The sequence below is a fragment of the Brachyhypopomus gauderio genome, unplaced genomic scaffold (assembly GCF_052324685.1).
Source record: "Brachyhypopomus gauderio isolate BG-103 unplaced genomic scaffold, BGAUD_0.2 sc51, whole genome shotgun sequence".
NCBI classification, from domain to species: Eukaryota; Metazoa; Chordata; class Actinopteri; order Gymnotiformes; family Hypopomidae; genus Brachyhypopomus; species Brachyhypopomus gauderio.
In genome coordinates this window covers 2,158,798-2,289,144 of record NW_027506876.1, presented here as the reverse complement: position 1 = coordinate 2,289,144, position 130,347 = coordinate 2,158,798, and the positions used below count along the sequence as shown (strand labels likewise).

The 130,347-nt window shown below is 41.7% G+C and overlaps 3 protein-coding genes across 17 annotated transcripts in view; 1 reads left to right on the top strand and 2 right to left on the bottom strand.

Annotated features, from left to right (window-relative positions):
• The first annotated feature begins 19,478 nt into the window (after window positions 1-19,478).
• LOC143487899 (membrane-associated phosphatidylinositol transfer protein 2-like) lies at window positions 19,479-119,451 on the top strand. 13 transcript variants are annotated; one of them, XM_076987181.1, is made up of 28 exons: window positions 19,480-19,790; window positions 20,009-20,071; window positions 52,413-52,516; window positions 57,955-58,169; window positions 58,578-58,699; window positions 60,150-60,383; window positions 60,857-61,177; window positions 61,567-61,662; window positions 69,982-70,086; window positions 70,456-70,520; window positions 71,488-71,538; window positions 73,599-73,843; window positions 81,304-81,493; window positions 81,676-81,795; window positions 82,070-82,296; window positions 84,323-84,498; window positions 85,247-85,417; window positions 87,364-87,504; window positions 89,292-89,459; window positions 89,969-90,268; window positions 98,611-98,759; window positions 98,907-99,023; window positions 99,272-99,388; window positions 100,009-100,163; window positions 105,310-105,459; window positions 105,677-105,860; window positions 110,693-110,821; window positions 112,149-119,451. In XM_076987181.1, exons 3-28 carry the CDS (start codon window positions 52,439-52,441, stop codon window positions 112,521-112,523), a joined length of 4,401 nt encoding a protein of 1,466 aa, XP_076843296.1. In that variant the 5' UTR covers window positions 19,480-19,790; window positions 20,009-20,071; window positions 52,413-52,438; the 3' UTR covers window positions 112,524-119,451. The 13 variants fall into 13 exon arrangements, with proteins under 13 accessions (XP_076843306.1, XP_076843296.1, XP_076843297.1 ...); XM_076987182.1 differs by lacking the exon at window positions 20,009-20,071; XM_076987183.1 differs by having other exon boundaries at window positions 19,480-20,071; window positions 81,676-81,783.
• On the bottom strand, window positions 115,000-122,764 carry arl6ip4 (ADP-ribosylation factor-like 6 interacting protein 4). The gene is made up of 6 exons (XM_076987193.1): window positions 122,611-122,764; window positions 121,909-122,076; window positions 120,970-121,299; window positions 120,688-120,805; window positions 120,520-120,589; window positions 115,000-115,746 (listed from the first exon to the last, which is right to left on the bottom strand). The coding sequence occupies exons 2-6, from the start codon at window positions 122,069-122,071 to the stop codon at window positions 115,690-115,692; spliced, it is 738 nt and encodes a 245-aa protein (XP_076843308.1). The 5' UTR covers window positions 122,072-122,076; window positions 122,611-122,764; the 3' UTR covers window positions 115,000-115,689.
• A 1,659-nt stretch (window positions 122,765-124,423) lies between these two features.
• Window positions 124,424-130,347, bottom strand: part of mthfd2 (methylenetetrahydrofolate dehydrogenase (NADP+ dependent) 2, methenyltetrahydrofolate cyclohydrolase) — an 11,403-nt gene continuing 5,479 nt past the window's right edge. For all 3 annotated transcript variants that reach the window (XM_076987106.1, XM_076987105.1, XM_076987104.1), the window contains 7 exons: window positions 129,514-129,698; window positions 128,830-128,952; window positions 128,095-128,247; window positions 127,705-127,812; window positions 127,482-127,574; window positions 127,118-127,243; window positions 124,424-125,364 (listed from right to left, as the gene is read on the bottom strand). In XM_076987106.1, the coding sequence (XP_076843221.1) occupies window positions 125,216-125,364; window positions 127,118-127,243; window positions 127,482-127,574; window positions 127,705-127,812; window positions 128,095-128,247; window positions 128,830-128,952; window positions 129,514-129,698 (937 nt within the window). In that variant the 3' untranslated portion in view covers window positions 124,424-125,215. The remainder of the gene's footprint in view (window positions 125,365-127,117; window positions 127,244-127,481; window positions 127,575-127,704; window positions 127,813-128,094; window positions 128,248-128,829; window positions 128,953-129,513; window positions 129,699-130,347) is intronic.

The following is a 130,347-nucleotide window of genomic DNA, read 5'->3' as shown; positions in this document are numbered from 1 at the left end:
ATGTATAAATAAAATTTTGTAAATTAGTATTGACTTTGACTCTAAATAAATTTGACTTTGATATTACATTCCTCAAACAGACTTACGTCATTATTATTATATTATTATATAACAGCAGTTCTTTGGTGGTATTGGTATGTTATGTATTAGGACTAAGTATCAGTAATAAGTAACCATGGATTTGTAGTGTAATCTCTTGAAGCATTATTGTTTGTGTGCTGTATTTTGGCTCCTTATGCTTCTCGTCCATCTGTGTGGCAGGTGGCAGGTATGTTTGTTACTGTGCATATTACTGCTAAAATTAGCTAAAAAAGACTACATGCTGTGTCACTTGTTGAATTATAAATACAGGTTTCTACACCAGAACATTTAATAAGTTGCTCAACTTTGTTTCTGACAGTGTGTTGACACCATTCTTGCTCAATAGTTGCGATGCTGGTGTAAGACAGAACTACACATGTGATCATACCCCAGTTACCATACCCCATGTAAGAGAGTAAGCAGTCGTTTAAAGTAACAGGCACTCAAAGACATTCTGTGCAGGGCTGTTTTAGTGGTATTTTCACCAAAGAACTCAGCGTGACTTAACATTACTTAACTTGACAGTAGAGTTTAAAAGCTTGTCACTTTTTGTGTTGTAGTGGGAAAGTCGAGTGGAAACTCAGGAGTATTGTCATGTCATGTTATTGACATGCACAAGTCCTCTTTTTAATTTTTGATGCTGTTTAACATGTTATAAACACTAATCATAGTTTTGGTAGAAAAAAGCTTTCATTGAAATGACAAATATACTAGTGTTTGAGGTTCCAGCACCTTGCAAACTAATGTTAGCACAATGTTGCCAGGCGGGACAAGTTCATCTCCGTAAGAGACAGTTAAACCTAATGTCTCCTGATGATCAGTGCTTATCATTGCTAACTCTCCAGTTAAAAAGTACCACAGGGACAACTACCCCCTTTGTAAAACATATCATCTCCCTTTCCACCCCCTTTGGATGTGTTATCAATATTTTCACTCTAACCACAATTTACACACAAAGCAGTCGTAAAATTCTAGGGCCATACTGCAAGAGGTAGGGTGGAACATTTAATTATAATTTTAACATTTCATTTCACTTCAAAGAATCTTATTACATATCTTATTACATCTTGGGGCAGTACAGCATCTGCCTTGGATGACACTGGAAATGCAGCAAGAAATACAGGATAGTTATATGAGATAAAGTAATAAACAAACTTATATTTAACGACAAAGAATATTTACTACAAAAATGCATCAGAGAATAGACTCAAACAAAGAGGAACAACAAGCACACATTAAATACCTGTAATGTAGGGCTACGCCCCCCTCTCCTAGCTGTCACTCCGGTTTCCCTGTTCCTTGTGTCTGTGTTGTTCCCTGCTCCTTGATCACGCCTTGTTGTCTGTCTCCATGGTTTCCCCTCATCTGCCACGCCCGTGTCGTTATTGTCTTCACCTGTTTCTAGTATAGTTCTATGTATTTATAGTCCCTGTGTCTCCCATGTCGGTCATCGGTTGTTTTGTACTCTGAGTTGGTTTGTGCTTTGGTTATTCAGTCAGTGTTGTAATTCGTATTCTCTCATTCTGTGTTTTGGTGTTCTTTGTCCCCCGTGTGATCTCCATGTGTTAGCCTGCCTGTTATGACGCCTGCCCGTTATTATGACTGCCTATGGAATTCCATTTAATAAATCTCGCTCTCCTCAGCGTTTGTGTCCGCCTTCATGCTCTGCGTCACGCAGTTCGTTACAATACTTTAACATAAACAGACCATTCTCAAGGGGCATGCTAGGCTCCTTGCCTGGGTAGCATAGTATCTCAAAGGAGTACACAGATAGGGGTGGGCTGGTTGCTTGACTGACGTAATCTACAGAATCCAGCGAATGTTCCGAAGGGGCGGACTAGCTTCCTGACTGACATAATCCAGTTTCCAGCAAATACTCTGAAGAGGGCAGGCTATCCTCTCAACCAACGTAGTCTACTGTGTCCAGCGGGGGGCAGGCTAGCCTCTTCCTCCAAACACTGCCCCTCACTGTCCGGTGGTGTGTGCTCCTCCCTTTTGTGAGTGCCTGCTAAGATCAAGGCAGGTTTCCCGGTGCCCTGGGGAGAGCTGCCCCTCGTTAGCTGGGTGTGTCAGGGCTGTGTCAGAGCCCACGGGTCGGTTCCAGGTGGAGTCCTTGCAATCAGCAGTGATCTGCTACCGCTATTTTCCTCCCTACTTTAGGGAGAGAACTGTAGCAGTTCACTACTGAAACATTTGGTCCTCATGCTGTGTGATCTCAGTCAGTTTTCTCTCCTTGTTGGTCTCGTGCTAAAATGGTTTAGTCACCATTTTCTCTTGATCTCTTATTCAAGTATTACCTCCTGCGCCGCTCCATGGTCTCCCTCAAGTTTTCCTTCCGCTGTTATTATCCTGTCCAGATCTGCTTTTGTTTGGGAAGGGTTTTTTGTTCTTTGCGACATTTGCCATCCAGCCAGTTACTTCCCCTGGCATATTTTGTTTCTGATTTGCGGTTGAGTTTATCTCACGCGTTGAGTATTCTGCCTCCTTTGTGCTTGCACGAATTTTGTGGTTGATTTTATTTCACGCGTTGACAATTCCATGATTTTTGTGTTTTCTTCCTTTTTTAGTGTCTTCCTGTCTCGCAGTGGTGGACAGTAACAAAGTAAATGTAATTTGTTACTGTAGCTACTTAAGTAACATTTCCATGTATCTGTACTTTTACTCAAGTACTTTTATTTGGTAAGACTTTATACTTTTACTTCACTACATTTCAAAGCTAAACTTTACACTTTTCACTTCGTTACATTTACAGAAACATCTCGTTCCTTTTTCATTTTAAATCAACGCTTAATAAAATACCCACAGGTCAAAGTGTACCGTGTCACAGACTATAACCAATCAGCGCTCAGTAAGAGATTAAGATCTGTACGCTAAATGGCTGAGGATATGACATGGCTGCAATAGATGTCTTTCTCCAACACCCCTGGCCTTATTTAGCCCAATTGTTTTAATTCCTCGAAAAGAAAAATTATTCGTATTCCTACAAGTGTCTCCTCTGCATTCCGAAGAACACATCGCTGTCATCATTTATGAACTCGCCATCAAACTTGAAAAAACACATCGAAGTAAGTTCGCCATTAGATGAGTACTACCAACAGGGTGGTTTATATACCCCGGGTAATGATATCACATCGAAATACACTACTTTTAATAGATGCTTTTATCCAAAGCAATGTGCTAGTACCAAAATTGCAATCTGTGGAGATGCTAAGCGCCAGTTTAACACAGGAGACTCCAACATCAAACGTTAAAGCCGGGGACACATACACGCGAATTTGGCCAAGCGAAGCGAACTTCGCAATTAATTCCTATGAGGGAGGCGAAGGCAAGCAAATATGAGCGAAACGAAGCAAAATTATTATCGATCGATCGTTGGTGGTTGGCTCCAGAGCGAGTAACTCATTGTAGTAACTCATTGAATCATAGATGTGGATCAGAGGTAAATAAACTAGATTTCTTTTCAGCGTGAGAAATCGGATGTGTGGCGTGTGAGTGTGAAGACGGTCAAATGCGTGTGTCTCACGCTCATTGCATGAGAATTTGCAACCCTGATTATTATTATATTAATTATTATTAATTACACTATGTAACACAAGTTTTGTTCCCAGCTTTTAATGTTATATTCCAATTGCTTATGTCTAAAACAAATTAAAAATTGCTTACATTTATCATAAACTTTGCTTTTGTGACCACGGCAACGAAAATTATGAATTTTTATTATAGAAACAGACGATTTTGCATCTTCTCATTTATACAGTCAGACTAAGAACACTATAGGCATTGCAAATTTACACAGATTACCAAAAACTGTTCAGAAGTGTGTGGTTTTCCGAGATTTATGACTATACTGCAAATCAGTTTCAAGAATCGATCCCCAAATATAGTCGGCCATCATGTTCTCATTATATTGTCCTTGGTAACGGCGTTCAAAGTTCATAATGTCCTGGTGGAAGCGCTCGCCTTGCTCCTCTGAATAAACTCGCATGTTCTCTTTGAACTTATCAAGATGAGCATCAAGGATTTGGATTTTGAGTGACATCCTGCAGCCCATTGCAGCATAGTTCTTTATCAGAGTCTGAACCAGTACATACTTTAGTTCTTTATCAGAGTCTGAACCAGTACATACTTTAGTTCTTTATCAGAGTCTGAACCAGTACATACTTTTCATCTTTATGATTGCCTAGGAAACCGTGAACCACTGTGACAAAACTGTTCCAAGCCGCTCTCTCCTTCCTATTCAGCTTCTTGGGAAATTCACTGCACTCTATGATCTTCTTGATTTGTGGTCCGACGAAGACACCCACATTGATCTTTGCTTCAGACAGCTTAGGGAAAAGATCTTGGAGGTAATTGAAAGCTCTCGACTCCTTATCTAAAACCCTGACAAATTGTTTTATGAGCCCCAACTTGATGTGTAGTGGTGGCATCAGCACCTTGCATGGGTCCACCAGTGGCTCCCACTTTACATTGTTCTTCCCCACTGTGAACTCTGTCCGCTGAGGCCAGTCCCTCCTGTGGTAGTGCGCTTTAGTATCCCGACTGTCCCAAAGGCAAATAAAGCAAGGATACTTAGTAAAACCACCTTGGAGGCCCATCAGGAATGACACCATTTGACACCAGCAGAGTACTTTTTCGCTCTTGTCTTTATAAAATGGCCACATACTGTACAAAGCAAAATGCGTCTGCTGGATGTATGCAACCTCTTGATGCCATCTAAATTAACTAAGTTGCTGTGTACTGTAAGGAAAAAGGATGTCCCTCCAAACTCGATAAAAATGGTCAATCTTTATTCCATGCAGTATCAAAGTACAAGAGTGTACTGAGGATTCAGCAGAGCAAGACTGATCACCCGGTAGCAGAGTAACACACAATATATACATTTGAAAGTAGTGGTCCTTCCTAAGCTCCTCCTGTAATGGGTTTGGGGTAAAGTGTGAATACTGTCGTTATCAGAATCTGAATAGATATTGAATTCACACCTGTCTATCTAGGTCAATTCCCCTTGTCTGTGATGGCTGTTGCCCACATACTATGCAATCCCAATCAATTAGATCATGTCTCTCCGTCTCTCAGGAAGGGCTATAGTGGCCCTATATAACTGTAGTTATACAGCTACCTACAATTCTGTACAGTCCCAGAAAGTTCTAGATAATTCTGGACAGTTCTAGAAACTTCTTGATAGTTCTCACAATTCCAGAAGCTTCTTAAGTATCTTGAAATATGGCGAATATACTTAAAAATAGATCAATTTCAAAATATCATTGTGCTGACCACAAAAGCAAAGTTTACAGGGAATAATAACATTTTTCTATTCATTTAGGGTACAAACAATCAGGAAAACACACTTAACAACTGGGAACAAAATTTTTTTTGAAAATTGTTACATGGTGTTATTCGGCCAAGTTTAATATTATGAGTTCAGTTGGTAGGGCTGCACACAGTTCTAGTTCTAGGTGATTATTATTATATTAATTATTCAGCCAAGTTTAATATTATGACTTCAGTTGGTAGGGCTGCACACAGTTCTAGTTGTAGGTGCTAGAGCTTCTAGCTTCCCTGTCCCGCCATGTGGTGGACAACGTAGAACCTCAGAAAAAGTCCCCCAAGCTGGACTGAAGTGGCCGGTTCTAAATTATTGTTCTGTTTGGTGGTGAATTATGTTTTCATATTAAATGGTTTGTCTACTTGTCTACCTTTCTAGTGTGAATTAATAATATGGATAAAGTTTGGAAATGAATGTCGTGAGGATAATATAGGCTAGTTTTGAGTATTTTGTGTTTGCTAGGCAAATGTAAGGCACTGTTTCCTGTTCACCTGTTGATCGAATAGGCCTAGGGGTTTTGATGTGACGCTAAGGGCGTACTCACACTAGGCTCTGTGATCCGGGCCCGGGCACGGTTGCCTGCCGAAGCACGGTTCGTTTGGCTAGTGTGAGCGCTCCAACCGTGCCCGGGCCCGGATCAGTTAACCGTGCTCGGGCCCGCTTGAAGAGGTGGGCCAGGGCACGATTCATGTGGACTCGGGCACGGTTCGCTTCTAGTGTGAGCGCTATCCGTGCCCGGGCCCGCTTGGTGCCTCGTGTGATTGGTTCATTTCGCTGGAACTCAAACATGACATCAGTGATGCGACGCTCACGTTAAACAGTCATAGCGGCAAAGCGATTAGCAGACAATCGTTGTGTTAAATTACACAGGTCAACAGCATTTTTGGGGCCAAAGATATTTAAACGAATTTAGGGTAACTTTGGGGTGCTGATTCTGAATATGTCATCAGTTTTGCCAGATTGGCTCAAGTCTTTGAGATTTTTCGTGAAATGCATACCTAGAGCCCTCCGCGCCTCAAGTATGTCTCGTCTTGACCCTCCATCATCCAGGACACATGGGAGACAAGCATCCAGACTTTTCTCTGTCCTGGCTCCAAGGTGGTGGAATGAACTTCCCTTGTGTGTCCGAACATCGGAGTCACTTGCTGTCTTCAGACGCCGACTGAAGACCCACCTCTTTCAAGTGCACTTTGCATAATTATGCTTTGTCTATTGTACTTTATCGTCTCTTTCCTCAGGTATTGTGCATAATTGGGTTATAGGAATTGTTTACTGTCTTTTTCCTCAGGGGATGTGTATATTCAGGTATAATTGTTAGGTATCATTTGACTTTCGTCTAGTGGTTTTTCCAGCTTAGAGTACCTTGTGTTCAGGACTATCTATTCTACCTTGGAGATTCCAAGCAACTACATAGCACTTTTGTAAGTCGCTCTGGATAAGAGCGTCTGCTAAATGCCATAAATGTAAATGTAAATGTAAATGTAAATGTGAAATGTGTAAAAAAAACACACTATGTGTGGTGCCCAAGACTTGTCTTGGTCCCCAAGCATAACCCCAAAATAGGCCAAATACACTTTTTTAATGAAGTCTGTTATGTTTCTTCTATGTTTTTGCAGTGTATATTCACCACAAATGTAACAGAATGTGTCTGGATCGTTATTACAACTTCTTCTTGTGCTATAAATGCTATATGCTAATGCTATATAAGTGCTATAAATAAGATACCAAAAATCTCAAAAACTTGAGCCAATCTGGCAAAACTGATAGCATATTCAGAATCAGCACCCCAAAAATACCCCAAATTCATTAAAATATTTTGGGCACCAGTAAATTATTATTTTTTTGTTGACCTGTGTTATCGATAAATCTGTGCTTGCACCGTATTTCTGCACTCCCAAAACGACTCCAAAAATACAATAAAAAGAGAATCGTGAACTCCATAGTGTTGTGCGAGCGCGCTTTTTTTCCAAATAAAGCGGCGTTGTGATGACGTAAGCGTGCTCGGCCGGGTTGCTGAAGCCAGTGTGAGTGCAGGCCAGAGGGGGAGTGGGGAGGGGGGATAACCGGGCCCCAGCACGGATCCAGCAAACCGTGCCTAGTGTGAGTATGCCCTAAGATAAAAAAAGACTTTTACTTTTAATACTTAAGTATTTTTGAAGGCAGATACTTTTGTACTTCTACTCAAGTAAAAAATTGAGATGAATACTTTTACTTGAGTAATATTCAATGCAAGGTAACTGTACTTTTACTCAAGTACATAATTGGTGTACTTCATCCACCACTGCTCTCTTGCTGTTATACTGCATTTTAGTTCGGGCTGGTACTTGGGTCTACGCCTCTCTCTTTAAACCACGCGGTGGTTTCATTTACTGAACCCCACCCTGTCACAAAATGAGGTCCCTGTAGAAGCTAGCCAACCCTTCTTCCTCAACCTTTTGGGTGCAGGACTCCAGTCCTGGATAACTTGACTCTCAGTCCTATGGTCTGTTAGTCCCACTCTCGCGGCATTACACTGGCTTCAATTCGATTAAATATCAAATTGAATTTAAAATTCTTCTGTTGACCTATAAGGCATTAAATGGTCTTGCTCCAGAATATCCGAGTGAATTAATTGCTTACTACAACCCAACTCGCCCTTTGCGCTCCAAAAATGCTTTTAGATCCAAAAATTAGTAAGACTACAGCCGGAGGCAGAGCTTTCTCCTTTAAAGCTCCTCTGATTCTGACACAGTTGCAATCTTTAAATCTAGACTTAAGACTCACCTATTTAATCAAGCCTTCAGTTAATATTCCCCTTGTAAGTTGTGGGGCTCGGGGACCCCCAGACATTGAGATTTCTGGTAATCTGAGATGTTGATGCTGTCATCCTGAGGTTTCTTCCTAATCCCCACCATCATAGGGAGTTTTTGCTCGCATTTGGCTTGCTCATTAGGGATCTGGGGCCTCATGTACTAACGGTGCATACGTACAAAAACATTGCATATGCTATGTATCACGCAAACGGATGTACAGCATTTATAACTATAAACTAACCTGCGGTTTGCTTTTCCTCTTTAGATACTGTTCTTAGCACACAAAAAATCACACAACAGGAGCCAATGGACACGATTGCTAAATACTTCAAGTATGCACCGGAGAGGTTGGGTGGTGGTGGCCACAAGAAATAAGAGTAACTTTTTTACATTCTTTATACTCAGCCTGATGCAAGTTCTTCAATACCCTGTAATTGGTGGACATTTGTTTTGTAGTCCTGCTGTTCCATGTTCTCAGAGAAGAAATTTACAGTGAGAATCTTTTTTCATTATGGCATACAGTTGTTTTTTTTTTTTCTCTCTCCCATGCAATTTTGAGCATCATGAACATGAGTTTGTGGTTTATTCAAGGTTGAATGTATGACGTTGAAACGACGCTGGCATATCAACGTTGATTCATCTTTCAAAATCAACACCAAATCCCACGTTGATTCAACCATAACCTTTGACGTTGATTCAACGTTGAAATGCCTGCTGGGACGTTGACCTGGATCAACCCATGATTCGTACATCCTTACAAACTGCATGGTTGGGATAAGATTACAAGCTGGCAGAGTGCATCATGGGTGGCTTCATGGTAAGCAAAAAATTTAAAGCATTTAAATAAAAGCATTTGACATTTCCACGATAGAATAATTAATTTAAACCATGGGTAATTGTTAAATTACTTAGGAGACAGCAGCTACGCGTTCAAGACGTGGCTGATGACCCCACTTTGCAATCCACAGACTGACTGAGAGCGGAGATACAATTCTCTTCGTTCTCATACCCAGTCAGTCGTGGAGAGGGCAATTGGGCAGCTGAAAAGCCGGTGACGCTGCCTGGACAGGACCGGGGGATGCTCCTGTATCGGCCAGAGAAGGTGTGTCGTATTGTGAGGGCATGTGGGGTCCTGCACAATGTTGTGCACAGGTATGCTGTGCCATTGTTAGGTGGTGAAGCAACCAGTGGACCCAGAGCCAGGACAAATTCATGCGTAGCCTAACCCAGGTGCCATACAAGCAAGGCAAAAAATCATGGCTACAATATGAATTTTTACCAATTATTTTATCGAGTTTTTAGGTTATATAATTCTGCCAGTGTGCATTGTTCTGACTCACACACGCTGTCCCACTCAGACCTTTTGCGCTTTGCCGTAATGCCAGAGGACAGTGTACCAAACAAACATTTTTTCCGTGCCATTCCGTTCCATTCAGGAGCATCGCCGCTTCACATTTGGTGAAGTTTCTCTTATTTCCCCGTTTAAATATGGTTTGTGATAGATCAGAGAGGAAACTCCTCCGGTGCAGGGCAAATTTAAATGAATTAGCATATTTATAGGGGGCGTATCACAGGAGAAGTCAGCCACTCTATCATGTGTGCTCAAATCCATGTTGATTGGGGTGTATAAAAGAAATGTGCGTGGATTCCGGCATAAGCACGGTTTGATACATCCGGATTTTTTTTGCTTACGACATTTTCTGGATTTGTCTGTACGCCAGGTTTCAGTAAGAAATCCAAGTCTTTGTACATGAGGCCCCTGGACCCATATGATTGTAAAGCTACTTTGTGACAACGTGTTGTAAATAGCACTATATAAATAAATTTGACTTTATTGCCCATGGCGTTGGAGTGCATGGGGGGAGTGTGCGCAGTAGTGCTCTTAGGCAACTCTTTGGTTCATCTTTCTGTTACAAGGGGTGAGAAAGGATGCTGAGACCGAGGTGTTGCCACTTTAAACACACAATGTTTATTAAAATAGCGTGGTAGCGCTTAACGACACACAACAATGTGACAGAGTGAGTACCGTCACCAGCAGAGGTAATGCACCTGTTGTGGATCATGTAATGTTGTGCCCCCTCTGTCTGTACAGAATGGACCAGTCCAGGTGATTGGGGGTAGGAGTCGGATGATTTAAAAGACAGGAGAAACCTACAGTGGGGAGGATGGAGAACACCGGTGTCTATTGACCAGAGCGAGGCTCGCAAATGGCCTAGGTTGTGGGGGTGATGTCATAAAATGTAAATGTGCCATATTTGTCAATTGTAATTTTTTTCACCGCAATTGAATTTTGTCCTCCTCTTTGTACCCATCTGTGCAGTTAGGCTGTGGTGCACACGTGCCCAGAGCGGTGGGCAGCCCTAGCCCGGCACCCGGGGAGCAGTTGGGGTTAGGTGCCTTGCTCAAGGACACCTCAGTCATGGCCTCAGGTCTGGAAATCAAACCCATGACCCTCTGGTCACAAATTCCCTACCACCAGACCATGACTGCCCCCATGTCATGTGCAAAAGAGACGTGATGCCCGGAGAGGATGAAAAGTCTTAAACTCGTGATTTATGACAAATGCACCATTTTAATCTGAAGAGAGCACATTTGCACTTTTAGGCTTAGGTTTGCAGGGTCTTTGGATAATAAAATACAAAATACCAGCTGGCAAACTTTGTCCCATGTCTGATTGGCGAGGCCTCTAGACTCGACACGACCACGCTATGCTTACATCACCACAAACATTTACTACACGAACGCAACAGGGAATAGACTAAAACAAAGATGAGCGAGTAGCACAACATTGACACATTAAATACGTTAACATAAACAAGAAACAAGTACAACATATAATGATAACAATACAAGTAACAGGTGCAACAAATTGAACACACACACATGCAGAACCACACCCAAAGGAAATACATCTGTGGACATAAATGGATGAACATTTGAGACTGTCAGGAGCAGTATGTGAGAGCTCCCCAGTCACTGCATGAATGCCCTTGAAACATGGAAGTAAACTGGTTATTTTTGTCCAACACATTATCCTTCAGTAGTGTAAAATGACAAAAGATCTGTTGAAATAGGGTCTTTGCAGTCTGGGAGAAGACATCATTTTGAAAAAAACATCCTTTTGAAAAATCCATCATTAACAATATGGTTATATTCCCTTCAGATTCAGGGAGGTCCGTGATGAATTCATGACTGTGTCCAGGGTTGTTGAGGTATGGTATCAACTGCCTGCGTTTCTGTAATAAATAAATATTGCAACATTCACAGAACATTTTTCCACTCGGGTTAATCGAAAGCATGGATGATCTGGTAACATGAAAGGAGAAATTATTCAACCTTTAGCGCTCTGATAGAGCTCTGAAGTGATCAGAGGATTATTAAACATGTTTGCTATTTATGTTCAAGAGTCCTGCAGTGGAGGTTTGTGATGTAGTACTGGTGAGTGATATTGGTTGTAGACAGTGAAGGAGCTGGAGAAATAGAATAAAATGATGGAGATGCCATGTATTGCAGAGCAATATTGCAGTGTGCCTCTGATTCCTGTAAACAATATCACATTTTGTCTTTCATGTGTCCTGTCTTCACATGTAAATGCACAAACAAGACACACAAAATGCAACACATTCACCTTTGTCTTTTTTGCCACACAATAATGAAATTCCATAGATTCTCTAAAATGTATGATTTTGAGGAGATTTAGGATTTTAGCAGAAATGCCTAGGTTTCTTGTTGCTAGGTTTTCTGTCAAACTTGTTTGTTTTGTACATATTAGAATCATGGGAAAGAACAGGGAGTTGGCTTAACCTCACCTTAATCCACAGATAGAACAAATTCCAAGGTAGCTGGTTAAGAGACTGAACCAGTTGATTGAGTTGTTTTGTTTGTTGTACTTGCTGTGCAAGTTGTTGGAGTTGACTGATCTGCTGTTGGTGAAATAGAGAAATTACTTCAAAATGGGAGACTCCATCTATAAATTGGCTCGGATCATGCAGCATTCATCATGATAGAAGTCAGCTGGTGAACAGTGTAGCATGTTTATTTAGCAAAATATAGAAACATGAATAAGCAGAATAGCAATCAAGAAACTACATAAATGAACACAGGCGTAAAGACGAAAGAGTGGAAACAAAGATAAATGAACACAGGTGTAAAGACGAAAGAGGGGAACCAAAGATAAATGAACACAGACGTAAAGACGAAAGAGGGGAAACAAAGATAAATGAACACAGGCGTAAAGGCGAAAGAGGGGAAACAAAGATAAATGAACACAGGTAAAGACAAAAGAGGGGAAACAAAGATAAATGAACACAGGCGTAAAGACGAAAGAAGGGAAACAGATAAATGAACACAGGCGTGAAGACGAAAGAAGGGAAACAGATAAATGAACACAGGCGTAAAGACGAAAGGGGAACCAAAGATAAATGAACACAGGTGTAAAGACAAAAGAGGGGAAACAAAGATAAATGAACACAGGCATAAAGATGAAAGAGGGGAAACAAAGATGAACAGGCGTAAAGACGAAAGAGGGGAAACAAAGATGAACACAGGCGTAAAGACGAAAGAGGGGAAACATAAATGAACACAGGTGTAAAGATGAAAGAGGGGAAACAAAGATAAATGAACACAGGCGTAAAGACGAAAGAAGGGAAACATAAATGAACACAGGCGTAAAGACGAAAGGGGAACCAAAGATAAATGAACACAGGCATAAAGATGAAAGAGGGGAAACAAAGATGAACACAGGCGTAAAGACGAAAGAAGGGAAACAGATAAATGAACACAGACGTAAAGACGAAAGAGGGCAAACAAAGATGAACACAGGTGTAAAGACAAAAGAGGGGAAATATAAATGAACACAGGTGTAAAGATGAAAGAGGGGAAACAAAGATAAATGAACACAGGCGTAAAGACGAAAGGGGAACCAAAGATAAATGAACACAGGCATAAAGATGAAAGAGGGGAAACAAAGATGAACACAGGCGTAAAGACGAAAGAAGGGAAACAGATAAATGAACACAGACGTAAAGACGAAAGAGGGCAAACAAAGATGAACACAGGTGTAAAGACAAAAGAGGGGAAATATAAATGAACACAGGTGTAAAGATGAAAGAGGGGAAACAAAGATAAATGAACACAGGCGTAAAGACGAAAGAAGGGAAACATAAATGAACACAGGCGTAAAGACGAAAGGGGAACCAAAGATAAATGAACACAGGCATAAAGATGAAAGAGGGGAAACAAAGATGAACACAGGCGTAAAGACGAAAGAAGGGAAACAGATAAATGAACACAGACGTAAAGACGAAAGAGGGCAAACAAAGATGAACACAGGTGTAAAGACAAAAGAGGGGAAATATAAATGAACACAGGTGTAAAGGCGAAAGAGGGGAAACAAAGATAAATGAACACAGGCGTAAAGACGAAAGAAGGGAAACAGATAAATGAACACAGGCGTAAAGACGAAAGGGGAACCAAAGATAAATGAACACAGGCGTAAAGACGAAAGAGGGGAAACAAAGATAAATGAACACAGGTAAAGACAAAAGAGGGGAAACAGATAAATGAACACAGGCGTAAAGACGAAAGAAGGGAAACAGATAAATGAATACAGGCGTAAAGACGAAAGGGGAACCAAAGATAAATGAACACAGGTGTAAAGGCGAAAGAGGGGAAACAAGGATAAATGAACACAGGTAAAGACAAAAGAGGGGAAACAAAGATGAACATAGGCGTAAAGACGAAAGAGGGGAAACAAAGATGAACACAGGCGTAAAGACGAAAGAAGGGATACAGATAAATGAACACAGACGTAAAGACGAAAGAGGGCAAACAAAGATGAACACAGGTGTAAAGACAAAAGAGGGGAAACATAAATGAACACAGGTGTAAAGATGAATGAGGGGAAACAAAGATAAATGAACACAGGCGTAAAGACGAAAGAAGGGAAACATAAATGAACACAGGCATAAAGACGAAAGGGGAACCAAAGATAAATGAACACAGGCATAAAGATGAAAGAGGGGAAACAAAGATGAACACAGGCGTAAAGACGAAAGAAGGGAAACAGATAAATGAACACAGACGTAAAGACGAAAGAGGGCAAACAAAGATGAACACAGGTGTAAAGACAAAAGAGGGGAAACATAAATGAACACAGGTGTAAAGGCGAAAGAGGGGAAACAAAGATAAATGAACACAGGTGTAAAGACGAAAGAAGGGAAACAGATAAATGAATACAGGCGTAAAGACGAAAGGGGAACCAAAGATAAATGAACACAGGTGTAAAGGCGAAAGAGGGCAAACAAAGATGAACACAGGTGTAAAGACAAAAGAGGGGAAACATAAATGAACACAGGTGTAAAGGCGAAAGAGGGGAAATAAAGATAAATGAACACAGGCGTAAAGACGAAAGAAGGGAAACAGATAAATGAACACAGGCGTAAAGACGAAAGGGGAACCAAAGATAAATGAACACAGGCGTAAAGACGAAAGAGGGGAAACAAAGATAAATGAACACAGGTAAAGACAAAAGAGGGGAAACAAAGATGAACATAGGCGTAAAGACGAAAGAGGGGAAACAAAGATGAACACAGGCGTAAAGACGAAAGAAGGGATACAGATAAATGAACACAGACGTAAAGACGAAAGAGGGGAAACAAAGATAAATGAACATAGGTAAAGACAAAAGAGGGGAAACAAAGATAAATGAACACAGGCGTAAAGACGAAAGAAGGGAAACAGATAAATGAACACAGGCGTAAAGACGAAGGAAGGGAAACAGATAAATGAATACAGGCGTAAAGACGAAAGGGGAACCAAAGATAAATGAACACAGGTGTAAAGGCGAAAGAGGGGAAACAAAGATAAATGAACACAGGTAAAGACAAAAGAGGGGAAACAAAGATGAACATAGGCGTAAAGACGAAAGAGGGGAAACAAAGATGAACACAGGCGTAAAGACGAAAGAAGGGATACAGATAAATGAACACAGACGTAAAGACGAAAGAGGGCAAACAAAGATGAACACAGGTGTAAAGACAAAAGAGGGGAAACATAAATGAACACAGGTGTAAAGATGAAAGAGGGGAAACAAAGATAAATGAACACAGGCATAAAGACGAAAGAAGGGAAACATAAATGAACACAGGCGTAAAGACGAAAGGGGAACCAAAGATAAATGAACACAGGCATAAAGATGAAAGAGGGGAAACAAAGATGAACACAGGCGTAAAGACGAAAGAAGGGAAACAGATAAATGAACACAGACGTAAAGACGAAAGAGGGCAAACAAAGATGAACACAGGTGTAAAGACAAAAGAGGGGAAACAAATGAACACAGGTGTAAAGGCGAAAGAGGGGAAACAAAGATAAATGAACACAGGCGTAAAGACGAAAGAAGGGAAACAGATAAATGAACACAGGCGTAAAGACGAAAGGGGAACCAAAGATAAATGAACACAGGCGTAAAGACGAAAGAGGGGAAACAAAGATAAATGAACACAGGTAAAGACAAAAGAGGGGAAACAAAGATAAATGAACACAGGCGTAAAGACGAAAGAAGGGAAACAGATAAATGAACACAGGCGTAAAGACGAAAGAAGGGAAACAGATAAATGAATACAGGCGTAAAGACGAAAGGGGAACCAAAGATAAATGAACACAGGTGTAAAGGCGAAAGAGGGGAAACAAAGATAAATGAACACAGGTAAAGACAAAAGAGGGGAAACAAAGATGAACATAGGCGTAAAGACGAAAGAGGGGAAACAGATAAATGAACACAGACGTAAAGACGAAAGAGGGCAAACAAAGATGAACACAGGTGTAAAGACAAAAGAGGGGAAACAGATAAATGAACACAGGTGTAAAGATGAAAGAGGGAAAATAAAGATATGAGAGATAAAACCAAGAAGGTCATGAATAGCTAGTGAGCCATTCAGAAAACAAACCACAAAAATAAACTTTGTAAAATAAAATACTGCAAGGATCCACAGTGTAGTTGACTAGGACATGATAGTGCAGTAAGAACACACGAAGATGTGCAATTTTTATTAAAATCATATTATTTATTTATAGTAAAGATGATAACAAGACTCAATTTTAGTACTCAGTTAAGCAAGAGCATTGGGTTCTGTAATGATGGGGGTCAGACAGCATTCAAATCTGTGTGCTTACAGGACTAATATGATTGATTAAGTTGTTTTGCTCACTATACTGTGTATAAGTTTCACTCACAGATAGTGGCCTTGAATGCGCGGTGACAGAGCAAGCACCTCAGAATAACGTTAGGGAATATCCTGTTTTCTGTAAAGGGGTTGAGACTCACTGAGACTTTGACATGATAAATGTAACCAGTATGGTACTCCCTATATAACTTAGAAACATGTACTCTGTAATTCGGAGATCTTCTGGACCTCGGTACAGACGCATCTCTCCCAATGCATGTATTGGTAAATAAATGCTCGTTAACTAACTGTCTTATCTGAGTGTGTCTTCTTCCACCTACTAAACGGACGTGCAGCAGGTAGACTGGTATTGTGGTACTGGTCTGTGTGGTATTGTGGTACTGGTCTGTGTGGCATTGTGGTATTGGTCTGTGTGGTATTGTGGTATTGGTCTGTGTGGTATTGTGGGACATTGGTCTGTGTGGTATTGAGGTATTGGTCTGATGTGGTATTGTGGTATTGGTCTGTGTGGTATTGTGGTCTTGGTCTTCATGGTATTGTGGTATTGGTCTGTGTGGTATTGTGGTATTGGTCTGTGTGGTATTGTGGTCTTGGTCTTCAATCAATCAATCAAAGTTTATTTGTATAGCGCTTTTAACAACTCAAGTTGTCGCAAAGCAGCTTTACAGGATTTACAAGGTTAACAATACTATGGGTCCAGAACCCATGGGTCTTCATGGTATTGTGGTATTGGTATGTGTGGTATTGTGATACTGGTCTGTGTGGTATTGTGGTATTGGTCTGTGTGGTATTTAGGTATTGATGTATTGGTCTGTGTGGAATTGTGGGCCATTGGTCTGTGTGGTATTGAGGTATTGGTCTGATGTGGTATTGTGGTATTGGTCTGTGTGGTATTGGTCTGATGTGGTATTGTGGTATTGGTTTGTGTGGTATTGTGGTATTGGTCTTCATGGTATTGTGGTATTGGTCTGTGTGGTATTGTGGTACTGGTCTGTGTGGTATTGGTCTGATGTGGTATTGTGGTATTGGTCTGTGTGGTATTGGTCTGATGTGGTATTGTGGTATTGGTCTGTGTGGTATTGTGCTATTGGTCTGAGGTGGTATTGTGTTATTGGTCTTCATGGTATTGTGGTATTGGTCTGTGTGGTATTGTGGTATTGGTCTGTGTGGTATTGGTCTGTGTTATTGGTCTGTGTGGTATTGTGGTATTGGTCTTCATGGTTTTGTGGTATTGGTCTGTGTGGTATTGAGGTATTGGTCTGTGTGGTATTGGTCTGATGTGGTATTGTGGTATTTGTCTTCATGGTATTGAGGTATTGGTCTGTGTGGTATTGTGGTATTTGTCTTCATGGTATTGAGGTATTGGTCTGTGTGGTATTGTGGTATTGGTCTGATGTGGTAAATGGTATTGGTCTGTGTGGTATTGTGATATTTGTCTTCGTGGTATTGAGGTATTGGTCTGTGTGGTATTGTGGTATTGGTCTGATGTGGTATTGGTATGTGTGGTATTGAGGTATTGGTCTGTGTGGTATTGTGGTATTGGTCTGTGTGTTATTAGTCTGTGTGGTATTGTGGTATTGGTCTTCATGGTTTTGTGGTATTGGTCTGTGTGGTATTGAGGTATTGGTCTGTGTGGTATTGGTCTGGTGTGGTATTGTGGTATTGGTCTGATATTTGTCTTCCACAGTCCCACTGAGGTCTTCATGGAGATGCTTGATGCCTGTAAAGCGCACCCATGTTGTGCAGAGGCGCTTTATGGAACTTTATTGAACACTAGCTTGATGGAACTGACCCTTTCTGGAGGTCCTGTAGAATTAAGACAACTTAACTATTCAGGGTTGGTTACATCCATTAGCAGCTGGTTCATTTATGCTTCCAGTTAGCTTCTTCAGCCAGTAGGTGTGGACCATGTGAGCGCCCGCAGCTGTCCAGCTCTTCATATTTGAAGCCCTTTCTTGAACATCTGCTAGTGTGATATTATCCTGTTCAGGGAGGTTGCTGTGGTCTGCTCTGAAATTCAATAATCCCTAGACATTTATGTTGAGTGATGCCTCCTGCTTCCATATTCTTCTCCAGTATGGTTCATATTTGGTGGGTCTATTCTCGTTCTGTCACCCTGCCACTGACAGTACACTCAGGATGGATTGTGGAAGAATATCCTGTATATTCTCCTCGCTTCTTTTTTTCAGGTGTGCAGCCAGAGTTCTTCATCTTTGCTCAACAGTCCCCAAGGCCTCAGGTTTAGGCATCTTGCGGTACTTCTTAGATACCTTCATTATGCCTTTCTGCAGTTCTGATAGTTCTGCAGTTCTCTTGGCCTCTGTCCTCCACCTCCACAGAGGACACTGCTCCTTGATGGTGTTCATCTTGTAATCAAGCATCTCAAGAATCACTGTGGTATGTTTAAGCTGATTGATCTGTGATCATCATAGTAGTGATAATCCTTAGTGCTGCATTCACAGATTATTATATTTAAAGATTTTGTTTACTCTATACACAATAAAAATGTAGGTGTTTGATAGGCGATCATTTTAAAAAGTCAATCATAGGAGATAATATCTCATTCTTGAGGTTTCCTCTGAAAATGTAATATACAGTGTATGCTTGTCTTGAACTTGATGTCTGCATGGTACTATCAGTTGAACATGATTCAGTGCCTATATGAGACCAACTCTTATATTTTTTGTGAAGTGTGGTAGAGTGAGGTGGGACTGTAATCAGGAACCTGCCATTCATTTCTACAGTGAAACAGTAGTGAATCCAGATGGCATTGCAGTGTTCATTATGGCTTCACTTTTGGTACCTAGACACCAAAATCTTAAAACATTTTGAAATTTTGCATAAAGAGTATGAGCTATAGTGGCATGTAATTCCTAATTAATATTTGCAGTTAATGGTGATCTTTAAGCAATCCGAAACAAACCTCCATGAATGATGTAATAGCTGTTTAACATATTATTGGTCTTTTATTTATTTTTCGTTTGGTTCCTTACCGGGCTACATGTCATTGTGGACACCTCACATTACTGGTTTAATGTAGGTAAACCACATCAGCTGTTAGGATCTAACGACCAGGGCCAGCAGGCGGAGCGCTACATTCCGTTTCTGTCGTGTGTGAGGAAACACTGAAGACAGGTCGTTACAGAAGCGCTCTCGTATAGCAAGTAAAACAGGCGGGCAAAAAAGGTTTAGGGTTGTGATGGCATGGACTCAACCTTTGCGCCTTTTATTAGGCTTAACCGAGACAAAAACGTGGCTCCGTGTAAATCGCTATGCCATTCACGTCAACGAAGAATGCGCCATAAACAAGCTGAATTTCAAATCTTCAACACGGATGTAATGAAGTCAAGGACATACTACTACATGACTTCGCTTGCGGTTTTCATAACGTGACGTTTCTATGCTGCTGTGGTGGGTTTCAAATGCTAAAATAAAGTATTACTGTTATATTGGATGTGCTGCACTATAAAATATGAAGCCTGTAGAATGTATGAAGACACATTACGCAAATTCCTAAACTAACAGGCTGATGTCACTGTATTTGTGAGAAAGAAAAGGACTATTTTTCCATTACGTGGCTACGGCATTTATTCCGGAAGGACAAGAACTTTTAGTCTTATCACTTGCAGAAACCATGAGTGAGAAACGAGGACAAATATTAGCAAACTTGGAACGATAAACTTTCTTTGTCGGTAAGTGCATCGACCTGTTCATATATAAAATATCTTGGTATATATTGTAGATATGTGATGGTCACTGCGGGCATCAATCTCTGATGACCATGCTGCGATGTTGCTAGGAAACTGACGTGATGGAGCTGTTTGGTTTACTTCAGGTCACCACTGTTTTTCAGATAGGTATTCAAATAGTGTTTTAGCTGATCTGTGTAAAGAAATGTAGCCCAACAAAGAAAACGCCCAGCAGTTCTGTTTGTGACTAAATCGAGCACAAGTGACCACAATTCTTAAATATGTTTTCGTTAGGCAATATTTGTATAATGACGCAGTAGCCTACGATACATTGCTCTTCATAATAGTCAGTCCTTGTGTCACATAAGGATGTAAGATTAATGTAAAAGCGGCATGTTTGTCACACAGATAAATTACATATTTAAATTAATCCAACGCAGCTGCATTACGAAGCTTCATAAAATGTTGTTGTCCAAATAAATGGCACGAGCTCTACAACTCAAAGAAAAACAGCTAGGCCTAGGTCTTCAGTATAACAGCTAGGACTAGGTCTTCAGTGTTACAGCTAGGACAAGGTCTTCAGTGTTACAGCTAGGACTAGGTCTTCAGTGTTACAGCTCGGACTAGGTCTTCAGTGTTACAGCTAGGACTAGGTCTTCAGTGTTACAGCTCGGACTAGGTCTTCAGTATAACAGCTAGGACTAGGTCTTCAGTGTTACAGCTAGGACTAGGTCTTCAATGTTACAGGTAGGACTAGGTCTTCAATGTTACAGGTAGGCTTAGGTCTTCAGTGTTACAGCTAGGACTAGGTCTTCAGTGTTACAGCTAGGACTAGGTCTTCAGTATAACAGCTAGGACTAGGTCTTCAGTATAACAGCTAGGACTAGGTCTTCAATGTTACAGGTAGGACTAGGTCTTCAGTATAACAGCTAGGACTAGGTCTTCAATGTAACGACTAGGTCTTCAATGTTACAGGTAGGCTTAGGTCTTCAGTGTTACAGCTAGGACTAGGTCTTCAGTGTTACAGCTAGGACTAGGTCTTCAGTATAACAGCTAGGACTAGGTCTTCAATGTAATGACTAGGTCTTCAATGTTACAGGTAGGACTAGGTCTTCAGTGTTACAGCTAGGACTAGGTCTTCAATGTAACGACTAGGTCTTCAATGTTACAGGTAGGCTTAGGTCTTCAGTGTTACAGCTAGGACTAGGTCTTCAATGTTACAGGTAGGACTAGGTCTTCAGTGTTACAGCTAGGACTAGGTCTTCAATGTAACGACTAGGTCTTCAATGTTACAGCTAGGAATAGGTCTTCAATGTAACGACTAGGTCTTCAGTGTTACAGCTAGGACTAGGTCTTCAATGTAACGACTAGGTCTTCAATGTTACAGCTAGGAATAGGTCTTCAATGTTACAGGTAGGCTTAGGTCTTCAGTGTTACAGCTAGGACTTGGTCTTCAATGTTACAGGTAGGACTAGGTCTTCAGTGTTACAGCTAGGACTAGGTCTTCAATGTAACGACTAGGTCTTCAATGTTACAGGTAGGCTTAGGTCTTCAGTGTTACAGCTAGGACTAGGTCTTCAGTGTTACAGCTAGGACTAGGTCTTCAGTGTTACAGCTAGGACTTGGTCTTCAGTATAACAGCTAGGAATAGGTCTTCAATGTAATGACTAGGTCTTCAATGTTACAGCTAGGAATAGGTCTTCAATGTTACAGGTAGGACTAGGTCTTCAGTGTTACAGCTAGGACTAGGTCTTCAATGTTACAGGTAGGACTAGGTCTTCAATTTAACGACTAGGTCTTCAGTGTTACAGCTAGGACTAGGTCTTCAGTATAACAGCTAGGACTAGGTCTTCAATGTAATGACTAGGTCTTCAGTGTTACAGCTAGGACTAGGTCTTCAATGTTACAGGTAGGACTAGGTCTTCAATGTAACGACTAGGTCTTCAGTGTTACAGCTAGGACTAGGTCTTCAATGTTACAGGTAGGACTAGGTCTTCAATGTAACGACTAGGTCTTCAGTGTTACAGCTAGGACTAGGCTAGGTCCTCAGAAAATGTTTTAACTAGTCCTACGTCCTCACTCAGTGTAACATCTAGGAATAAGTCCTCAGTCAGTGTCTTATATGACGCTTAAGAATTTTGGGGGGATTAAACAGTGTTAAGACAAGTGTGTTTAAAGCTATGTGTTCATGATATCTTATTACAAGAGGTAGAGGAGACTTTTATTGTCACACATTGTACAAGTACAAGGCAAGAGATTAAATATAGTAAGGTTGTTGTGTGTTGCACAGTGGTCTGACATTAGCCTGCTTAGAGTTGCTATTAGTTGCTTCAAGCATAATGTTTTCAGTAATACTGAACTGTCATATTATCTACATTTGGCTTGTAACAGGGCATTGCGTAGTTATTCAGTTACATTATGTATACCAGTTTTCTCACAAAATACAACCAATCATGAGCCTTGTTCACTTTGGATATTGCTACCTATTATTGGCAAACCTATCTTATAAAAAGCAGACCATTGATGGTGTACTAGTAAATGAGAAATGAATAGCTCATAACTATATTTGACTTAATTTAAATTTATAATGTGTACTTTCATAAAATAACCAGTACCCCTATGAAAATGGGCAGTATTCAAAATAAGATGTTTGTAAGTGTGTGTGTGTTTGGGAAGTATTGGTGTTGTTCATGTATGTGTGTGTGTGTGGTATTTTTGTTGTGTGTGTGTGTAGTATTCGAGTTGTGCATATGTGTATGTATGAGTGTATGTGTTTATAATTGTGTGTGGCATTGGTGTTGTGCATGTGTGTGAATGTGTGTGTTTGTAAGTGTGTGTGTGGGTGGTGTTGGTGTTGTGCATGTGTGTGAATGTGTGTGTTTGTAAGTGTGTGTGTGGGTGGTGTTGGTGTTGTGCATGTGTGTGAATGTGTGTGTTTGTAAGTGTGTGTGTGTGTGGCATTGGTGTTGTGCATGCGTGAATGTGTGTGTTTGTAAGTGTGTGTGTGTGTGGGTGGTGTTGGTGTTGTGCATGCGTGTGAATGTGTGTGTTTGTAAGTGTGTGTGGGTGGTGTTGGTGTTGTGCATGCGTGTGAATGTGTGTGTTTGTAAGTGTGTGTGGGTGGTGTTGGTGTTGTGCATGCGTGTGAATGTGTGTGTTTGTAAGTGTGTGTGTGGGTGGTGTTGGTGGTGTTCATGTGTGTGAACATTCATACTGATTCTCTGCCTGTGTCTGCAGTACTCCTAAAAGGTAAATTTATGTTGTGGATAAAATGAGTCTGTATATATGATTTCCAGAAAATGTTTATCAATTTAAAATACCAAATACCAATACCAAGTTAAATAATTAACATATACATGTGTAATACATGTGCAGTTGATATCGTATGTTTTGAAATGTATTACTAAAAATATTTGCTATTTTAAGCCATTTTAAGTCTGACACAGTGATCATACTCTAATATCATTCTCTAAAAAATAATACATTGTCCTACTGTACAATCATCAAACTTTCATCATGGCAATGCTGTAAAAAATACACTTTGTAAATATACAGTAGATGTGGTTGTCAAAGACTCAGGTCTGCTCACAGTTGGTGGGAAGTCATCTGTGAAGTGACTGGTTTGGGTTACTGACCTTCTTGACCACTCCTCCTTTTGCACAATCACTGCCAGCTCCCACGGGACCAATACAGCGACTGATTAAAATATTAGATGTTATACTTCTTTCAGGTAAAGACTTCAGGTAAAGTGACAGTGGGATCTGGACAGCAATTAGATTAGACTTAAATCTGTATTTAAGGCTTACTTGGAAAACTTAGTTACCATCATAATTGTATTTAATTCAAGACTATGCTTAATCTCTGTTGCAAAATATAAATTCTGATGAAAATTATAATTTTCTGGTATAACAGAAGCAGTTGCATTTTATCATGTACACTAACAATATACTATGTAATAGCGGATTATAAATTAACACACTGTATAATAGGGTACATAAATGAATTAACTTTAGTTCTCAATTTTGGAAAGTTTGTAAAAGCTGAATTAGTATTGCAGTGGTAAATCTAAAGTGGATGCAGTTACCGAATCTATGTGATGCCTTAAAGATGCACCATGAACATTTTATCTTGATCTTGAAGCATATCCAAGAGGCACTAACAGGTCTGGTCATGTAAAAGAGCAAAGATTATACCAAAACGCTCTGCTTATACTTCAGCAACCTGACTGCATCAACACGACCCCCAACACACAAAAACACACATTATGGAGAACAGAAATATTTACTGAGTATCTGATCAATACACATTTAGGCTTAGGACCTGATTTACCCTGATATACATCCTCTTCATAGAAGTTGCCCCTACATTTTAATTTATACTGGTCTGCATTGAAGATTTGCAAGACAAAAGCAGTGCTTTTCTGAGGCAAGCTTAAATAAAATACAATCAAAGAAAGTCAAATTTATTTATATAGCGCTTTTTACAACACGTTGTCACAAAGCAGCTTTACAATCATATGAGTCCACACACTGAGCAAGGATCATCAATTAGTTGTGCACATACTGTATATTGCTCACTATCTATGGCTAAAAACTTAATTCAGTGAAAACAATTGAATGTAAACAATGCGGCCCTTTAGAGCCATCTCAACCACGCAATAGGTTTGATAGTGAGGATTTATTTAAAAAAAGGATTGATGAACTCTTGCTCAATAGCTCTTTTACTCAGGTATCTTACATGATACAAATTAGTCCCCCCCATATCAGTTAATAATAAGTCAATGTTTACATAAAGGTTTTACCTCAATTTTTTAATTAAAGATACTCCATTTTATATTTGTTCCTTAACATAATCTAACTGGTTGTTTGTTGACAGGCATATAGCTAGTTCATTGTGCCTTGCTTATGAATGAAATATTGGCTTCATCACCCAGACCAGCAGTGCTCACCAGGTGAGCGTCAGTCTGACTTCTGAAGTCACAATGAAAAGACCAAAGTGCCAAAGGGAACAGTGTGCAGAATTATATGACCACACACTCAACACTTACATGACCAAAAGTCTAAATGTTTGAAATGAAAATGCCAAATGGAATGAAATTACATTATTTTAATCTTAAAGAAAGCAGTTTATGCATAAAAAAGAAACTCCACCAACAACAAAAAATTCAATAATGAACAAGATGCTTTTTAAAATGCAACACAGCGAGGACGAAGCAGGATGCAGGACTTTAATACTTTAATATAATAGTAGCACTAACAGATAAATAATGAACAAGTAATGTGCAACGTGGGACTCGAGTCAAGTCAAGCAAAGATGGGTCATGAACACATCGACTAAATACATACTAAATATGCTCACATTAATAAGATAAATACATACTAAATATGCTCACATTAATAAGATAAATACATACTAAATATGCTCACATTAATAAGATAAATACATACTAAATATGCTCACATTAATAAGATACAACTGCAGCGCATAACGCAAATGAGAGAGAGATAGAGAGAGATGTGAGATGAATGACACAGATGAACAAACACACAGAACCGCACCCATGTACACGCACGCTCACAGAGGAGGAGCCAGGCATGGCTTGTGACAGAACCCCCAACCAGGGGACGCTTTCACCCACAGCAGCCAATGCCATCAAACCCGGGTCTGCACCGAGGGGTGAGTGTCCACCCCAGTGACAAAAAGACACTGGTAAATAACCTGGCATAGTCCCAAAGAGAGGCTAATGTGGACCTCAGCACCTGTAGGGTTTAAAGAAGAGGGAGATAACGATAGGAAGAGTGATCAGTAATCTGGTGATCAAGAGCAAGGAAGCGATCAGGGTTTATGATTGGTCATGGCAGTATAGTGTTTTGAGTAGGTGTCCGCTGAAGTGTGACATACTTAGAATACTAAATTGGTTGAACTGCCATTGGTGTCAAAGTCAAAAGTCTTACTGTTTAATTCAAGATCACCATGCTTATCCTCACTGTGATCCTACAAAGTATTGTCCTTAAGGAATTAGTGTTAAGTGTTAAGCTGGTTGGTTGTTCTTCTCATTTCCCTGGGTTTGTATTTCATTTTCCCTTCATTTTTGCAGTTTCAGAGCTGATCTTTACAGACTTTTATTACTTCGTATTCATGACAAACAGGAAGTGCTATAAGAATTGGGTCCCTCTGGTCCACCTCAAATTCAAATTTCTAAATTCTGGGGTGTATTATTAAAAATAATAAATAAATCACAATAATTTGAAATTTAGCAAAAATAAGCATTTAACCATTGTAACGTTGTCTTTAAATAGATAAAACTAACTTAAACAACTCACTTAAACAAAATAGCTTCCCTAACCACTGTAATGTTAATAGCTCAGTATGCAGAGACTGGATGTATCTACATAACCTTAAAATGATAAATTAAGCAAGATGAGAATCAATAAGAAAATGTAGACCCTCAGTAGTCCCAAATCAGTAACACCAACGTATGGTGTAGAAACCACACCCTCTCACTATGTGTTTTTGTTTCTACATGAAATATGTCCTGAAATACAACTGCTCAGTTTACCTAAGAAATATTTATTCTGAAGTTAATGACATCTGTAAGAAAAGTAGAGCTCAAAAAGTCAATCAAAACATATATATACTGTGATCCAATACCATTACAATCTAGTATGAATATAGCACTGCAGTGCTTAGCAGTAGTGCACTGCAGGTCACATGATAACAGTCAGGTAAGTTTGAGCAGGTCACATGATAACAGTCAGGTAAGTTTGAGCAGGTCACCTCATACCAGGTGGATGAGTTTGAGCAGCTTGTACATCTCTGAGGAGTTTAATTGTACAGTTGTCTTACTATTAATAATTAAAACTATTATGTTCAAATGCAAATGTCCCTCACATATATGAAATTACTTCCAATGCTATCATTGTGATAACCCATGTTGGGGGGAACAAGTTATCCGCCATCTATTGAGAAGACAAACTGGCATGTTAGCAGTGTTCACTGCCATAGATAGATGGCCAGTGATTATTTGAATCTTTAAAATCTTTAAAAAACAAAGGGTTGTTTTTCGTTTGATTATGAAAAAAGGAAGGAGAAAGAGCAGCAAAAACCTGACAGAACACAGAATTTGATCACAGAACATACCAAAAAGTATTAAAAACATTAGGGAGATTTTCCTTGCCACTGTCGCCTTTGGCTTGCTCATTGGGGATCTGGACCCATACGATTGTAAAGCTGCTTTGTGACAACATGTGTTGTGAAAAGCCCTATATAAATTAATTTTACTTTGACTTTGACTAAAAACATATTCTCTTTCTTCAATTTTTATCTATTTTTTTTAGTTAAGTTTGTTGCCAGTTCCAACATGAGTCTAGTCTTCCTCCATCGCATGGATGCAGCCTGGGAAGGTCTAACACATTTCCTCATAGACATGCTAAACTCGTGCTTTGTTTGTTGGACAGATGAATGGGTTTGTAATTCACTGAATTATTGTATTGAATAATTGTGATGAGTGAGAGTGAAACACTCACTCTTCATACACAGCAAGCAGGACCAGTTATGCTCCTGACCACGAATGGTTCTGACATTGTTGGGATTTGAATGGGAAACATTTGACTGCAATGTTTTTGTCACGTCTAAGCTCCGCCCCCTATTCCATGTGACAGTATTTTTCCTGCCTCTTGATGAACCTTTCCACCTGTGTCTTGTTTTGTTAACACTTGTTCTTTGTATTTAATCCCTGTAGTGTTTTGTCATCAGTGTCAGTGTTTGCATTTGATACGTGTTTCATTGCCTTTGGTTTCCCTGTTCATGCAATACTGTCTGTTCATGTCTTAGATTTACATTTTCTGTTGATTCCTAGTTTTTCCCGTTACACCAGAATCCCAGTTGTTGTGTTTGTCTGCTTGTTTCCTTCCATGTTACTGATGTACCCTAATTATAATGTGTTATGTTGTTTCTCTTGGTTCTTTCAGTCGATCCCGTTCATCAAATCAAATCAAATCAAATATATTTGTATAGCGCTTTTCACAACACATGTTGTCACAAAGCGCTTTACAGGATTTACAAGGTTAACAATCGTATGGGTCCAAATCCCTAATGAGCAAGCCAAAGGCGACAGTGGCAAGGAAAAACTCCCTATGATGGTGGGGAATAGGAAGAAACCTTGGGAGGACCAAGACTCAAAAGGGAACCCATCCTCCATTGGGCGGCCCGTTAACACACAAATTATAAAAAAAATTATACAGATGAATACACAAGTCACAAATAAATCACACAATCAGGCTAAGTATAAGGTAACTAGAATGAAAGTTCTGGGTGTGGATATTGTCAATGTAAATGTCTTGTGATGAACGCCAGGTTTTCATTCCGTGTCGGAGTGATGATACTGGAATTGTAGGCTCCAACTGCAGTGTTACTTCCCAGGTGAACCTCGGAGAAGAAAGATATGTGATGTGGTAAATATGTAACAGATTATTCAAAGGCCAAACTAAACCGATAAGTCTTTAGTCGAGTTTTAAACATTAAGACTGTGTCTGAGTCCCGAATAAAGGCAGGAAGATTATTCCACATATTATATAATTAATATAATTCCATTATATAGGTTTTACAGTAAAACCTATATCTGTGTCATATATAATAATAATAATAATAATAATAATAATAATAATAAACTTTATTTATATAGCACCTTTCACAGATATAGTATCACAAAGTGCTTTACATACAAGAAAACAATAAAAATACAAAATGAGTAATAAAAATTAATTAAAAGCCTGTCTATCCAGCGGCACGCTGGTTAAATTTCGGGCATCGGAGAAATAATTCCGACGAAAAAAACTCTGATGATAACCATAATGTCCTCCAGTGCAGGTTAAATAATCCACAGGTAACCGGGGTGCGGCACTCCATACTGCCGAAAGTTCAGGTGACGTGTCAGTCTCACGGCTGGAATCCGCTTTTAAGGACTGAAGACAGCGAGAAATTCCCCATATTTCAGTAAATAATCTGCGGTACTGCCTTAAATGATCCTGGACACCAGCTCTGGATCCCCTTTTCCGCTTTTTACGCCTTGATGTATGCATTAGGCACTCAGGTGAGCAGCAAACAAATGGAGGTGGCAGCCTTCCTCTGAAGCTACTCCAATAGTCACAACCGACTATTAACCATTCTTTAATCGCCACCAACGCATCCCGATCATAAACACGGGAAACATAAGTGTTTAAGTTTATATTTAAACCATTAAATAATAAATAAACAAGACATATAAGCGCAGGGGATAATCTGCATAGGGGGGAAAGAACGGCACAGCCAAACACAGGCGCCATCTTTTCTGATTCCCTCAGAAAAGATGAGAGAGTATTGTGGAGGTGGAGTATTGTTGCTACTCCACCTCCACGCCCTGTGATACGGGGCTGATTAACATAACTGTATCCAGGAGCAGCTGCTTCATTAAAACTTACATATTCGTTTACTCTAGCCCATGTCTCTGTTAAACAGAGTGCATTTAGTCTGTTATCTGAGATTATTTCGTTTACTATCACAGCTTTTGATGCAAGCGATCTAATGTTTAGAAGTCCTAGCCTTAGCTTAATATTGCTGCTCATTTCATGTTGATTATTTAATTTAATTTTAATTAGATTTTTAAAACATATCGCCCTGTTATTCCTATATCTGCCACTGTTAACAGACACAGTCTCAATGGTTTGGTAGGTAGGGAAGCAAGTTCTACTTAACGAATGGCCGTTGGAAACAATTTTTTTCATTTGTTCATCCGTTCTCCGTCCGCGTTGTACTTATTATTTATAGTAACCGTGTGTGTTTGACGATGTACGTTTGTGTTTCTGTTCCTAGTTGTCTCTTTGCTAGTCCGCCTTGTCTGTTTGTTAGCCCCAGTGTTGAGTAGGTACCTGCCTTTCTTGTAGTGTGTCTGGTTATTTTTGTAGTTCAACTAATAAACCTGTTCAAATTCCCGCATTTGCGTCTCACCTGCCTAGTGCAAAACTTTACAGTTATTGAGCTGCCTGAAAGAGTTATTGACACCTTTTGAATAGTAATAGCTAGATTAATCAATTCCCTTGAAAGTTTTGGGGGGTCAAGAGTACAGCATGTTCATATGCTTTGCAAAGGGTTGTTGGTGAACAGAAATTTCTGTTCTGTTATTGAACAGAAATTTAAATTGTAAACCCTGTTTTTAACAATTGGGCAAATGGAATGTGACATCGGAGTTCACCGTGTCTCACGCTTTAACTAAGCACTAAAGCGCATTAGATTGTTATGGCTCACAAAAACAATAACCTCACATTTTTTTTTGCAGACCTAATATTAACATGTAGAGGTGACAGAATGTGATATTCCTATGGGGGATGATGCTGCTGCGTAAAACCATGGGAGCAACAAATCTTCCCATGACGGTTGCAGATGGGCACAGTGAAGGTGCTGCAAAATGTTCCCATAGAAAGGGGATAAAACCGACCATTTGTATTTTAGTTATATCAGTGTGTTTGCTTCGCATTTTTGCACTCACTTTGCTGCATAGTGGTCGAGCACTGAGGTGCAGTCTTCAGTATGATCTCACAGGTTAAGGGCTACATCACTTACTGGGAAAGAATGTAGACTTCACCCCAAAGGTGAAAATGTTCTCTGTATGCAAATGTACCCTTTGATATGCTGGGGTTATGAAAGGTGTTTAGATGGTTATGAAAGGTGTTTGTTGTAGGACTTTTTATTCTCTTAATCTTCTATTCTCCTCTTCTCTCTTCTTCATCCTCCTTTATTTTCTTTTTCTGTTCATCACCTTCCTCTTTTTTCTTTTCTTGGTCTTGGGGCCAATTAATAAATTAATATTAATTAATAAATATAGTTAACTGCATAACCATAGTCACCCTTGGTTATATCTATAGTAAGCCAGATGAACTCAGAATAAGTATCAGATAAAGGTAAATGTATGACAACACCAATTCCCAGTAAAGTATCCCATCTGCTGTGCATGTTTATTAGGCCAACCCCCAAGTAAGTATAGCTGTATGGTACTACTATTGTAAAAATGGGGCACTACGCATTTTTCCACTGTGTTAGCCCTGATGTCAGGCACTCTAGCCCCACGGGATACTCTTGAATATGGCCGCTGGTGTCTCTAAACTGGTGTGAGCCTCCTATAACCAGAGCTCAGCCGGTATATAACTGAGTGGGGCAAACCTGTTTGACACATGAACCAGTCGAGCGGTGCTCAGCCATACGGTTATGCCGCTGAGACGTCACCCATTCACCCCGCTGCGAGGGCTCTAATGCCGGAGCTGGGGGCTCGCTAGCTATGGCCTGGAATTACATCTTTAACTAGCCTATAGAAATATATTTCACTGCTAGTGGGCCACCCAATGGAGGATGGGTTCCCTTTTGAGTCTTGGTCCTCCCAAGGTTTCTTCCTATTCCCCACCATCATAGGGAGTTTTTCCTTGCCACTGTCGCCTTTGGCTTGCTCATTAGGGATCTGGACCCATACGATTGTAAAGCTGCTTTGTGTGATGTAAAAACACTACATAAATAAGTTTGACTTTGACTGTGAACTAGCATTTTGTGATGATTAAAAATTTTCATGATTACATTGGTACATAGTCACTTAAATCACCCTCCTCACAGGTTTGACAGTCATGGCCTTGTGGTTAGGGAACTGGTCTTGTGACCAGAGGGTTGTGGGTTCGATCCCCAAACCTGAGGCCATGACTGAGGTGCCCCTGAGCAAGGCCCTTAACCCTCAATTGCTCACTTGTATAAAATAAATGAGATAAAAATGTAAGTCGCTCTGGATAAGGGCGTCTGCCAAATGCCGTAAATGTAAAATGTAAATGTTTGTTCTATTCAAGTTAATTGTTTGAGCTGGTTAGAGCTGGTTACCCTGGACAAAAGATATGTAACTTTTTTTTTTCACAAAATAAAATAGTGCACCTTATAGCACTTTTTAATGAAAATGTTTTTAAAAATTTTTACATGGCTAGTTTAATTTACATTATACATACATAGTTCTAGCCTTTACCAGCTTAAAATCAAGATTAGAAATGTTTTGCATCCATTAGCAACAATCAACTGTTTAACTAGAACCTAATAATGTAAGGTATTTTGCTGTACTATTTTACTATATATTCAAGAGACTGAATTCATGAATTGTATTTTTGTCAAGAATGTTATGTATTCTGTATACAACCATCCTGAGTTATGAGTTGCATAACCTGCCTGCCAGCTAGCCACTGTGGTGAGCAAGGCTTTGTACTGAGAGCTTGTGATGTGCTGAAACGAAATGCAAAAAAATCCCTAGTTTCCCTCAGGGTGCCCATTTTACAGCACTGCAATTTAAAAATGAGGAAGAGAGGGAGAGCCAATCCTCTCAGCACCACCACCACCACAGTCTTAAAATAGCTCATCCCTCCCTCTCCCACTCTTGTTCACGTCATTGCATGCACAGTATTCCCCTTGCTGTCATTCTGTCATTTGGGCATTCTACCTTTTCTACTCATTCCTACCATTCCTCATCCTTCTGCATTTTTATTAATTCAGTGTCAAATCATTGACATCGTTAAATCCCTCCTTAGGTGAATGTTCAGTTTTTTCCTATCTGGTATTTTGCATTAGTTCTTTCTCTGAAACCATTGTGCTGTATAGTTTTCATTTTTTTTCATTGTCCAAAATCCAGGCTTTTCAGCTCCGTGAATGATGATATGTTTGTCGGTAAAGTATGCTATTGCTTAACACAGTATGCAGCATTAAGTTAAAGTGTACATGTGACCCAATGTAATACAACTGTAACTGTTAAAGAAATATACTTGTTGGATGTCATATTTATCTTCTCATAGTTTCACAGGGCTACAATAAATCTTTATATATTTATTGCTGAGCAACTCTGTTGTGTTGCCTATTTTCTGGTCAGGCATGAAAGCTAGTATGAAAGATACAGACTGGTGTACACATCTGGACTGTATACTGTGACATCAAGGATGCAGCAGGAGGTGAAAGTGAAGCTGTTATGTTTTTAAAGTCCATCATGAAAACTAGATAAACATACCACCAAAAGCAAACCTCAGAAAAGGAACTGAGAAGTAACATTAAGCATTCAGTGTGCAATAAAGTCAAATGAAAAAAGTCCGTAGAAGGACATTCAGAGCTTAGCGCAGGCTGGCGCTCTTGGACCTGTAAGGATTTAAAGGAGAAGGTAAATGTGCAGCAGGTGTGTGGGTCTAATGAGGGGCGTGTCAGTATTCTGGTGATTGAGAGTGAGGGACGCTGTGGAGGTATGTCGTTGTGTGGGCATCTCCCCTGTGCTCGGAGACCAGCCTGCCATGACATATAGGCCCCACCCTCCTCCTGGAGCTCAGATGGCCATGGCCAATCTGGATGGGCTCAGTGAAAGGAGGTGATTGGTGTGGGGTCCTTGAGTTGGGAGGCCGGGATCCAGCTCCGCTCTTCGGGACCATACCCTCCCAGTCAATCAAATACTGCAGTGTATTACCTCTCTGTTTCAAGTCCAACAGTGCATGGACCACTTAAGCAGGGTCGTCCACCAGCATGATAGCACCCAGGGTGCTCCTGTTTCCTCTTCACTAAGTGGACCCTCCATCACTGGCTTGAGGGCTGAGATATGGAAGGCCGACAATGCACGGCTGCCCCCCGCCATGCCGATCCTGTACGTAACCAGGTTGACACGTGAAATCACAGTAAAAGGACCAGCATACCTGGCGTCTAGTTTGTGCCGTGATCCCACCCGGCCATCTATTGTTGCCACCCAGACCTTGGCACCAGGACGATACTCCGGCATCTCTTATACTTGCCTCTTCTCTTATCCGCCTTCCTCTTATACCTCTGGATGGCCATCCGGAGGCACTGATAGACTCTTCTCACAGACACTCTTCTCTTTGCTCGATATCCGGCTGGCCCAACATGGGAAGGTTCCAGGGGAACAGTGGTGGCTGGCCCAACATGGGAAGGTTCCAGGGGAACAGTGGTGGCTAACCTAACATGCACTCCAAGGGAGTGAGTCCAGTTCCTTTACGTTGGAGAGAATTTTGAGCTCTTGGTTCACCCTCTCTGCTTGTCCATTAGCCTGTGGGTAATAGCCAGAAGTAAGACTGGATGGGCTCACACTCAGTTTACTCAGGAACTCCTTCCAAACTCGCAATGTGAAAGGAACCCCCCGGTCGGACACGATGTTCTTGTGGTAAGCTGTACTGCCGTAACACATGTTGAAAGGTGTATCCGTGGGCAGGCCTGGGATGAAGCATACTATATTGGAGAATCTGTTGACTATGACCAGTATAGCCTTGATTCCCTTGGATTGCAGAAAGTCTGTGAGGAAATCATGGTCCAGGTGAGACCTTAGATGCTGTGTTGTTGGATAGGGGAACAGCTTACGTGTGGCCAGTGTGCACAGTACCTTGCTGCGCGCGCATTCCCCGTACAAGGCAACTTGGTGGTTCATGTCTCGGTGCATCGCTAGCCACCAGTAGCATGCCCCTAAGAGCTGGGGGGGTCTTTGCAGGCCCTGGGTGCCCTGTACACAGGGAGGTGTGTGCCCAGTTGATGAGCTCAGTTTGGTGGTGTGGAGGAACGTATAGGTGACCTACTGAATGGTCTGGGCATGGGTTGGCGAGTTGTATGTTGTCGAGATTCCGATCTAGAGCTCCCAGAAAACACTGAGGAGAGAGCACCGGCTCTTCGCAGGTGGAAACAGTGAGGTGATGGTATTGCCGAGAGAACGTGTATGCCCTCGTGTTCTTCTCTCCTCGACAATACATTATGGTAAACACAAACCAGGACAAAAAGAGTGACCACCGAGCCTGCCTTGAATTCAGCCTCTTGGTGTTCCTAAGGTATCCAAATGTTTTGTGGTCTCCCACAAGCCGGTGTCTTGAAGCAGGTCAGTGAGGGGCCTAGCCAGGGTGCTGAGTGATCAAATAAAACACAGACAGAAATTGGCAAACCCTAGGAACTGCTGGAGCTCATGCCACATCAGGGGTCTTTTCCATCCAACCACTGCCTCCACCTTGCATGGCTGCATGCGTATGGAGCCCTTCTGATGATGTAACCCAGGAAGTGCATCGGGGCCATAGTGGACCCTGACCTCGCTTACGTTTTGTAAACTTCCTGTCTTCAGTGCTCTGGGCCCATCTGGTGGAGGAACATAAGTTGCAGAATAGATGCCCCTCAACAGACAGGAGTCTGTTGGTACAGTCCATTTTGCTCATCCACAGAACATGTCCTGGAAGTGCCATCTGGCAGAGTCACTGTAAGAGTCACACACAAAACAGAAGCCCCAAATTTGATCAGCAAGTGGTGAAGGAACAGTTTTTCGCAGATGCTGGAGTTCCCCAGAAAATCTCAGTCACACGGTCACTGTTCATCAACTCCCTAGGCAAACTATTATCAATAGCTGAGTGAGTACCTCCAGTGTCAACTAGGGGTGTCACGATTCTCTAAATCCTCGATTCGATTGTATTTTCGATTTTAGGGTCATGATTAGATTCTCGATTTACAGCAGAGAGGCCTATGCCAGTTTTAGATTAGTCTATGGTCAGTCATTCAAAAGATGGGTTTGATATAAATGATGCAAAGTGATACAAGTGATCTGTAATATACCACATTAGGCACTAATGGTCAAATAAAAAAAATTAATTAAGATAAATGTAACAATCTTGTTCTCAGTGGAAAACAACACAAACAAACAAATAAAAACAAAAATGAGAGGTCACAGAGGGTACCTGCTATCTAGTGGCTTTTTTTGGTAGCACCAATGTGCACTATTAAAACAGCAATGTGCAACATAAAATAAATAATAAAAAAATACAGTAACAGTCATGTACAAAATAATAGAACAATAGAGCCTTAACAAATTTAACAAAATTTCTTTAAAAACGATTTCTTTAGTGTCGTCATACATGGAGGGCAACAATTTAGTTGTAAGATGCAACCTTATACTTTCGCGAGTGACCGTAGCGTGCGACTCCGCACACCTCAACGAAACCTGCACGAATGGCGGAGGCGTTTATACTTGGTGCGTCACATTTCTTTGCAGTGTTGTCCGAAACGTTATGTGGTAGTATAAAGAAACACCCCTCAAAAACAGGGGAAGGAACATTTACTTGACAATTTTTTATGTTGCTTTATGTTTCAGGTTTGAAAAGTGCTGGAATTTAGGCTAAAGTACTTGAAAATGTTTGAAATTGTAACTACTTTGTTTCACAACAAATAGCTGTCTGACTGAACAGTTCTCTTGTATTACGTTAACAAATAGGAGCCTCTTGTAATTCCAGGACGAAACATGAGAGAACTTGAAGACGTTAAGATTGGGCGTTTTGAAAATAAACAACCATTAAATAATGTGATGAAAAAGCAATTTTTTTATCATTACGAGTATATGTATAAATATTTAACTTAATTAGGTTTAACTTGATGGGAATTATTGAAATGGACCCTGAAAGTGACGTAGAAGTGGTTTAATTCCACCTTGTAAAGGTGTTTGAGCCCAGCAAACATGACTTGGTTCATTGCGCGTGCGAAGTTACAAAATTCGAGAGGTGCATGACCTCACGAATTGCCAGCGTGCAAGGCCCTCGTGCACAGGCGGAGCCACCGCAATTACGTCATTTTCGGCGCGTGGACCCTCGCGCCGCTCACCACGTGGCAAGTATAAACCAGGCTTTACTTTGTGTAGTGTGGGTGCTTGCGTAGCTTAGAGGGAAGGATCGTCGATCCTCTTTTTGACTTCAAGGCTCGAGATTGTGACATAATTTTGATCGATTTCGATTAAATATCAAAATCGTGACACCCCTAGTGTCAACCAGAAAAGGGAGTTTCTGAGAACAGAGGGTGATTGACAGCATGGGATCTGCAGTGGCTACGTTGTCAGGGTCCTCTGTTGAGCCTCGTCATTCATCCCACGGTGCCGGTACCTACCCATTCATGGGATATTGACCCGGGTGCAGCTGTGGGATTGGGTTCCATAATCATTGGAAGGGGTCCCTCACACCCACTGGGCACCTGTGGCTGGATGTGGGAATACTTTCTGTGCCAATGGCCTTCCTGCCCGCACACAAAACATCCACCTGACATATTTCCTCTCCCAGTCCCCCTGATACCACCCATATGGCCCCTGTCCCTCCCCCATCCCCTACCCTTGGTGTAATACATTTGAGGAGGGTACTGCGATGGATAGTGCGATACATACTGATAAACTGGTGTACACATCATCCCCTGTCTGTGCTCCCCTGTCTGTGCTCCCCTGTCTGTGATCCCCTATCCTTCATTTTATCTGTAGCTGAAATATTTCCATATTTGTGATTTAAATAGCTTTAAATATATTTTAATAGATTTAAATAGCTTTGATGTAGGGAAACACTTTGGGATCATATGCATATGAGAAGTTGTTACAGCAGAGCTGCTTTGTATGTCTGGCTAAATAACCAGCGTTTTTGAATGCATGCTTTTTCGTAATGACCAAATTGCGTTTTTAATATTGTGTATGCCGTAGTGTTGTATATTGGCATATGCCGTAGTGTTGTATATTGGCATAGGTTGCACAGTATACTTGTATGAAGAACTATTCCTGAATTCTTAGTTTAGTTTAAGTGACTGTAATAGTGTAGAATTGACTAAGTGGGCAAATGTTATTAGTGCAACTTAAGTTGGGGATTTAGCACTTAGTCACACACATCTCACATGTGAACTAAAGCATTGTGTCAAATTAGATCATATATTGACTTTCTACACTAAAAACTATATAGGCAACTTGTATATATACACAGAAAGTACAGTTTTCCAAAAACCAACACTGTCATACACATATACACATGCCTGAAGCACATGGCTGTGTCTCACCACACCTACCAGACTAACTCGTCCTGTCTTGCACACAGCATATTTCACCTCTACTTATGCTCATACATTATGAGTGTCAATGAAAAGTCAGAAACATATACCAGCAATACCAGCATTTTGGGGGTCATTTCAGTAGCATTATCAAAGGCATAAAACATGATGAATCAGAAAAACAAATCAATAAAAAAGGATCAGTTCTTCAGAAACAGTAAGTCAAAAGCAAACAACCTTAAGTGAACCCTGTGTTGCTTGAATAAAATGTGTTTGTGGTACAAAATAAGTCTAATATTTGACATCCATGGCAAAATGTTTGCTAACCAGCCAGGGCAGTTTAAGATATTGCTAGTTTACATGCAGGTTTAACCTGATAGGGGATTTCCCCACATTTTTATTGCCGTCATTTCACTTGTTTCTCACCCAGAGTAATTTCATTGTGCTAAAGGACATATCACATAGGAACCGCTTTTAACAAGTTTAATACATAGCCACCATAGTTTAATTTGAGACATACTCTGATCAACACTTGAAAGTAATATGCATCACCATTTTTATCCATGCAAATTATCTGTACTGCTAAATTTGGGTTGGTTAAAATATGATCAGAAATTCATTCCATTTTTTCTATTTAGTGACACTATTCTTACAATAAAATCAGTGTACAGAGCTGCTGAGGAATGAAGTACTTCTGCCAGTAGAACAAATTATTGAAGAAATTATAGATGAAATGCTAAAATCATTATATATTAATCACATCATAGGTTAGATTTTTGCTCCACTGTTCGCATCTAATGCAACATATTGTAACATTGGTGAGCTAAAAGATGGACACAAGTGCTAAGGAGAGCAGGGTTTATTAACTGGGGTGCTGACAAACTGACATAAGTAGAAGAGGCATGAGAAATACAAGAACTCAGAACAAGGGACAAAAATCATAGAATCACAGGAACAACTGACAGGGCAGGAATACAATCAACCAGGGGTTCTGACACATTGACTTACCAAGGGGGACTGAAACACAGGTATAAATATCTAATAATTCAAAAGTTAAGCCAGAAACACCCGAGAGCAAAGCAGAAGGGGAGGGACAGCCGTGACAAGAATGTGAGGAACAACGGAATACATGGACAGGACTAACAGACGGAGTGGATCCATTCGTGACACATATAACTGAATTTGGTGAAATTTGTGCCTTATGCATCATAAAATGTTCACTAAGATGGCTCAGAATGATGGGCGTAAGAAACCATTTTTCAGTACTTTTTCTCTCCAACTGTCAGACTTTGCAACGCCTTTTTGATCACCATAGTAACATGATATGGTTGATAACAGATCAACAGAGAACAGTTTAAAACTAATAACCTACTGTAACGTTTTGCACTAGGCAGGTGAGACGCAAGTGCAGGAATTTAAACAGGTATATTACTTGAACTACACAAATAACCAGACACACTACAAGAAAGGCAGGTACTAGGAAACATATACAACACTGGGGCGAACAAACAGACAAGGCGGACTAGCAAAGAGACAACTAGGAACAGAAATGCGAACATACATCATCAAACAGACACGGTTACTATAAATAATGAGTACAACGCGGACGGAGAACGAATGAACGGGATCAACTGAAAGAACCAAGAGAAACAACATAACGCGTTATAATTAGGGTACATCAGTTACATGGAAGGAAACAAGCAGACAAACACAACAACTGGGATTCTGGTGTAACGGGAAAAACTAGGAATCAACAGAAAATGTAAATGAACAGCGGGCCCACCAATCACCAACATTCTAGGGAGGCATCACAGTCCTGATAGGGGGAGACACAGGCTCACAGGCTTCCACTTAACCCCTCACCTTCAAACACAGATTGAATAGACAACGTTGAATAATTTATTTGCTTATATTTTTGTAATTGTTTAAATGTCGATTGTCAAACTGTAAGTAGATAAAATAAAATTGGATAAATTATTTATATATATTTATGTTTTAAGAATATTTTTAGGCCCTCTGAGAAGGCGTAGAGGGCCCTGACGGTTCCCCACTGCACTGATGACATGACACTACGGGGATTAAATACAAAGAATAAGCATTAACCAAAGACACAGGTGGGAATGTTAATTAAGATGCAGGGTTACCAATGAAGGCGGAACAAACAGGTAGGGCAAAACACTGACACACGACAGATTGACAGCTAGTGGGGGGTGGGGCTTAGAGGTAACACCTACAGAATGAGCTACGAGGATATATTTAAGATACTACATCTTGTCCTAATTACATTTTTGTCTACATACAATGTTGCTTTTGGTGTTCAGACTCCTAAGATACATTTGAACCTATCTGTATAATCAACCACAATGTAGGATGCCTTCATCTGAAAGAATGGTAGTCAAAACATTTTTGCCTTATGTTAGTCCGAGGAACAATAATCTCACTCAATAATATTTTATTAAAATTTAAATGTATTTTATTTATATTTTGTTAGAAAGAACCTGGCAATATTTTTATTTCCACAAGTGATATGTTCAACCTAGAAGTACATTTGTAAGTGCATATGCAGACATTTCCAGTTGGGAATAAGACATTGACAGGGTGCAGTGGACGTGTGCAACGTCTGTCTGAACTGTTGGTGTCATGTACAGCCTCTGTCAAAGCAGCATGTTCACTTGTGTCCTCATCCACTTCCTCTGAATAAGTGAACTATCTCAGGACTTTGACATTAGTGCACAGTAGGCACAGTAGGTAAGGTCTTAGGTTAGTAATTACTATGTGTTTCCTAATATCACAAAAATGTTAACATGTAACATGTTACTAAGCACTACAGTGAATCAACATAAACTATTAACAAGGTCAGTTCATAAATTGTGTTCATAAATTCTATTTATAATTCATAAATGTGGATCTAATGTAGAAATTCAAACATTATTAACAATGTCTCTCTCTTTTGTCAGAATTAATCTAATATAGGTAGCAGCTGCTTAGGTACAGATTTTCCAAAATACAGACCATATGGAATGGTAATGTGATCCTTCTTCAGCTGTTTTCTGTTACATAAAGAACCTAGTACTCTCTGAGGATGGTGAGAAGCTACCCACATTCATGTGTTACGTTTGTCATCAAGCCATGCGGTTCAGCAGCCACTAGTGAAGATGAGTAGCAATCATGTAAAGTTACAACTAAACATATTGATGTTCAAATATTCTATCCTTATCACTGTTGCTGTTTCATCAAATAAAACTTGTCTGATAATTAGAAAAAGACAGAAGCAGAATGTCAATGTTAGCTTGTATACAAATGTGATCTAAAATTATATAATTTTTAGATTTTTAGAAGGTTATTTAATATTCCAAACTTTCCTGTTTTGCAGAAAGAGGAATCTTACATAAATAACAATGTTGCTGTTAAGTAATGACTTTCCATAATTGTTCACAAATGCTATGGCACATCAACAAAGAATATTTAGAATCATATTTAGGACAGGTCCACAGTCAATATCTAGACATGAACATGAACAGTGCAATCTTGGACCGATTAAGCCAGCTCACATTCTTTTTTACTTTTTACTTAATGAAATATTGATACCAATTAAAACACCATCCATATCAAATACCTAACCCTAACCCTCTGTTCTCTCCATTACTTGGAGGCATAGTTAGCAAAACAGAGTAGACACTTACTGTCTGATGCACAATACTCATCAAATATGTAAGTCACTCCAGATAAGAGTGTCTACCAAATGCTCAAAATGTGAAGAAGAATAACTTTAAGAACATAAACTTTGTTGATAGTGTATTGGTACATTTTTATAACAGTGTGGTTATAAATATGTGCAGGCCCATTGACAGTCTTGCTGGGGCCCGGGACAAGTAGGTTTCACGTGCCCCCCCCCCCCCCCCCCCCCCCCCGAAAGAGGGTTCGCGCGGCGAAAATGACGTAATCGCAGTGGCACTGCCCGAGCGCAAGGGCCTCACGCGTTGTCGATTCGCGAGGTTGTGCACCTCTCGAATTTTGTAACTTTGCATGCGCCCCGCTTCAGCGCAATGAACAAAGTCATGTTTGCAGGGTTCATACACCTTTATAATGTGGAATTAAAACACTTGTACGTCACTTTAAAGGTCCATTTCAATATTTCCCAGCAAGTTAAACTTTATTAAGTTAAATATTTATACATATACTCGAAATGATTCGAAATAATTTGCTTTTAATCACATTATTTAATGGTTGTTTATTTTCAAAACGCCCAATCTTAACTTCTTCACGTTCTCTCATGTTTCGTCCTGGAATTACAAGAGGCTCGTATTTGTTAACGTAATACAAGAGAACTGTTCAGTCAGACAGCTATTTGTTGTGAAACGAATTAGTTACACTTTCAAGCATTTTCACTTTAGCTTAAATTCCAGCACTTTTCAAACCTTTATTACTTTATTCATTTAATGTACAGGACATGTTTTCTTTGAAGGAAGTTTGTTTTTATCTGTTTGCTTGTTGAAAAATGTTTTCACTTGAAATTACTGACAGATCCATAAGAAAATATTGCTTTATTCATTTAAGCATTAAATAATATACACTGTGTTAGGTCTTGGTTCAATAGGCTATGTGCAGTAATTTCAATATGTTTTAATAAACATTGAACCAGTCCGGCCCTCGGCTTGTAGCAAATTTGGTTTTTTGGCCCTCTGTGTATTTGACTTTGACATCCCTGCTCTAAACAGTCAATAAAGAAGCTACAACTTGTACAAAATTGTAGACGTTGAGATTTCTGGTTATCTGAGATGTTGATGCTGTTATGGCATCACTGTAGTTGTGACAATGACTTGACTAGAAAGCAATGTCTCAGTGAGCCCTCATGCCTGTGGTCACCTCTGAACCCCTCCCTTTAGTTATGCTGCTATAGATTAGCCTGCCGGAGCCACATGCTAATCACTGGCACGTGAGCTACATATATTTAAATCAATGGTGGTTTAAATTGATGTCCACACACTCAACTTGTATTGTCTATGTTTTTGCATGCTTCTACCTAAGACGATTGCATGCAAGCACCTACAAGCACCTGGGAGATGGTCTGGCTTGTCGGTGGATGTACTAATGCCGGGGTTGAATGTGCCATTGCCACAAGAGGACGTGCTGATGCTAGCTCCTACCTGAGGCTCACCATCTGCACTGAAGGGACTGTGACTACTACTTGGTCTGGGAACTAGAACCTACTATAACTGTAGAACCACCTTTTGTCCACAAATACAGACTTGTGCTAGCGGGCCGCCCAATGGAGGATGGGTTCCCTTTTGAGTCTTGGTCCTCCCAAGGTTTCTTCCTAATCCCCACCATCATAGGGAGTTTTTCCTTGCCACTGTCGCCTTTGGTTTGCTCATTAGGAATCTGGACCCATACGATTGTAAAGTTGCTTTGTGACAACACGTGTTGAAAAAGCGCTATATAAATAAATGTAACTTTGACTTTTGACTAATTAATGGGTTACCAAAAAGAGCTGAGTTTCACTTTTTTTTTTTGGTAATTGAAAAACCATGGACTACGTGCCACATTCAAAAGGATAAACACGAATCAGTTACCTTATGCACACAATAACAGAAAGGCAAAACAAATTATTCAAAATTCACTTCATTGTTGCTTTGTGTTTAAGCTAATTTGACCCACATTTTGTAGTTTAGATCTGGGCCCTTAGTGTACCTATCCTGTTTGTGCTATACCATCAGACTGTAGAACAGTGGCTCCATTTTTACAATAGGAGCATGGTTATTATTAGAATTCCTAGGGCAAAGTATCTTGCTTGCATATGTTTATTGCAGCTAGAATATATATGAGGCTTATTGTTGCTAGTCTATATTTCATGATTATTGTGGCCAGGCTATATATAGGCTGCAGTAAAATATTTTAGATAGGTGCTGTATGCGCTATAATAATAAACACTGCATTAACATACAGTGAAAATTGGATGTTAATTGAATGTTGCTGTAACGTTCTGCGGGATGCAGAGTAGGGAGGCGGACACAAACGCTGAGGAGAGCAAGATTTATTAAATGGAATTCCATAATGAGAGTCGTGATAACAGGCACGGGTCATATCGGGAGGGCTGTCCATACAGGAAATATACACAGGCATACTTGGACAGGGAAACTAAGCACGACGGGGAAAACACAGAACAGGCAGATAAATACGGAATACGGAAAACACAAAGAGCAAACTCACTAACGGCATCAAAACAGCGAACAGGAATGAACAAACCAACTGGATGAACAAAACATCCGATACAGACATGGGAGACACAGGGACTAATATACATGGAACTAAACTAGGAACAGGTGATAACAATGATGACACAGGCGTGGCAGACGAGGGGAAACCATAGAAACAGACGAGCAGGGCGGGATCCAGGAGCAGGGAACAACACAGACACGAGGGAACAGGGAAACCAGAGTGACAGCTAGGAGAGGGGGCGTAGCCCTACGTGACAGTTGCGAAATATAAAACAGATATATTTATATGCACTTTAAAATGCAAGTGACATAAACAAGGTTTGCATTCTTCCAGATGCCACAATCCTTTAGGTCTATTTATAATCTAATCCAACACTAGCTCTTCAATTGTCAGAGTTGAGAGATCAAAACTGAAATTAGACTGTGGCAGTATTTAACATCTGTTACATCTATTACGCTATTACAGATATTCCCAGTGTAGCAGAATAATTTGTATAATGGTTTCCATTAATGCTTCATTTGTGATGAGCAGAGGGAAAGCAAGAAGACCCTTGCAAATGAGCAGGTGGTAGGAGTCATGTAAGGCATTGTTAAAGGATAGGTCTGCGTTTCCAAAACCATTAAAAAATGTTCTACATTTTGTTGTAATGCTGGAAACATGTTGGAATACAGATGCTCACAGACCTTAAAAGGTAGGCAGAAGTGCAAAGGGGATAATCCAAAAGACACAATCGAGAAACAAAACATATTGAACCATAAATAATACAGCAGAGAAACATAATGCTCGGTGTGCTTCAAAGAAGTTGTTGACATTACTTACACAAGGTAGGGTAGGCTATATAGTCCACGATAATAACAGGTAGTAGGAGGGCTGGACGGGACCGGCGCCGTCGAGCATGCTGGGAAGTGGAGTTCCTGGGGTCGGGTTGCATGACAGTTATAAAATATGTTATAAAATAGAACAGAAGAATAGAAGTATTACACTGAACATGGTCTCTCGTTCATGATGATCTTAACACTACAGGTTTGGGGCCTAGACCAGTCCAGGTGTCTTCACAGGACCTTAGTAGGTCCTCACAATATAATGTGTGTATTTTATTTTTGGGTGTTGTACAGTGTCAGATTTATATCGTTAGAGTGTTTTGAATCAGTGTATTTGAACAATTATTAATATATAATTTAACAATTATTAATATATATCACCTAAAATCATGCAGGCCAACCATACCACAATAAAAGTGTTTTAATGTAGGTCAATTGGACATTCATTAGAATATGTGGCCAGAAAAGCCTACTTTACAGATAGGGACTTTCTGTGGTAAAAAATAAAGTAAAATATTTGTAAATGGAATGTATTTCCATTGACATATACCTAAAAATGTAAGTGATTGGATAAAAGTACACTTTTTTATTACATTGGTTCATTATTGTACATCACTGTTAACGCTATTTCCAAAGTAGCTTTGTTGGTTTTCCACACAAGCATGTACACTAAGCCCTCTAGAACACCACTGCTTTAAGGGGCAAGATCTGACCCAGAACTGTGTATGTGTCTTCCTCCTGCACGGCCATCTCTGCTGTTACTCTGCCCACGCTGCAGTGGCGTCAGCCTACTTCTCCCTCACAGAACCTCCCAAGAGAGCAGTTATTCTGAGTCTTGCACCATGTGTCTTTGGGGCAGCATTGTACAAGAAAATCTCTAAAAGGGGGGATTAAAGGAAAGAAAAGGAAAATGCTCAGATAAAAATGGTATTTTATGGAAGGCTACTGTGTATGTGTTTATGTATTTTTGTATGTATTTGGATTTAAAGTGAATGTTTCACACTTGATTCATGTCACAGTCTTTGAATTCACTTTGATCATCTGAGGAGATCTGCTGACGTCGGTGGAGGTTGTAGGATCAGCACTGTGAATAGTGGCTGCTGTTCACAAACCCTGCTTGATACATTATATGTGCGTGTGTGACTGTACTGTTACATAACCATGCATTAATCACACATAGGTGGTCAAGGCTAAGGTCCTATATTTCATGTAGCTGTATTTCAACACCTTTTGACAGGTGAGGAAGAAGAATATTGGGGGAAATGATCTGAATTATAATTTTCCCAAGATTCCAAAATTTCCGAATATTTATCTGGACCCATACGATTGAAAAGCTACTTTTTGACATGTGTTGTGAAAAGCGCTTTAACTTTGACTTTAAGTCTCTATTGAAGCCACAGTGTTACAATTTTGTTTGCACTAGTTTGAGTATACATGAATTAAACACATACTGATTGGTCTTCCATTGTATTAGAAACACCAGCCTTGTAGGTACACTGTTTCAATGTGCAGTTGGTCTTTACCCTATGCATTTCCATGTTGCTATGTTGGGTGGTTAGGGAAATGGTCTTGTGACCGGAGGGTCGTGGGTTCGATTCCCAGACCTGAGGCCATGACTGAGGTGCCCTTGAGCAAGGCACCTAACCCCAACTGCTCCCCGGGCGCCAGGATAGGGCTGCCCACCGCTCTCTGGGCACGTGTGCACCACACCCCCCTAGTAATCACGTGTGTGTGTGTGTGTGTGTGTGTGTGTGTGTGTGTGTGTGTGTGTGTGTGTGTGTTCTAACTGCACAGATGGGTAAATAGCGGAGGACAAATTTCGATTGCGGTGAAAAATCACAATTGACAAAAATATGGCACACAATATAACCCATCCATCCATTATCTTTACGGCTAAATCCCACTAGTCAGGGTCACAGGAAGACTAGAGCCAATCCCAGCATCATTTGGCAAGGGCAGGGTACACCATGGACAGGTCGTCAGTCCACCACATGGACAACACACGCATGCATGCACACACTCAAACCTACGGGCAATTTAGGGTGATCAATCAACCTAACACACATGTCTGGACTGTGGGAGGAAACCAGAATACCCAGAGAAAACCCACACAGGTACAGGGAGAACATGCAAACTTCACATAGACCAAACCAAGAATCAAACCCAAACCACCTTGCTGTGAGGTGATAGTGCTAACCACCACACCACCATGCTGCCCATTGCTATAACCCAATTTTTGTATTTGCCTTAGCCATTTTCTACCCATTTATCATTGGTCAGATTCAGAGGTCCTAATGTGTAGATGTTTAAGTGACCCCAGACACTCATCTCAGACACTGACAGTGTCACTGAAACACAGCTGAAAATGATTAACTAAATATAAAATGCAGATACCTAATACATTTACTAATGATTGTGCAAGGTAAGGTTTTCTAGTACATATTTTGCTTAGAGGAGAATCTCTCCAATGTACCTGATAAAACAGGAAGTGCATCTTCAATCAATCACAATAGTTGTGTCACAGTTGTTGTCACAAAGCAGCTTTACAAGTGTCCCAATTCAAGCCCCCAGTGAGCAAGCCAAGGGCGACAGTGGCATGTAAAAACTCCCTAAGAGCATGAGGAAGAAACAATAATTAGACATCTTAAATTTTTATCAACTTGAACTATGAACCCCGTTAAACTGACTGTGTAATCTCTGGTGTGACGTGTGCCTGTGTAAGATTGATCTATATTTAGCAGTATTTTATTAGTTGCTTTTTTGTATTAAATATTGTCAGCACCTTTGAATCGACCAAAAATGTTTCTTGACATCACCAAAAACTGACCTTTTGAGTTCTCTCAATGCTGATCCATTGAGAACTGTGGAGATGATCTAAAAACAATCGCATGGGTCCAGATCCCTAATGAGCAAGCCAGTGGCAAGGAAAAACTCCCATGATGGTGGGGATTAGGAAGAAACTTTGGGAGGACCAAGACTCAAAAGGAACCAAACCTCCATTGGGCGGCCTACTAGTAAAAGTCCATTTTTATAGTTCTAATATAGTTCTATAATTCTAGTTATAGTTCTAATATAGTTCTATAATTCTAACTTATAGTTCTAATTCCAGACTGAGCAGTCACAGTCCCTCCAATGTAGATGTTGAGCCTCAGGTTTGGTTTATATTGCCTGTGTTTTGCTGTCAGTGTTTTGGAAGTCAATGTTCCTTGTTAGTTGTAGGCCTTTACATGTAATATATTTTTGTATGTTTTATTTAGTGCCATTACTGTGTCATTATTGCTTCTATGTTTATATTCAGTTCATCTCACTTGTTTGTCTTTGTATTTTGTGATCATGCCTTGCAGTCGTGCACTCGTGCCCTCCATGTCAGCACAGTTCGGCAACAGGATGCTGTTAACATCTCGGTTAATAAACCTAACTCTCCTCCGCACATGTGTCCACCTCCTAGCTCCACATCGTTATAATAGGCCAACAAGAGAATTATAAAATCAATTCGATATTTAACCGGAAGCCAGTGCAACGCAGAGAGAGTAGGACTAATACACAGGGGGTCCCAACACCTATCCTAACACAGTAATTATCAAAAAACATATAAAATACATTTAATAATGAAATAATAAATAAACAGTAATAAAAAGTTTGCGTTACGATGTTTACAACGCAAAACCACGTAGGTCGAAACAAGGCTTTATACAGTAAATGAGAGATGTGTTGTGACCATGAAACATCGTGTCTCGGGACTGACGTAACGCGAGGACCTCCTGTAATTGAATTTTCTATCCCTAGTTAGGATCTAGCTGCAGCATTCTGTTCGAGTTTCTTTATGAACTGTTTAGAGCAGGGGTACTCAAATAGAAATGATGACGGGCCACATTATATTTTTCCTATCACTGAAGGGGCCGGTTACGGGGGGTGAACGTAAACTGTCGACGGGGGGGTCGAACGCATTTGGGCATCTGCTACCTGTTTGTTGTTAATATCCCCGGCATCGTCTTGAGATCGCGGTGCGCGATTTCAAAATAAGAGCGGATAGCGCAATTGAAAAAAAAAAAACTTTTCAAAACAGCTCGCGGGCCAGAAATAGATAGCCCGCGGGCCATTGAGTATGGGGTTTTAGACCATCCAATTAGAAGGCCATTACAGTAGTCCAATCTTGACGAGACAAAAGTGTGGACCAGCTTCTCTGCATCAGCTAATGAAAGTAAATTTGTCAGCTTGGAAAAGGCAGCCTTAGTGACATTACATACTGTATGTGTGTGTCAAATGAAAGATCCAAATCAATAGTGACACCTTAGCTTTTTGCAGTATTGAAATTGAAATGTTACTGGAAAGGATTCTAGGATAAGAGGAATATTAGACCTATTGCTTCTTGCTGCTTTGGGTTCAAGAAACAACACCTGTCTTCAGAATTGAAATTAGATGCCATGCAGTTTTGTATTTCCTGGATACAGTTCTCAGATGGTGGTGCAATGGTGTGGGGGATATTTTCCTGGCACACTTTGGGGCCATTAGTGCCAATTGAGCATCGCGTCAACGCCACAGTTGAGAATTGTTGCTGACCATGTCCATCCCTTTATGACCACAGTGTACCCATCTTCTGATGGCTACTTCCAGCAGAATAATGCGCCATGTCATAAAGGGTGAATCATCTCAGACTGGTTTCTTGAACATCAACAGTGTATTCACTGTACTCGAATGGTCTCCACAGTCACCAGATCTCAGTCCAATAGAGCACCTTTGGGATGTGGTGGAACGGGAGATTCGCATCATGGATGTGCAGACAAATTTGCAGTGATGCTGCCTGATGCTATCATGTCAATATGGACCAGACTCTCTGTGGAATGTTTCCAGTACCTTGTTGAATCTATGCCACTTCTGTGATATCTTCTGTGTGATTCTCTTCAGCTCTAAACTGTTCCCACAAAGTTGGGAGAATGGACTTGTCCAAAATGTCTTGGTATGCTGAAGCATTCAGAGTTGCACTACTTTGACTGGAACTAAGGGACCAAGCCCAGCTCCTGAAAAACCCCACACCATAATCCCCCCCTCCACCAAACTTTACACTTGGCACAATGTAGTCAGACAAGTACCGTTCTCCTGGCAACCCGAAAACCCAGACTCGTCCATCAGATTACCAGTAGAGAAGCGCAATTTGTCTGTCCAGAGAACGTGCCTCCACTGGTCTAGAGTGCGGTGGTGGTGTGCTTTACCCCACTGCATCCAACCTTGCGTTGTCCTTGGTGATGTACGGCTTGGATGCAGCTGCTCGACCATGGAAACACTCTGTGCACTGTTCTTGAGCTAATCTGAAGGACACATGAAGTTTGGATGTCTGTAATTGTTCTGTCCATTTGTCCAATGCTGAGAAGCCCGGCATGATCAACGCACACTCTCCGATTCCGTTGCATTAAAAACGTATTTATTGTACAAGTGAAATGTTTAGTTGATATAATCCATGATCCATCATTCTTAACTGCATATAATGAAAATGATCAAATTAAAGCGTGGTCAAAAAATGTGTATTACCAAGCTTCCCTCTTACCTTTCCTCAAACTATCCTACGTCGTATAACCTTTACCCTCGTGACCAAAAAACTCAAGTGTTTCATTATCCAAAAGAAAAATAAAAGGGCGAAATCCAATATCACAAAACATAACAATTCTGCATTTGACACAAAATTAAATTAACTAATAATAAATAATAAATGCATGCAAAATGGCTGTAACAGTAATGATTGGCTGTACAGAAAGTTGACGACCTCTTCACACTATGCGCTTCAGCATCCGTTGACCCTGTTCCATCAGTTTACGTGGCCTACCACTTTGTGGCTGAGTTGCTGTTGTTCCCTAACACTTCCATTTTCTTATAATACAATTACACCAGGGATGGGCAACTTCCATGATAAAGAGGGCCAAAATTTTTTCAGCACTATTGGAGGGCCTCATGACACACTTCAAATAATTGGATATGAAAGACACTACAAATTATTCTCAATAAGAACACATTTTAAATGAATTCAGATCTGTATGTTTATTGCACCAACATACATCTATTTTCTGCATATAAATGTCCTTAATAAGCAACAAAGACAAAACATTTGCTTAATAAAAAAGTGCAAAAAGGAATTTGAACTCCTTCATATTAAAGAACTGTAACGCGTAGCACGCTGCGGAGCGAGGAGGCGGATACAAACGCTGAGAAGAGCGAGATTTATTATATAAGGGGAATTCCATAGGCGAAGTCGTTTGTACAGGCACGGGTCAAAATGGGAGAGCCGTCCAAGTGGTCAACAGGACAGGCAGGAGTCGTAACAGGAGAGCCATTCACAACGGAGAAACACAACGGAGATGGAAAATACCAGAACAGCGAACAAACCACAAATAACCGACAACGGGCGAAACACAGAGATACAAGTAAACAGGACTAAACTAGACACAACTGAACACAATGACGTGCGTGGCAGACAGAGGGAAACCAGGACAACAGACACGCAGGGCGGGATAACCGGGCAAGGAACAACACCGACACGGGAGAGGGGGGCATAGCCCTACGTGACAAGAACAAAAAAGTCGGTTTTTTTATTATTATTAAATTATTATTGATGTATTTGCGGGCCGCACTGAGTGAGGACAGTGCGGACCGCCAGTTGCCCACCCCTGAATTAGACAGTTGACTGTGGAATATTTAGGAACGAGGAAATTTCACAACTACATTTGTTGCACAGGTGGCATCCTATCACAGTTCCACACTGGAATTCACTGAGCTCCTGAGAGCGACATATTCTTTCACTAATGTTTGTAAAAACATTCTGCATGCCTAGATGCTTAATTTTATTTACCTGTGGCCATGGAAGTGATTGGAACACCTATAATTTTCCGATAATTTGAATGGGTGAGCGAATAATATTGGCAATATAGTGTAAATCTTTCCTTTCTGGGCATTCAATGAGAGAGTAGGAGAGCATAAATAAGATGTCTTGGTGCTGGTTTCCACACATTAACCCTAGACCTGGACCACAGTTTATTGGTTAACTGTGTCTGGGAATCTCATAAATCTGTTGATATGTAAGCAATATATGATGACTGGGCTTCATCTTGTTCTGGGCCATTATGAAACATGATAAGAACCTAAACCAGTAATCATGATCTCATCCTGTATTCATCTGTTACAGTGAAGCTCCAGTGATGTGATTTTAGTGGCATGTTTTAAGCATCAGTGAGAGGGAAGCATGCAGTAGGATGAATACTTCCAGACTTCGTCCAATTTCCAGATTTTTCATTTTTGTTTTTACAGTTTTACATGTTTTAACAATTAGATGAGGTGTAAAATATTTGCCAGAATGTTTTACCTTCAACTGAATTCTAATTATTTTATTATAGAGTCATATTACTTTACATCTAACCTTCTCTCTCTTTCCACTCCCTTCCTTTATTTTCTTGCCCCTGCTGCCCTTCCAGAACATTCCTCACTCACACTTTCCAGGATGCTAATTAAGGAGTATCGTATCCCCATGCCTCTGAGTGTGGATGAATACCGTATCGCACAACTCTACATGATCCAGGTAAAGCTATGAATATGAAATCTTCTGAAGTCTGTTAGTACAACTTCTATTCACATTCCTCACGTAAATTTTCAGTTAGAAAAATGTTATGACTAAATATAACTAAACTAATTAATGATTACATGTTAGATAAAACTACACGACTGCTGGTATGGAAAAATGATTTAAAGCATATAGATCCTTAAATTAAACTTTAAGGATTTGAGTTTAAAATCTTAGAAATAAACCTTAAAACTAGAGAGGACAATGATGACAATACCACTGCTTTTTTATTTTTAAGTGATTTTTACAAAGTACTTTCACTATTTTTTACCAAAAACAGTAAAAAATAAGTTCATTTATGAGCCAGATTAGCATTGCTTATTTACCCGTGTGGAAGAACAAAAAGTGATAATTAGATTTATTACTGAAATCAGTAATCTATAGAAATAGGTACATGTCAAAGGACATTATGAATTTCAACTCTCATAAAATTTGTTCTTCAGTTCAGCTTATATGACATCAGTGGCCTCTGGTTATGTCTTCTCCACACTCTCACAAGAAAAGAGGAAGAGAAACAGAGAGAGAGTAGAAGGAAGAGGGTGAGTGGAACAAAGTGAGAGAGTAGAAGGAAGAGGTTGAGTGGAACAGAGTGAGAGAGTAGAAAGAAGAGGTTGAGTGGAGTAGAGAGTGAGAGAAGAAGGGAGAGGGTGAGTGGAGTAGAGAGTGAGAGAGAAGAAAGTAGAGGGTGAGTGGAAGAGAGTGATAGAGATGAAAGAAGAGGGTGAGTGGAAGAGAGTGAGAGAGAAGAAGGAAAAGGGTGAGTGGAACAGAGAGTGAGAGAGATGAAGGAAGAGAGTGAGTGAAACAGTGAGAGAGATGAAGGAAGAGGGTGAGTGGAGTAGAGAGTGAGAGAGTAGAAGGGAGAGGGTGAGTGGAACAGAAAGTGAGAGTGTAGAAGGAAGAGGGTGAGTGGAACAGAGAGTGAGAGAGAAGAAGGAAAAGTGTGAGTGGAGTAGAGAGTGAGAGTTGAAGGAAGAGGGTGAGTGGAACAGAGTGAGAGAGATGAAGGAAGAGGGTGAGTGGACTAGAGAGTGAGAGAGTAGAAGGGAGAGGGTGAGTGGAACGGAGAGTGAGAGTGTAGAAGGAAGAGGGTGAGTAGAACAGAGAGAGTGAGAGAAGAAGGGAGAGGGTGAGTGGAACAGAGAGTGAGAGAAGAAGGAAAAGTGTGAGTGGAGTAAACAGTGAGAGAGATTAAGGAAGAGGGTGAGTAGAACAGAGTGAGAGAAGAAGAGAAAGGGTGAGTGGAAAGGTGTGAGTGGAGTAGAGAGTTAGAGTTGAAGAAAGAGGGTGAGTAGAACAGAGTGAGAGAGAAGAAGGGAGAGGTTGAGTAGAACAGAGAGTGAGAGTGTAGAAGGAAGAGGGTGAGTGGAACAGAGAGAGAGAGAGAAGAAGGAAAAGTGTGAGTGGAGTAGAGAGTGAGAGAGTTGAAGGAAGAGGATGAGTAGAACAGAGTGAGAGAGAAGAAGGGAGAGGGTGAGAGGAGTAGTGAATGAGAAAGAAGAAGGATGAGGGTGAGTGGAACAGACAATGAGAGTGTAGAAGAAAGAGGGTGAGTGGAACAGAGTGAGAGAGAAGAAGGAAAAGTGTGAGTGGAGTAGAGAGTGAGAGAGAACAAGGGAGAGGGTGAGTGGAACAGAGTGAAAGAGTAGAAGGAAAAATGTGAGTGGAAAAGTCTGAGTGGAGTACAGAGAGTGAGAGAAAAGAAGGAAAAGTGTAAGTGGAGTAGAGTGAGAGTTGAAGGAAGAGGGTGAGTGGAACAGAGTGAGAGAGATGAAGGAAGAGGGTGAGTGGAACAGAGAGTGAGAGAGTTGAAGGAAAAGGGTGAGTGGAACAGAGAGTGAGAGAGAAGAAGGGAGAGGGTGAGTGGAGTAGAGAGTGAGAGAGTAGAAGGGAGAGGGTGAGTGGAACAGAGAGTGAGAGTGTAGAAGGAAGAGGATGAGTGGAACAGAGAGTGAGAGTGTAGAAGGAAGAGGGTGAGTGGAACAGAGTGAGAGAGAAGAAGGAAAAGTGTGAGTGGAGTAGAGAGTGAGAGAGTTGAAGGAAGAGGGTGAGTAGAACAGAGAGAGAGAGAAGAAGGGAGAGGGTGAGTGGAACAGAGTGAGAGAGTAGAAGGGAGAGGGTGAGTGGAGTAGAGAGTGAGAGAGTAGAATGGAGAGGGTGAGTGGAACAGAGAGTGAGAGTGTAGAAGGAAGAGGGTGAGTGGAACAGAGTGAGAGAGAAGGAAAAGTGTAAGTGGAGTAGAGAGTGAGAGAGTTGAAGGAAGAGGGTGAGTAGAACAGAGAGTGAGAGAGAAGAAGGGAGAGGGTGAGTAGAACAGAGAGTGAGAGAGAAGAAGGGAGAGGGTGAGTGGATCAGAGTGAGAGAGTAGAAGGGAGAGTGTGAGTGCATCAGAGTGAGAGAGTAGAAGGGAGAGGGTGAGTGGAGTAGAGAGTGAGAGAGAAGAAGGGAGAGGGTGAGTGGAACAGAGTGAGAGAGAAGAAGGGAGAGTGTGAGTGGGAGGAAGTAGAGAAGCAGAGAAAGGGAGCAGGAATATTGGAGTCTCCTATTAATGTACTGGGAGTTGCCATGGCAGCAAAAGAAGCCCTGTTCACCTGTTGTGATTGTGTGGCCCGTCTCTTTCCCACCTGTTCTCCTGATTTTAAACACATATTTGTGTTTTCTGCTGAAACCTGAACTTAGGCTATTACAGGTTATCACCTTAAAAACTTGTGGTTACAAAAATTTTTTTCCCACTACATGGATCATTGTGTGTGAAAGCTCTGTTTGGAGGTCTTTGTGTATATCAGTTCTATGGTCTGTGTCAAAGGTGCTCAGTGGCACCTGTCAACAAACTAATGAAATGCCTATAAAGAGCAATCTGTGTGTGTGTGTGTGTGTGTGTGTGTGTGTGTGTGTGTGTGTGTGTGTGTGTGTGTGTGTGTGTGTGTGTGTGTGTGTGTGTGTGTGTGTGTGTGTGTGTGTGTGTTAAATCTGTTGAGCCAGCTCTGTTGTTGAGAGCCGGGTGCAGTTCTAATAAAAGGCCTGTCAGGGTTAATGAGGCAGATTTAACTGGACAGCTCCCATACCTCTCTTCCTCTCCTCTCCTCCTCTCCTCTCCTCTCCTCTCTTCCTCTCCTCTCCTCCTCTCCTCTCCTCCTCTCCTCTCCTCTCCTCTCTTCCTCTCCTCTCCTCCTCTCCTCTCCTCCTCTCCTCTCTTCCTCTCCTCTCCTCCTCTCCTCTCCTCTCTTCCTCTCCTCCTCTCCTCTCCTCCTCTCCTCTCCTTCTCTCCTCTCTTCCTCTCCTCTCCTCCTCTCCTCTCCTTCTCTCCTCTCTTCCTCTCCTCTCCTCCTCTCCTCTCTTCCTCTCCTCCTCTCCTCTCTTCCTCTCCTCTCCTCCTCTCCTCTCCTTCTCTCCTCTTCTCCTCTTCTCATCTACACCTCAATATTTTCACCTCAATCAAAATTTGTCCTCCGCATTTACCCATCTGTGCAGTTAACACACACACACACACACACACACACACACACACACACACACACACACACACACACACACACACACACACACACGCACGCACTGGGGGTTCTGGGAATTGTAGTCCTTGGCAGGCATGTCCGGAACGGAGGGTGTGACAAGAATTGTCAAATATTGGTTTTTCATTTTAGTTTCCTGTATAGTAAATAACAGTGAAAAAATGAACTTAAAAAACAAACAAACCAAAAGAAACTAAATCTAACAAAGAAGGCAAATAATGGGATCGCACAGTGTGGCACAGCCAGATGTTAGTTGGGTGTCTCTGTCACCACTACCTGGCTCTAAATAAACACAGTGTGGCACAGCCAGATGTTAGCTGGGTGTCTCTGTCACCACTACCTGGCTCTAAATAAACAGTGTGACACAGCCAGATGTTAGCTGGGTGTCTCTGTCACCACTACCTGGCTCTAAATAAACACAGTGTGGCACAGCCAGATGTTAGCTGGGTGTCTCTGTCACCACTACCTGGCTCTAAATAAACACAGTGTGGCACAGCCAGATGTTAGCTGGGTGTCTCTGTCACCACTACCTGGCTCTAAATAAACACAGTGTGACACAACCAGATGTTAGCTGGGTGTCTCTGTCACCACTACCTGGCTCTAAATAAACACAGTGTGACACAGCCAGATGTTAGCTGGGTGTCTCTGTCACCACTACCTGGCTCTAAATAAACACAGTGTGACACAGCCAGATGTTAGCTGGGTGTCTCTGTCACCATTACCTGGCTCTAAATAAACACAGTGTGGCACAGCCAGATGTTAGCTGGGCGTCTCTGTCACCACTACCTGGCTCTAAATAAACACAGTGTGGCACAGCCAGATGTTAGCTGGGTGTCTCTGTCACCACTACCTGGCTCTAAATAAACACAGTGTGACACAACCAGATGTTAGCTGGGTGTCTCTGTCACCACTACCTGGCTCTAAATAAACACAGTGTGACACAGCCAGACGTTAGCTGGGTGTGTCTGTCACCATTACCTGGCTCTGAACAAACACAGTGTGGCTTTGAATAAACACGATGCAAAGGTCAGACAATCCCAGAAGCCTTTTTTTACCTGAACGAATTTATTTTTTATTCAAATGTGTGAAGCTTAAAAGGGCAACACGCATACAGGTATCTCACAGAACCCAGTTTACAATTACTTCAATTTAACTGTTAAGCTTTAACAGCATGTAGCATGTTTAATAATTTTCTGCATAAGATGATCAAACTTGGATGTTGTGTTTCACATCTTTATTTCATCAACAGTAGTGGTTAATCCTCACCCATTTTGTCTAAAGTGGCCTCTGAGTAGCCAATTGGAACCTGGTATTCAGCAATATTGTTACTTTCAGTTGTATAACTCATTTCCTGTAAACCTTGGACACATTTGGCAAGACCAAACCTTTGTGTGAAACTATATAATACTCAAACATAATACTTACTTCAAATAAAATAACTGTGTAAACTTGAGCAAAGAGACTAGTGAGGCTCGTGAAGATTAGCATATGGATGTTCACTTCAACTTTTGGATATCTGTTTACTGCAGTTTAGTTCTATTTCAAATCTAACATCTCCAGTCTAACAGTATTCAGTCATGACTGTCCATATACTACAGTGCAGTAGGGTTTAGAACAGGACAGATTTTCAAATATTAACTGCCACCAATATAGTTTGTAAAGTCACTTTTACCATTGTGTGCATAAATTAACAAATGAATAACTAAACGAAACGAATGAATGAAACATTCATTGTATACAGTCTGGACATTTAAATGTCATTTAAATCTTTGTTGTGAGATTTTGTTGGCTAAGTCACGAGTTTATGTGAAACTGAACATCTTTACTGCTACTTTGTAATGAGCTTTCTCACAAATGCTCATCTGTGGGTCATTAACTGTTCAGAAGAAAAGCCGAGAGGAGAGTTGTGGTGAGGGCAGTGGTGTGGAGATCCTGGAGAACCGGCCCTACACAGATGGACCTGGAGGGAACGGCCAGTACACTCATAAGGTCTACCATATCGGCATGCACATCCCTGGCTGGTTCCGCTCCATCCTGCCTAAAGCAGCACTGAGGGTAGAGGAGGAGTCCTGGAACGCTTACCCATACACTCGCACACGGTGAGGCTGACCCTCCAGCACTCCCGCAGAACCTGACTGGGATCTGGGTTTAGGGTAGATTCTCAGTGTCTCTTTTCTTGTTTGTATATCCTATGGGTTTGACTGTCATTGTTATGTCAAGCTGTTCCCTCATCTCTAACTGCTCCAGAGAATATGGTGACATGAATGAATGAATGAATGTTCAACTTATATAGCGCCTTTCTAGATACTCAAGGTCGTATCTCAAGGACATCACCATTTACCCTTTTGGGTGATTTCATAACCTTGAACTAGATTATGTGTTCATGTTTATATTGTTCATACTGAACTATAAGATAACGTACATGATATAATGTGAGAGTTAAGGGTCTAAACTGAGACTTAAGGGTGTTTTAATCTTTTAATCCTTTTGTCCTGTTGTCTTTGTAGGTACACTTGTCCATTCGTTGAGAAGTTTTCTATTGACATTGAAACATATTACAAATCTGATACAGGAAACCAGCCAGATGTTTTTAATATGTCTCAAGCAGAAAGAAGGCAAAGAACTCTGGGTATGTAAAGAACTCTGGGTATATAAAGAACTCGGGGTATGTAAAGAATTTTGGGTATGCAAAGAACTATGGGTATGTTAAGAACTTTGGGTATGTAAAGAACTCTGGGTATGTTAAGAACTCTGGGTATATAAAGAACTCGGGGTATGTAAAGAACTTGGGGTATGTAAAGAACTCTGGGTATGTTAAGAACTTTGGGTATGTAAAGAACTCTGGGTATGTTAAGAACTTTGGGTATGTAAAGAACTCTGGGTATGTAAAGAGCTCGGGGTATGTTAAGAACTCTGGGTATGTTAAGAACTCTGAGTATGTTAAGATATCTGTTCCTGTCTGGTGTCTGCATTTACATCCAAACCATGAAACTGGACATAATTTACGCATTCATTAGGTATATGGTTTTGCTAATACTGAAAGTATCTAATACTTTATATGTTGGCAGGCAGATGGCTGTGGGTTGGGGAAGTCAATTAATTATATTTTGAAGGAGGTGCTAATTTTTTGAGACTTTGTTTATTCTGTTAGAATTAGTAGCAGTAATACTGGTATTTTCAGTTGGCCTCTACTGGCCATTTAAATGTTCATTTTAATGATTAATGACATTCTATTCAGCTGTGAAATGTGGTCATACAATATTTCTTTTTAATTTACATAATTTCACATACTTTAATTAAGTTGTTAAGATGTTTTAATACCTCTAATGAAACCTGAAATCAGTCTCTGATCTACATATTTAATGGTTAGTCAATGCAGCAGATGTAAAATGGGATTATAGATGCTGTACTACTCCACAAAAAGGAGCTGGCAATATTTTAGAGCATATTGTAAGGCTAGGCAATGTAATAATAGACTAATTGTTATCACAAGATTAATTAGATTAATAGATTAATTATTATCACATTGTCATGGGTAGCATACAGGCAAAAAAGGAAACAGGATTTTCAAGGATTTAATGAAACAAACAAAAAAAAGTATAACTAGTCCTCAAACAAGAAACGAACAAACCCAGTGTAACGCCAATAAACAATAAAGTAGGTATTTACAAAGTGAAGTGAAAGGTATAACACACAGGTGGCAGGGTAAATATAAAGGCAACAGGCTACATCTGTTCAGGGGCATGACACAGAAACCAAAACACAAAACACGTGGAACTCAAAAACAACACCATCAAAAGTCAACGTGTTTGTAAGGGGGAGCCGTCACGCCTGACTTTAAAATATTGTCATATTGACATATATTATAAAGATATACTGATCAATTACTCTAGTGTTGCATTGCTATTCTATTGTTGTATTATGGTTATGACTTTTTGTTATAGGATTTCATAATTAAATATGTAAAAATATATTTCCAAAAGCTTGTATTTATGTGCTATGGTGCAGTTCATATTACTAAATGTGATAAAAAACGAATGTACCATTGATAATATTATAAGAGCCCTTTTCTTGTCCAGATCCTATTGACATAGTGAAGGACCCGATTCCACCGCACGAGTATAAAGGCGAAGAGGATCCGCGTATCTTCCGCTCTGTCAAAACCAGCCGCGGCCCTCTGACCGATGACTGGATTGAAGAGTTTGTCCAAGATCCCAGCAAATCACCAATCATGTGTGCCTACAAACTTTGCAAAGTAGAGTTTAGATACTGGGGCATGCAATCTAAAATTGAACGCTTCATCCATGATGTTGGTATGTATTTTTAAATTGCTTTCACTAGGATGAGACAAATGCCATTGAAAAATGTATTGAAATAATGTTCCTTTTTAAAGCTACATATCAGCACATATATCAGAGTATAGTCACTCCATTGTTGAATGAACCATTTCCTAATTTCATCTTTTAAGTTGATATAGACTGGATAGACTTTCAGTATTGCTGTGATTATTTTATGGCTAAACACCAGTGATGTAACTCATCATGTCTCAGCAAACAGTGTAGTACCAAACATTTTATGTTTCAATCATCTAAGATGCTTCTCAACTAAATGATATTTAAATTAAATTCCGCCTAATAATTTTTTATTGTTTACAGTAATTCGTTCTTCCAGTATTCGTAGCATTGACTGTACTGCATATACACCAAGAGCAATAACCAGCTAGCAAACAGATATTTCAACTCTTCATGCATATGAGAGATTCTTTAATTTCATGTGTGTATGGCAGGTTTGCGGAAGGTGATGGTGCGTGCGCACAGACAGGCGTGGTGTTGGCAGGACGAGTGGTACGGCCTGACCATGGAGGACATCAGACACCTGGAGCTGGAGACCCAGCTGGCCCTGGCACAGAAAATGGCCCAGTATACCGATGAGGTGACAGACACCAATGGCACAGGAGACTCCTTCCCTGAAAAGAGCCAGGAGGTTCAGGACAAGCTCAGTCCCAGCCCAGAAGAAGCTAAGGTGGTAGACACCCTGCAGGCGAGGAGCACACTCACCAAACAGTGGTCCACATCATCTAGATCTTCTAGATCATCTAAGAGAGGAGGTGTGTGTGTGCACGCATGTATGGGTTTGTTGAGGTTGTTGTCCCTTTTGGTCTGATTAATAATATTTGTCTAATTTTGATCAAGTTCACCAGCCTGTTTTATGGATGCTGTGAAATGGATTGTTATAGCCTTCTACAGTAAGGTTAGGGTTGGGGTTTTAATTCTTCTACAGTAAGGTTAGGGTTGGGGTTTTAATTCTTCTATAGTAAGGTTAGGGTTAGGGTTTTAATTCTTCTGTATTCAATGCTCTTTGATGTTTATGTTCATTATTGTGTAAAGATACAATAGAAACATAACTTTATAACATGTAACTTTATAACATGTAAGTTGCATGTAAGATTTGTTTGACGAGATATCCTAAGGAAAACTTTTATTTTCGCTACATGAGTGAGTCCATCCCGCCACAGCATCTCAGAATGGAGGATGCAGAGCATCGCACGGGACTCAGAAGATAACTCAGACGAAGAGTTCTTTGATGCCCACGGTAGATATCACCTCTCACCATACCTGGAAATGCATGGAAGCGCAGTAATGCAATAAGTATTCCTCCTAATTATGCTGGACTAACAGGGAAAAAAACTTGTGTTCCAGTTTTTATCATAGCTGTGGTCCTTGATTCTGAGTTTGGAAAAAGTGGGTAGTGACATAAAAGTGACATAAAAACGTCTAAAATATTGATTTAAATACATGACAGAGACAGTGACAGTGACTTCTAGCAACATGTGAACAATCACACATGAGCATTCTGAACATGAGACACTGCTTAAAATCAAAGACAAGCTCAGTGTCCAGCTGGCCATCAGTGAAGCAAAGCAAATCAGCTTAGAGCTGCATATGCTGTCAATAAGAGGAGGAGAGAGGAGGAGAGGAGAAGAGAGTGGAGGAGAGAGGAAGAGAGGAGGAGAGAGGAGGGAGGAGGAGGAGAGAGCAGGGGGGAGGAAGAGAGGAGGAGAGAGGAGGGAGGAGGAGGAGAGAGCAGGGGAGAGGAAGAGAGGAGGGAGGAGGAGGAGAGAGCAGGAGAGAGGAGGGAGGAGGAGGAGAGAGCAGGGGAGAGGAAGAGAGGAGGAGAGAGGAAGGAGGAGGAGGAGAGAGCAGGGGAGAGGAAGAGAGGAGGAGAGAGGAGGGAGGAGGAGGAGAGAGCAGGGGAGAGGAAGAGAGGAGGAGAGAGGAGGGAGGAGGAGGAGAGAGCAGGGGAGAGGAAGAGAGGAGGAGAGAGGAAGGAGGAGGAGGAGAGAGCAGGGGAGAGGAAGAGAGGAGGAGAGAGGAGGGAGGAGGAGGAGAGAGCACGCCACTCTGCGTCAGCGTCTTCTGAGGCGTCATGGGCACTAAGTGTGCAGCGCTGGATGAGCGTACCTGTGAGCTTTAAATAGGGAATGGATAAAAAAGGCACAGGTGCTCGTGGGTAATAATCGTGTGATTGGGAGTGGACGTACCTCTCCTGCTGGGTGACACTTATTCCATGGACTGTTAACGTTTTGCTAGATACGAAGCTTTTCCTAGAATTTTATTGTAAATTCACATTCTCAGTCACTCTCTCACTTATGGTTGGGGGCATGATATTCTCCACAAGGCGACGTTGCTGCCAGTCTACTAACTTCTATGCGCATGTGGACTTTAGACACCTGGGACAGCTGGTGTCCCAATGGTGCTTCACACCAGTGTGTCCTTGTTTTCATTTTATTATGGAGTACAAACCAGATTCCAAAAACATTGGGACACTAAACAAATTGTGAATAAAAACTGAGTGCAATGATGTGGAGGTGCCAACATCTAATATTTTATTCAGAATTTACATTTACATTTACATTTACGGCATTTAGCAGACGCTCTTATCCAGAGCGACTTACAAAGTGCTTTGCAAAGTAGCTATGATGTTGTGATTGCTGCAGAATGTGGTCTGGCATTATCTTGTTGAAAAATGCAGAGTCTTCCCTGAAAAAGATTACGTCTAGATGGGAGCATATGTTGTTCTACAACCTGAACATAGTTATCTGCATTAATGGTGCCTTTCCAGACATGCAAGCTGCCCACGCCACAAGCACTCATGCAACCCCATATCATCAGTGATGCAGGCTTCTGAATGGAGCGTTGATAATAAACTGGGCTATCCTTGTCCTCTCTGGTCCGGATGACATGGCGTCCCAAAAGAACTTCAAATCGTGACTCATCTGACCACTCATTTTGCCACACTCCATTTTAAATGACCCCTGGCCCAGTGCAAATGTCTGAGCTTGTGGAGCTTGCTTAGAAATGGCTTCCTCTTTGCACTGTAGAGTTGAATCAACATATTTTCCTTTAAAATGTTACATTTACTCTTGATTAAACTTTTGATCTGTCATCTAAGTTCTATTACGAATAAAATATCGACATTTGCCATCTCCACATCATTGTATTCAGTTTTTATTCACAATTTGTTTAGAGTCCCAACTTTTTTGGAATCCGGTTTGTATGTACATTCACATTGGTTTATGGTAGATGCTAAGACCCAATTTTTGTCAAAACACACAGCAGCCATGCATACAACAGACAAAACATCTCACACTTTTGGAAAAAGCAAACACTTCAACCAAATCTCTTGTAATTCTCGCCAAAACCGTATTATTGCATTCAAACTCTAAACACAAATATCAGATGATTAGTTTGGTTGAGGTGAATCACAACAAATCGTGATTGTTCAGTGAACCAGTTTGTACTTGAGCAGCCTCGTGCAAACTGATGTTGTCCCAGACGATAACAAATCTGGACTGTTCTGGTTCATCCCCCTAGTGATGGTGAATGAGTGTGTTGTGCTCTGTGTTGAAGAAGGTGATCATGTCGACAGTGTTATAGGCAGAGATGTATAGTTAACGAAGTAGAACTACTTCACTACTCTACTTAAGTACTAAAATGCTGTGTCTGTACTTTACTGGAGTATTATTTTTTTCTCCTACTTCCACTTTTACTTCACTACATATTTTCCATCAGTTTAATACTTTTACTCCGATACATTTTTTACGTGCTGTAGTTACTCATTACAATTATAATCATGTTAACTTGCGCTGTCACCGGGTCAAGCGATCAGGCTGTCTTATGAGAAAACTGAGCATGCTCCGGTCGTGTCTCATTTACTCTGCTGCTGCCTTCACTGAACACTTGAGCTTCGTAATCTAGGTTCACTTAACGCGTCGTGACTGCCACAAGGGTCCGCACGGCAAAAATGACGCAATCGCGGTGGCTCCGCCCATGTGTGTTGGCCACGCGCGGTCGCGTCGCGATGTCGTGCACCTCTCGATTTTTGTGCGTGCGAAGTTACAAGGTGGAATTCATGCACTTGTACGGCACTTTGAAGGTCAATTTTCAATATTTTCCAGCACCTTCAGCTTAATTTATATATTTATACAAATACACATATACTTGAAATCATTCTAAATAATTACCTTTTTATCACATTAAAAGAGACGGTATTGCGTTTGGTAAGAGCAGAAGAATACGTGTATTACATAAGCTTGTTGGCGTTTTAATGTACATATATTGGCACCTTCCACACCTTCACCATCGAGTGATCGTGGTGGTGAGGGTGAGGAAGGAGACCGCCCTGGCCCTACCTAGATACAGTGTTTGAGGAAGGAGACCACCCTGGCCCTACCTAGTGTTTGCGTTTGCTGGAGTGAAAGTAAATTCCTATAGGATGAAGTGCCATCTCTGCCTCCCTAAAGAGGGCGAAATATTGGCCTTCAAAAATTCACCTTTGAACTTGAAGAAACACATCAATGTAAGTTATAAATATAACACACAGAAGACACACCAGCTTTAGCTGTAAGTAAGCGCTAGTTATGTTAGATATCTTAGCTAACTAACCTAATTATGTTCATGACGCACTGCAGTATTCACTTAACATTAGCTGGCAATCATAAAGGCGATGTCACGCTGAGATGTGTTTTTAGCAGCAGTAAGCCGTGTCTCTTTTCATGCTGACTAATCATGTGCCCATTTTTATAGTGTAGTGTTTTTATAGGGTAAGGGCATTTATTGAGGGTAAACGCAGGGCAGTAGGCTCACCCTTAGAACCCGATGAATGGATTTTACGTCCATAATACACCTTGTTTTCTCAGCTAAATTAAGATTAACTTGTACCTCTGTGTCAAACCTACAACATAGCAGGACATAGGTCATCTGTTTTTTGTGTACGAAGTGTTAAGCCCAGTTTTTTAAGTTGCTACTTGTTTTTACATACATAACACGTGTATTTGTGGTCTTTGACAGCTTTGATTTTTAAGTGATATATAAAAAAATTGATAATCAAACTTTGATGGCTTTCTTTAATTAATACTAAACACAATACTTGTACTTTTTACTTTCAGTACTTGAGTAATACATTTTAGAATAAACTACTTGCAATACTTAAGTACAAAAATGCTGAATACTTCTGTACTTCCACTTAAGTAAAGTTTTTAAAAACACTTCAACTTCTACTCAAGTCACTTTTTTGATAGAGTACTTGTACTTTTACTCAAGTATGGGTCTCTAATACTTTATACATGCCTGGCTACATGGGTTAGTGTTTTTCAAAAACTGTGCTATACGGACCACTTTTTGGGTCTTAGCAGCTGCAAAAAATCTGTAATATCAAAATGAATTGTATACCTTATTCCAACAGTGTTGTTTTCCATTATGTAGGTGTGCACAGCACAATCTATGTATTGCTGCACTCTACTGCAGTGTAGGTTAGATTGTGTCTTCAGCTGTGTTTACTGTGTCTTAAGCTGTTTACACTGTGTCTATATTTGTGTTTTCTGTGCTTTAAGCTGTGTTTACTCTGTCTTCTGCTTTGTTTACCGCTGGCCCATGTCACTAACCTTTAGAACATGGCCGCCTTGTTATAGGCACACTTTGCTTATTCACTAATTCTTAACATCATGTTTGATACGTTATGGGGACTTTTATAATTACCCTTTTAACTTCCTCACAAAATTAAATTCTGATGTATAGCATGGTTTGTGCCTTTGTCTGTGGTAATATCTCTTAATGTTTGGGTGTACTGTACCATTCACTCTTTTCAAAAAGGGGATTAAGGCATATCTTATTTTAACATTAAAGGGTATTAATGCATATCTTATTTTAACATTAAAGGGAATTAAGGCATATCTTATTTTAACATGAAAGGCTTTGCAAAAGAAAAAAAACAGCGTCAAAACTATATTACTGTATCCAGGGCTTAATTTGAGCTGGATCCTGCCGGAACAGGATCCGGGAACTCTTTCATTTTGAAGGGTGCGTTCCGGGAACTGTCTGCCTCGATCCGGTAACTTTCAAGCCTACTAATTATAAGTTATGACACCAGCCTGTCGCACTCCCGGCATTTGGACGGCACGCTGTAGAAATCTGTCTGCGTTGAACCAATTAACTGAACAAATAATTCTATAAAAGACATTTTTTAAACACAAGATTCAAATTCAGGCTTCCTAAATCACACAAGAGCTCTCCTTTTTAGCTATGCCTTTCCACGTCTCCCCTATAAAGCTAGTTATACTTTCACGAGTGACCGTAGCGCGCGACTCCGTGAACGGCGGAGGCGTTTATACTTGCCGTTGTGACGCACGGGGTGGAGCGAAGGACGAGACACAGAATCCCTTGCTGCAACAGACGTCACCACCACCACGAATATCCATAGACGCAGACGATTGCACGTGGACAACGTAAACACACGCCCAAAAGGGAGGGGCCGGGGTCCTCAACGTGACAGATGCCCCCTCCAAGGGCACTACCCGTCCCGGGGTGCTAACAGGACCGAGTGCCCCGAACCCACGTCGATGGGCGGATCCGACGCGCTCAGTCCTGCGTCTGGGAGGTGGCCGCCCTCGGCGAAGCGTCCGCCACGAACCGCCTAAAACACCCTCCCTGGGAAGACTGGGGAGAAGACGTTAGACACAATAAACGGGACGTTCGCAAACACACAAACAGGTACACTTACACAAATAGGCACAAATGGGAAAAGGGGGTTTGTCGAACAAACGGGAAGACTTACGAACACCGGAACAGACAAACATGTAACGGGCGCCAAGCTACGCGCCAGGAAGAGAGCTAGGAGAGGAGAGAGACCGGGAGCTGCAGGTGCTGCGGGGGACGGTCCTCCTCCAGCCTTTGCTGCGAACCCTCCGCCGGGTGCAGCGCGACTGGCGAACTCCCCTCTCTGTGGGCCGTAGGACCCTCCCCCTTCGCTTCTTGACCGCACTCCGGAGCAGGCAGTCTGGGCTTCCATCTCCATCTCCTCCTCCCCCTCACTGCCCCGGCTCCAGCTCATGGGCTGCTCCGGGCTGCCACCCCGGGAGCAGTCCATCCTTCCTCCTCAGGAGCGATCGGAGGATGGGCCCGCCTCTGGAGTCCACCTCCCTTTCACAGTCCCGGCAGATATTTCCGAAGGGGCAGGGCTCTCATCCTCCTCCTCAGTGTAGGAGCACTCGGACGGGGGGTAATCCCCCTTTTCCTCCTCCTCCTCCTCCCCACCATTTTCTACGGGGGGAAAGGAGCACATGGGCGAAGGGAGGTAATCCTTTTCCTCCTCCTCCTCCTCCTCACCGTAGTCCTCCTCCTCCTCCTCACCGTAGTCCACGGTGGAGGCGTCGCACTCCGACGGAGGGTACTCTTCCTCCTCCTCCCCACCGTAGTCCACAGTGGAGGCGTCACACACTGACGGAGGGTAGGCTTCCTCTTCCTCCTCCCGAGTCCTCCTCCCCGAATTCCTTCTCCGGCGTTGACGCGGTGGCGCCGATCGTGCAGTCGCCCACCCTCGGAGGTGAGAGGGCGCGGGAAGGAGATGAGTGGAGATGTCTCCAAATCCTCACCGCGCCCTCGCGGAACATTTCCGCCACTCACGAGCCGCAGACAGCTGGGAAGCGCACACAGGGTCCTGCTCCAGCTCTTCCAACGTGGGGTCGTGGCGCGAGGAAGACTCCTCTTCCTCTCCTCCCTCCTCACGACAAGGAGGGTCCCCCTCAAGCTCGAGGACGCCCACTCGCAGGGGCGAGAGTTCCTGGGAAGGAGAGGGGTGCTTCTCCAGCCACACCCTTACAGCTATCTGGCGGTACTCTTCTGCCAGCTCGGGATTAGCGGTTTCCCGAGCCGCGCACAGCAGATAGGAGCACTCCGGGTCTTGCTGGAGCTGCGCCATAGTCGGCGTGGCCTTGCGGTGCGGGGGGGAGGAAGAAGCGCGGTGATGCCGCTTGCTGAGGCGCTTTGCCTTTTTCGGCTGGGTTGCGTAGCCTGGCATGGTCTTGATGTCTCGGACGGCTCGTCATTCTGTGACGCACGGGGTGGAGCGAAGGACGAGACACAGAATCCCTTGCTACGACAAACGTCACTTTTTATTTTTACAAATATTGGGCAATAGCGCACTTAGCACATGAACACTGACACGGAACGTGTAAACATTAGACAGCGACGAGCACAGGACACTGCGCGAGCGCACATTAAATAGACAAACCACATTAGCCCCACGTGATTACGAGACGGGCCACAGGTGAGACGGATTATCACAAGACATAACCACCACCACGAATATCCATAGACGCAGACGATTGCACGTGGACAACGTAAACACACGCCCAAAAGGGAGGGGCCGGGGTCCTCAACGTGACAGCCGTGTCACATTCTATGCAGTGTCAGAGTTGCCAGGTTCAAAGATTTCACGCCAAATTGGGCTTGTTTGAAAATCCAGCCGCGGGTAAAAATTCTGTGGTCACGGGGTGCGGTTTTTTGGGCTACTTTTGAGTTGGGCCACCGCGGGAGTTACAAGTCAACTCTAAGAATTGATTGCGATATAATAGTCAATTTGTCTCCATTTTACACACTCCCCCCCACCCCGTCAACAACTTTGGGCTTTGGGCTAGTTTAGGCTTCTGAAGGGCGGGTTTTACATCGACTTTGTGCGGGATATGTTTGTAGGACCTGACAACCCTGTGCAGTGTTGTCCGTAACGATATGTGGTAGTACAAAGAAACACCCTCTCAAAAACAGGAGAAGGAACCTGATGGGGGGTGGCGAACGTAAAATGGACACAAATTAAGTGTTATATGGCGATCTATCGATCGCCGGTGGTTGGCACTAGAGCGAACTAGTAACTCATTGAATCATAGATGTGGATCAGAGGTAAATAAACTAGATTTTTTTTCGGCGTGAGATATCGGAAGTGTGGCGTGAGAGCGTGTGAAAACGGTCAAATGCGTGTGTCTCACAAATTGTCAGAGTTGGCAACCCTGTAATTTATATATACGAATTGGCTTGTTATTTTGACATTTGTGCACATAAGCGTTGTGTTTTGTGTGCGATCCGGTGACATTGTTGGCCTCAGTGACCCCTTGTCTCATGCCACTGTTTGCGTTCCGGCATCGTTTGATTTACAAATTAAGCACTGACTGTATCTGCTTAAAAGGAAATAATGAAATAATCATAACAATAATTAAATTACATTATAATTAAATAAATAACCCTTAACCTTATTTTTGCCATATTATTAATTAGACACAATACAATCAAATATGAACCTATACCACCTACACATATTTACCTTGCCTAATGTAATTTCTCAGAAGATTTGGCATGTTACTATAATTTGCTATATTACTAATTCAATTCACTTCATCTTAATAATAATTTAAATTGTCATAGACATAGAAATTTACTCTCAATGTTTCTATTTGCTCTCTCAGGCTGATATGAGCTACTCGAAAGAACACATGGAATGTATTTTCAGTAGAAGACGTTAGTATGAATCAAGAGTGACTGACATTCGCACCGGAAATAAACATTTGTGTTTTTTGCTGAATAGAGGCCCTGTCTGACAGCGAGGAGCTGTTCCCTAAAGAGATCGCCAAGTGGAACTCCAATGATCTCATGGATAAGATCGAAGCAGGAGACCCGGAGGAAGCTACAGGTGCTGTTTGTTTAGGCCACATGGTCTGGGTGTGTGGACAGTAACCCGAGTTACTGGCATGAAGAAAATGCATAATGGGAAGGGTGTTATTACTGAATACTTTAAGGTAATATATCATGGTTCACAGTATAAAGCTCAACCTAATTTAGTAGCTGTGCTGTGGCAAAAATGCTCAAATTGGGATTCATAGGGAGATTTCCTTGTCACTGTGTTGTGAAAAGCTCTATATAAATAAATTTGACTTGACTTTTTTTTTTTTTTTAACAAATTAGGAGTTAAAATGTATATATAAAACAAAAAACAATGCAGTAAAAACACAGAGTGATGGAATTTGTGTAATTAGCTGGTTGGTTTCTCTTATCTCTGTAGGAGAGATGTACCAGGAGATGAGTGGCGAGTATGGTAGGACTGCCAGCGAGGAGAGGACAGATGAGGTATGTACCCTAAACAAGTTATGTACCCTAAACAAGTTAGGTACCCTAAACAAGTTATGTACCCTAAACAAGTTAGGTACCCTAAACAAGTTATGTACCCTAAACAAGTTCCATTGTAATTATTTCTGAATTAGTGCTTTTGCTATATGTCACAAAATCAGAACAGCCACAGAGATTTAATATATCCAGAAGTTCAAACACAAGAAAAACATTCTTTCCTATTTCTAGTCCTATAACCAGCCTGTATTATCTGGGATAGTGGCTGGTTCCAACATTAAAGGGTTGTTGGATTTTCTATAAAGATCAAGGATTGCCTGTCATGATATATATATATATAGATTCTAATATTAAGCATATTTGATAATGTGTGGTAATTATTCGTTGTGGTCAGACACAGGTTTGTCTGTGCTACCTGTGATTCTAGCTACACCATAATAAAGGTGTGCTGTTTCTGTTGTAAATGGTGTTGCTAAGTGTGGGTGCCTTGGATACATTTTCAACTTTATGGGTTTCACTTTCACTACAGAAGCATTTTAGTACAGTATACTGTTGGAACATCTTGTATGCAAAATACCTGTATGTGAAACTGCCCTTTAAGAATCAGTGGCACCATGTCTCTTGGCACTTATTATATTGGGGAGGGGGGGGGGGGGGGAGTTAAAAAATAAAGAAATTATAATTAATATTGAAATATAAAACACATTAATTAGATATTAATTAATTAATAATATTAGAACAAATATTAAATGTGACATTAAATATACTGGTCCAGTAAAGTGTTGATTTGTGTGAAATAACTTCTATGAGAGTGATTGAAATTGGAAATAAATAAGGTTTATTCCTAATATAAGTTTGGATCAGTTCTGGTTCTATTGGCTTCCATAGACAAAATCAAAACAAATGTTTTGGAAGACAGAAATCAGACATTTATTCCTGGAGTGTTTTTGTCCTTCTGCACATGCTGTAGATGCGTGGCACAGCTAACATCCCCACCATCACCATAACCAGGCACCATTCAGTAAGTAAACAAAACCACTGGTTTTGGTAGTGAAAATTTTTGGTGAAGTTGTCAACATGCATCACATTATTTCACGTGAGCGTTAAATATTGTGTTTTAGGAGGTTTCTTTCAATGATGGCAGCTTTTGAAAATGGAATGTGATGTATCTTGACGAATGGCTCTTTAATTTGCACTACCAAAGTAAAGGCGTATGTGTTCTGTCCAGAGTAGTTCCCCTAACACATCACTCTGACTGTTTGTAGCAGCATCTTTCCCTTGTCTCCCTCTCAGCACTGGTCAAACGGTAGGCTAGCAGCCATGTTAGGAGCTCCTGTAGCTCACATGGTAGACTGAGACTGGGACCTAATAATAACAAATAACCTTAGACTTTGTAATCAAGGAGAGTGAGGATATCTGGTAGTATTTGTGTTTGAATGGAAGTATTGGAGCTGTGCTCAGAGGTGGTGTAGTACTGCAGCAGGAGATCATGTCATGTAAACTGGAAAACTGCACTTCATAACAGTAATTTCGCACAGTGTCAGATATCAAAACCTCTTTGAATGCTCTTTCAGAGATTTTGAAGACTTTATTTTGGTAAAAAGTGTAGAAGCTGTCTCTATGATGACAGTGGGCTAAGCCTAATATTAGACAAGGACACAAGGATTGACATCAGTGCCTGAGAATATAACCTTTATAACCTTTATTGAAGTAAATAATCTCTGACAGTTCATGACTGCACCCAAGTCCTCTGACTCACTGTCCTATCCAAATGTTTGTGTGTGATTCCCTACAGTCTTCACTTCCATTATGCAGCTCTTCCCTGTGTAACCATGGAACTCCCAAACTTAGCAACTATGTTGCTACTGTATAAATAAGCGTGTGCCAAATATATGGTCTTTTATGGTTGTGGTTATTACTTACCGGTAGTTAAAGGTTTCAGCGCTAATTTCAGATGTGGGATCTGTACCAGGACATGGTTTATATTTCACCATGACTAATTTACTCGGACTGTGACAAACAGAGGTTGTCATAATATTTCTTCACTAAGTAAATGTATGCATTAGTTTACAGGCCCTGATCAGATCTGTAAAATGACCTCACTTACCTCTTCTGTGACATTTTTGCAGTTCCGTATATTGCATTGTGTAAACTGCATGTATGAGTCAGTGTGAGCAGGGATGGAACTTCAGGATATTACCTAACCTGACCAGTAGAGCAAAACCATCCAAAAACATCTATGTGTATATTGTTATAATCTCTTCATGTAGGCACATACTGAACTTTCAGTATCATATTTACAAAAGAAAGCTTTATGAAAATAAACATGTCTGCATTATAATCGACATTCACATTGACATTCACACCCTTTACAAACCTTTTTAGAAATCATGTAAACTGACACACGGATGACCGTTTTAGTGTTGAGCTGTTTCAGCACAGTCATGGCTGCCTTAGCTGCTGCTTCCTTAGAGCTGTTATGTAAAAGGTGCAGAAGTCATTCAGGCTCAATCAAGCACCCTCAGCACTAGTGACTTAGTGACTTCTGTGGTGAAAATGACTGCAGTGCCAACATATTGAACACCATGTTTCAGTCTCAGACATTTTTGTGTTAATGCATCAGTGAAAGGTCACAAAGTTTAAAAATAGATTATTATTGTTATGGTTATTATGATCAAACTAGAGTAATTTCAAAATTAATATTGTTTTTTTTCACCTGATGAAACAATTATCGTCTTTTACTTGCCAACTTAAAAAGTGACTTGCAAACTTAATTTCCACCCCTGAGTTCAGAATGTTCAAGTTTTATTTCTTCTCCAAAATCGACTTGTAAATGTAAGGAATGTCTGATGACACATCTCAGAATTAATTTAACTCAGATTGTCAGTATAGCAAGAGAACTTGTCTTTTATTACATTACAGTTCCATGTAAATAAGAGACAGAAACGTACACTTCTTTGTCCTGACACCTCTCATTCATTCATCTTCTCCTCTTCTCTGTCACCCATTGGTTCATCCACTCTTTGCACCACCCGTTTTTCCAATATAATGACCCACCCCCCATGCTCCCCTTCCCTGCAGGACGGCATGTGTGCGCAGTCCCTGCAGCCCTCCAAGATCCACGTGCTCATCCTGGTTCTTCATGGGGGGAACATTCTGGACACAGGCTGTGGGGAGCAGAGCTCTAAGCAAGGCGATGTCAACACCATCACCAGCGCGTTTGACACGGTCATGCGTGTGCACTACCCGTCTGCCCTGGGACACATCGCCGTCCGGCTGGTGCCCTGTCCTGCCATCTGTGCTGAAGCCTTTTCCCTAGTGTCCAAGTAAGGAGTGGGATAGTTTTGGTGAACATACCTGGAGAACCAGCAACATATCATTGTAGGGAGCTGGAAAATGCCTGTATGGAATTACTTTTATCTTCATCCGAAATTAGTTTTAGATTACTGGTTTTGCAGTTGTTAAGACTCAGTTTCTGAAGTTATGTTTCCATTTGTCAAAACGTAACACACGGCAGACAAAGCCACATACACAACATGCAAAATATCTCATACTTTTGGAAAAAGCAAACACTTCAACCAGAACTCTTTCAACACTTCCCAAAATTGTATTTTTGCATTTCAAACTGCTTTTCTTCTATACACACTGTCACAGTACAACCCCTGACCCCTCCCCTTTGGGCATGTGTTTATGTTATCTACGTTTCCATCAGTTTAATACTTTTACTCCGATGCATTTTTTTACGTGCTGTATAGTTATTCGTTACAATTATAAACATGTTAGCTGGCGCTGTCACCGGGTCAAGCAATCAGGCTGTCTTATGAGAAAACTGCGCATGCTCCGGTCGCGTCTCGTTTACTCTGCTGCTTGCTGCCTTTATTGAACACTTGAGCTTCATAATCTAGGTTCACTTGACACGTCGTGACTGCCACAAGGGTCCGTGCGGCAAAAATGACACAATCGCGGTGGCTCCGCCCATGCGCGGTGGCTCCGCCCATGTGCGTTGGCCACGCACACGGTCGCGTTGCGAGGTTGTGCACCTCTCGATTTTTGTGTGTGTGAAGTTACAAGGTGGAATTCACGCACTTGTACGGAACTTTGAAGGTCCATTTTCAGTATTTTTCAGCACCTTCAGCTTAATTTACATATTTATACAAATACACATATACTCGAAATTATTCCAAATAATTCGCTTTTTATCTCATTAAAAGAGACGGTATTGCGTTTGGTAAGAGCAGAAGAATACGTGTATTACATAAGCTTGTTGGCGTTTTAATGTACATATATTGGCACCTTCCACACCTTCACCATCGAGTGATCGTGGCGGTGAGGAAGGAGACCACCCTGGCCCTACCTAGAGACAGTGTTTGAGGAAGGAGACCACCCTGGCCCTACCTAGAGACAGTGTTTGAGGAAGGAGACCACCCTGGCCCTACCTAGTGTTTGCGTTTGCTGGAGTGAAAGTAAATTCCTATAGGATGAAGTGCCATCTCTGCCTCCCTAAAGAGGGCGAAATATTGGCCTTCAAAAATTCACCTTTGAACTTGAAGAAACACATCAATGTAAGTTATAAATATAACACACAGAAGACACACCAGCTTTAGCTGTAAGTAAGCGCTAGTTATGTTAGATATCTTAGCTAACTAACCTAATTATGTTCATGACGCACTGCAGTATTCACTTAACATTAGCTGGCAATCATAAAGGCGATGTCACGCTGAGATGTGTTTTTAGCAGCAGTAAGCCATGTCTCTTTTCATGCTGACTAATCATGTGCCCATTTTTATAGTGTAGTGTTTTTATAGGGTAAGGGCATTTATTGAGGGTAAACGCAGGGCAGTAGGCTCACCCTTAGAATCCGAAGGACGGATTTTACGTCCAAAATACACCTCGTTTTCTCAGCTAGATTAAGGCGATCTTGTACTTCTGCGTCAAACCTACGACATAGCGGGACATAGGTTATCTGTTTTTTGTGTAGGAAGTGTTAAGCCCAGTTTTTTAAGTTGCTACTTGTTTGTACATACAGAACACTTGTATTTGTGGTCTTTGACATCTTTGATTTGTAAGTGATATATAAAAACAATTGATAATCAAACTTTGGCTTTCTTTAATTAATTAAAAACACAATACTTGTACTTTTTACTTTCAGTACTTGAGTAATTCATTTTAGAATAAACTGCTTGCAATACTTAAGTACAAAAAATGCTGAATACTTCTGTACTTCTACTTAAGTAAAGTTTTTAAAGAACACTTCAACTTCTACTTAAGTCATTTTTTGATAGAGTACTTGTGACGCTGGGGCTGTGGCGAAGGATGAGACACTGAATCCGTAGTTTCCACTGACGTCACTTTATTTCTACAGATATTGCGCAACAGCGCACGAATAACATTTAGCAAGCACACACACAACGTGTAGACTTTAGACAACGACGAGCACAGGACACTGCGCGAGCGCACATTAAATAGACAAACCACATTAACCCCAGGTGATTACGAGACGATTCACAGGTGAGACGGATTATCACATGACATAGCCATCACCACGAAATATCCACAGACGCAGACGATGCACGTAGACTACGTAAACACACGCCCAAAAGGGAGGGGCCGGGGTCCTCAACGTGACAGACGCCCCCTCCAAGGGCACTACCCGTCCCGGGGTGCCAACAGGACCGAGTGCCCCGAACCCACGACGATGGGCGGACCCGACGCGCTCAGTCCTGCGTCTGGGAGGTGACTGCCCTTGGTGAAGCGTCCGCCACGGACCGCCTAGAACACCCTCCCTGGGAAGACGGGGGAAAAGACGGAAGACACATTAAACGGAACGTTCACAAACACACAAACAGGCACGCTCACACACAGTGGCACAAGAGGGAAAAACGGGTTTGGCACACAAAGGGGAAGACTGACAAACACGGGAACACACACACATGACATGGGCGCCAGGCTTCGCGCCAGGAGGAGAGCGAGCAGGGGAGAGAGGTCCGGAGCTGCTAGTGCTGCAGGCGCTGCGGTAGGCGGTGCTCCTCCTGCCTTTGCTGCGGGCTCTCCGCCAGGTGCAGCGCGGCGGGCTGACGTGCCAGGGGCAGCGCGGCGGGCTGACGTGCCAGGGGCAGCGCGGCGGGCTGACGTGCCAGGGGCAGCGCAGCGGGCTGACGTGCCAGGGGCAGCGCGGCGGGCTGACGTGCCAGGGGCAGCGCGGCGGGCTGACGTGCCAGGAGCGCCGGGGCTTGCGTACGCGCCTGGTGCGTCGCGGCTGTAGGACGTGCCAGGTGCAGCGTGAGGAAGCTCCTCCTCGTAGTCCATCAGCTCCTCCTCGCCCTCCAGGACCCCTTCCATGGACTTAGCCGGACTCTCACCCCGGGAATAGTCCATGGGGCTGGCCCCGGAAGGACTGGAGGACGCGGTCTCTCCAGGAGTCCTCCTACCTTTAACGGTTCTCACAGAGGAGGGAAGGCTCTCCTCCTCGTCCTCCGTGTAGGAGTCGCTCTCTGGTGTTCCCGAGCCCACAGACGGGGAATAATCCTCTGCTCCATACTCCACTGTGGACCTGTCGTCCTCCAACGGAGGGGAATGGTCCCGCTCCTCCTCCTGTCCCTTGGGAGAGAGACCCACAGGCGGAGGGAGGTAGTCCTCCTCCTCTGACTCCTCCTCCTCTTCGCCGTAGTCTATGGTGGTGTCGGAGTAGACGGAGGGAGGGTACTCCTCTTCCTCCTCCCCCTCCCCAACATAGTCCACGGTGGGAGCGGAGTAGATGGATGGAGAGTAATCCTCCTCCTCCTCTGACTCCTCCTCGGAGTCCCCCTCCCCGAATTCGCTCTCTGGGGTGGACTCCGTAGCACCGAAGACGCAGGAGTCCACCCTCAGAGGCGAGAGGGCGCGTGCTGGATGGGGGCGTCGCTGGCGCTCACGCCAAATCCGCACCACCCCCTCGCGGAGCTCCTCGGCCAACTCGGGGTCCTGCGTACTCCGTGCTGCGGCAAGCTGGAACGCGCAGACGGGATCCTGCTCCAGTTGCTCCTGCGTCGGGGGGTCCTCCTCCTCTACAAGCTCGCCCTCTGGTGGCGATGCCTGGTAGGACTCCGGGACGCTCACTCTTATGGGCGAGCCCTCCCGGGAAGGTGCGGGGTGCCGCTCTCGCCACACTCGGACCGCAGTCCGGTAGTACTCCTCCTTCAGCTCGGGAATAGTGGTCTCCCGAGCCGCGCAGAGCAGGTAGGAGCACTCCGGGTCCTCCATGAGCTGCGTCCGAGTCGGCGGAGCTTCGTGGCGTGGGGGAGAAGACGAAGAGCGGTGATGCCGCTTACTGGGCTTCTTGCCCTTCTTCGGCTTCCCCTTGTAGCCTGGCATTCTGGGTTGGTGTCTCGAACGGCTCGTCGTTCTGTGACGCTGGGGCTGTGGCGAAGGATGAGACACTGAATCCGTAGTTTCCACTGACGTCACTTTATTTCTACAGATATTGCGCAACAGCGCACGAATAACATTTAGCAAGCACACACACAACGTGTAGACTTTAGACAACGACGAGCACAGGACACTGCGCGAGCGCACATTAAATAGACAAACCACATTAACCCCAGGTGATTACGAGACGATTCACAGGTGAGACGGATTATCACATGACATAGCCATCACCACGAAATATCCACAGACGCAGACGATGCACGTAGACTACGTAAACACACGCCCAAAAGGGAGGGGCCGGGGTCCTCAACGTGACAGTACTTTTACTCAAGTATGATTCTCTAGTACTTTATACAACACTGGTCTCCAGCCTATTTAATAGAATGTTGTGATCAATAGTGTCAAAATCAGCACTGAGTATAAGAAAACAGTATGAGAAAAGAAATGTGTCCTTTATCAGAGGATATTAGGAATCGTTTAGTACTTTAGTCAGTGCCGTTTCAGTGCTGTGATGGGGTCCAAATTTAGACTTAAATAACTCTAATACATGTTCTGTCTGTAAGAAGGAAGAGAGTTGCGAGGTTTTGGATATGAACGATTAGAGATTGGCTTATAGTTGGACAGATCCTGGGGATTAATACCAGGTTTTTAAATTAGCGGCTTGATGACTGCAAGTTTAAATTAACTGGGAATGTAGCCCAGGCTCAGAAAATTGTTAATTATAGTAAGCAAAGGTTCTACATTGCTGTGCAGTAATTCTTTCAGTAGATGGGTTGGTACGGCATCTAGTATGCATGTGGAGGGCTTAGCAGATTTTACCAGTGAAATAAGCTCCTCACGACCAATTGGGGAGAAGGACTCCAAAAGAGCATCAGAGTTGACCAGACAGCTGTCAAGGTGCATTGGCATGTTGACAGACTCTGAGATAGTATGACAAATTTTTTCCCTAATTTTATCAATCTTATCATTAAAGAATTTCATAAAATTGTTACTGCTGCACTCTAGTGGGATTAGTGAATTGATTTGTTAATGACTCCTCGTTTGGCTAGAAACATTTTTAAATAGGAGTCTTGAATAGTTTTTGTTTTTCTATTAAAGCCGATAAGTATGAGGACTTTGCCGCATGTATGCTTATATTCAATAAGGCTGCTTTTCCTTGATAGTCTATACACTTCTAACTTTCGCCATTTCCGCTCCAGGACCCATGCGGAGACTACGCGTGAGCTAGTGTTGCCACCTGTCCCGGTTTTCTCGGGACTGTCGGGAACTTACGTTCAACACCCCAACCCCCGCTCAACAACTTACGTTCGCCAGATTACACTCGTCGCCCTGTGTCAGTATGACAGTGTCCTTGTTTTTTGTCAGACCTATGTGGCAACCCTAGCGTGAGCTCATTGTACCTATGCGCTATTCTTCTCTCACTGACTTTCTTATATCTTAACGGGGCAACATTGTCTAAAGCTGTACGAAGAGAAGACTCGACATTCTCGGTAAATCACCCAGGGCCGGCGCCACAGGGGGGCGAATGTGTCAGGCGAGGTGTCCCGCCCCCTCAATGTAAAAAATAAGACCCATTTATTTTACAACAATCACTACATGGTGCCCCCTCGGCCGCTCGACAATCGTTACACGCACCCCCCCCACCCCCCACCCCCCGCTCAACAACTTACGTTCGCCCCCCCCCCCCCCCCCCCCCCGAAATTTTCCGACGCCCCCTCACTGTATATGTTCTGGCGCCGGCCCTGAAATATCGCCCTAGTCCTTCCGGAGCTACAGGTGGATCAATGTTTGTCAGACCCGGTAAAATATCAATGAGTGCAGCTATCGTAGTAGATGTTATAGTTAGTTTAATTTGGTAGTGGGGCGGCTGAATACCGTCGTTCAAACGCAACTCGTATGTAATGAGTCTGTAGTGAGAAACGGCCTCACTCTGAGGAAGTACTGCTAAACTGGATATGTTAATACCAAACAATAAGATTAAGTCTAAAGTAGCACTACAGTTATGCGTAGGACCAACCACATTCTGAGTGATACCCATTGAATCAAGAATTTTTTGAAAGTTTATGTTAAAACAGTCACATAGATTTTCAAAATGGATGTCAAAATCACCAACTATAATCACCTTATCAGCTGATAGCACTACATGAGACAGGAAGTCTGAAAACTTCTGCAAGAGTATGATCCAGGGGGGCGGTAAATAGTGATTAACATAAACGACTGTGACGCTTTGTTGGTTGATAAATTTGATACGGTGAGGATGAGATGTTCAAAAGAATTAAACCTGAGGCTGGATTTTTGAGAGACGCCTATATGGGATTCATATAGTGTGGCAACACCACCTCCTCAACCATTTGGACGAAGGTTATTGACATATCTATAGCCAGAGGGAGAAGCTTCATTTAGGGCCATATAGTCATCTGGCCTGGTCCAGGTTTCCGTCAAGCAAAACATGCATAGATTATGGTCGGTAATCATTTCATTAACAAGTAATATTTTAGGGATGACAGGGATCTAATATTTAGCAGTTCTTGTTTCAGATTTAAATTATTCTCAGAGGCAGTGCAATTGAATTTAACATTGATTAAATTTTGTCTACAAATTTTGTGAGAATTATTTTTTGGAATTATTCGAGGAACAGACACAGTTTCAATCTGGTGTGACCTAGGTGACGTCTCTTTGCAGCTTGCAGACAGTTGGTTTAGCCTTTGTGTCTGCTGTCTGGCCTCGGCTCTGGTTTGTCAATCCCCATTAACTACTCCTACACTACCACTATTAAGCCTAACAGATATGCTACTAGAAATGAGAGCAGCACCCTCCCAAGAGGGGTGAATGACGTCTCGCTTCAAAAGGCCAGGCCTGCCCTCAAAACGTGTCCAATTATCTATATAACCCACTTTGTTTTCTGAGCACCATTTAGACATCCAGCAGTGTAGCGCCCATAACCTGCTGTAGGTTTCACATGGTTTTCAATTTTGAATGTTGAGTCTAATATAGGGAATGGCAAAAAGTGTTTTTTTTAGTTAATATTTTGCAAAAAAGTGTGTTTTAGAATTGCTAAATGAGTGTAAGGCAGAGATTGTGATTAAGGTTTAGTGCACCAGGTCAATGGAGTTAGTGGTTTCCAAAATTGTGCTATAAGTACCAGCTGGGTCTTAGGAACTGCAAAAAAATGTAAATGATCCATAGGACTAATACTGATCAATTGTCACTACAAATCATTACTTCACATAAATATATAAAACATACAGTGAAGTGTCAAATATTGTTGTCGCCATTTCTGCTATTAGTACAGCCCTTAAAAGACCATGATTTTGTTGCTAAATGAACAGCAGCTCTCTGCCGTCAGTGATGTTCTGACCATGCATTCTCTCCTGCACTTCAGTCTGAGCCCTTATAGCTTCGACGAGGGCTGTCTCTTCAGCAGTCAGGACCATATCCCTTTGGCGGCCCTCCCGCTCCTAGCCACCTCCTCCCCTCAGTATCAGGATGCTGTGGCCATCGTCATCAGCCGAGCCAACCAGGTCTATTCAGACTTCCTCCGCTCCCTGGATGGGACTAGCTTCTCAGGACAGGCAAGTAGCTTTGAAGCAGTATCTCTGCACAGTACATCACCTCTCTAAAGAAAGGGGTAATTCCCTTCATGTAGGCTCATTTTTTTCTTGGGCTTTTTCGGGTGATCTTTTATCATCTTTTCTAGGGATCTTTTGTAATCTTTTCAAGTGATATTTTGAGACCTTTTTCCTCGCTGCTCTAGGTGTGTCTGATAGGAGATTGTGTTGGAGGAATCCTGGGCTTTGATGCACTCTGCAGCAGCAGCCAGACAGTGTGTGAAAGCCAAAGCAGCAGTCGGCGTGGCAGTTTGGTGAGTGTTCAGGTAGGCTCACGTGAAGGCAGACCACGTGAAGGCAGACCACGCTGCTTACACCAGTCATGACATTAGTACTTGCGATCTGCAATAGATCTTGCTAGAAATGAGTGGAGAAAACACACTTTACAGTTTTTATGTATTTACAGTTCACCTAAAGCACAGTAACCAGTGAATCCTCCAGCACTGTGTAACCCAGTATTATTATTATTATTGGACTCTTGCCTGTGTCTCTTTGTTTCCCTCACACCCCATTGTCCGTATACTCATCTGTCTTCCCCAGGACCCAGACCTCCTTTCCCCAGGAATTATCATCAACTGCAGTCATGACACATCCTCTCCAGAAGCTCTGTCCACGCTGGAAGGCAGCCGTCAGCTCAGTCGCAGTAATATCGACATCCCGCGCTCTGGTGGTTCTGAAGACCCTAGAAGACAGCCCCTCCGAAAGAGGAGTGATTCGTCCACGTATGAGTTAGACACAATCAAGCAGCACCAAGCCTTTCTGTCCAGGTGGGTGTGTGTGTGTGTGTGTGTGTGTGTGTGTGTGTGTGTGTGTGTGTGTGTGTGTGTGTGTGTGTGCGTGTGTGTGTGTGTGTGTGTGTGTGTGCTGTTCTGCATGTCATTTAACAGTAAGAAACTACATTGCTTTTTGTATCATGTGGAACTGTGTTGTTCCTCATCATGTCATAAAGTCAAATTTATTTATATAGCGCTTTTTACAACACTTGTTGTCACAAAGCAGCTTTACAATCGTATGGGTCCAAATCCCTAATGAGCAAACCTGGGGCGACAGTGGCGAGGAAAAACTCCCTATGATGGCAGGAATTAGGTAGAAACCTCGGGAGGACCAAAATTCAAAAAGAAACCCATCCTTCATTAGGCGGCCCACTAGCAGAAGTCCGTATTTTTAGCTCACATATAGTTCTATAGTTATAGTTCTAATTCCAGGCAGAGTAGTCACAGTCCCTTCAGTGCAGATGGTGAGCCTCAGGTAGGTGTTGGCATCAACGCGTTCTCTTGCGGCAGTGGCACATCCAACCCCGGCATCAGCACATCCACTGGCAAGCAAGACTCCTCCACAGTCATGAGGTCTCACTGAGCCGTTGCTTTCCAGCCAAGTTATTGTCACAACTAGAGTGATCAGTGCATGGCTTGCTCATTAGGGATCTGGACCCATACAATTGTAAAGCTGCTTTGTGACAACGTGTGTTGTAAAAAGCGCTATATAAATTAAATTGAATTGACTTGACTTGGATGACATCATCAACATCTCAGATTACCAGAAGACTCAATGACTAGGGGCCCCGAGCTCCACACCTTCACATGTAGAATATTAACTGAAGGCTTGATTAAATAGGTGAGTCTTACGTCTAGATTTAAAGATTGGAACTATGTCAGAATCTCAGATTGGAGCTGAAAGGCTATTCCATAATTGAGGGGCTTTAAAGGAGAAAGCTCTGCCTCTGGTTGTAGTCTTACTAATTTTTGGAACTAAGAGAAATCCTGCATTTTGTGAGCGCAACAGGCGAGATGGGTTATATTATGCAATGAGTTCACTCAAATATCGTGGAGTAAGACCATTTAATGCCTTATAGGTCAACAGAAAAAATTTAACTAGAAGCAAGTGTAATGCCAAGAGAGTATGACTAATATGATCAAATTTCTAGCCCTAGTTAGGACTCTAGCTGCAGCATTCTGTATAAGTTGGAGTTACTTTATGGACTGTTAGATTAGAAGACCATTACAGTAGTCCAATCTTGACCATACAAAAGCATGGACCAGCTTCTCTGCATCAGCTAATGAAAGTAAATGTCTCAGCTTGGCGATATTACGTAAATAGAGAAAGGCAGTCTTAGTGAGTAATATGGGGCCCAATACAGATCCTTGAGGGACACCATATTTTACCTTTGTACGCTCTAATCATTCGTTATTTACAAGTACAAATTGGTAATGATCTGTCAGGTAGGATCTGAACCAGGAGAGTCCTCTTATGCCAATGAGTGTCTGCAGGCTATTTAGTAGAATGTTGTGATCAATTGTGTCAAAAGCAGCACTGACTATAAGAAAACAGTACTAAGGTCTAACAGTATAAGAAAAGAAACATGTCCTTTATCATAGGATATTAAGAGATCATTTACTACTTTAATCAGCACAGTTTCAGTGCTGTGGTGGGGTCAAAATCCAGATTGAAATAACTTTAGGACATGTACATGCTTCGGTAATACTCTCTAGTCCTTCCGGAGCTACAGGTGGATCACAACCCGTACGTTATGAGTGGTCAGAAACGGTTTCACTTTGAGGAAGTACTACAAAACTGGCTATGTCAATACCAAACGATAAGACCTAGTCTAAAGTATGACTACAATTATGTGCAGAACCCACCACATTCTGAGTGATACCCATTGAATCAAGAATTGCTTGAAAGTTTATGCTAAAAGTATCATGTAAATGTTTACAATCTTCTTAACAACGAATGGGCGTATTAGAAATAATAATAAAATTGATTTTAACGTTCAGTGTTTCTGTGTGTCTCCAGTTTGCACTCCAGTGTGCTCAGAAATGACCCAGCCTCACGGAGGTCTAGTAACAGCACCATGTTGGAGGCTGGTGGCCTCTGCAAGTTTGATTTTGAAGTGTCAGACTTCTTCCTCTTCGGATCTCCTCTGGGCTTGGTCCTGGCACTTAGAAAAACTGTCATTCCAATGCTGGATGGTAAGAGTATGGTTACAACAGTATGACAGTAAGAAACTGCATTTGTTTTACAAAACTAAGAATTTGAGCTTTAAACATCCTAATATGGGAAACTTAAGGTTAAGGTTTGATTCTTAATATTACAACATTATTATTAAGGGATGCTAGATTATCTCTATTACTCAGTGATATGTTACACATAATGTGGCTATAGGTGTATTTTGAAAGTATAAAAAAGTACAGTTTTTTTGCATGACTTTCCAGGTCTGGTAAGTTTTTATTAGAAACCAGAATGTGTTTCTAATAAAAAAGGTTTCTATTAGAGTATGTAGTGTGTGTATGATTGTGAGAAAAGAATGTTGTGAAGATAGTACACTAAATCTTCACTGACAGCTGTTGCTGTATAAATTTGTAAATAAAACTGTGAAATTCTAGAGTTAGGGTTAATGGAAGTGAGAAGAAAATTAAAGCTAATCTCACCAAACATAGTTCAATGTTCTGCTGTATTGATAACATCTATGGAAAAATGTAAAATGTAAATGGTTTTATGATAAGCAAAACCCCACCAGCTACCTGGCAATTTGCTGACACATAATATTGAAGAGTTGAAAGTGTTTTTACTGCTTGATAAGACAAACATAACCACCTGCCCTCTGGCTGTTTGCTCACTCTGTCTGCATGGAATTTTTCAGTAGTTCTGGGACATGCAGGCAGTTAATGTAGAACTGGAATAGGCAGGCAATTAATTTTCTCCTCTGATGCCCCCTAGTGGCTCAGCTGCGTCCTGCCTGTCAGCAAGTGTACAACCTGTTCCATCCAGCCGACCCCTCTGCCTCACGCCTGGAGCCCCTGCTGGAGAAGAAGTTCCACCTGCTCCCTCCCTTCAGTGTTCCTCGCTACCAACGCTTCCCTCTGGGAGATGGCAGCTCTGCCTTGCTAGGTAGGCACATTAGCTTACTCAAACCTCTACAATCAAAACATCTAAAACATAGATACGGACTAGGATTCTTGTTCTTATTTTTGGCTGTGCACATGAAAGGAGGATGAAAAGAATATTTATAAAATTGCTTTGAATATAAGCTATATTGCCCTTTTCCATAACTATATGTCTTGCTATGAATAACTGTGAAGTTATTTATTTTATTTTGAGGAAGCCTTCAGTAACATCACCAGTCAGGCATTGCTGTGGTCTTTCAATGCTCCAGTCCAATTGTAGACTTGATTATTGTTGACTTGGTTTCACTGGCAGATATGTAGTTCATTTAGCCCTGCTGACTTGCCATAGCAACACCAGCCACATCTAAAATGGGGTGGCATGGAGTTTGGGTTTAGGTTGTTGGCGTTGAGCTTGGGGTGGGGTTGTTAGGGTTGAGTTTGGGGTGGAGGGGGTTGGGGTTGAGTTTGGGGTGAGGTTTTTAGGGTTGAGTTTGGGGTGGAGTTGTTGGGGTTGAGTTTGGGGTGGGTTGGGGTTGAGTTTTGGGTGGAGTTGTTGGGGTTGAGTTTTGGGTGGAGGGGTTGGATTTGAGTTTGGAGTGGGGTTGTTGGGGTTGAGTTTGGGGTGGAGGGGTTGGGATAGATACTTAGGGGCAGTCATGGCCTGGTGGTAGGGAACTGGTCTTGTGACCGGAGGGTCGTGGCTTCGATTCCCAGACCTGAGGCCATGACCGAGGTGCCCTTGAGCAAGGCACCTAACCCCAACTGCTCCCCGGGCGCCGGGCTAGGGCTGTCCACCGCTCTGGGCACGTGTGATCCACAGCCCCCTAGTAATCACTAGTGTGTGTGTGTGTGTGTGTGTGTGTGTGTGTGTGTTCTAACTGCACAGATGGGTAAATACGGAGGATAAATTTTGATTGCAGTGAAAAATCACAATTGACAAAATATGGCACATTTACATTTAGAGTTTGGGGTCAAGGGGGTTGGGGTTGAGATTGGGGAGGAGGGGGTTGGGGTTGAGTTTTGGGTTGGGTTGTTGGGGTTGAGTTTGGGGTGGGGTTGTTGGGGTTGAGTTTGGGGTCAAGGGGGTTGGGGTTGAGTTTGGGGTGGAGGGGTTGGGATTGAGTTTGGGGTGGGGTTGTTGGGGTTGAGTTTGGGGTGGAGGGGTTGGGATTGAGTTTGGGGTGGGGTTGTTGGGGTTGAGTTTGGGGTGGAGGGGTTGGGATTGAGTTTGGGGTGGGGTTGTTGGGGTTGAGTTTGGGGTGGAGGGGTTGGGGTTGAGTTTGGGGTCAAGGGGGTTGGGGTTGAGTTTGGGGTGGAGGGGTTGGGGTTGAGTTTGGGGTGGGTTTGTTGGGGTTGAGTTTGGGGTGGAGGGGTTGGGATTGAGTTTGGGGTCAAGGGGGTTGGGGTTGAGTTTGGGGTGGGGTTGTTGGGGTTGAGTTTGGGGTGGGGTTGTTGGGGTTGGGTTTGGGGTGGAGGGGGTTTGAATGAGAGGGGCATTGCTGTGGAGCCTTGATGGGGTCTAGAACTGGCATGCCTGTCCCTGTTTTCACATTAACAAATATATATTTTTTTCTTTTCTGTTCTGGATATGTCATGCTATTATTTTTGTGTTTTGTTTGTTTCTTTTTTGCTCTCATGAACATTACAGTGACAATTGTAAAAAAAAAAGTGTCTGAGCAACTTTTAGGTTTAATCCAGTGAATGTAAGTCGAACAAAGGAATACCAGGATGGTTCTTAAAATGGTTCAGGGACTCCCTGAAAAGAATGTGGCAAGAGCAAGTAAATTAGAGCTTGTACGATTGCTGGACAGGGGACTGATGCAGACCTTGTTTTCTGCTGCTGTCCGTATTTGTTAACCTATTCCTTTCTTCCTGCTCTTCCCCTGGCCTTCCCAACTCATTCCCATCGTCTTTCCTCTACTCTGATTCTTGAACCTTGACCCTGCTCAGTGGAGACAGTTCACAGTTTCCCCCAGATGCTGATGGAGAACTCACATCGATGTCAGGACGTTGTCAGTGAGCTTTGCATCTCTGTGCCTGCGCTCCACTGGCCCGAGTACTCTCCCAAGATCCCATCCTCATCTCTCCACTGTGTGTAGCCTCTGCCGTCTGACTCTCCACTTCCTGCTCCGTGTTTGTGGCATTAAGCTCATTAATTTCATCTTCTTCAGCCTTACCCATACAGAAAAATGAGTGAAAATAGATGTTGAAACTGAACCCAAAATTTGTGGAAATGCTGCGGTGGGCAGCAGTAAGTGTGGAGGGAGTCCAGTGTGGTTCTGTGTTTTGTTTTAGGTGAAATTTAAGGAGGGTGCTGGCGCTCTAATGTCAGTTCACATTAGTTAATTTAGCAGAGGTATGGCTAGCACCAAGCAATAATGACCAGTCATTAGCTTTTCAACTTTAGGGTCAGTTGCTTTGCTGCCTGTTAAAGGAAGATAGCACATTTTGATGCGTGGGTTAGAGTACACTACAGTTACATTACAGCACTATAAGTGCTGAAATAGTTTCTTTACCTTTTATTCCTGCTGCTGTATTGCTGATTCCATTTGCTATTTTTTTGTTAGCTTACCAAGATTAAACATTTAATATTTAATAGAATATATATAAGTAAACGTCTACTCCTGTGCACGCATCGTGAACTTCCCAATTACCTCTTCTGTCTTCTGTCTGGTTCTGTACGCCACTGTAACTATTACATGGTCAGCGTTCTGTCAGCCTATCCCTGCTACAGTGAACCCGGTATAAACTCAGAGTCTGATATTTGTGAATATTTATCAAAAATCTGTCAAGAGCAGAAAAGATCTAGGAAAATTGCTTCTTTCCTGTATTCTCAAAAATTCTGAAGGAAATTCTGGCCAGCAGTCTTGCACTGAGGAGTTATTATATGGAAATCTTGTACATAAATCCTGTGTATGGGTAATGTGTGGACTCCACACACAGTTAGGATCTCAGTCATTGTTAGCAGTGAATGCTCTTTAAGCCTGCATGTTTTTGTGTGCATGTTTGTGTTTGTGAAGTTTAGCCATCTTGGTTGCTTTTGCACAGCTACATAATTACCACAAAGCTGGGTTGATTTTGCCTCCTGGGTAAAATTTTCAAACAACCAAAGGGTGACTGTCACAAAAACATGTTGAAGTGATTCTAGTTTCTGCAAAGTGATTGTTTGTTATTCAGTTGTCATTTTGTCAGTTTTACATAACCAATAAATGTTTTAGAGTTGTTTGTTTGCTATATCACATACATTTGCTGCTTGACACAAGATAGAAATACAAACAATAGAAACAAATTTTAATAATAAAACACAGTGGTCAGTGTGTGGTCCAATTAATTGACTTGTTGAAACACTGTAAATGTAACTTACTGGAGTTTAGGATTTATATTATACTGTCTTGCTATACTATATATCATATATTAAAAAATGATCAGTGCTGTTTCATTCAGTCCATGCAAAATTTCAGTTTTTAAGTTTTTGTAGGTCTGCCTTTCACAGATCTGTGAATAGCCTAAACCAAATTGTTGGATTTAGTTAAGCAGACTTGCTAATATAAAAAAAAAAATTATTGTGGAATGTAAATGCAAATAATAATATAATCAGAATTTGATTTGCAGTTAAACCAATTCCAGAATTCAGTTCTGCCCCCAAAACAATGTGGAACATTGTCGTAGGTTCAGTGTACACGGAGTATGTCAGACTGAGTAGCTAACTTATAGTAAGACTGCTGCAGAAATTACATCATGTACAACAATAAAATGGCTTCCGAACTAATACAATGCACATTCTCTATGTATAATTCCTTGTCCATGTCATTATGTGTATGTGTGTGTTTCAGAAGTCTCTAAGGGTGTGTGTGTCTCTCCTTGTTTCGGCTCACTAGCGGATGTTGTTCAGTCTCATGGTGGTGTCTTCACGGACAGTTCGTACCCCTCTTCCCCCATAATGGCCCCCCAGTCCCGGGGCCCAGTACGGCGTGCCAGTGAGGTCAGCATTGCCAGCCAGGTCTCAGGGATGGCAGACAGTTACACTGCATCCAGCATAGCCAACAGTAAGTGTGTGCTACTGGTGCCCTGCTCGAACTCTCTCTTTCTTTCCCTCTGTCTCCCTCACTTTCACTCATCACTCATTTGCAATCACAATTACCCCTCTTCCCACACAAATGCCATTTATACCACACACACCGAATGCCTCTAAGCAGTTCAACAGCCAGACAGAATGAGTTTAAATGCAAATAGTATCTTAGGAAGGAAGAAATCGTTCTTCTGTGCAGTGTTCTGTGTTCATTGTCTTGTTTGCTCAAGGTGCATGCAGTGCATGGATATGCTCATTGCGTTTTAGTCCATTAAACTGACCTAGTCTCACTTTTAAACAATCTCATAAAATAATGTATACTTATTTTTACGTTTTAGTGTTTCTAATGAAAAATCGGTTGGTAAACAAGTTGGATGGGCTAATAGGATGACAGCTTTGTGTATTTATACCAAAATTATTTTAAAAAATTAAAACAAAAATCAACTCCCTGCATTTAAGTTGTCTTAATGTTTTTTTATTTCATAGCAAATACCTGCCAAGTTAACAAATCCAAAAAATCCAGTCTTTTGGCCCAACTCGCCTTGACGTCCCAAAAACTCTTCCCAAGAAGCCCTTCTCCTAAGCTGCACAGAAAAGTTAAGAATCTGCAATTACCATCACCTGAAATAGACCCAGCACCTGATCTAGAACCAGCACCTGATCTAGAACCAGATGCTGAGACAAGTCCATGTTCTCCATTGGGTTTTCGGCGAACCAACACAGCTTCCTTGGATTTTGCCATGTGTGACCTGGTTTCTATTGACTCACAGCCGGACATAGAACAAGGTATTCAGGATGGGACTGGAGTCTCAACTGACCACCATCTTCTGTCCTTCACTTAGCAATCTAACAAATCTCTTCTATCTCCAAACCTTCATGATCATTGAATAGGGCAACACTGGAGAATGGACAAGCTTCCCACAGAATTAAGTGTACCTGTTTATTTGTTTTTTTTTTCTTTTGTGTTATTCTGCCACATTCATTTTTGACACATTTATCTATGTGTCCATTATGTTTAAGAGGATCTTGCAGCTAATTTTTGATGAGGTAACACTGATGAGGCTATTTCAAGTGGTCCTTCTCCCTGGTGTTATATTCAGACAGGTACAGTAGTAGCTGTGGTCATTTTCCCTGGTGTTATATTCAGATAGGTACAGTAGTAATTGTGGTCCTTCTCCCTGGTGTTATATTCAGACAGGTACAGTAGTAATTGTGGTCCTTCTCCCTGGTGTTATATTCAGACAGGTACAGTAGTAACTGTGGTCTTTCTCCCTGGTATTATATTCAGACAGGTACAGTAGCAGCTGTGGTCACTCTCCCTGGTGTTGTATTCAGACAGGTACAGTAGTAGCTGTGGTCATTTTCCCTGGTGTTATATTCAGACAGGTACAGTAGTAATTGTGGTCCTTCTCCCTGGTGTTATATTCAGATAGGTACAGTAGTAACTGTGGTCCTTCTCCCTGGTGTTATATTCAGACAGGTACAGTAGTAACTGTGGTCCTTCTCCCTGGTGTTATATTCAGATAGGTACAGTAGTAACTGTGGTCATTTGTCCTGGTGTTATATTCAGACAGGTACAGTAGTAGCTGTGGTCCTTCTCCCTAGTGTTATATTCAGACAGGTACAGTAGTAACTGTGGTCCTTCTCCCTGGTGTTATATTCAGACAGGTACAGTAGTAATTGTGGTCTTTCTCCCTGGTGTTATATTCAGACAGGTGCAGTAGTAACTGTGGTCCTTCTCCCTGGTGTTATATTCAGACAGGTACAGTAGTAACTGTGGTCCTTCTCCCTGGTGTTATATTCAGATAGGTACAGTAGTAACTGTGGTCCTTCTCCCTGGTGTTATATTCAGACAGGTACAGTAGTAACTGTGGTCCTTCTCCCTGGTGTTATATTCAGACAGGTACAGTAGTAACTGTGGTCCTTCTCCCTGGTGTTATATTCAGACAGGTACAGTAGTAGCTGTGGTCATTTTCCCTGGTGTTATATTCAGACAGGTACAGTAGTAGCTGTGGTCATTTCCCCTGGTGTTGTATTCAGACAGGTACAGTAGTAGCTGTGGTCCTTCTCCCTGGTGTTATATTCAGACAGGTACAGTAGTAATTGTGGTCTTTCTCCCTGGTGTTATATTCAGACAGGTACAGTAGTAACTGTGGTCCTTCTCCCTGGTGTTATATTCAGACAGGTACAGTAGTAACTGTGGTCCATCTCCCTGGTGTTATATTCAGACAGGTACAGTAGTAACTGTGGTCCTTCTCCCTGGTGTTATATTCAGATAGGTACAGTAGTAACTGTGGTCATTTGTCCTGGTGTTATATTCAGACAGGTACAGTAGTAGCTGTGGTCCTTCTCCCTGGTGTTATATTCAGACAGGTACAGTAGTAACTGTGGTCCTTCTCCCTGGTGTTATATTCAGATAGGTACAGTAGTAACTGTGGTCATTTGTCCTGGTGTTATATTCAGACAGGTACAGTAGTAGCTGTGGTCCTTCTCCCTGGTGTTATATTCAGACAGGTACAGTAGTAACTGTGGTCCTTCTCCCTGGTGTTATATTCAGACAGGTACAGTAGTAACTGTGGTCATTTCCCCTGGTGTTATATTCAGACAGGTACAGTAGTAGCTGTGGTCCTTCTCCCTGGTGTTATATTCAGACAGGTACAGTAGTAACTGTGGTCCTTCTCCCTGGTGTTATATTCAGACAGGTACAGTAGTAACTGTGGTCATTTCCCCTGGTGATATATTCAGACAGGTACAGTAGTAGCTGTGGTCCTTCTCCCTGGTGTTATATTCAGACAGGTACAGTAGTAACTGTGGTCCTTCTCCCTGGTGTTATATTCAGACAGGTACAGTAGTAACTGTGGTCCTTCTCCCTGGTGTTATATTCAGACAGGTACAGTAGTAACTGTGGTCATTTCCCCTGGTGATATATTCAGACAGGTACAGTAGTAACTGTGGTCATTTCCCCTGGTGTTATATTCAGACAGGTACAGTAGTAACTGTGGTCCTTCTCCCTGGTGTTATATTCAGACAGGTACAGTAGTAACTGTGGTCCTTCTCCCTGGTGTTATATTCAGACAGGTACAGTAGTAACTGTGGTCATTTCCCCTGGTGATATATTCAGACAGGTACAGTAGTAGCTGTGGTCCTTCTCCCTGGTGTTATATTCAGACAGGTACAGTAGTAACTGTGGTCCTTCTCCCTAGTGTTATATTCAGACAGGTACAGTAGTAACTGTGGTCATTTCCCCTGGTGTTATATTCAGACAGGTACAGTAGTAACTGTGGTCCTTCTCCCTGGTGTTATATTCAGACAGGTACAGTAGTAACTGTGGTCCTTCTCCCTGGTGTTATATTCAGATAGGTACAGTAGTAACTGTGGTCCTTCTCCCTGGTGTTATATTCAGACAGGTACAGTAGTAACTGTGGTCCTTCTCCCTGGTGTTATATTCAGACAGGTACAGTAGTAACTGTGGTCCTTCTCCCTGGTGTTATATTCAGATAGGTACAGTAGTAACTGTGGTCCTTCTCCCTGGTGTTATATTCAGACAGGTACAGTAGTAACTGTGGTCCTTCTCCCTGGTGTTATATTCAGACAGGTACAGTAGTAACTGTGGTCCTTCTCCCTGGTGTTATATTCAGACAGGTACAGTAGTAACTGTGGTCATTTCCCCTGGTGTTATATTCAGATAGGTACAGTAGTAACTGTGGTCATTTCCCCTGGTGTTATATTCAGATAGGTACAGTAGTAACTGTGGTCATTTCCCCTGGTGTTATATTCAGATAGGTACAGTAGTAACTGTGGTCATTTCCCCTGGTGTTATATTCAGACAGGTACAGTAGTAGCTGTGGTCCTTCTCCCTGGTGTTATATTCAGACAGGTACAGTAGTAACTGTGGTCCTTCTCCCTGGTGTTATATTCAGATAGGTACAGTAGTAACTGTGGTCCTTCTCCCTGGTGTTATATTCAGACAGGTACAGTAGTAACTGTGGTCCTTCTCCCTGGTGTTATATTCAGACAGGTACAGTAGTAACTGTGGTCCTTCTCCCTGGTGTTATATTCAGATAGGTACAGTAGTAACTGTGGTCCTTCTCCCTGGTGTTATATTCAGACAGGTACAGTAGTAACTGTGGTCCTTCTCCCTGGTGTTATATTCAGACAGGTACAGTAGTAACTGTGGTCCTTCTCCCTGGTGTTATATTCAGACAGGTACAGTAGTAACTGTGGTCATTTCCCCTGGTGTTATATTCAGATAGGTACAGTAGTAACTGTGGTCATTTCCCCTGGTGTTATATTCAGATAGGTACAGTAGTAACTGTGGTCATTTCCCCTGGTGTTATATTCAGATAGGTACAGTAGTAACTGTGGTCATTTCCCCTGGTGTTATATTCAGACAGGTACAGTAGTAGCTGTGGTCCTTCTCCCTGGTGTTATATTCAGACAGGTACAGTAGTAACTGTGGTCCTTCTCCCTGGTGTTATATTCAGACAGGTACAGTAGTAACTGTGGTCATTTCCCCTGGTGTTATATTCAGACAGGTACAGTAGTAACTGTGGTCCTTCTCCCTGGTGTTATATTCAGACAGGTACAGTAGTAACTGTGGTCCTTCTCCCTGGTGTTATATTCAGACAGGTACAGTAGTAACTGGTCCTTCTCCCTGGTGTTATATTCAGACAGGTACAGTAGTAGCTGTGGTCCTTCTCCCTGGTGTTATATTCAGACAGGTACAGTAGTAGCTGTGGTCCTTCTCCCTGGTGTTATATTCAGACAGGTACAGTAGTAGCTGTGGTCCTTCTCCCTGGTGTTATATTCAGACAGGTACAGTAGTAGCTGTGGTCATTTCCCCTGGTGTTATATTCAGACAGGTACAGTAGTAACTGTGGTCCTTCTCCCTGGTGTTATATTCAGACAGGTACAGTAGTAACTGTGGTCCTTCTCCCTGGTGTTATATTCAGATAGGTACAGTAGTAACTGTGGTCCTTCTCCCTGGTGTTATATTCAGACAGGTACAGTAGTAACTGTGGTCCTTCTCCCTGGTGTTATATTCAGACAGGTACAGTAGTAACTGTGGTCCTTCTCCCTGGTGTTATATTCAGACAGGTACAGTAGTAACTGTGGTCCTTCTCCCTGGTGTTATATTCAGACAGGTACAGTAGTAACTGTGGTCCTTCTCCCTGGTGTTATATTCAGACAGGTACAGTAGTAACTGTGGTCCTTCTCCCTGGTGTTATATTCAGATAGGTACAGTAGTAACTGTGGTCCTTCTCCCTGGTGTTATATTCAGATAGGTACAGTAGTAACTGTGGTCCTTCTCCCTGGTGTTATATTCAGACAGGTACAGTAGTAGCTGTGGTCCTTCTCCCTGGTGTTATATTCAGATAGGTACAGTAGTAACTGTGGTCCTTCTCCCTGGTGTTATATTCAGACAGGTACAGTAGTAACTGTGGTCCTTCTCCCTGGTGTTATATTCAGACAGGTACAGTAGTAACTGTGGTCCTTCTCCCTGGTGTTATATTCAGACAGGTACAGTAGTAACTGTGGTCCTTCTCCCTGGTGTTATATTCAGACAGGTACAGTAGTAACTGTGGTCCTTCTCCCTGGTGTTATATTCAGACAGGTACAGTAGTAACTGTGGTCCTTCTCCCTGGTGTTATATTCAGACAGGTACAGTAGTAACTGTGGTCCTTCTCCCTGGTGTTATATTCAGACAGGTACAGTAGTAACTGTGGTCCTTCTCCCTGGTGTTATATTCAGACAGGTACAGTAGTAACTGTGGTCCTTCTCCCTGGTGTTATATTCAGACAGGTACAGTAGTAACTGTGGTCCTTCTCCCTGGTGTTATATTCAGACAGGTACAGTAGTAACTGTGGTCCTTCTCCCTGGTGTTATATTCAGACAGGTACAGTAGTAACTGTGGTCCTCCCCCCTTTCTTTCTTAAGTTCTGCTCTCTTTCTTGGGTTCCAGGTTTTTCACTAACTTTGCCAAATGACAGTATTTTAAAATGCATGTATGGCACGTATGGTTGACGGAGTGATGGAGTGACTCTTTAGTGGTTCAGGCATTCTTTTCTGGTGAATGATCATTTGTATCATAAATGTTTCTTTTAACATAAATCTTTTGGTTATTTAATAATAAGCACTAATCCAAGATTAGACTACTTTGAATTAAGATGTTATGTTAAACATGCATTAACAATTAACACATTTGAGTTAAATATAGACACACTTTGCTTCTTTATTTGTAATGGACCCATTTCACACACACTTATGCAGACAAACACACTACTTTGGGCAGTTTAGTAGTAAACTGCTGGGTTCTGTGACGCTCGCAGAAAGGAGGCACGACGAGCGTCTCAAGGTGCAACACACAACGTTTATTAACGCACACACGAAAAGCCCAGCACATACGGTGCAAGCACGCTAACGCATCTGCTTGCACAGGCATGAACTTTAGACAAAGACGAGCACACGACACTGCGCGAACGCACATTAAATAGGTGAGTTACACAGACCCACGTGACCTCGAGACAAGGCACAGGTGTAACAAACGAACACGCTCACAAACAACCCACACCCACGGAAGTACAAACATGGACATAACAGCACGCAGACGACGTCATGACACGCCCACAGGGAAGGGTCCGGAGCTGTCACCGTGACAGAACCCTCCGCCAGGGGCTCGCTACTCCCGGAGCGTCCCGCGCAGCTGGGAAGCCCCGAACCAACACCAACGGGGCAGGTCCGGAGCCGCCGGGATCACGAGCCTCCGAGAGCCGTCACCCCCGACGGCGGGAACCGCCGCGAACAGCTCTAGCACACCCTCCCTGGGAAGACAGGGGAGAAAACATTAAACAATGGCACGCTGACAAACACACACACTGGCACATGAAACACAAGAGGAACGAACGGGAAAAGGAAATTAGGGAGACACAGGGGAATAGACAAACATATAGGCACACACACATTCATCCTCGGAACCAGGCCTCCCGCCTTGTGCGACGCCTGTAGCGGCGAGAAAGCCCCGGGGGCTGGTGATGCCGCAGACGGCGGTACTCCTCCCGCCTGTTCCGCCCGCTCATCGCCGAGAGCCGCGCGGCTGGCGGACGCGCTGGGTGTAGCGCGACCAGTAGCCCGCTTGGGAGCAGTCCCTCTGGTGGACGCGCGAGGTGTAGCGCGACCAGTAGCCCGCTTGGGAGCAGTCCCTCTGGCGGGCGCGCGAGGTGCAGCGCGATTGGTAGCCCGCTTAAAGGCAGCACTACCGGTGGGTCTCGCGGCAACCGTTCTCCCAGGTCCGCGGCTCCCTCCACCGGGTTTGCAGTAAGTGCTTGCCGCCCCATAAGCCTGCCGGCGCCCATTCCCCCGCTCCGGGTGACCCCCGTAGGAGGCCCCGCCGGTGCCAGGCTGGCCTCCCCTGGCTCCGGTATCGGGGGTGGTGTCCATCGCCGACTCTCCCTCCTCGGCTACGCTCCAGTCCATCGACGGGGCGGGGGTCTCGCACCGTGAGTGCTCCATGGGCTCCCCCTCATCCGAATCCCCACTCACTGATGCGGACAGACTGTCCGGTCCGCTCCCACCCCCTTTGTACACCGTCAGGAGCGAACTCGCAGACCGGAGACTCTCCTCCTCTTCTGACGGTGCTGCGTACCACGACGGAGGGGGGCTGGTGACCTCCTCCTCCTCTTCATCGGAGTGCTCGGTGTACTCCGACCACTCCGACGGCGGAGGGCTGGTGTCTTCCTTCTCTTCGCCATAGTACACGGTCGGCGCGGAGTAGACCGATGGCGTGGGACTGGTCTCCCTCTCCTCGTCCGACATCGGGGAAGCCACAGACGTGAGCGAAGGGCAGCTGCTCTCATCCTCACTCTCAGACTCTCCGGAGTCCTCACTCCCGAACTCATCTTCGGGGGGAGTGAGGCCAACGGCGCCTACCCCTACCATAAACGGTTCAGTTTCCTCCAGGTCCGCTGGGGGGAAGGTCCCTTCTGCAGGGTATGCCAGGGGCGGAGCTCCGTGCCTGTCGCTCCATACCCTGCTCGCGGCCCGTCGGAAGTACTCCGCTTCCTCCTCGTCCTCGGCCGCCTGAACTTGGCGCAGTAGACACGCACAGACGGGGTCCTGCTGCATCTCCTGCTCCGGGTCTGGTACCTCGGAGCGACGCGCAGGGGAAGAGGCGTGACGTCGCTTAGCCTTCTTCTTACCCTTCTTGCGTGCCGACGTGTATCCTGGCATAACGGTGGCTCGTCTTTCTGTGACGCTCGCAGAAAGGAGGCACGACGAGCGTCTCAAGGTGCAACACACAACGTTTATTAACGCACACACGAAAAGCCCAGCACATACGGTGCAAGCACGCTAACGCATCTGCTTGCACAGGCATGAACTTTAGACAAAGACGAGCACACGACACTGCGCGAACGCACATTAAATAGGTGAGTTACACAGACCCACGTGACCTCGAGACAAGGCACAGGTGTAACAAACGAACACGCTCACAAACAACCCACACCCACGGAAGTACAAACATGGACATAACAGCACGCAGACGACGTCATGACACGCCCACAGGGAAGGGTCCGGAGCTGTCACCGTGACAGGTTCCAGTATAAATGCTCCTGGAGAAATCATGGAGAAAAGCTTTTAATACCAGAACCAATGTATTTGATTATTATTAGATTGTTATATTTAGTCCTCTTCTTAGGATTTCATGAATACTAAGATAAATGTCTTCACAGGTGTTCAAACTTTACACTGATGTCCAGTTCAAGTTTCATGTGCAAGTGATGTGTCCTTATATCTTTTCCAGTGAACCATGCACCATAAATGTCTCTTCAGGTGACTGACAGAGCTACAGAAAAGCCTGTGGCTGATGTTTTATAAATACATATTTAAAAACAAGAAATGGGTCCATACTACTAACTCTGCTTTCAGTACATGTTGGTCACATGGGAAGGATGATCATCTCTTTGTATCAATTGTCTTTGTAATATTTAGTGTATTACATAACATACTTAATATGAAATTTGCCATAAAATCTAATGAATTCATGGGGTGACCTCTGCACTTCCAGACTGGCTCGAAATGCAGCAGATAATGTTGGTCCTGATCTAAGGTGGATCTCCTCACACTTTTTATAGTTGCTGCTCGCTGGTGGGGCACCAAACGTCTGGACTTTGCACTTTACTGTCCAGATGCTCTGACGGCCTTTCCCACCGTAGCACTGCCCCACCTCTTCCACGCCTCATACTGGGAGTCCACAGACGTCGTCTCCTTTTTGTTGAGACAGGTGCGCTCAGACTGTAATTAATCAAAACACCACAGCTTTCACTCAAGTCAAATTAACAATGTAATACATCTAAGATGGTTCAAGCTGATTTTGGAGATCATTTGAAGCAAAGAATTTTTTTTTTCCTGGTTACTTCGTTACTTCCAGGTCATGAGGCATGACAGTTCCAGTATTCTGGAGCTGGACGGGAAAGAAGTATCAGAGTTCACGCCGTCTAAGCCACGTGAGAAGTGGCTGCGGAAGAGGACTCACGTTAAGATTCGCGTGAGTCAGAGTGTCCATGTTAGAGAGACTCAAAATTACTGCAGCCCTTTCAGTTTCTTAAGGAGCTTTGACACCAGTGTCCACCCATGCATAAGGAATTTTGGGCATAAGGGGTTTTGGGCTTTTTGTTGGTTTCTACACTGAATAAGATGAGAAGTTCCAAGTGCTTTATTGCAATCATTTATTGTAATGATTCCTACACTTTCTTTGCATAGTGAATGCCAATAGATTACTTGTTTCACTGACAGAATGTAACAGCAAATCACAGAGTTAATGATGCAGTTTTCACTGAGGATGCACAGAAGGTGGTGATGGGGCGTTTTATGTATGGACCACTCGACATGGTGACACTGGCCGGTGAAAAGGTGAGCTATTAATAACAACAATAATAATACATTTTATGTAATATAGCGCTTTTCAGGACACTCAAAGTCGCTTTACAATACAAAACACAAGCAGCATATAGAATGTACAAAATATTAAAATATAAAATAAAACATTAAAAAGAGAGAAATAAGAAAGAGATAAATGTATAACATCATAGGTGAGCAACAGGTGAGTTATTAGATCTCGTTGTAAGTGTTGTGATAATCTACTTAGGCAACCTGTATTCTTATGCTGTATATATTTTCTAAATCTTGTAATGGAGAGAACAACTGCAGGCCGAGTTTTACACTGCACAGGTCCCAACACTATAACACGTGTGTTGGGACGCATGTCGGTCACCCAGGTCAGCCCATCACAGTGTACACAGTGACGCATCTGAAAAACAGACATTTCAAAAGCCTTTATGTATGTCATCCTGTAATTAGACTGCTACATGTCACGATATTATGCATTATTGTTAAATGTCAATTATTAGCTACATGTAACAAGTTCAAACATGTTAAAAGAGTTACAGTTTGACTCCACGTTACTGTGCTTCAGCCAGGCTGGATTTATTGTGTGTTTATTTTCTTATTTGTGTGTTTATGTATGTGTGTAGGTGGATATTTATATCATGACCCAACCACCTTCAGGAGAATGGGAGTATCTTCACACAGACGTGACCAACAGCAGTGGCCGTATCTCCTACACCATCCCTGAGTCAGAGGGCAAACGTCTTGGTGTTGGGGTTTACCCAGTAAAGATGGTAGTCAGGTGGGTTGCTAGGGTTACGGCTACTCTAGGCAATAGACATACCAGTGAAAAGGAGATGGAGAGACTGTAATATGGATAGTGGAAAAATAATGAATATTTATTTACAACTGCCCAGGGATGTATATTCAGGAAATAACCCAATGCTCAAATAAACAAAAATGTCTATAACAAAACCACATCAACTACCTTACCTATACTTAAAGAAAAGGAAATAAGGGACAAAAACCTACCTTAACTTCCCATAACAAAAACAAGGAGAACGTGATATTAAAAAAGAAAAGAGCGCCGTATTCCCTTCTTCCGGCTACTCAATGGAGGATGAGTTCCCTTTGGAGTTCCCTCGCCACTGTCACCTCAGACTTGCTCATTAGGGATCTGGACCCATACGATTGTAAAGCTGCTTTGTGACAACGTGTTTTAAAGCGCTATATAAATAAATTTGACTTGACTTAACTTGGCCCAAACGGGAAGAAGTCAACAATGAATGAATGAATGTTCAATTGAATGTTCAATTCATATAGCGCCTTTCAGGATACCCAAGGCACTTTACAATACTACTATACAGACGAACGACATAGACAATTTATACGAGTATACAAAATATATACATCAGCTACCAAAACCAGAAGGGACAAATACAGAATCATGATCAGGGTACAGCACACAAAAGTAAGTTAATAAAACCAGAATTTAGCCAACACACACAAGACACCAAACAACACTGAAATGGACAAAGAATCACTCAGTTTCGTGGCTTTGCAGATCTTTTTGAATTTGGAACTGTGGGTCTTGGGGAGAAAGCAGCCAATCCGCATTAACCAGGAAGAGAGGCGTGGTGGAAGGGGATACACATCTGGACAACCACCACCACTGGTCCTAACAGTAGTCTTATATGAAAACATTATTACAGTAATAATGCACACCTGCAAAACAGGAGCAGGTACCTATGTGACCCAATCAGTGTCTTTTAGATGTAACCCGTAATATCGAAAGGAATAATTTTTTCCCACAAAAATCATATTTACAAAAGCTAGAAACCAACTTGTTAAAACTCACAAAAAAGAACATGCTGGTGTTCTGTCATGGTTCCTCTTCTCCTCTGTGTCCGAATCCCTTGTTCACTTCTGTTTTGGTTTAGACTTTGTTATCTATGTGCTCTTCATTTATATCTGGTTATATGCCCCTGGTTATCTCGCATATGTGTATGTGTCTGACCTGTGTGCTGTTTAACCCTTATTATTTAGTGTATATAAACCATGTGTTCTGTTGGATTCTGTTTATGTTTACTTGTATCCATTTCCTGTGTATCCTTGTTTCTCTGTAAACGTATTTCCCCATGGTTTACCTGTACTATGTGCTAGTATTGTCTGTTAGCGTTAGGTTTGTTATCTGTTATCTTGTTAGATTTGCTGATTGTAGATGTTGTAGCTTTCATTTTGTTACTTGTTGTTTTGTTTAATAAAGTCTATTTGCACATTAAGCCAACTCCGAACCTGGCTGACAGGTTGAAGGCAGGAGACACAGTTACAACATGTTGGAGGACGGATGGAGACTAGATGCTTGTGAAAACTAAAATTCTGGTAAATGAGGCTGGGAAATGGTTAATGGCCAGAGAGTTTTTAGGATTGAGCATCCGTCTGTAAATCATGCAATGCAGTGAAATTAGCTGCTTTGGTGGGCTGACGTGTTCAAATGCTAAATTGTTTAACATCCATTTTTTTGGACCGTTGCTGTGCTAAAGGGAATAAGACATCTACCCAAAGAGCTACCCAGTGATGAGTCTGTTACAGCAACTGAATCTAGGACACCCACATGTGGTGATGCAGAATGTTCAGAAATAGCTGAATCTTGTTCCGCTTGACCAGATTTAGTAGGTAGCAAGATCTTTGTTTTGGAATATGAGGAAGTGCTCAATGCGGCGGATTATATAAGTGGTGAAGTGCTGTGTGTGGCCTCTATATTGTCTTTGAGCACTGGGTCTAAGTAGCAGCTCTTGCAGCAGAGGAACTCAGAAACAGCTGTTCTGACAATGGCACTATGACTATCATGACTATGATGTTTGTTACAGCACTGTATGACAGTATGAAATAGGAATAAAGTAGTCAATATTGGGTGGCACAGAACACTGGAATAAAGTATCAGAGAGAGGAGAGAAGAACATACTTCATATTCACTGGTCCAGTGCAGGTCATTGCTGAATGGATGTTGCTGAAGATGACATTGTCAGTAATGTGATCTTGTAGTAAAAGTATGCTATTGTTTGCTCTGACTATGTTGAAGATGATCTTTACTGTTAGTTAAAGTAGTACAGTGGTATAGGACCCAATTTCTGAAAGTATGTCTCTTTTTGTCTAAACTTATCACACAGGAGCCAACGCCACACACACAACAGGCAAAACATCTCACACTTTTGGAAAAAGCACACACTTCAACCAAAACTCTTGCAACTCTTGCCAATACCATATTATTGCATCTAAACGCTACACACAAATATCAGATGAACAGTCTTTGCCATATGACAACTACACACTGACGTGACAAATGAAAAACACGTGTTTGAGTGTTCAGTGTGTAGTCTGCTGTAAAGATCTGTCAGAGGTCTCACATATACATGAATATTAACAAATATACAGATTTTTTTCTGCATATTCTGTACATTTACACCATAAAGTAAAACACAATTACGGGGGGATTTTTTGGTTTTGCATGAACTCTACAGCAACACATGCTGTATATACTGTAAACACATGAACAACAAAATAGAAAAAAAAGACAAAATAACCTCAAGCTTCCTCCATCACCTGCTGAATGTATTTGCGTTGTTGGGGTTGGCGACCACCTCCATGCCAAAAAGAACTCAACAGCAATGGAGAGTTTGGTGGAGGTGAATCACAACATATCGTGGTTGTTCAGTGAACCAGTTTGTACTTGAGCAGCTCGGTGCAAACTTATGTTGTCCCAGACGACAACAAACCTGGACTGTTCTGGTTTATCCCCCTAGTGATGGAGAATGAGTGTGTTGTGCTCTGTGTTGAAGAAGGTGATGATGTGCACAATGTTGTAGGGACCAAGAGTGGCATGATGATGAGTGACAAATTCATAACACAGTTGTTTCACACTGTCAGTGGCCCAGTCCGGATAGACTCACTGAATGGATGTTGCTGATGGTGACGTGGTCAGTAATGATGTGCTGTTGTAGTTGTTGGAAACGTATGAAGTTGTTGGCTCTGACCATATTGATGATGGTCTCTTTCTGTTCTGAGGTGGATAGCCACCCAGCAAGGGGTAGTCTAGTACATGATGTAGTATGTATAGAGGGGTAATCTAGTACATGATGTAGTATGTATAGAGGGGTAGTCTAGTACATGATGTAGTATGTATAGAGGGGTAGTCTAGTACATGATGTAGTATGTATAGAGGGGTAGTCTAGTACATGATGTAGTATGTATAGTGGGGTAGTCTAGTACATGATGTAGTATGTATAGAGGGGTAGTCTAGTACATGATGTAGTATGTATAGAGGGGTAATCTAGTACATGATGTAGTATGTATAGAGGGGTAGTCTAGTACATGATGTAGTATGTATAGAGGGGTAGTCTAGTACATGATGTAATATGTATAGAGTGGTAGTCTAGTACATGATGTAGTATGTATAGAGGGGTAGTCTAGTACATGATGTAGTGTGTATAGAGGGGTAGTCTGGTACATGATGTAGTATGTATAGAGGGGTAGTCTAGTACATGATGTAGTATGTATAGAGGGGTAGTCTAGTACATGATGTAGTATGTATAGAGGGGTAGTCTGGTACATGATGTAGTATGTATAGAGGGGTAGTCTAGTACATGATGTAGTATGTATAGAGGGGTAGTCTAGTACATGATGTAGTATGTATAGAGGGGTAGTCTAGTACATGATGTAGTATGTATAGAGGGGTAGTCTAGTACATGATGTAGTATGTATATAGCAGGGGTACTCAAATAGAAATGATGTGCCACAATTTTTTTTCTCAATGACTCAAGGGGCCATTTATTGGGACCGTGTATGATAATGTATCATAACAATATAATGTATAAAATTTATAAAATTTCCTTTTCCTTATTCAAAACTAAAATATTACCTAAAATAAAAATATAATTTGCATTTGGGCATGAATTAAAATGAATAACTATTCATTATCTCTGAATCCGTGAATGGCTTCATGTGCTTCGTCTAAACCCACGCTGCTCTAAGGGAGCATTGTGTTGCCTATTGCTGTTTTGTCAAAGAAGTGTGGAGGATTCGGTTGGATGTTTCATATGATGCTTTAAGAGAATTTAATTTTGTTGTTCTGATCTCTGAGTTTTGCGGAATTGTCTCTTCAAAATGCTTGAGTTTTACTGCTATCTGTTTATTGTTGCCATGGAGGCAATTGCCAGCCTCGTCTTGAGATTGTGGTGCGCGATTTCAAAATAAGAGCGGACAGCGCGATTGAAAACAAAAATCATTTTAAAAAAAAACTTTTCAAACTATTTGAATATGGGGGGTATCGAGGATGGGTCTACTTATCTATTCTCATTTTGAATTGTCTGGATGATGCTACAGTGTAGCAGCACAGATTAGGTTGGACTCTTTGCCTCCAGAAAACGCATGGTCAACCAGAGTAGCTCTGATCTCATCCATTATGGATTCTCATCCTCTTCCTCATTCTTCCTAATCTCTATGCAGTATTGGACTACATTGATGTGCTAACCAAGATTTGCAACTTGTGGGCTCCTCATAGGGATTAGTCTTTGATGTCTAAAGATTTGTAAAAATTAGCTAGAAGTGTTGTAACCTGTTTAGTGCTTTGCAAAAAGTGTGTTTTAGAATGTCAAAATAAGTGTAAGGCATTGGAATGTTTTTAATTTTTAGTGCACCAGGTCAGTAGATAGATAGGCTACATGATTTAGTGGTTCCAAAAATTGTGCTATAAAGTACAACTGTGCTATAAAGTGGTTACAACTGTAACCAGGACAACAATTGTAACCAGGACAACAACTAACCTGGACAACAACTGTAACCTGGACAACAACTATCAATCTGGACTCTGGAGAATTTATATAGTTATTTTCATGCAGTTCATTTTTATTATTATATTTTAATTTCATACATTATTTTTTATCTTACAGAGGTGACCACACATTTGCCGACAGTTACCTAACAGTACTGCCTCCTGGCACGGAGTTTGTGGTGTTCAGTATCGATGGCTCTTTTGCTGCCAGTGTGTCCATAATGGGCAGTGACCCTAAAGTTCGTGCAGGTGCAGTAGATGTGGTGAGGTAAGGCAGCATACAATATATACAATATATACATATATATACAATATATACAATATATACATATATATGTATGGGCATATTGTGGTATCTCATTATTGTATAATATAACCCATGTTAAATGTATAATGTATAATAACCCATGTTAAAACTGAACAGCGGAACAGGGATCATCACTTCACCTCTCTCACAATGGCTGCTGTCCCGTTCTTGGCTGTAGGCACTGGCAGGACCTGGGTTATCTCATCATTTATGTGACGGGTCGACCTGATATGCAGAAGCAGCGTGTGGTGGCCTGGTTGTCCCAGCACAACTTCCCCCATGGCATCGTGTCCTTCTGCGATGGCCTCGTCCACGACCCCCTCAGACACAAGACCAACTTTCTCAAGTCACTCATCAGTGAGGTGTGCACGTTTGTGTTGTGACTACATTAGTCATCAGTGAGGTGTGCACGTTTGTGTTGTGACTACATTAGTCATCAGTGAGGTGTGCACGTTTGTGTTGTGACTACATTAGTCATCAGTGAGGTGTGCACGTTTGTGTTGTAACTACATTAGTCATCAGTGAGGTGTGCACGTTTGTGTTGTGACTACATTAGTCATCAGTGAGGTGTGCACGTTTGTGTTGTGACCAGTGATGTCAGTAACGCGTTACGCGTTACTCTAATCTGACCACTTTTTTCGGTAACGAGTAATATAACGCGCTACTATTTCCAGTCCAGTAATCAGATTAAAGTTACTTATCCACGTAACTGTGCGTTACTATTTTTATTTTCCCTAGTAAAAATATATAGTTTTGCTTTCTTCTTGGCTCAGTTCTACTTTTGCGTCTGACCGTAGCGCTCGACTCCGCACGCTGTGCGCGACCCTGTGAGAGCGCGAGCGCGTTTTACAAGTCATTTTTGCAGTGTTCTCCGTAACGATATGTGGTAGTATAAAGAAACACCCCTCAAAAACAGGGGAAGGAACATTTACCTGATGAATTTTAATGTTGCACTGTGTTCCATGTTTGAAAAGTGCTGGAATTTTGACTAATGTAGCCTACTTTAAAATGCTTGAAATTGTAATGGTATTTCGTTTCACAAGTAGCTGTCTGACTGAACAGTTCACTTGTATTACGTTTACAAATAAATGTACAAATAATACCGCGCAGCTACACAAACGTAATGTCAGGAGATACTGTAGCGACTACTACTGCTCACGGTGAATTCACTAACGGACACTTGGCCACTCAAGGAGTCTGGCCCTTTAAGTGACACTGGGGGGGAGGGGGGGCCTGCGCGCGCGCCAGGGTTGCGTTATCAATAAAGTTTCCCTCCTCGGGATTTTTGGATTAAACAGTTTCTGCCTCGGTTACCGAACCTGCTTCAATACATTGTTACTGTTAAAAATGCACTTCCAATAAAGTGAGTATTGGAAAAATTTATTTTGCTGCTGAATGTAACTACTAAAGTAACTTGTAATCTAACGTAGTTACTTTTAAAATCAAGTAATCAGTAACGTAACTAAGTTACTTTTAAAAGGAGTAATCAGTAATCGGATTACTTTTTCAAGGTAACTTAGCCATCACTGGTTGTGACTACATTAGTCATCAGTGAGGTGTGCACGTATGTGTTGTGACTACATTAGTCATCAGTGAGGTGTGCACGTTTGTGTTGTGACTACATTAGTCATCAGTGAGGTGTGCACGTTTGTGTTGTGACTACATTAGTCATCAGTAAGGTGTGCACGTTTGTGTTGTGACTACATTAGTCATCAGTGAGGTGTGCACGTTTGTGTTGTGACTACATTAGTCATCAGTGAGGTGTGCACGTTTGTGTTGTGACTACATTAGTCATCAGTGAGGTGTGCACGTTTGTGTTGTGACTACATTAGTCATCAGTGAGGTGTGCACGTTTGTGTTGTGACTACATTAGTCATCAGTGAGGTGTGCACGTTTGTGTTGTGACTACATTAGTCATCAGTGAGGTGTGCACGTTTGTGTTGTGACTACATTAGTCATGAGTGAGGTGTGCACGTTTGTGTTGTGACTACATTAGTCATGAGTGAGGTGTGCACGTTTGTGTTGTGACTACATTAGTCATGAGTGAGGTGTGCACGTTTGTGTTGTGACTACATTAGTCATGAGTGAGGTGTGCACGTTTGTGTTGTGACTACATTAGTCATCAGTGAGGTGTGCACGTTTGTGTTGTGACTACATTAGTCATCAGTGAGGTGTGCACGTTTCTGTTGTGACTACATTAGTCATCAGTGAGGTGTGCACGTTTCTGTTGTGACTACATTAGTCATCAGTGAGGTGTGCACGTTTGTGTTGTGACTACATTAGTCATCAGTGAGGTGTGCACGTTTGTGTTGTGACTACATTAGTCATCAGTGAGGTGTGCACGTTTGTGTTGTGACTACATTAGTCATGAGTGAGGTGTGCACGTTTGTGTTGTGACTACATTAGTCATGAGTGAGGTGTGCACGTTTGTGTTGTGACTACATTAGTCATGAGTGAGGTGTGCACGTTTGTGTTGTGACTACATTAGTCATCAGTGAGGTGTGCACGTTTGTGTTGTGACTACATTAGTCATCAGTGAGGTGTGCACGTTTCTGTTGTGACTACATTAGTCATCAGTGAGGTGTGCACGTTTGTGTTGTGACTACATTAGTCATGAGTGAGGTGTGCACGTTTGTGTTGTGACTACATTAGTCATGAGTGAGGTGTGCACGTTTGTGTTGTGACTACATTAGTCATCAGTGAGGTGTGCACGTTTGTGTTGTGACTACATTAGTCATGAGTGAGGTGTGCATGTTTGTGTTGTGACTACATTAGTCATGAGTGAGGTGTGCACGTTTGTGTTGTGACTACATTAGTCATCAGTGAGGTGTGCACGTTTGTGTTGTGACTACATTAGTCATGAGTGAGGTGTGCACGTTTGTGTTGTGACTACATTAGTCATCAGTGAGGTGTGCACGTTTGTGTTGTGACTACATTAGTCATCAGTGAGGTGTGCACGTTTGTGTTGTGACTACATTAGTCATCAGTGAGGTGTGCACGTTTGTGTTGTGACTACATTAGTCATCAGTGAGGTGTGCACGTTTCTGTTGTGACTACATTAGTCATCAGTGAGGTGTGCACGTTTCTGTTGTGACTACATTAGTCATCAGTGAGGTGTGCACGTTTGTGTTGTGACTACATTAGTCATCAGTGAGGTGTGCACGTTTGTGTTGTGACTACATTAGTCATCAGTGAGGTGTGCACGTTTGTGTTGTGACTACATTAGTCATCAGTGAGGTGTGCACGTTTCTGTTGTGACTACATTAGTCATCAGTGAGGTGTGCACGTTTCTGTTGTGACTACATTAGTCATCAGTGAGGTGTGCACGTTTGTGTTGTGACTACATTAGTCATCAGTGAGGTGTGCACGTTTGTGTTGTGACTACATTAGTCATCAGTGAGGTGTGCACGTTTGTGTTGTGACTACATTAGTCATCAGTGAGGTGTGCACGTTTGTGTTGTGACTACATTAGTCATGAGTGAGGTGTGCACGTTTGTGTTGTGACTACATTAGTCATCAGTGAGGTGTGCACGTTTGTGTTGTGACTACATTAGTCATCAGTGAGGTGTGCACGTTTGTGTTGTGACTACATTAGTCATCAGTGAGGTGTGCACGTTTGTGTTGTGACTACATTAGTCATCAGTGAGGTGTGCACGTTTGTGTTGTGACTACATTAGTCATGAGTGAGGTGTGCACGTTTGTGTTGTGACTACATTAGTCATGAGTGAGGTGTGCACGTTTGTGTTGTGACTACATTAGTCATCAGTGAGGTGTGCACGTTTGTGTTGTGACTACATTAGTCATCAGTGAGGTGTGCACGTTTCTGTTGTGACTACATTAGTCATCAGTGAGGTGTGCACGTTTGTGTTGTGACTACATTAGTCATGAGTGAGGTGTGCACGTTTGTGTTGTGACTACATTAGTCATGAGTGAGGTGTGCACGTTTGTGTTGTGACTACATTAGTCATCAGTGAGGTGTGCACGTTTGTGTTGTGACTACATTAGTCATGAGTGAGGTGTGCATGTTTGTGTTGTGACTACATTAGTCATGAGTGAGGTGTGCACGTTTGTGTTGTGACTACATTAGTCATCAGTGAGGTGTGCACGTTTGTGTTGTGACTACATTAGTCATGAGTGAGGTGTGCACGTTTGTGTTGTGACTACATTAGTCATCAGTGAGGTGTGCACGTTTGTGTTGTGACTACATTAGTCATCAGTGAGGTGTGCACGTTTGTGTTGTGACTACATTAGTCATCAGTGAGGTGTGCACGTTTGTGTTGTGACTACATTAGTCATCAGTGAGGTGTGCACGTTTCTGTTGTGACTACATTAGTCATCAGTGAGGTGTGCACGTTTCTGTTGTGACTACATTAGTCATCAGTGAGGTGTGCACGTTTGTGTTGTGACTACATTAGTCATCAGTGAGGTGTGCACGTTTGTGTTGTGACTACATTAGTCATCAGTGAGGTGTGCACGTTTGTGTTGTGACTACATTAGTCATCAGTGAGGTGTGCACGTTTCTGTTGTGACTACATTAGTCATCAGTGAGGTGTGCACGTTTCTGTTGTGACTACATTAGTCATCAGTGAGGTGTGCACGTTTGTGTTGTGACTACATTAGTCATCAGTGAGGTGTGCACGTTTGTGTTGTGACTACATTAGTCATCAGTGAGGTGTGCACGTTTGTGTTGTGACTACATTAGTCATCAGTGAGGTGTGCACGTTTGTGTTGTGACTACATTAGTCATGAGTGAGGTGTGCACGTTTGTGTTGTGACTACATTAGTCATCAGTGAGGTGTGCACGTTTGTGTTGTGACTACATTAGTCATCAGTGAGGTGTGCACGTTTGTGTTGTGACTACATTAGTCATCAGTGAGGTGTGCACGTTTGTGTTGTGACTACATTAGTCATCAGTGAGGTGTGCACGTTTGTGTTGTGACTACATTAGTCATGAGTGAGGTGTGCACGTTTGTGTTGTGACTACATTAGTCATGAGTGAGGTGTGCACGTTTGTGTTGTGACTACATTAGTCATCAGTGAGGTGTGCACGTTTGTGTTGTGACTACACAACTTGAATTCATTGTTGTTCAGGAGAATGAGGCCATTTTAACTGAGATCTCATTTTGAAGTTCCAGTATCACCTTATTTGTGTGTGTGTGTGTGTGTGTGTGTGTGTGTGTGTGTGTGTATACAGGTTCAAATGAAAGCTTGTACAGGTTATGGCTCAACCAAAGACATCTCTGTGTACACATCAATTGGTCTGGCTCCGTCTCAGATCTACATTGTTGGTCGACCCTCCAAGAAGATGCAGCACCAGTGCCAGGTACACCTCCCACACACACACACACACACACACACACACACACACACACACACACACACACACACACACACACACACACACACACACACACACACACGCACAGCTTTACAGATGCAGCAGTGAGTGATGGCTACATTTATGTGTATGTAAACAGTACGTAGGCCTGTCACGATAACAAAATTTTCAGAACGATATATTGTCCCAGAAATTATCACGATAAACGATAATATTATATTTATACTTGACGCGTCGCATGCGGCGCGAAGGTCCGCGCGGCGAAAATGACGTAATCGCAGTGGCTCCGCCCGTGCGCGAGGGTCTCGGGCGCTGTCAATTCGCGAGGTCGTGCACCTCTCAAATTTTGTAACTTCGCGCGTGCCGCGCTTCAGCGCAATGAACAAAGTCATGTTTGCAGGGTTCATGCACCTTTACAAGGTGGAATTAAAGCACTTGTACGTCACTTTAAAGGTACATTTCTATATTTCCCAGCACTTAATAAAGTTAAATATTTATACATATACTCGAAATGATTCGAAATAATTTGCTTTTAATCACATTATTTAATGGTGGTTTATTTTCAAAACGCCCAATCTTAACGTCTTCACGTTCTCTCATGTTTCGCCCTGGAATTACAAGAGGCTCGTATTTGTTAACATAATACAAGAGAACTGTTCAGTCAGACAGATATTTGCTGTGAAACGAACAAATTCCAGCACTTTTCAAACCTGAAACACAAAAGCAACATTAAAGTTTGTCAGGTTAATGTTCATTCCCCTGTTTTTGAGGGGTGTTTCTTATACTACCACATATCGTTTCGAACAACACTGCAAAGAAAAGCAAGTATAAATGCTTCCACCGTTCGCGGAGGTAGGCAGAGTCGCGCGCTACGGTCACTATAATAAACAACCATTAAATAATGTGATAAAAAGCCAATTATTTCGAATCATTTCGTCCTATTAGCCTCGAATACGTTCGCGAACACATCTCCACGTGTGTGTGTGTGGAGGCACTGTTATTGACGCATGCGCTCTCCGTGTACTGCACTCATTTCCTAACCTGTAGATGTCGATCTCTGATCACAGATTCGTCTTCCCTTAAGGGGGGAGGGGGCAGCGAGAGAGCAGCACTGCATGCTTTTCTGAAATGTAACGTAGTTGCGGTTTGTTCTCATGTAAACAAATGTGCGCGGAAACCCAATGGCCAATTATCGACATCAGCAAAAATGATCGCGGTAAAAAAAATTATCGTACGATAAGTCGATAATGTAATTATCGGACAGGCCTAACAGTACGTCTTAACAGAAAGAAAACACATTCTCTCTCTCCAGTTCCTGACGGACGGCTACGCAGCCCACCTCTCCCAGCTGGAGTACTCGCAGCGCTCGCGTCCCGCCAAGGCCGGCAGCACTCGCATGGTCCTGCGCAAGGCCAGCTTTGGCTTAGGCGCCAACACCGACTTCCTCCGCAAACGCAACCACGTCCTGCGCAGTATGTCCTCCCAGCCATCGACGAGTTCGCCAACAGGGGGCGCTGGCGGCCATGTGAAACCGGAACGCACGCAGAGCCAGTCGGACAGCGAGCGGCCTCAGGTGGAGCGGGTGGAGCGCGCACAGGCCCAGCGCAGCATGAGCTTGGCAGCAGGTTGCTGGGGACGCAGCAGCTCCACCCGCCTGGAGTCCCGCCCTCTCCACCCAAAAAGTTAGAGGTGAGTCAACAAAAGGGAGGGAGAGGTGTGGGGAAGACAGAAGATGAGACAACAAAAACGTGACAGTGGACCTGGTGAAGAGATTCGCCATTTTGGAGTCGTGAAGGTCAATAGGCTTGAAATCGGTTCCTTGCAACAGTGAACAAAATGAGATTGTTAAGTTCAAAAGACTTGGCCAGTGGACGTATGGTGCTACAAATATCTACCATAATAAAATCCACAATGAACATGGACATGAGGGTTTGTGCAGACCGCTAGACTAATGGGTTTCATTTCAGATGAGGGTGATGAGAGAACATGATAATATTTCTTGGTTTGGAGTGTTTCATATTCACAGTGCACTGTAAAAACATTATTTTGTATTATGGTGAGATTCAGTCCTGAAGGAGATCACACATCGCACATAAAACCTCAAACCTCAACAAAATGGATTTATATGGTTTTGTTCTTTTCCCTAGATAACAATAACAAGACTGTCACCATTGATAAAGGCTGTTGTGATTTTCACCAGGACTTGTTCTCTTGGTGTGTGGTGGTTTCTGTGAACGTTTTATCATGTAAGATTGATACTTGTGCCTATTTGTGTGTATGAGAGAAACAGGAGAAATTAAGACAGAACACGAGGATTTGTGGAACAATTTTTATTTTAGATTTTTTGTTGGCTATTTTTCCATTCCTTTAAAAAACAGTTTTACCATGTAAAGCTGATGTTTGCTGTTGGTTGCATCAGACCACTGTAGAAGAATGACAATTTGAGTGAATATTCACAACAGGCCTCAAGCACTGGCTGAATTGCCAAAAATGGGCGTGTTGTACAATATTTAGATTGTTTTAAAAAGAATTTGCCTGTTTTTTGCTTCTTTGTTCGAAAGAGTACTCTGTTTCTGCTGCAATATGTAGTATGTTGATTCCCAATATATATTTATATGCAATTATTAGTAGAAAAGCAACAGATCTTTCAGCTAGTAGAATATTTTTTTGATGTCGCTTTGTTCTTTCATGCAGTTGAAGTGCACTAGTGTCAACAAGCATGGACAAACGATCTTCTCAGTTGTCATGAGCTGTTTTAGAACCTTTCCTTGGCTGTACATGAATCATTGGGTGTGCTTTGATGGTTCACTGCATATGGTGATACGTTTTTAGAGCATCAGTTTGTAAGTTCATAAAGAAAACCCTTAACATTATGTAAATAATGTAAAAAATGTAAATCTAATTCCATGTTGAATTTGAAGTGTGTTTATGTGATTTTTAAAGGGTTGATCATTTGAAATTTATGATACTGAAATAATGTAAATGTGAATTCTGAAATAATATTGCTGTTGCGTTCACGTGATGGTCTAAGGACAGCGTAAGGGTGGTTTATACTCGTTCACGTGTTGGTCTAAGGACAGCGTAAGGGTGGTTTATACTCGTTCACGTGTTGGTCTACAGAACAGCATAAGGGTGGTTTATACTTGTTCACGTGTTGGTCTACAGGACAGCGTAAGGGTGGTTTATATTCATTCACGTGTTGGTCTACAGGACAGCATAAGGGTGATTTATACTCGTTCACATGTTGGTCTACAGGACAGCGTAAGGGTGGTTTATATTCGTTCACGTGTTGGTCTCAAAGACGTAAGGCTGGTTTATACTTCAGTAAGTGCCAGAAGTGCCAAAAACTGCACTGCTGCACAGACAGCAGCTTAGATTGAATCCTGTTTGTAGACCTGTTATCACACCAATTACTCTTCAGTAATAATAAACAACAAAACCAGTTTCTCTTACCACTGTAGCAAAGTGGCTGAGAAGTCCTAATGGTGGACTGCTTTAAGTATTTCGCTTAATTAAGGTAGGTATGAAGATTTTTGCTCAGATCTAAAACAAAAGCTCAGGCATTAAATGAACTATTTCTAATTCAGTTACAAGTAAAGCAGAGTTAAATGTTTCCTTTAGTCTGTTCTAGAAAAACAATGTAAGGGTTAAATTAAAAATGTATTTAAAATTAAGTTCCCTATGGCCTTTTATGGTCATTTAAATATATAATGTATTGAGACTCTTTTGATCCCTATTCTGTATGAGATCAGGTATAACTTCATTGCAGTCTTAAACCAAAGTGCCTCTTTCCCGCAATCCCATCACAGTTAAGATTATTACACAGTGGGCACAATCACAAATTGTTGATTTGTTTCAAAATGGCTTTGGAAATTTTGTTTTTAAAACATATAATGTGAGGATTGTAAAATGATTTGTAATGAAGAGGCTGACATTTTTGACAATTATAATAGACATTCTTGGTCCCTGTTATCTGCTTTTAATGTTATATTTTATTGGCACATATCAAAAATGCAAAAGGGCATGATTCTGATCTGTACAGGATAGTGCGTTTGTAAATAAATTAAGTCAATTGCCACTAACTGGATTTGTGTTTTATTTGGAACTGCTGCTACTGCCTCAAAATATTATCTGGACCTTGTGAGCAGATTTACAAAGAAAAACACTGTAAACACAGTTTTATTTGTACAGTGTAAAGGAGTGAATTACAATTTAGTATACCACAAAAAAGGTCTTACATTTTTATACAATTCCTAAGGCATTGTATACTATCGCAGAGCGAAGGAAAGCAGGTATGTCAGTCCAAGTTGATCAAATACAAACGTGCATGAAATGGGGTTTACAACCCCCGTCACATTCACTCAGATCACACTGCCTCCATTACTTCAGACAGCCAAATTCAGAGACCAACCTGAGGACCATGAGAGTCCTGCATAGGGTCATGTTGCTAACAGCATAGCTAGTCTCACATTGCTCTGATCAGAAGTAATAACCCTTCCGATCACAACAGTGATCCATCACACTGCTTTATGTTTAATCACACAAGAGAAAAACAAGTTAGCTTAAGGGCAACATAACCACACGATAACAGCAGGGCCATTGGTTTATGTTAAAAGATTTAATCCATTTACTGTCACGATAGTGATTAAGATTTGTATGCTGTCCCTCAACTAATAGCAAATAATATCATATTTCAGACAATTTCTGAAGTACTAAAGTATCACTAATTAAGGACGATTATGGTTGTTGTTGTGGTGATGATGATGGAGCGTTGAGATTCCTCAGGCTTCAGGCTCTTAACCATTTGGGTGTGGTCTCTGAATGGTCAGTAGGTGTGTACGGTGGCGGCTCCGTTACCTGTTGGTCCTCAGTCTCTTCTGGAATGCACGTCCATCTCCTTTTGTTGCTTGCTGTGTGGTTCAGAGGATATAAAATATCAGCAGAACATACAACCAAGTTTACAGTTTTTCTCAGTCGATTTGGTTCATTTCTCAGATCAGAATTGAAATTCTCAAAACTGTTCATTCAATCTCCACATCTACATTTACGGCATTTAGCAGACGCTCTTATCCAGAGAGACTTACATCTCCTTGTCACTTGTGCACATCATAATTGCATTGTCTCATTGTGCTCGATAAATTCATCACCAGCAACACAGTTTATTGACGCCCTCCCTGATTTAACTGCTTTAGCCCACTCACCATCCGATCCAGGAGAGTTAGATAGTCTAACCGACTGCTTAGAGAATACCTGCAGATAAGCTCTAGATATAGTAGCTCCACTCAAATATAAAAAGACTAGATCTAAAAAGCTCGCCCCGTGGTACACTGACCAAACTAGAAACTTAAAACAAATAGCACGTAAATTAGAGCGGAAATGGTGATCATCTAAGTTGGAAGTATTTTACTGTGCCTGGAAAGATAGCATTACTGAATATAAACGGGCACTCACTAAAGCACGCTCAGCATACCTAGCCTCACTGATAGAGAAAAATAAAAACAATCCTAGATTTCTTTTTAATACTATTTCTAAACTTACAAAAAATCAAGCAGGCGTAGAACCTCAGATTCCAGTAAACCTCACTAGTAATGTATTTATAGATTTCTTTGATAATAAAATAGAGAATATTAGACAAAATATAAAACCTTTTATTAGCAATAAAACTGGTATGTCATCTGGTTTGGTTGATATTGATTTAAATTACATACTGGGAGAAAAACGTGATGCTTTTCATCCACTCCCACAATCAGAAAATAATTTCTTCCTTAAATTGTACTACCTGCACACTAGACTTAGTTCCCTCAAAGTTATTAAAAGAGGTATTACCAGCTGTAACTGAACCTCTTCTAACTATAGTTAACTCTTCCATTACAATAGGTCACATGCCCAAATCATGTAAATTAGCAGTTATTAAACCTCTGATCAAGAAACCAAATCTTGATCCGACTGTCCTATCTAATTATAGACCCATTTCAAACACATCATTTATATCTAAGATCATAGAAAAAGCTTTGCCCAGCAATTATGCCTATATCTGCATAGGAATCACATATTTGAAAAGTTCCAATCTGGTTTTAGGCCCCATCACAGTACTGAAACAGCATTAGTCAAAGTAACAAATGATCTCCTACTTGCTTCAGATCAAGGCTATGTATCACTGTTAGTGCTTCTTGATCTTAGTGCAGCTTTCGACACAATTGATCATAGGATCTTGCTAAAGCGGTTAGAACGCTGGGTTGGAATCTCAGGCACAGCCCTTTTATGGTTTTATTCTTAATTAACAAATCGCTATCAGTTTGTAGAGCTCAATAATATTCCATCCAAATGTACAAAAGTCAAAAATGGGGTCCCGCAAGGCTCCATATTAGGACCATTAGGACTATTATTTACATTATATATGCTGCCATTGGACACAGTTATAAACAAACATGGTGTCAATTTTCACTGCGATGCAGATGACACTCAACAGATTTACATATCAGCCAAACCTGATGACAAACTCGGTTTAAGAAAAATTGAGACCTGTGTAAAAGATATTAAATGCTGGATGTCTCTAAACTTCCTCCAACTTAATGAGGGCAAAACAGAAGTTCTCCTCCTGGGCACTAAGGCCTCAAAACAGAAAATTCCAGATCTAATGCTTAATCTCGCAGACTACCCCATTACACCTGGCACAGTAGCCAAAAACCTAGGCGTCATACTCGACTCTGACCTATCATTTAATAAATACATAGATAATACTACTAGGATAGCTTTTCTACATCTCCGCAACATTGCTAAGTTAAAAAATGCATTATCACAGGATGATGCAGAAAAATTGGTGCACGCCTTTGTTAGCTCCAGATTAGACTACTGTAACTCACTACTGTCAGGATGTTCAAATAGCAATTTAAATAAACTTCAAATAGTTCAAAATGCCGCAGCCAGAGTTCTGACCAGAACTAGAAAATTTCAGCATATCAGTCCAGTCCTATCAGCCCTGCATTGGCTCCCAGTTAAATTCCGTATTGATTTTTAAATTCTTTTATTAACTTATAAAGCATTGCACGGGCTTGCTCCCGAGTACCTTCAGGAACTTATTTCCTATTATTATATGAGCCCCCACGTCCACTAAGATCACAGGGTACTGGTCTTTTATTAGTTCAAAAAATTAATAAGGTAACAGCGGGGGGAAGAGCCTTTTCTTGTAAGGCCCCCCAGCTTTGGAACAATCTTCCAAAATGTGTCCGGGACTCTGACACAGTCACAATTTTTAAGTCTAGGTTGAAAACCCACTTATTTAGTTTAGCATTTGATAATTAATATCCCCCCTTAGATAAAGTACAGATCCAGGGGTTCACAGACGAAGGGTTTTATGGTAAACTGGGGCGCTGGTGCTGTCGTCCTGTCACTGCTCGTGGTCACTCAAGTTTGTTGACAGTGCAGTGGACGGATGCCATTGTCTCAGAATACCCCCAATGCCCCAAGCCTAAATTATTACAGCCTAGCTAAAAAGGCAGAACCAGAAGGTAACTTTTGGTTCTGCCTTTTTAGCTAGGCTGTAATAATTTAACTTAGTGCCGGAGTTGCTGCCACACTCCAGAAATGTTTATAATTTCACCTGTCCTGTATATGTCCTCATACAGAGCTAATTTTCCCTGTTTTATTTTTTCCACATGGCTGCCCGCCTGCTTGAGGAATAATGAGATGAGGAGAGACAAGCGATCCATCCTGGGCCGGCCACCTCCTGCCTAACCGGATGCCTACACCATGATGGACATTATTACATCTTTTTCCTTTTCTTTCTCTTCTTTCTTTCTCTTCTCTTTCTCTTCTTGGTTCCTCTCAAGGTTTCTTCCTCATGCAAAAAAACTAGGGAGTTTTTCCTTGCCACTGTCGCCTTTGGCTTGCTCACTGGGGGCTAGGACTCGGCACTTGTAAAGCTGCTTTGTGACAACAACTGTTGTAAATAGCGCTATATAAATAAAATTATAGACGTAAACACTGCAGTATCACAAAGTCTTACATGTACAGGGTGAATGGCCAAGAAGAGGAGTAAGACTGTGTGGTATAGAGGGGTAAGACTGTGTGGTGTAGAGGGGTAAGACTGTGTGGTGTAGAGGGGTAAGACTGTGTGGTGTAGAGGGGTAATATTGTGGTGTAAGGCTAAGGGGACAAAACAGTGAAATAAGGGCAACAATTGTGGACCATGTTTTACATGTAAGTCATGGTCTCACAATGGCTGAAGATGGTTGCTGGGTGCAGCCGAATATTGGAAGAACAACTGTGTCTTCAATCGTTCAAACATTTCATAGAGAAAACGTGTGTAATGTGCTCTCTGCTGTAATGCTACACATTGACATAAATTCTGACATGTTACTGTATAAAATTTTTTTGTTTTGCATTTTTGCACTCTTATATCATATCAAGCTCATAAGGGGGCACAGGTTCCATTTTCACACAGCAAGAGGAGGCTGTATGTGCTTAAGTTGTTTTGAATGTGTAGAGTAAGTTTCTAATTTTGTAGTTTTTCCAGTCAGTTCAGTCTTGAATAATTTATTTGCTTATATTTTTGTAATTGTTTAGATGTCGATTGTCAAACTGTAAGTAGATAAAATAAAATTGGATTTTATTTGGATTATTTGTTTTAAGAATATTTAGGCCCTCTGAGAGGGCATAGAGGGCCCTGAGGGTTCCCCACTGGAATTGTTTTTGTCAAAAAATTGCAGTGCGAACAATACAGTCAAACAATATTGCTGTACAAATTTGATTCCAGTCCAATTTCTTGCCATCAGTCTCCCACATACAGTCATGTGTAACTTTGTGTTCCGTGTAGGTTTGTATGTGTGTAACATGTATTTGATATACCACAGAATGTGCAGCGTTCTTGAAATCAAAAACATAGCTAGTTTCCATCAGAATATACAGTCTGCACTGACTGTGACTTATAGTTGCACTGACAACATGACAGTATTCTGACTGCCTTGTTCATAGGCGATGGCCCACAGACTAGATATTCTGATGGCACTGATAAATTGACTGACCTAAATATTTGATTTTGGGGCAAAAACAAAGAATTTTGAGTGAAGTATCTGCTTTTGCAGGTATTTCATTGAGTTTTGCTGTTTGCACTAACTGTTTTGAGAAATGCACTAGTTGTGATGCCAATGTAAACTATGATGTGAGAAATGAACCAAATCGACTGGGAAAAACTAACATGAGTAGAAGTGACAATTATCGTGTCTAATGTGAAGTGTCTTAATTTTTGCCAATGTCACATTTTTAAGTAAGTAAACCATTAAACCTGGGCCCGCTCCCATCTGTCCCGCCCATTTTTCAGATAATCCAACTAATTCTAATACATGAAAGACAGCATAGTAAACACAAACCAATTTTTTTATATTTTAATTTACAGAAGTAAATTATACAGTTTAATGTCTGGCTGTGAAACTGAACCCAAGTGTCAACAGAATGTGCTTAACTGGTTGATGGCCCAAGAGGGTATTTATGCTTCCCACATAAGGCAGGTAGGTCTAGACAACACGTTTGCTCCAGTCCTTACTTGGATTACCTTTGTCTATTAATAGTATGATGATCTGAACCATTCAAATGTGTCAAATATACAAAAACATTGTTTTTTTCAGTGTGCATTCATATATAAATAAAAATTTACAATTCTAAAAGAAAGATAGGAAGCTATATACCTTATTGATTTCTTTGTGCCGATCCTTGCTGACAATCTCTTCTAGTATCTCCCCATCCCCTCGTACAAGCCTATGGGTAAACAAATACAGATGTGAGTTTAGTTTATTTGCTTGTTGTCTTTACAGTTTCTCTATTATCTAAGTCTGCTATAAGAAGGGTCTAAAGACCTGGTGCGACCCGTCTCAGGGTCGGTGACCCGACGGATGACACTCTGTCTGGCTTCGTACTCCTCTTTGGTCAGAGGTCTCTTGGTGGAGAAACTGGCTTTTTGCTCATCAGTCATCACTAATGTAAAAAATGGGAACCAATTTCAGTACAATATTGAAGACTTTTCAGATGTTTAAACAGAAAAACACTTTTAAGCACCTCCTGCCAGATCTGCAGACATACCATATTGTTCTCTATCATAACTGCTAAGGAAAACATGTGCTATATGTTTTTGTACATACCTGGACCATGCTCAGCACCGTCTTCGTTTTGCCAAGTCTGCAGGTAGGAATGGGAGTGTTCTACTGGAACAGACACTGGAGCAGGAATCAGGGGGGCTTCAAGCTCTGCTTTCTCGCCTTTAGTTGCATACTTCTTCATCTTCTTTAGTTTATTCTTCTTCTTTTTTTCCTTGGCTTTCTTTTTCTTCAGTTTTTTCTTTAACTTTTTGTTCCTTCTCTTCTTCTTTGTATCTTCCTCACTGGATGAACTGCCTGATGATGATGAACTGTCTGATGATGAGGAAGATGAAGAACTCCTTCTTTTTTCTTTTTTCTTCTCTGGTTTCTGGTCTGAGTACAAGCGCATTTTGGTTTGTAACTAAGGCCATAAATTCACCATCAAAATTATTGACAATTCTGTTGACATCAGGTTTAGGTTATAATCTAAAATATCAAACAAAACATGTCAAATTCTGACAATATGCAGACACTTTAAACCCAATGGTGACATTAATGCATTTGTATCAACATATGCAGTTAATGTAGATATAAGGCAGGTGTTTCTAACAAAGTAGCAGATGAGTGTAGTCAAATTATATACATTTGAGTACACATACACAACAGTTAACAGTGGGATCACAGTGTCACTTGCAGAGGATGTAAAGCAGCATAAAACTGACACTTGATCCATCTATTCACACCAAAAACAGCCTGCAACAATGTAAAGGAGTGTGAGATGGTGAACAGTCTAGAACAATTAACATGCGGTTTGTATATTTACAAAGTGGCCTAAAAGCTGCTCTTTCAGCTCTATTCATGGGAACATAAGCTTGAGCTGCATGGCTCATGAGTCACTTTAATGATCTAACAAAGTTCCTGAAGTTATAAACAAACAGCTTCAAGCTTGTGATGATCAACATAGGCAAGTAACACAAACAGAACAAACGACCCTGGAAATACCTGCACTACGGCTCTTAGAAACACGCTTCTTCTGAGGGCTCGGACTCCCACTGCTGGACCTGGAGGAGGAAGAGCTGGATTTCTTCCTCTTATCTTTTGGGGGTCTTCCTCGTCTGCTCACAGACCTCTCACGGGACCTGCTGCGAGACAGACTTCGTCCCATCTGACCTGTAATTTCAAAAACCAAGAAATATTGTTATGAAATATTGTGCATGTTTTAATAATTAATGTGTCGAAGCGTTAATTACATTGTTGACATAAATAAAGAGTAATAATCAGCATACTGTTACTGGCGACAGATTTAACATCTATAACCAGCTATATAGTCAATGTATTGATGATAATCAAGAGTTAAGACTTGTTTTAATTATATTGGCTACTCTGACTTTTACAACATTGTTATCTCAATCCGTAATTTGACAAAGTAATTTTGCAATCAACGCTATTACATAGGGATCAAAGATAATATACTATCATAACAATCGAAAGATAATTTTCCATAACATAAAGCAGACATGTATCCACATGTTTTCATGTGATATTCTCATTATTTAGCTCATGTAGCTACACTCGCCACTGGCTCCAGCTGGGCTCGCTATGCTAGTTAGCATGTTAGCATGTACCCAACGTACAAATGAGCAAGTATATTCATAACATGGGAAAGGGCTTTACAATTCATCACGTATGAATTCAGTAACTTACCGAGTTACCTGGTGGAGTTAAAACGAGCTCTTAATTCACAAACTGAAACGCCTACAAGTAGCAAAAAGCACTTTCGACTCAGCTAGAGCATATAAACCTGAACATCCATACTGCCACCTACCGTACAAACATGCAATAACAACGGAAATTCTCATTTTGAATTGAAATGAATTTACATTTAATTACATTACATACATTACATTTAATAATTAACAGGTCAATAATTTAGGTTAGAATACTTGGAGTTATAGTACAATTAATTATCCTATGTTTTAATGTAAATATAGTGATACGATCCCTATATCGTTATTATTTGGCTTTTCTTCAAAATAAAAGTACCGGACATTGCGAATCAAAGGTCCTCGCCACAGACAGACGTAATCCATTGCTGAAGCGCAAAAAGCAAAATTGCGTTGATGTTTGCTGTATATTAATTAAACAAAGTTTAACAAGTAAAGAACGACGCGGAATCTAATTAGACACAATGCACCAATAAAAATGACCAGATTACAACAGATGAGAAATCTATTTTATCGTTCTTGTTTAAAAAACACTCAAACATTTAAATTAAATCCATATTATGAAACATTAGGTTTAACCAACATAAACCTGGATGGTATTTTCATGAGATAAGCAATTATTTAACAGCATTAATTACTTCAGACACAGCAGAAACAAAAGCACCATGTTACCCGAAGGAATGAAGTTACGTAAAAAAGTACAAAGAAACATCTTTCTAAAAAACTCTTGATAAAAAATCCTATTATGGCCTTAGCATTACAAAACAGTGTTAACATGAGCATCAATTGTTGAAAAATGTATTTAGATTTTGTCTCACTTTGACGTGACTTCAGCCTCTGCTGGGTATCCAGAGACCTGGGGGGTATTCCAAGAAGCGGGTTTAACAAACTCTAAACTTAACCCTGAACTCTGAGTTAACAAACCCTGAGTTAGTCACTTAACCCGCTTTCTGGAACACCCCCCTGTTCTACAGGGCTGCAGGTTGATGCTTCAATAATAATAATAATAATAATAATACATTTTATTTGTAACGCACTTTACATTTGAAGCAAATCTCAAAGTGCTACAGATTAAAATCCCCGTGTTTCCCGTCTTTAGCTTATAAATGGTTACTACAGTCAATCACTTTATATGATTGTTTCCCTTACAAATACTGCAAAAGCTACTACTACTTTCCTAGTTTCTGGATTACTTAATTAGATGTTTTTCTTCTGCCGTAAATGTACCCTGACCCCTGCTGTGACCCCATACAATAAAATTTTTTGTAAATGTTAAATATAACAAAAATGTTAGTAGTAGGTATTAATTGTCATGTGTATAGAAATGGACTTAGGCGTGTTTATTTCACTTTTACTTTTTAGCCTCAGGTTTGTTCATTATTTTGGCCTTGTAGTTATAGCCTGCTACAAAAACAAAGCAAAACAATCATCAAATGAAACAGTCTCACCTCTATAGTCCGATGTGGTCTAAACCTAAACCAGGCCATAACAAACACAGTGACATTAAAAGTTTTTTTTTTTTTACTTATTAGTTGTGGTCTAACAATGTTTTAAATGGTCTTTGCCAAGAGTAAAAATATACAAATAAACAGTATATAAAAATTTTATAAAATAAAAATAAATATCATGATACTGAAAACTGGAAAAATTGGTGTAATTAGGTCAGGCACTTCAGTTCAAGAAATAACATCTTGAATATATATATATATATTTACTGTCCTGGTTCAAATGTGAGTGCTTTCTGAGGTCTCTGGACAGCAGAACAAGATGTACAATTAGAATCCACACGAAGGTCATTTCAGTGGTTTTACTTGTACATGTAAAAAAATTGCAATACAACTCTGCAAACAAAGCTTTTTTTCTCCATCTGTTTTCACAAAATTTGACCCACCCTCCCTTTACATAATCCTCTTTCATCCACACTGCGCCTGTTCTCAAGTAGCCCTCTCCACCATCAGATGTACAACACAAGACAATGGAACACTTTAAAAACATCTGTATTTGTCTACATATCTGAAGACTGGCAACCCCTCCCCCTTTACATTAAAAACAGGAAACAGAGGACCTTTCTGTAAAAAGCGTGATGTCCGTTTTTCCAGGTTATTCAGAACACAGTACTGTATTTGACCTGGTTATAGTGTCCAAGTTGAACTATTGAACTATTAATGAAACAAACAATCAATCGTCCATTTGCCCAGTTTACATGCCAAAATGGTGTGAATCTCTTTTCATAATAAAAGATGAAAGCATTCAGCATTGAAAGCAATGAAACTTTGCATTTGAAAATTCTATGCAAATAATTCCTAACAAAGCATAAATAAGCAATTGTAAAACTTCCTTCAGTAAGCAGTACAATTGAGGCACATTATTTGGACACAAAAAGCCAAATTCTGTGTGAATGCAGATATAAAGTTCACTTTACTAAACTTTTGAATACTTCCAGCTGATTCGTTTCATTAGAACTGGCTTGACCTAGGCTGGGTTATGAGTTCAACAGGAGTGTGGCATCCAAAAATAGGACTTAAAGCTATCGCATTCCCCCATGGAAGCACCTCCCAAAGAAGGTGTGGAATGTGAATGGCGTGTTAGGAGGATGCCACCATACGCATCCGCTCTGTAGGGGTCAAAAGGAGGTTTTTTGCAGCCTTGATAGTATTTTTCATCAACATGGCAACAGTCATCGGACCAACCCCTCCCGGGACTGGAGTGATATAGCTGGCCTTCTGTCGTACACCTAAGAAAACAGAGATTCAATACAAGTTAGAAATATTATAACTGCAACAACCAAAAAGAAAGAAAAAAAAATTACAGAGGAAGTAAGAGAACAAATACAATTACTACAAATCTTTAAATGTTTAACCAAATTAAACCAATAAAAACAAAAATGGCCCAACTCATTTCAAACAGACATGACTAAACAAGCAAGTCTTTACAATACCTAAAGAGATTGTACTGAAAATACCTTTTGGAATACTTTTCCAAATTTCAAGAGCCAATAGAAATGTGGAGGTAACAAGACATGTCAGGTAAGCCATTATGGGCTAAGCATGAACAAAACTTTGGAGTAAGTGCTTTGCAGCAGAGCAGTCAGCCAGGAAAACAGTAGACTGCAGTAGTCTGATCTAACGATTACAGTAGTCTGATCTAACAGAAACAATATTTTGATCTAAAGGAGAATCTGCAAGTGTGGACGAGTTTCTAAGCATCATGCAAGGCTAGCATGTTTTATTCCGGATACATGTCTTCTGAAGGGTTTCATATGACAAAACTATGTCAAAGGTTACCGAGGCTCTTAGATGAATCATCTAGATACAGCCTGTATATGCATTTACTATACCCTTAGTATGATCTTGTTATCTATACTAAATTAGCCATTTTACCACATACACCTGTACCAGAGGTTCATCTTATAAACGTACATCTGTAGCCCAGCTGTTGGCATCCGTAACTGTTCTCAACCCAGCACTGACACGGACATGGTAGTTGTTTAGCTGTGTACAGCATAGTTATTCTGGGAACTAAATGTGCACTTAGACGTTGTACATATGTGGAAACATGAAATGCTAGTTTTAAATCACTCCAGTAATCTTAGGTAAGGGGTGTGGCCTCAGTGTACTGCCACTACTGCAGCTGTTTATGGACAAACAAGGATGTAAATTCAAGACATAATTCAAGATTGTCAAGGTCTAATATTTAATATCAGAACATTTTTTCTTCATTTAAAGAATAGATACAACTGGAGTGTGATGTGTGAACTTTTCTGAAGCTAACCTTCTTACTTTAGAAGCACACATTATACAAACATCACTTTCTAAAATGCCATTTGTATTTTAGAGCAATGTTTGGCCCTGCAAAATGGCCCCTCCAGGCAAACCTATTCCACTCAAATAAAGTAGCTAAATTAGGACAAGAAATACTCCAATTATATATTATCAGTTGACTTTCACAGCATAAAACATAACTCAGTTTTCACCACCTTGTTTAGTCTGTTTGGCTATCCAATTTCCAACAGTCAAAGCTAACCTATAAGTGGCTTATTGAACATTTGCACTAAAACAGCCAGGACTGTATTCACTGTTGCAAAAGTGCACCTTGGCAGCAAAAATGTCTTTGACCTTTTTCTGTTTTTTCACCACTAACCATTTTCACTTACACTTGAACTTGAAACATGAAATAATTTCACAGATAAAGGGAATGTTTTTGAGTCCATTTGCTTTCTTAAGTGATTTTAATGACCAAATTAACCAGAAGAGCTATGCAAATTTGTTAGCATAATATCAAGTAAAACAATCCAAGATGGCTTATCTTCAGCATTGGCTAACATGGGTAAAGTGGCTAACTTCCTCATAAGGGATTGATGGACTCGGTGAAATGAACTAAAAGGAAAAAAACCCACACAAACATCCCAAGGAAAACAGACATGCAAGATGTTTGAATGTAACCCAGGCTGGTCAATGAGACTGTAGTCCACTCCCTTCCTTCTTTACCTTCAAAGTCCACATCTCCAACAAGTCTATTTTTCCCAGTCAGGGGGTCCTGAATTCTGTTGATGCCTACATCAATAACGGCTGCACCTTCCTTTATCATATCTGCAGTGATGAGGTTGGGAATACCTGCGTGAAGGAACAGAGATAGCAAGATCATGGGAATTTGTTCTCTGGGACAAACAGGCTCTATAAGGACAAGCCACACAATGAAAGTTATCCCTTACTTTACAATCAAGTTAACAACATGCATTCTTACACCAAGCTCCTACAAAGATTTTCACTGCTCTTAGCTCTTCACTAAATGAAATGGTGACCAATTTAGTTTTTAAACTGGAACATACCAGGAACTACCAGGATGAATTACCTGCAGCTGCCACAATGATGTCAGCAATTTGTGTGTGTTTGCGCAATTGTTCCCTAGGAGTGTAACGGTGGGAGATGGTCACTGTAGCATCACCTGAAACAGGAGAAGATGACGAGTTCATGACTGCAAAGCTGTACAAAGATGAGACGAGAACACTTAGAATTGAGTCATGGAGAAACAGCCCCACCGCATTTAACCTTTGGTCTTCACCTTTCCAGCTTACCTCCTGGCCTTTCGTGTCTTCCGTCTGTGTGCAGGAGCATTGCGATGGGCAGACCCACATTTTTAGAACGACCAGCTACCACAACATTTTTACCAAAAGTAGGAATACCTGTGAAAAGGAAATGGAATGGTCAGGTGATACAATCAGAGTCTTTGTTTTTGCAGGCTTTAACAAGCTTAACCACTTTTGTCCAAAACGTTTACTTACTACATGTTAAAGTTCATATAATTTTAACAAACATTTCACACTGAAGCATATATGTAACCTATAGGTTACAATACAAGAGCGTTTGTAATCACGCTATTCCTCATTTCTTGCAATAAGTATCACAAACATTGACAATCAGGCTGACGTGTTTGAAGTCATCACTAATGAGAATGTAATCCTAACCTGTGCGCTTAATTATCTCCCACACACCCCATGGGGTGGCAGGTAACATGGTGGACTGGTCCAAGCACATGCGCCCAACATTGACCACATGGAAACCATCAACATCTTTATCTGGGCTGACCGCATTACATATACGCCGCTCATCGATGTGTTCTGCGTAGGAGAGAGAGAAACATTTTAAACAGGCTATGATCTGGGTTTCAAATTTCACTGGCACATTTGGGCTAGTCTTGAGATTTTCAGAAATTCCTTCCTTTAAACATCTTACAACATTTCCAGTGGCCCAACACCATCCCACATCTTACTACACTCCCAATGGCCCAACACCATCCCACATCTTACTACACTCCCAATGGCCCAACACCATCCCACATCTTACTATACTCCCAATGGCCCAACACCACCCCACATCTTACTACACTCCCAATGGCCCAACACCATCCATCCCGACACCATTAGCAGTGAAGCAGGGGGAGCAGCCACACTTGGCCTCAAATGCAGATGAGAGCCACAGGTCCCCCAGGACCAACATCCACCCAAGAGACGGTCTCTGTCCCACATCCGCCCAAGAGACGGCCTCCGTCCCACATCCGCCCAAGAGACGGCCTCTGTCATACTACAATCTCCCGCATGAGATGATGGTCTCAGTCATACTGACAATTAACATTTATGATCAAAATGCACAATTGCCAAATGGACAATATTTTAAATATGCATAGAAAGTTATGAACCTACCAGGTAAAGGAAGCTGTACCAGAAGGCCGTCTACTCTATGGTCAGAGTTGAGTTTATCCATCAACTCCAGCAGCTCTTCCTCAGTGATAGAAGTGGGTTTCAGTATAGTCTCACTACTGATACCTACACACACACACACACACACACACACACACACACAGTGGGTTTCAGCATAGCCTCACTACTGATACCTACACACACACACACACACACACACACACACACACACACACACAGGGTTTCAGTATAGTCTCACTACTGATACCCACACACACACACACACACACACACACACACACACAGGGTTTCAGTATAGTCTAACTACTGTTGCCTACACACAAAAATGTAAACATTTGTTAAAACAACTACATAGAACTGGGATGTTACATTACTGGGATGTCAGTTTACACTGTGTAAGTAATATATTTATGGTGCGGAGAGAAAACCACACTCAAGTCAGTTGTGTTGACAGAAAAAAAGAAGACAATAGTTACACTGTGCTGTACAAATGGTTCCACAAGAAAGCAGACTTCCTTTCATCAAATGACTGTGTGTATGCTTAAAACAAAATTTAAATCTGTGCCTGGATAGGCTGATAAATAGCAAGAACCGGGATGTGACAGGACAAGCAGGAGTGTAGTCTTTTTCCCAATATAAAGTGATGGTGGAGGTGCTGGTCCTTACCCACATCAGCAGCAGCACGGGTCTTGTTGAGCACATAGGAGTGGCTAGCGGCGTTTTCTCCCACCAGCACCACACTAAGGTGAGGTCGTCTATTACCAGCAGAAACCCACTCCTCCACGTCTGCACGTGCCTCTTCACGGATCTGTCGGGCCAACTTCCTGCCTGAGATGACCACAGCCTCTTGTCTGAGAGGAGAGAACTCGGATGAATGAACTATATCATGAACTCACTCAACGTGTGTTAAAACCTGTGCCATATCAAACATGCAGGCTCAGGTCACCCTGGCAACCCCAACAAGCAAGCAGCCAAAAGGAGAAAAAATACAGTAACATACAAAACCTGAATGAACACTTTATGTAATGTCTATGTAATTACTGAAATGTTTTAACTTGAAATAACTTTAATATGACATATTTTCTATAGTTTCTCAAATATATTTATATAATTCCTGTGTAATATATAACCATATTTTGTGTAATGGAATATAAAGCAGTATAAAGGAGGACTATAAAGGTGTAATGGAATCTTGCAAGGTCCAGGGAGCCACACACAAATTATGGAGTGGACACATTTAATCGCTGATCTTATATCAGCCCTCCAATTCTGACATGGGAGAAGCATGTTTCAAATACACATCACACATTTTGTCACAAATCAAATAACTAAATAATTTCAAAATGACAAGATGCTCAAGTAACTGACATTCAACATGAGTACCACTTACTTCACTCATTACCAAAGGAAACTGGGGCTCTTATGGTCAAAGTAACTTAACCTAGACAATCTCCAACTTGAAAATGGGGATGGTCTATACATAGGAGAGGAGGTAGCAGG

Excerpts from the sequence above, each read along its gene's own strand:
- LOC143487899 (XM_076987182.1), top strand. The coding sequence starts at position 52,439 with ATGCTAATTAAGGAGTATCGTATCCCCATGCCTCTGAGTGTGGATGAA. Across the intron at positions 81,796-82,069 it reads GCAGTTTGGTGAGTGTTCAG|GACCCAGACCTCCTTTCCCC; the intron begins GTAGGCTCACGT and ends TGTCTTCCCCAG. Across the intron at positions 90,269-98,610 it reads ACAGCCGGACATAGAACAAG|TTGCTGCTCGCTGGTGGGGC; the intron begins GTATTCAGGATG and ends CACTTTTTATAG.
- arl6ip4 (XM_076987193.1), bottom strand. The coding sequence starts at position 122,071 with ATGGGACGAAGTCTGTCTCGCAGCAGGTCCCGTGAGAGGTCTGTGAGC. Across the intron at positions 121,300-121,908 it reads TTCTAAGAGCCGTAGTGCAG|ACCAGAAACCAGAGAAGAAA; the intron begins GTATTTCCAGGG and ends GCTTGTACTCAG. Across the intron at positions 120,806-120,969 it reads CGGTGCTGAGCATGGTCCAG|TGATGACTGATGAGCAAAAA; the intron begins GTATGTACAAAA and ends TTTTTACATTAG.